The sequence below is a fragment of the Hemiscyllium ocellatum genome, chromosome 24, assembly GCF_020745735.1.
Source record: "Hemiscyllium ocellatum isolate sHemOce1 chromosome 24, sHemOce1.pat.X.cur, whole genome shotgun sequence".
Classification (NCBI taxonomy): domain Eukaryota; kingdom Metazoa; phylum Chordata; class Chondrichthyes; order Orectolobiformes; family Hemiscylliidae; genus Hemiscyllium; species Hemiscyllium ocellatum.
In genome coordinates this window covers 44,124,586-44,250,687 of record NC_083424.1, presented here as the reverse complement: position 1 = coordinate 44,250,687, position 126,102 = coordinate 44,124,586, and the positions used below count along the sequence as shown (strand labels likewise).

The window sequence follows — 126,102 nt, the reverse complement described above, 5'->3', positions numbered from 1 at the left end:
TCGCGAGGCATGTTGGGAACGGGAGTCAGTGAGAGAATGAATGAATGAATGAATGAAAGCCAGGCTCTGGGCGGGAGAGGTTGTTGCGCCTATAGAAATAGGTCTTGGCTGTGTTGTCTGAGCAGTACCCCTGGGGGAGTCACGGATTGTCTGTAAAGGAGACTATTGCAACAAATAGACCTGTGCTATTAACATATAAACTACGATTAGACTTGTTTAGCCTACTGGACCATTCGAGAAATGAAGGCCCAGATTACAAGTGAGTGGTAACAAGAAGCATGGTGGGGTGGGCACAGTGGTCAGCACTGCTGTCCCACAGTTCCGGGACCTGGGGTTCAATTCCAGCCTCAGGCGACTGTCGGTGTGGAGATTGCACGTTCTTCCTGCGTCTGTCTCGTTACCTCCCACAGTCGAAAGGAAGGATTCCATGAGATGTGATGTTCAAAAAATGTTTTTGACAAACCAAGTGGTTCAATGCACAGAACATCCACATATAAGTGTGGTAGAGGCAGGTTCAATCAGGGCATTTGATAAGCAACTAGATGATCACTTGAATAGAAACATGTTGTGATATGAGGAAAAGGTAGAAGTCACAATGCTCACTTGGAGAGCTGGTGCAGACAAGATGGGTTGAATTATATTTAATTGTGCTGGAACAAGCCTGTGATTCATTTTGGTAAGAAGAGTATGGAGAGATAGAGTACAAAAGGGGCTGCAGGACCTTAATGTATAAGTGCATAAGGGTGGCACAATGGTTAGCACTGCTATCTTACAATACCAGGGACCCAGGTTCAATTCCAACCTTAGGTGACTGTCTATGTGGAGTTTGCACATTCTCCTCATGTCTATGTGGTTTTCCGCTGGGTACTTTGGTTTCCTACCACTGTCCAGAGATGTGCAGGTTAAATGGAGACAAAAAGTAGAACTTGCTAGAAAAGCTGAGCAGATCTGGCAGCAGACTAGGTAGATTAGCCATGAGAAATGCGGGGCAGGACTGGATGGGATGCTGTTCGGAGGGTTGGTGTGGACTCAATGGGCCAAATGGCCTGCTTCTCACTAGGGATTTAATGATTCTATTCTAAGAAGTCTTTAAAGATGGCAAGCCAAGTTGAGAGCAGTTAATAGAGTAATTAAGCTTTATTAATGAAGGCATAATGCTATCAAAAAGAGCAGTAAGACTGAGGATTGGAAAGACTTTGAAATTTAGTAAAGTATATCAAGCACATCAATAATAATAGTGAGTTTTGAGAAGACTTGTAGCTCAGGTTGAAGTTTTGGATGTAGGTTTGCTCGCTGAGCTGGAAGGTTCATTTCCAGATGTTTCATTGCCCTACAGAACATTATTTCAATGAGCCAACACACACTGCAGCACAGAGGAACTACGCAGAGCAAAGGAAAATCACCTATACCGTGTATTCAAAAAGAATGAGTACCCAATGAACACAGTCCGCCGATTTCTCAGCAACAAGCCCAAACAAGCAGACAAAACACTTCCAGAAACCCTAGCCACTGTCCCCTACATGAAAGACATCTCAGAAATGACTGCCAGACTACTCAGGCCACTTGTCACCATGGTAGCCCACAAACCTACCAACACACTAAAACAACAGCTAATGAACTTGAAAGATCCTGTACAGACAACAAGCAAAACTAATGTCATTTACAAAATACCGTGCAAGGACTGTAACAAACACTACATTGGACAAACAGGCAGAAAACTAGCCACCAAGATACATGAACATCAAATAGCCACAAAAAGACATGGCCCTTTCTCGTTAGTATCCTCATATACAGATGAGGAAGGACACCACTTCGACTGGGACAACACATCCATCCTAGGACAAGCCAAACAAAGACAAGCAGAGTTCCTAGAAGCGTGGCATTCCAACCAGAACTCCATCAACAAACACATTGAATTAGACCTCATCTACCACCCCCTGAGAAAAGGAACCGGAAGTGACTTCACTGCCGGAAATGGCATCACCAACCCAAAGAAACCCAAACATAAATAGAAAGCAGGAATTTTCAGCATTGCTTTGCCTGAGGCCCACTGAAGATGTTACCTAGTAGGGTGACGAAACGTTTTGAAATGAACCTTCTAGCTCAGCAAGCAAACCTAGATCCAAATTCAATAATAATTGATAAAGAAAGAGAAAACAGGAATATGAAAGAAAACTATACAAATACATTAAAAACCAATTGTACAAGGTAGTAAAGAGGAAAAAATTATGTAAGTAAAGACATATTCTTCAGAGGATGTGACGAGAAGTAACACAGAATTTAAGAGAAAGGTTGAACTATTAAACAAATGCTTTGTATTGGTCTTTGTAGTAGTAGGTACAAAAATACAGTGAGGAACCAGGATCTAGTGAAATAAGAAAATGAAGCAAGTGAGCATGACAAAGAAATGGTACTGGAGAAATTAATTAACCTTACTTTAGACTTCCCTACTGCAGATACATTGTTCTATAGCTACGCTATTAAACACCACAATTTTAAACACAACTATTTGGTCACCCTCTTTACAGAAGAGAGACTCCAGCCTGGTCAGTCTATCCTGATAGGTATATTTTGTCATTGCCTTGCCCCTCTGGCTTGATGCTAACCTTTGGGAGATTTCACTGGCATTCATACATAATTAACAGAAATCTGACCCTCTAAATGATCATGTTCTGTTTATCCTTCGGCTATACCACTGACAAATGATACTTGCAAAAGAACAACAGCAAAGCAGTGAAATAGTAATTAATGTTGATGATTTTGTAGAAGGAGGGAAGCTGTTGTGCAAATAAAAAGTTCATGCTACCGTGAGACCCTTCGCAAGAAGCCATATATGTTTTCCCTGGCTGATTCAGATTCCTACTGTGGTTCACTAAATTTTCTGCAATTTCTTCTGGGAACTCTGCAGCATTTTAATAATGTTTTTACAAGATAGTTTAATGCCAGATCTCGTCATATTTTACCACAAGGGGTTTAAAAGCAGATGTCAGTGAAAAGTTTCAAAGAAACCATTTCATTCAGATGAGACTAAATTTGCTCCTTTGTCTCTTATGTTAGTTTAAAGTGTTGCGGACATTCCTGAGCAAACAGATTTTTTAAAAACTGTGCCTTTACTAGAGAGCCTGATGGTTACGTAAAAATTAGGTATAGGCCATTCAGCTCTTTGAGCCTACTCTGTCATTCAGTACAATCATAGTTGATTCTCAATCTCAACACCATGTTACATCATTCTCTCCATTTCATTTGAGGCTTTTAATATCTAAAAGAAAACCATGCACTTTCTTGAATATATTCAGTGACCTAGTGTCACCAGCCTTTGTGGTTACCAACTTCTGAGTGATAAAATGTTTCCTCATCTCAATCCTAAATGACTGACACTCTATCTTGAGACCATGACACTAATTCCAGGGGAAACATCCTCCCTGCATCTTGTTTGTCTAGCCCAGTTAGAATTTTGTATGTTTTAATTCATCTAAATTCTTCCGAATTTTAGCAGAGCCAATCAAACATATCTCTTCTCATACTACAATGCTGCCATCACTAGTATCAGCTTAGCGAACCTCCTTAGCACTCCGTCCAAGGCAAGGATAGTTCTCTTAGGTAGGGAGACCCAAAACTACATGCAATACTCCGGATGCATGTCACAGCAAGGCCCTGTATAATTGTAGTAAAACCATAAGAGATTTGGCCCATCAAGTCTGTTCCAAAATTTGATCATGGTCGATATGGTTCTCAATCCCATTCTCCTGCCTTCTCCCCATTACCCTTGATCCCCAACTAATCAAGAACCTACCTTATCTCTGTCTTAAATATGCTCAATGACATAGCCTCCACAGCACTTTGCAGCACTGAGTTCCAAAGATTCATTACCCTATGGATGAAGAGATGTCTCTTCATCTCAGTTCTAAACGATCATCCCTTCAATCTGAGGTTACTCTCTTGGGTCCCAGTCACTCCTAGTAGGGAAACATCTTCTACATGTCGATTCTACCCAGGGCTGTCAGTAAGTTTCAATGAGATCTCCCCTCATCTTTCTAAACTCCATCGAGTACAGACCCAGAGTCCTCAATGTCTCCTCATATAACAAGCTCTTCATCCCTGGGATTCTTGTAAACTTCCTCTGGACCCCTTCCAAAGCCAGCACATTCTTCCTTAGATACAGGGCTCAAAACTGCTGACAATATTCTAAACGTAGTCTGACCAGAGAGTTATACAGGGACAAAGTGAGGACTACAGATGCTGGAGATCAGAGTCGAAGAGTGTGGTTCTGGAAAAGCACAGTCGGTCAGGCAGCATCCAAGGAGAAGAAGGATTGATGTTTTAAGCATAAACTCTTCATCAGGACAAACTCATCCTGATGAAGTGCTTATGTTTGAAACGTTGATTCTCCTGCTCCTCAGATGCTGCCTGACTGGCTGTGCTTTCCCAGCATCACTCTCTTCGACTCATAGCCTCATACAGCCTTAACAATACATCTCTCCTCATGTATTCTAGCCCTCTTGAAATAAATTAGGAGAAAAAATGAGGACTGCAGATGCTGGAGATCAGAGCTTAAAAATGTGTTGCTGGAAACGTGCAGCAGGTCAGGCAGCATCAGAGGAGCAGGAAAATCGACGTTTCGGGCATAAGCCCTTCTTCAGGAATGAGGAGAGTGTGCCAAGCAGGCTAAGATAAAAAGTAGGGAGGAGGGACTTGGGGGAGGGGCGTTGGGAATGCGATAGGTGGAAGGAGGTCAAGGTGAGGGTGATAGGCCAGAGAGGGGGTCGGGGCGGAGAGATCGGGAAGAAGATTGCAGGTCAAGAAGGCGGTGCTGAGTCTGAGGGTTGGGTCTGAGAAAAGGTGGGGGGAGGGGAAATGAGGAAGCTGGAGAAATCTGCATTCATCCCTTGTAGTTGGAGGGTTCCTAGGCGGAAGATGAGTCGCTCTTCCTCCAGGCATCGTGTTGCCATGGTCTGGCGATGGAGGACGCCAAGGACCTGCATGTCCTTGGCGGAGTGGGAGGGGGAATTAAAGTGTTCAGCTACGGGGTGGTTGGATTGGTTGGTGTGGGTGTCCCGGAGGTGTTCTCTGAAACGTTCCGCAAGTAGGTGGCCTGTCTCCCCAATGTATAGGAGGCCACGTCAAACGCAGCGGATGCAGTAAATGATGTGTGTGGAGGTGCAGGTGAATTTCTGATGGATATTGAAGTATCCCTTGGGGCCTTGGAGGGAAGTGAGGGGGGAGATGTGGGCGCAAGTTTTGCGTTTTTTGCGGTTGCAGGAGAAGGTTCCGGGAGTGGAGGTTGGGTTGGTGGGGGGTGTGGATTTGACAAAGGAGTCACGGAGGGAGTGGTCTTTTTGGAACACTTATAGGGGTGGGGAGGGAAATATATCCTTGGTGGTGGGGTCCGTTTGGAGGTGGCGGAAATGACGAAGGATGATCCGATGTATCTGGAGGTTGGTGGGGTGGTAGGTGAGGACTAGTGGGGTTCTGTCCTGGTGGCGATTGGAGGGACGGGGTTCAAGGGCGGAGGAACGGGAAGTGGAGGAGATGCGGTGGAGAGCATCGTCAACCACGTCTGAGGGGAAATTGCGATCTTTGAAGAAGGAGGCCATCTGGGTTGTTCGGTATTGGAACTGGTCCTCCTGGGAGCAGATGCGGCAAAGGCGAAGGAATTGGGAATATGGGATGGTGCTTTTACAGGGGGCAGGGTGGGAGGAGGTGTAATCTAGGTAGCTGTGGGAGTCGGTTGGTTTATAGTATACATCCGTGTTGAGTCGGTCGTCCGAGATAGAGATGGAGAGGTCTAGGAAGGGGAGGGAGGAGTCTCAGATGGTCCAGGTAAATTTGAGGTCGGGGTGGAAGGCATTAGTAAAGTGGATGACTGTCCAACCTCCTCGTGGAGCACGAGGTGGCGCCGATACAGTCATCGATGTAGCGGAGGAAAAGGTGGGGTGTGGTGCCAGTGTATTGCGGAAGATGGACTGTTCCACACATCCTACAAAGAGGCAGGCATGGCTAGGGCCCATGCGGGTGCCCATGGCTACTCCTTTGGTTTGGAGGGAGTGGTAGGATTGGAAGGAGAAGTTGTTAAGAGCGAGGACCAGTTCAGTCAGTCGAAGGAGGGTGTCAGTGGAAGGGTACTGGTTGGTACAGCAGGAAAGGAAGAAGCGGAGGACTTTGAGGCCTTCATGATGGGGGATGGAGGTATATAGGGACTGGATGTCCATGGTGAAGATAAGGCGTTAGGGGCCGGGGAAGCAAAAATCATGGAGGAGGTGGAGGGGATGGGTGGTGTCCCAAATGTAGATGGGGAGTTCTTGAACTAAGGGGGACAGGACCGTGTCAAGGTATGCAGATTGTCAGGCATGACTTTCCCCTGACAAACTGTGCTAGCTCAGCCCTATTTTACCTTGCACTTCCACAACTTCATCCTTATTAATGGACTCTAACCTCTTACAAACTACCAATGTTAGGCTATGCGGCCTATAATTTCCTGTCTTCTGCCTCCTTCCTTTCTTAAACAGGGGTGTAACATTCATCATTTTCCAGTTCTTTGGAACCCTCCTTGACTCTAGTGATTCCTGAAAGATCACCACCAATGCGCCCACAATCTCTTCAGATAGCTTCTCCAGAAATCTGGGGTGTAGTTCATCTGGTCTGGGTGATTTATCCACCTTCAGACCTTTCAGCTTTCTCCTTAATGATGGCAACTGCACTCACCTCTGTCCCTAAATTCTCTAGAATGTATCACTAGTATCCCTACTTTTGAACTTAAATCCTCTTGCAATGTACACCAGAATAACATTTGCCTTCTTATCTGCTTGCTAGCCGACCTGTTTGCTTTCATTGACTGGCGTACAAGGACAACCAGATGCCTTTGTAAATCCAAATTTCAGAATATATCACCATTTAAATAATACTTTGCCTTTCTTTTCACACCAAAGTGTATTGCAACTCCTTTTTATGCTATTTAGTAACTGCTTTCTGGTATCAGGAGCAGCATTCTGGGAAAATAATGCAATATTTACAGAAAATTCAGGACAAATTTGAAAAAAAAGCATTGCAAGATAAAGATATTGCTTAAAAGAAATATCAACAGATAGAATACTGGGTCTGAATAAAAAATGTGAGATGGTATTTTGCAGAGTTATGCATTCATATGTTTCTAATCCTAAAGACTGAGTAAAGCCAAATTCTGCTTCTTATTATATAAGAAATGAAACTTTGGTTTGGTGCCCAAAAAGAATATTGCATAATTTCTTTCAGAGATCATCAGAGCCCTCCGGCTCATTTTCATAGAGGAACAATTCTCGTGCAAATAGTTTATTTAATAGAGAAACAATTCCCGTGCAAACTTAGAATTGACCATAAATTCAGAAATAAATGTTATTTCACTGCGCAAAATGTCAGTTTATCCAACACAAAAAGCCTCTGCCGATTCTCATCCAAACTCTCCGAACCCATGCAACTAAAAAAAGTTAATTTCTGAAGATCGAAGCAGGAAAATTATTTTCATATCTGTGGGGTACGTTTCGCTCCCCATGCTGCTGGAGGTATTGGGTGCACCCACTGGAACGTCAGGTGGAATTGGATACAAGTTGTGGGGGTTTCCTTCGTCAGCTGACAGTTCATTGCTCAGCAGCGCCATCGAGGAGGCAGTGCCTACTGCCGGTACTGCACCAACGACACAACAGGAGAGTGAGTGGTGCCGGGTTCCTTGATCAAACTCAAGTGCCTAAAAGGAGGAGCATTACCCGCCTTCCACTGTGCCCCACAACTCCTCAGGCATCACTAACACTTGGCCCTCTCCCCACCGTCTGATGAAAATGATTAATTGCCCACGGGTGCTCCTGTTTCCTCCCACAATCCAAAGATGAACAGGTTAGGTGGATTGGCCATAGGTGGGTTAGCCATGGGAAATCTTCGAGGAGAAAGTGAGGTCTGCAGATGCTGGAGATCAGAGCTGAAAATGTGTTGCTGGAAAAGTGCAGCAGGTCAGGCAGCATCCAAGGAACAGGAAATTCGACGTTTCGGGCATAAGCCCTTCTTCAGGAAGAAGGGAGTGGGACTGAGTGGGATGCTCTTTGGAGAGTCGATGTGAACTCAATGGGCCGAAGGGACTGCTTACATACTGTCATATTTCTATGATTCATGAGGGCTTCAATTAGTGATGGGACATCCATGGATCCAATAGTCTCTCAGCAATGGGTGACTATGTTCCCCCATTCCCTTTTCCTCCTGTGCAGACCTCCGAGGTCTGTAGTAGCAGCTACTTTTCAAACCAACATTCAAAGTTAGGATCGGCTGTGTTGTATCAAAGGATAGAAGGTTAACACTCCCCTTGATAGGGATAGAAGGGGTCCTAGTGGCCTTACAACACACAAGGGAATGCCATCTACTTAGTGGTATCTAGTCGTGATTTTAGGGGAGCCCTCTTGTGGCACAGTGATATTGCCCCTACTCCTTGATCAGGTGGACCAGGTTCAAATCCCACCTGCTCCACTGGTGTGTCATAACTGATTAGGAAAATAGGGTAAAAAAAATGTTAGCATGAGGATCACATGTTCAGATGCTCAGAGCAGAGCCAGCTGTGCAGTTAACACATGTACTTACAAAGACTAAAGCTCAGAGGGAACATTGCTAGGTGGTTTCGGAAGGAAGGAGCACTTGTTCAGTGATTGCATTCTGCCTCTATGTCAAATGAGCCAAAGGCAACCTAGAATAGGCCAGAGCCCTGAAAGGCCTGAACCTCCAGGGGATAACCACCAAGGTCACCACAGAAGGCAGGGCAGTCAGCAGCTCAACGCCACCTCAGCTGGATGTCAGGGATTGCAGCAAGATGCTGTGGGGGGAAAATGAAACTTAAGATGCTATGAGGTGGCAAAAATATCATGGGTGTTTAACCACTACACAATTATTTGTTGAGAATTGGTGGCAAAGATGTAACGCTAATGGGACAGTAATCTAGAGAAACATGCTAATTATCTGTGAACACAAGTTCACATCCCAGTTTGGCAGCTGGTGAAAGTTAAATTCAACAACTAAAGCTGGGATGTGAAGGTGATCTTGAGAGCAATCAGTGATTGCTGTAATAACCCATTCAGTTCATTTATGTATTTTAGGGAGGGAAATCTGCTATCCTTACCTGACCTTCATTTAAGTCCAAACCCATAGCAACATAGTTAACCCTGAACTGTCCTTTGAAATGGTCAAGCAAGCGACTTAGTTCAGGGCCAATTCGAGTGGGCAATAAATACTGGCCCTGCCAATGGCACCCACATTGCATAAAGGAATACAAATAATTCACGTATCAAGTGTTCACGACCACTAGGCATGTGTGCACACTGTCCATTTACCTAGCTATTTTAAAACCCTTCAGTTTTATTTTGTGTTACAATTTAAAAATAACTAGCAGCAAAGCTTTAGTTTTAAAACAAGACAAAATGTTCTTACACAACTTGTGCTTTTTATGTAAAAGAGAGTATACGATTGTTCGATAAAATTCAGAGAGAAAATTTTACATTAAATATAGATAAATGATAATTATACGAATGTTTGTAAATATACTGACAAAGATGAAAGTTACTTCAGTTCATTAATGTTGCAGGCTCATTCATTACTTGCTTGAAGATCTCTCTTTTTGAGGTAATGGAGTTGAAAACTTGCAGCCACAACTCTACAGCTGCAATGGCTCCTGCAGGTGAAGACAAATTGGATGTTTTTTGTGCATGTGGATGCAGCAGGGCACAACTTTGAGAGAGAATGAAGTTTCCTGGCTTCTGGACCAATATGTATGGCAATTTTAGCTGCACAATTATTCACTGCAGGTCATTCTTTCTCTCTCTCTCTCTCTCTCTCTCTCCCCCCCCCCCCCCCCCCCCCCCCACCCCTTCTTCAGCATGTTGAAGATGTAACCTCTACCTCTTTAGGCAGCATACTTTTTCTTGTATCATTCTTAGCTGGCACATTAAGATGGCTGCTTTTATATTAGGTGAAATCTTATCGCGGCCTGAACGATGTGAGCTATGTTAAGATTTGTGCCAGAATCGAGCAACAAGTCCAGCGTTGTCTATCTTGATGTCAGAAGAAATTTGCTGCATCTTTTCATGCTTTTGCCAAGTAGCAAAATGAGTAGCTCACTAGGCGGTGGCAAGTTACTATTTAAGAAGGCCACACATGGTCAGGGTATATATTCAGGTATAGTCTGGGGAGGGGACAACAGTCAGTCCTGTACAGCCTGCAACAGCAGTCAGGGGAATTGGGTATTGTTAATCGGGGAGCTGCAGTGACAGTGCTCAGGGGTCTGCTCATTCATATCTAGAGGCTACTTGTTGAAGTCAGTTGGAGGTCTGGGGTGAACAGTCCTTGGGATCCACTCGTTGGTTTTTGAGACGTGTCTGGGGAGGCCTGTAGGAGCAGTGGTGACATCAATTCTAAAAGGTGTTTACAGACATCAAGGCTTGAAAGGGGATGGAAAGCAGTGTAGAGGTGGGGGCAAGGATGATGACGGGGGATCTCAAGGTGTATTCGGGTTAGGTGAAACAATATTATGGGGGGGGGTCTAGAAATGAGGAGCAGAGCACACATCATTGATGTCAGTTTGAAATAACTCCACAGAGGCCAATATCCCATCACCAAGCCATCCTTTATTTACACATGGAAAGTCCTTGACACTGATTCAGCTCCCTCAGAGCCAGCTCTCAGAGTGAACAGTCTGACACTCCCATTCATATCTGTCAGCCAAGGCTCCCTGGCTGACCTCATTACAATCAGTAAAGATTCAGAGTTTAGGGTCCAGGGAGGACAATTGGAGGTAACTATTTTGCAGTTGGTCTCCACAAGGAGAGGAATGGGTAGAAATGGGTTGCCAGGCTAATGTGAGGGGAAAGGTCTTGATAAGGTACTTGTGGAGTCCAGTCTGACAGTGTTCATCATGAGCTATATTCAGATTTGTACAACTGCTTGTCTGTATGTGGTGACAATAACAAGCTGCAGGTCTACAGTCAGTATTGGGGATAGAGTAATGGTGACTTAGAGATTGCGTATGGACAGGATAGAGCTGAGGACAGATAAACTGTGACTTCTGGTAGTTAAACAGTGACAATGGTTACAAAATGAATTGTATGCATGAGGAAGTATCAGCCATGCTGGCTAAATGCCTGAGCAATCTGACATTGTGACTTTTTTTTTACAGAAGTGTAGCCTTTAAAATAGTTCTTATAGAAATGACTGTATTCTAACTACACAGTCATGTTAGAGATATGATATTTGATTCACTTTATTAACATTTGAATCCTTTTCGTTTATTGGGACTTGCTTACAGGGTATTGAACAGTTCTACCTTGTAGTTGGCACTGTTTGATGATTGTAAGAGAGGCGTGGACATGTTCATTCTTTTCCAGCACCACTAATCCAGAATCTGGTTTCCAGCACCTGCAGTCATTGTTTTAACCATGTTCATTCTTGTGGAGGCAACAGTGTTGAGTGTTTGTTTATGGGATGTTTGTAGGTGTAGCAAGATTTGACTCAGTGGGACATGGCTAAACATGTTGTCTCGTGTGTCTCTCCTTACGTGCAGTGGCAAGGAGACCATATGACCATCATTTGCTACTGAGACAGTTGAACTGTGATGGGTCCACTCTGTCACGATAAACAAGGATCTAAAGTTGGTCATGGCAACTTTGATAACTTATGTCCAGCAGCAGCAGGGAAACATTCTTCACTGTGTGTGACACTGTACTCTCCTTGCCCTTCGAAGTGATAGGTAATGTATTTTTAAGCTTGCTCTGAGGGAAACTGGCAGAGGGAGGTGAGAGTCATATTTGGGCAATGGTTTGAAGGCAATGGGATACTTTTCCTTTAGGTGTCTCATTTTTTGCAGAATGAGTTAAAATTGAGTTAGCTTTGGCATTCTTGGCAGATCTTTCAATTGCATTGCATACCCTCTTATTCCTGGGAAGTGCTATGACATTACTGGCCTCTTCCTCAGAATCCTCATTGTCTTCTTCATCTAAGTTGGACTGATGTTCCCCTGTGTTTTTGCTTGGCAATTTTGCCCCTCATTGCAATCCACACAGACCACAACAGTCTAGGAATCTCACTGTGGTGTACATTGTAATGCTCCACTGATCTCTCAAGGCAGCCGAAGTGCATTTTCAACCATCCAACGTTGTGTTCAATGACGGCTCTGGTCAAAGTGTGACTGCATGCACCATTCGTTCATGGAACTGTGAGGTTGCTGCATTGGAGTCATGACCTTCCTCAAAAGGAGATAGCCATTGTCACCCAGAATCCAGACAATAACTTGCAGTTTCAAAGAGCTGGGTGTAAGCCACAGGAGGAATTGAGCACAGATCTGCATAATCTGCGATAAAAACAGAAAATACTGCAGAAAATTCCAGAAGGTCTGGCAACATCAATGACGTGAGAAAAAAAGATAATGTTTGCTTAAAATATGATTCTTCTATTAAAATGGAGAAGGGTGGAAATATGATGGATCTAATGTCACGGAAAGAGAGAGGCAAATGGAACAAAAGGGAAAGTTAAGGATAGGTCAGAGCGCATCACAAAACTCTTGGAGGCCAGGAGACATTAGATGTTAAAAGTGTCCTAGAATAAAACCTAAAGAGAGTAGAGAAGATATATGTTATTGGGCCGGGCTAGATGTTAATAAGAGGTCAACTATGACTGAAAACAAAAACATGAAAAGAAGATACAGACACTAACGAAGTGAAATAGATGTCTCTCCAGATTGCATTGAGTCTCACTGGAATGCTGCATAAGGCCTAGATTAGAAATGTGAGTATGAGATTGCCATATTGAAAATGGCAGGCAACCATAAGGTTGGGTTCATGGTTGCAGAATGAGAGGTCTCCCCACAAAGGGGTCAACCAGACAATTCCTGACCTTGCAGGGAGGACGGGACTGCATTGTGAGCAGCAAATACATAAACCTCAACTGAAAGCAGTATAAGTAAATCATTGTTTTACCTGGAATGTTTGGGCTTTGGACTGTGAGGGTGAAGGAGCTACAAGAAGAAGTCATGATGGCGCCGGTGTTGGACTGGGGTGGACAAAGTTAAAAAATCAGGATTAGAGTGGTGCTGGAAAAGCACTGCAGGTCAGGCAGCATCCAAGAAGCAGGAAAATCGACGTTTCAGGCAGGAGCCCTTCATCAGGAATGAGGCTGGGAGCCTCCAGGTGGAGAGATAAATGGGAGGGGAGTGGGGCTGGGGGAGAAGGTAGCTAAGAGTGCAATAGGTGGATGGATAGGGATGAAGGTGATAGGTCAGAGAGGAAGATGCAGCGGATAGTTGGGAAGGACATTTGACAGGCAGGTCAGGTCATGAGGATGACGCTGAGCTGGAAGGTTGGAACTGGGGTAAGGTGGGGGAAGGGAAATGAGGAAACTGGTGAAGTCCACATTGATGCCCTGGGTTTGAAGTGTTCCTAGGCAGAAGATGAGGTGTTCTTCCTCCAGGTGTCGGGTGGTGAGGGAGTGGCAATGGAGGAGACCCAGGACCTGCATGTCCTCGGGGGAGTTGAAATGTTCGGTCACGGGGCGGTGGAGTTGATTGGTGTGGATGTCCTGGAGATGTTCCCTGAAGCGCTCTGTGAGGAGGCATCCAGTCTCCCCAATGTAGAGGAGACAGCATCAGGAGCATTGGATACAATAAATGATATTGGTGGAAGTGCAGGTGAAGCCTTGATGGATGTGGAAGGCTCCTTTGGGGCCTTGGATGGAGGTGAGGGGGAGCTGTGGGTGCAGGTTTTGCAATTCCTGCGGTGGTGGGGGGAGAGTGCCAGGAAGGGAGGGTGGTTTGTGGGGGTGGGGGCGTGGAACTGACCAGGTAGTCACTAAAGGAACGGGTCTTTGTGGAAAGCGGATAGTGGTGGGGAGGGAAATATATTCCTGGAGGTGGGGTCTGTTTGTAGGTGGCAGAAATGTTGGCGGATGATACGGTTTATGCAGAGGTTGATTGGGTGGAAGGTGACCGCCGGGGGGTTCTGTCCTTGTTGTGGTTGGAGGGGTGGGGTTTGAGGGTGGAGGTGCAGGACATGGATGAGATGCATTGGAGGGCATCTTCAACCACGTGGGAGGGGTAATTACGGTCTGTAAAGAAGGAGGCCATCTGGTGTGTTCCGTGGTGGAACTGGTCCTCCTGGGAGCAGATACGGTGGAGGCGGAGGAATTGGGAATACGGGATGGCATTTTTGCAGGAGGTAGGGTGGGAAGAGGTGTAATCCAGGTAGATGTGGAGTTGGTGGGTTTGTAAAAAAATGTCAGTATTGAGTTGGTCGTCGTTGATGGACATGGAGAGGTCCAGGGAGGGGAGGGAGGTGTTAGAGATGAGGTAAAAAAAATGACTGCAGATGCTGGAAACCAGATTCTGGATTAGTGGTGCTGGAAGAGCACAGCAGTTCCAGCAGTATCCAAAGTGCAGCGAAATCGACATTTCGGGCAAAAGCCCTTCATCAGGAAAAAGACAGTGAGCCTGAAGCGTGGTGAGATAAGTTAGAGGAGGTTGGGGGTGGGGAGAAAGTAGCATAGAGTACAATGGGTGAGTGGGGGAGGGGATGAAGGTAATAGGTCAGGGAGGAGAGGGTGGAGTGGATAAGTGGAAAAGGAGCTAGGCAGGTAGGACAAGTCCAGACAAGTCATGGGGACAGTGCTGAGCTGGAAGTTTGGAACTGGGGTGAGCTGGGGGAAGGGGAAATGAGGAAACTGTTGAAGTCCACATTGATGCCCTAGAGTTGAAGTGTTCCGAGGTGGAAGATGAGGCGTTCTTCCTCCAGGCGTCTGGTGGTGAGGGAGCGGCGGTGAAGAAGGCCCAGGACCTCCATGTCCTCGGCAGAGTGGGAGGGGGAGTTGAAATGTTGGGCCACGGGGCAGTGTGGTTGATTGGTGCGGGTGTCCCGGAGATGTTCCCTAAAGCGCTCTGCTAGGAGGTGCCCAGTCTCCCAATGTAGAGGAGACCGCATCAGGAGCAACGGATACAATAAATGATATTAGTGGATGTGCAGGTAAAACTTTGATGGATGTGGAAGTCTCCTTTAGGGCCTTGGATAGAGGTGAGGGAGGAGGTGTGGGCACAGGTTTTACAGTTCCTGCGGTGGCAGGGGAAAGTGCCAGGATGGGAGGGTGGGTTGTACTGGGGCGTGGACCTGACCAGAGAGTCACGGAGGGAACGGTCTTTGCGGAAGGCAGAAAGGGGTGGGGAGGGAAATATACCCCTGGTGGTGGGGTCTTTTTGGAGGTGGCGGAAATGTCGGCGGATGATTTGGTTTATGCGAAGGTTTGTAGGGTGGAAGGTGAGCACCAGGGGCGTTCTGTCCTTGTTACGGTTGGAGGGGTGGGATCTGAGGACGGAGGTGCGGGGTGTGGACGAGATGCATTGGAGGGCATCTTTAACCACGTGGGAAGGGAAATTGTGGTCTCTAAAGAAGGAGGCCATCTGCTGTGTTCTGTGGTGGAACTGGTCCTCCTGGGAGCAGATACAGCGGAGGCGGAGGAATTGGGAATACGGGATGGCATTTTTGCAAGAGGTAGGGTGGGAAGAGGTGTAATCCAGGTAGCTGTGGGAGTCGGTGGGTTTGTAAAAAATGTCAGTGTCAAGTCAGTCGTCATTAATGGAGATGGAGAGGTCCAGGAAGGGGAAGGAGGTGTCAGAGATGGTCCAGGTAAATTTAAGGTCAGGGTGGAATGTGTTGGTGAAGTTGATGAATTGCTCAACTTCCTCACGGGAGCACGAGGTGGCGCCAATGCAGTCATCAATGTAACGGAGGAAGAGGTGGGGAGTGGTGCCGGTGTAATTACGGAAGATCAACTGTTCTACGTAGCCAACAAAGAGACAGGCATAGCTGGGGCCCATACGTGTGCCCATGGCTACCCCTTTGGTCTGGAGGAAGTGGGAGGATTCAAAGGAGAAATTGTTAAGGGTGAGGACCAGTTCGGCCAAACGAATGAGAGTGTCAGTGGAAGGGTACTGTTGGGGACGTCTGGAGAGGAAAAAACGGAGGGCTTGGAGGCCCTGGTCATGGCAGATGGAGGTGTAGAGTGATTGGATATCCATGGTGAAGATGAGGCGATGGGAGCCAGGGAAACGGAAGTCTTGGAGGAGGTGGAGGGCTTGGGGGGTGTCTCGAACATATGTGGGGAGTTCCTGGACTAGGGGGGATGGGACATTGTCGAGGTAGGTAGAGATGAGTTCAGTGGGGCAGAAACATACTGAGACAATGGGTCGGCCAGGGTGGTCAGGCTTGTGGATCTTGGGAAGGAGGTAGAACCAGGCAGTGTGGGGTTCCCGGACTAAGGTTGGAAGCTGTGGGTGGGAGATCTCCTGAGGTGATGAGGTTCTGTATGGTCTGGGAGATGATGGTTTGGTGATGGGGTGTGGGGTCATGGTCAAGGGGGCAGTAGGAAGAGGTGTCCTCGAGTGGGCGTTTGGCTTCAGCGGTGTAGAGGTCAGTGCGCCAGACTACCACTGCGCCCCCTTTATCTGCTGGCTTGATGATGAGGTTGGGATTGGAGTAGAGGGATTGGAGGGCTACGCGTTGTGAGAGTGAGAGGTTGGAGTGGGGGAGGGGGGTAGACAGGTTGAGGCGGTTAATGTCCCAGCGGCAGTTGGAAATGAAGAGGTCGAGGGCAGGTAATAGGCCAGCACAGGGTGTCCAGGTGGATGCAGTGTGTTGGAGGTGGGCGATGGGGTCCTCAGAAGGTGGGCGGAAATCCTGATTGTGAAAGTAAGCTAGGACACCCGCACCAATCAACCACACCGCCCCATGGCCCAACATTTCAACTCCCCCTCCCACTCTGCGGAGGACATGGATGTCCTGGGCCTCCTTCACCACCGCTCCCTTACCACCAGACGCCTGGAGGAAGAATGCCTCATCTTCTACCTCGGAGCACTTCAACCCCAGGGCATCAATGTGGACTTCAACAGTTTCCTCATTTCCCCTTCCCCCAGCTCACCCTAGTTCCAAACTTCCAGCTCAGCACTGTCTCCATGACTTGTCTGGACTTGTCCTACCTGCCTAGCTCCTTTTCCACCTATCCACTCCACCCTCTCCTCCCTGACCTATCACCTTCATCCCCTCCCCCACTCACCCATTGTACTCTATGCTACTTTCTCCCCACCCCCGCCCTACTCTAACTTATCTCTCCACGCTTCAAACGTCGATTTCGCTGCACTTTGGATGCTGCCTGAACTGCTGTGCTCTTCCAGCACCAGGTGTTAGAGATGGTCCAGGTGAATTTAAGGTCAGGATGGAATGTCACACAATACCAGGATTATAACCAGTGTTGTAAGAGGAACTGGAGGGAGATGTGATGCTGGGGATGAATGTGGAGTATCATGGGGGGAATGGTTCCTTAACTATGTTGCACTATCCACAGATTCTGCCAGATCTACTGTGTTTCTCAGCACCTTGCAGTTTTATTATCAGATCTCCAGCATCCACAGTATTTTACTTTTTATCTAAGTAAACAGCAATCTGTGCTCACAGGGCAGTTGAACCTTAAGGAGAGTAATGTATGCTGCTGGCTGTTCCCAGGGTGCTATCATTGCCACATGTGTGCAGTCAATAGTCCCCTGCACTGTTGTAAATTGACCCTGAAGATCACTGCCCTAGTGATCTGGCTGTCTGCATCTGTGGAACACCTATCAAAATTGTCACATCGTTATGTGTGGCAACCTGGGAAATGCTACACATGTCCCCTGTGCACTCCTGAAAACAGAATTTCAGCACTGAAGCCATTATGAGAAGGATTTGCATTAGGTTCCCATATGGGGTTACAGATATTGTTGAAGGAACACGCTCAGATTAGTGATTGCCTCTCAGAGAGTTGGAGGTAATTGGTGCATGTTCTGAACATCCCAATGACAGGGATATTGGCATACATCAATGACTGAATCTGGTTGCCTTTCTCCTGACCAGTCTCCCCCTCTGGTGTTGCTCAAAGATGGCCTTTGTGGCTTCCTGTTGTTTGGTGATGGCCATCCATCACCAAACAACAACATCTCATCTCAGAAATACAGGGTGTCTCAAAGTCTTTGCTCATAAAGTGAACTGTAGGAGGAAGATGGGTAAAAACACCTCTGATATGTGGCTTTTGTCCATACAGCAGCTTCATCTGACCAATGAAAATTACTGAGCCCTAATGATGTGCTGCTATTTCATGCAAAATCCCCTAACTTCATCCAGTTATGATATTATTAAATTGTTTATTTAGCAGTAATGTATAAAGTATACCTTTACTGTCTTCTGCTTGCCAATAGCCTGATGCTGATTCTGTTTATAACAGTGGAACATACTGTACCTTACACTGATTTCTATGCATTTAAATTGGGACCTCGGGATTTCTTGAAGGAAATTAAATCCAAACTTATGCAACCATGGATTGCTACAATGAATGCATGATGAATGATGCAATAACAAATCTCTTTCACCATTCGGATAATCATACTTCTCCATTCTCCTTCATGTAACTGTGTATATTTTCTTATGAAAGGTACGAACTTAGGGAGCAATAGAACAATTGACAGAAAGACACATTTAATTTCTGTGTGAGCTAAAATTGGAGTGTAATATTTTGAAGAGTTGTGATTACTATTGTCAACTGGGAGTGAAATATACTGAAAAGAACTTGTTAAACTTATCCTCAATTTTCACCTGTTCAATTTACACCACAATTGAGAGTGCAGCATTTTGTAGCAGAGACCTATTTCCATTTGTTAGTTTACATTAGTGTTCACAGGATCAATTTGGAAGGAGAAAGCCATTGGTTCTGTTACAGGAAATTGCTAGATTGACGTGATATTCCACCACTTCATAAAATTAAGTTCAGTGGTAGTGCACTTGCCTCTGGTGAAGGTATGGGATCAAGTCCTATTCCAGAGAATGAGTACAAATCTAGACCAACGCTAAAGCACAGTTGGGATTCTGTCTTCCAGGTGCGATGTTAAACCAAGACCCCCATATGTCCACATTATTTTGAAGGAGAGCAATGGAATTCTCCTTAGTATCCAGAAGATATTCAATCCTTAAATCAATGTCATTAAGATATGACCGTTTGTGGGACATACTGTGTGCAAATTGGTTGTGACCTTTCTAATGTTATGCAATGACGTTTCAAAACTCTAAAGTGCTTTGTGATCTCCTGAGATTGTAAAAGAATTGTATAAATGCAAATATTTCTTCCTTTATGTTGGGATTGTTACCAAGTCTAATGCTGTATTTGTCAGCTTCAGGTACTTCAGTACAGAAGGAGTACTGTATTATTTGTGCTGCCAACAAGCAATTTTAAGATTGTTTTGAAACAGTTTGGGGTAAATCAATATTGCAACAGCGATGATCTGCAGCAGGCATTCGACTCCTTATGCAAAGGGACGTTTGCTTCAGGTACGGTAAAAGATATTCTTTTTTGCCCTTATCTAATATGGCAAGCAGCATTTTTCTTGTTGGAAATGTATTATGTTTCCTACCAGCCTGACATGGGTGCTATATAGCTCAGTTTAACCCTGAGTTGACTCCACACAATGGGATTCGAGGTTCATAGGTCACTTTAGTTCAGAAATTACTGCTGGTAATAGTAATGGATGAACATTCTCAAACATGTGCACAAACCTTTCTCTACTATTTTATTGGAGACAATAACTGATCTTTTTAGTATATGTTAAAATACTTGAGAAAGAATGGCCTTAGAAACATGGTAAGACCAGGCAACATTACAAGGCTACAAACCATGACATTTCAGAACCATGTTCACAACTTTGGTATGAACAGAGGAAACCTCTGTAAACTCATTATGGAAAATCTGTGATTGCTCCCATTTTTAAGCATGGGGTTAATGATTTGAGTTTACTGCACCTTTGTCCCATTGAGTCAGTTATAATGCAAACTTTACGCTTATAACACAAAGTACAAAATGGCTGCATACTCAACACTGGGCTCAGCAGTGCAGTACATAACTAGCACGTATTCTAGTTAGCCTGAAACAAAGACAGAAATTGCTGGAGAATCTCTGTGGGTCTCTCAGCATCTGTGAGAAAGCAGAGGTAACTTTTCAAGTCAAGCGACCCTTCTTTACAACTGATAGTAGCTAGTAAAAAGTGGTACTTATGCTGATGACAGGAGGGTCACGGGGAAAGCAATGGGTGGGCAGGGCGAGACAGAGCCCACAGAGAGAGAGTGAGGAAGAAATTTGGTAGGGGAAGGTTGATAGTAAGACAAGGAAGGAGAAAAGCTGTTAATGGGACCATCCATGGGTAAAATGGGTTGGCTGTGCTGAAAGCAGCCCATGTCACGACAACGCCAGGATGTTGGTGTGGGTAAAGGACACAGAAGTGGCACTCAGCCCTAAAATTATTGAATTTGGTATTGACTGCTGAAGGCTGCCGGTTCTCCAAGCAGCAGTTCAGATGATGTTCTTCCAGATTGTGCTGAGCTTTGCTGGAGCACTGCAGCAGGCCCGAGACTGAAATGTTGGCCAGGGAACACAGTGGTGGGTTGAAGTAGCAGACAACTGGAAGCTCAGGCCATTTTTATGAATAAATTATAGGTGTTATGCAAAGCAATTGCCCTGTCTGCGTTTTGTCTTTCCAATGTGGAAGAGAGCACATTGTGAGCAATGCATACAGTAGATTAGATTGAGTGAAGTGCAGGTAAGTTGCTGTTTCACCTTGAAGGTATGTCTGGAACCTTGGGCAGTGGGGAGGGCGGAGGTAAACAGGCAAGTGTTGTACCCTCTGAATTACATGGAAAAGTGCTGTGGGGGGTGGCGGGGGGAAGGGGGGCATGTGGGGAGGTGTTGGGCGTAAACGAGGAACGAACCAGGATATCTACAGGGAATGGTCCCTGCAGAACACTGACAAGGGATGGGAGGGAACACATGTCTGGTGGTGGCGTACTTCAGGAAGTACTAGAAATGGCGACTAATGATCCTTTGACTCTGGATGAGGACCAGGGGTCTCTGTTGGGAGGGTAGAGAAGATGTGAGGACAAAAGTATAAAAAATGGGATTGAACTCGGTGATCTTGTCAATTCTGGTAGTGGGGAATCTTCATTTTAAAAAAGTAGACATTTCTGAGGCACCCTGTGGCAGGTGGTATCATCAGAACTGAGGTGGAGAAACTGGGAGAATGGAATGGAGTCTTTCCAGAAAGCAGGGTGTGACAACATACAATCGAAGAAACTATGGGAGTTGATGGGTTTGTGATGGATATTGGTGGCCAGCCTATTCTCCAGATATGGGAACAGAGATGTCAAGGAAGGGAAGGGATAAGCCAGATAAGTGAAGGTGAAAGCAGAGTGGGAATGGGAAGCAAGATTGATAAAAATTTCCAATTCCCAACAAGAGAGGGAAGCAGCACCAATGATATAATTGATGTACCACAGAAAAACTTGTGTGATGAGACCCAAGTAGAGCTAGAAAAAGTAATGTTCCACATATTCCCACCAAGAGACAGCATCATGGGGTGGATCACCATCAGTCTGCCAATTTCAACCAAGGCCAGGGGAAAAGGGGGATGACTGTTGCAAAACGGGGCAACAGTATGTGTAAGGAGTGATATGGAAAGCATTAATGGGAAAGGAGGTCATCTGGGACTGTGGTTCATTCATGGTTAGGAGTATCCTGTCTTCAACAAAAGGTAATATTTATGACCTCATTTGGCATGGTCACCTCATATGCCAGGGCTGGATAAAAAGATGGGCAGGTGCAGTCTTATAAAGACAAGTTGGATGGGAACCTGGGAAGGTGCAAAGCCTGTTTGGTTTATGGGAAGGACTATCAGGATGAGATTCTGGATATTTGGAGGCTCATTGATATGTGGAGGCTGAGGCTGCAAGCTACTATCTGGGGAGTGCTCACTGTCACCTTCCATTGTGTTGGAAATGTGAAGTATGAAATGAAAAAAAAGGTTGTAAACTGTAAAGAAAGTGTCTGCAATGTTAGAGCTTTTAAAGTGAAAGAACACTGCAGACAGACCTGTACAAGATACAAAACTGCAAGGTCTCAATTCCCTGGCCATCCTAATGCATTACCCTGCCTGTTTGTGTTGTTCCTACTGTGGATGCAGGAGCAAAGTTGGAGTGCATGAGTGTAAGGTGGCAGAGAGGAGTGAAGTGCTTAGCAGAGAAGGTTATTGATCTTTTTGTGGGTTGGTTGGCCATTCCCCCAGACCATAGATATGGCACAGACCCAGGTGATGACTTCAGAGAGCCTCCTCTGGCTGTCTTCTTGGAAGAGGGCTTCTCTCTTTTGCACGACCCCCGAGACAACGACCTCCTGGTCCTTGTTGGAGCATCAGTGTGCCACCTTCCCTTCTCTGCAATTTCTACAATGTCCTTGACCAAGCAGGGCAACTTTGGAATGCCAGTGCTCATCGAGTTGCACAGCAGCCTTTTAGAGCTTGCACATAAGCAGTCTGGTCTTTGGGTGGATATCCACTGAAAGGTAACTTGTTGTGGGAGCGGCATATGGAAATATGGGGCCAGAATCGGACATGTTAGATGCCATAGGGATGGGATAGGTGGTTAACATGGTGAGTTTGTTAAGATACAGTGAGAATGGTCCCCAGCTATCACAGGAGAAATCCCTCCAAATATCTCATCACAACTCAGATTTAGTCAAAAACGGTAAGATTAAGTCCAATAGTTATTCATTGGTCTAAGGTAACGCATGTGAAGGTACTGGGAGTTCTGCGCCATAATTATTTGGTGGTTTGGCGCACTATGTGAATATCAGGTGTGACTGGGACAGGGATTAGTTATACACATCCATAATCAAACAGCTTGCTCCCACTCCAATCACTGAACTCAGCGATGAGGAGCAATTACTAACACAAATTACTGGAGGGCAGTGGGTATCTGTGAACCTACATTAACATGGGTCAGGCCCTTGAAGAGAAAAGTGAGAAAATTTAATCTATTTAAATAACAGAATGCAAATGGAGATAATCTGTGATTTCAGATGCTATTGGAACATCATTATGTTTATAGTTTTAATTAGTTTTTCACTAAATTATTATATTTTAAATCCCTAGAAAGGGATTGACACAACTATATTTGGATTGGAGAGATTAATTGACTGGTTGAGCAAGAGCTTCTTAGCCAAGTCGTTCTCCTCTTTATAAGCTTCAGCAATGTTAGGAATGATCACATTATTAGATTAGATTACTTCCAGTGTGGAAACAGGCCCTTCAGCCCAACAAGTCCATACCGACCCGCCAAAGAGCAACCCACCCAGACCCATTCCCCTACATTTACCCCTTCACCTAACACTACGGGCAATTCACCTAACCTGCACATCTTTGGACCGTGGGAGGAAACCCACGCAGAGAACGGGCAAACTCTACACAGAAGTTGCCCGAGGCAGGAATTGAACCTGGGTCTCTGTCAGTGTGAGGCAGCAATGCTAGCCACTGAGCATGATGCTAAGGGATCAAAATGTTTACAGTTGCAAGTTTTCAGTTGAATTTGCCTAGTCATTCCACTGGGGAAGTTAGGAAAGAAGAAGCTTAAAGTGCTGCTCGTTGAAACTACACAACACTGAATAAGTGTCCTTAAGGCTTGGATTTTAAGAGTTCTAATAAATTTTTCAAATCAAACACTATTAAAAATATTATAATGCAATGTTGTTGTGCACTACAGCAGTAATATGTATAAGGCAATTAGTACCTGAAAGGATTGACTGACAGCACAAGGTAAATTCTGTCCATCCGACTGTTCCTGGGACGTGCTAACTCGTTATGTACTGATCTGTGGTTGTTTCCAATCAGAGTGAGATTTTCAGGAGCAATAATGTGTACTTACACTGAAGTTGAGCCTAATTGGTCAAAACTTTGAGTACAGGAATTGGGAGATCATGCTGCAGCTGTAAAGGACATCGGTTAGGCCACTTTTGGAATATTGTGTGCAATTCTGGTCTCCCTCCTATGTTGTGAAACTTGAAAGGGTTAGATACGATTTACAAAGATGTTGCCAGGGTTGGAGAATTTTAATTATGGGGGAGGCTGAATAGGCTGGGGCTGTTTTCCCTGGAGCGTTGGAGGATGAGGGGTGACGTAACAGAAGTTTATAAAATAATGAAGAGCATGGATAGAGTAAATAGACAAAATCTCTTCTCTGGGGTGGGGGAGTCCAGAACTAGAGGGCATAGGTTTAGGGTGAGGGGGAAATGGAATAAAAGGGACATAAGGGGCAACGTTTTCATGCAGAGGGTGGTGCATGTATGGAATGAGCTGCCAGAGGAAGTGGTAGAGGCTGGTACAATTGCTACATTTAAAAAAGCATCTGGATGATTATATGAATTGGAAGGGTTCAGACCATAAGACATAGGAGTGGAAGTACGGTCATTTGGCCCATTGAATCCACTCCACTATTCAATCATGGTTGATGGGCGTTTCAACCCCACTTACCTGCACTCTCCCCGTGGCCCTTAATTCCTTGCGAGATCAAGAATTTATCAATCACTGCCTTGAAGACATTTAACATCCCGGCCTCCACTGCGCTCCGTGGCAATGACTTCCACAGGCCCACCACTCTCTGGCTGAAGAAATGTTTCTTTATTTCCATTCTAAATTGACCCCCTTCAATTAAAAGACTGTGCCCACGGGTCCTAGTCTCCCAACCTAATGGCCTACCATTCCAGGCATCATCCGTGTGAACCTCCACTTGACACACTCCAGTGGCAGTATGTCCTTCCTGAGGTGTTGGCCCAAAACTGAACACAGTATTCTAAATGGGGCCTAACTACAGCTTTATAAAGTCTCAGAAGCACATTGCTGCTTTTATATTTCAAACCTCTTGAGATAAATGTCAATATTACATTTGCTGTCTTAACCACAGACTCATCTTGCAAGTCAACCTTTAGAGAATCCAAGTCTAGCACTCCCAGATCCCTTTGTACTTTGGTTTTATGAATTTTCTCACCGTTTAGAAAATAGGGCATCCTGTATTCTTTTTTTCCAAAGTGCAAGGCCTCACATTTGCTCACATTGAATTTTATCAGCCATTTCCTAGACCACTCTCCCAAACTGTCTAAATCTTTCTGCAGCCTTCCCACCTCCCCAGTACTACCTGCCTTTCTGCCTAACTTCGTATCATCGGCAAACTTCGCTAGAATGCCCCCTGTCCCTTCATCCAGATCATTCATATATAAAGTGAACAGCTGCGGCCCCAACACTGAACCTGCGGGACACTACTTATCACCAGCTGCCATTCTCGAAACGAAACTTTTATCCCAACTCTCTGCCTTCTGTCAGACAGTCAATCCTCCATCCATACCAGTATCGCACCTCGAACACCATGGGCCCTCACCTTACTCGGCAGCCTCCCATGAAGCACCTTACCAAAGGCCTTTTGGAAGTCGAGATAGATAACATCCACTGGGTTTCCCTGGTCTAACCTACTTGTTACTTCTTCAAAGAATTCTAACAGTTTGTCAAGCACAACGTCCCCTTACTAAATCCATGCTGACTTGTTCTACTCCGACCCTGCACTTCCAAGAATTTAGAAATCTCATCCTTAACAAGGGATTCTAGAATTTTACCGACAACCAAAGTTAGGCTTATTGGCCGATAATTTTCCATCTTTTGTCATGATTCTTACTTGAACAAAAGCAATTTTCCAATCATCTGGGACTTTCCCTGACTCCAGTGATTTTTGAAAGATTACACGGCACAGTGGCTCAGTGGTTAGCACTGCTGCCTCACAGCACCAGGGTCTCAGGTTTGATTCCAGCCTCGAGCGACTGTCTGTTTGCACATTCTCCCCGTGTCTGTGTGGGTTTTCTCCGGGTGCTCTGGTTTCCTCCCACAATCCAAAGATTTACAGGTCAGTTGAATTGGCCATACTAAATTGCCCGTAATGTTAGGTACATTAGTCAGAGGGAAATGAATCTAGGTGGGTTACTCTTCGGAGGGTCGGTGTGGATTTTTTTGGATCGAAGGGTCTGTTTTCACACTGTAGGGAATCTAATCTAATCTAATTACAACCAATGCCTCCACTAATTCCTTAGCCACCTCCCTCAGAACTCTAGGATGTAGCCCATCGGGGCCAGGAGATTTATCAATTTTTAGACCTATTAGCTTGTCTAGCACTTGCTCTTTTGTAATGGCGACCATACTCAACTCTGTCCCTGACTCTCCTTAATTGTTGGAATATTACTCATGTCTTCAACTGTGAAGACTGACACAAAGTACTTATAAAGTTCTTCAGCTATTTCCTTATCTCCCATCACAAGCCTTCCAGCATCAATTTGGAGTAGCCCAATTTCTACTTTTGCCTCTCATTTGTTTCTTATGGATTGAAAGAAACTTTCACTGTCGTTTCTAATATTACTGGCTAGCTTACCTTCATATTTGATCCTCTCCTTCTTATTTCTCTCTTTATTATCCTCTGTTTGTATTTGTAGTCTTCCCAATCTTCTGATTTCCTAATGCTCTTGGCCACTTTATAGGGTCTCTCTTTTTGATACATTTCCTGATTTCCTTTGTCAGCCATGGCTGTCTAATTCCACACCAGCGCACCCCTCCACCCCCTTTTCCACCTCCGGATAATCTTTCTTTTCCTTGGGATGAACTCTGTACTGTGTCCTCAATTACAACCAGAAACTCCTGCCATTGTTGCTCTACTGTCTTTCCCACTAGGCTCTGCCTCCAGTCAATTTTCATCTGTTCCTCTCTCATGCTCCTGAAATTACCTTTATTTAACTAAAACACCATTACATCCAATTTTGCCTTCTCTCTTTCACACTGCAGACTGAACTCTACCATATTATGATCGCTGTCTCCTAAAGTGTTCCCTTACTTCAAAATCTTTTATGAAGTCTGGCTCATTACATAGAACATAGAAAAGTACAGCACAGAACAGGCCCTTTGGCCTATGATGTTGTGCCGAGATTTAATCCTAATGTAAAATAGAGTAATTTCACCTACGCACCCCTCAACTCACTGCTATCCATGTGCATGTCCAGCAGTCACTGAAGTGTCCCCAGTGACTACTTCCAACACCACAGCTGGCAACGCATTCCATGCATTCACAACTCTCTGTGTTAAAATCCTACCTCTGATGTCTCCTTTATACCTTCCTCCTAATACCTTCAAACTATGACTTCTCGTACCAGTCAATCCTGCCCTGGGGATAAGTCTCTGGCTATTGATCTATCTATACGTCTCATTATTTTGTACACCTCAATCAGGACTCCTCTCTTCCGAGAGAAAAGTCCAAGCTTATTTAACCTTTCTTCGTAAGACAAGGTTTCCAGTCCAGGAAACAGGCCTTTTGGCCCAACAAGTCCACATCAACCCGCCGAAGTGCAATCCACCCTGACCCATTCCCCTACATTTATCCCTTCACCAATTCACCTAACCTGCACATCTTTGGACTGTGGGAGGAAACTGGAGCACCCGGAGGAAACCCACGCAGACATGGGGAGAATGTGCAAACTCCACACAGTCAGTCGCCTGAGGCGGGAATTGAACACGGGTCTCTGGTGCTGGGAGGCAGCAGTGCTAACCACTGTGCCACCGTGCCGCCCACTATTTAACCAAGCATCCTGGTAAACTTCTTTGCACCCTCTACAAAGCCTCTGTATCTTTCCTATAGTAGGGCGACCAGAACTGGACACAATATTCTAAGTGTGGTCTCACCAGGGACTTGTAGAGCTGCAGCAAAACCTCGCAGCTCTTCAACCTCAATCCCCCTGTTAATGAAAGCCAAAACACCATATGCTTTCTTAACAACCCTATCCACTTGGGTGGCAACTTTGAGGGATCTATGAATTTGCACACCCAGATCCCTCTGTTCCTCCACACTGCCAAGAATCCTGTCTTTAATCCTATATTCAGCATTCGAGTTCAGCCTTCCAAAATGCATCACTTCGCATTTATCCAGGTGCCATCTGCCATTTCTCAGCCCAGCTCTGCATCTTTTCCAAGTCGCGCTGCAGCCCGCAGTAGCCCTCTATACTATCGACGACACCTCCAACCTTTGTGTCATCTGCAAATTTACTAACCCACCCTCAATCTCCTCATCCAAGTCATTTATAAAAACTACAAAGAGCAGAAGCCCAAGAACAGAGCCCTGCGGGACCCCACTCAACACTGACCTCCAGGCAGAATACTTTCCATCTACGACCACTCTCTGCCTTCTGTCAGCCAGCCAATTCTGAATCCAGATAGCCAAATCTCCCTGTATCCCATACTTCCCAACTTTATGAATGAGCCTACTATGGGGAACCTTATCAAATGCCTTGCTGAAGTCCATATACACCACACCTACTGCTTGACTATCGTCGACCTGTCTTGACACCTCCTCAAAGAAGATTTGTGAGGCATGACCTGCCCCTCACAAAGCCATGCTGACTGCCTTTAATCACACTATGCTTTGCCAAATAGTCATAAATCCTATCCCTCAGAATTATTTCCAAACCTTTGCTGACTACAGACGTAAGACTGACATAGCACTGTGTCCAGAATAGCCTGCTCCCTTGTGGGCTCCAAGACAAGCTGTTCCAAAAACCATCCTGTAAGCATTCCAAGAATTCCCTTTCTTTGGATCCACCGGCAACATTATTCACCCAGTCCATTTGCATATTGAAGTGCCTATAATCACCATGACCTTGCCTTTCTGACATGTCCTATGTATTTCCTGATACATCTTGTGTCCCTGGTCCTGACCACTGCTGGGATGTCTGTACATAACTCCCATTATGGTTTTTTGCCATTGTGGTTCCTCAACTCTACCCACATGGACTCCACATCATCTGACCCTTTGTCATTCAGTGCCATAGATTTAAATATATTCTTAACTAACAAGGCAATCCCACCCCCTCTGCCCACCTCCCTGTCTTTTTGATAAGTTGTAAATCCTTGGATGTTTAACTGCCAGTCCTGAACCCCCTGCAACCATGTCTTTGTGATGCCAACCACATCATAACCATTCACGATGATTTGTGCCGATGTTTGGAGGGATATGGGCCAGGTGCAGGCAAGTAGGACTAGATTGGATTAGGATGTCTGTTCAGCATGGACAAGTTGGACCATACTGTACATCTCTATGACTCTATAATTTCTCCCAAAGGACAATCATGTATCTCAGATGCACTGTAAAACGCTATTGAGAACAATGTAACTTGATTGGCTCTCAATATTGAGGTATCTTCTGCCAAAGGCATTATGTGGGTATCCTTCCCCACATTGTATCAGTAGCTCAAACTTATTCCAACAAGAATGATTGGTCGTAGTGAAGCTAGCTAGCCAAGATATCCAGTTGGTTAAGGTGAACATAAGTGCAACATATATAAGATGATGTCAGTCACGCATAAAACATTGAACAAGTCTATCAAACATAGTATGGAGTGTACTTCCATGCTGAATCAGACTGCTCTGGGAAGCAATCAGCTTTCTTAATGGTAGCAAACTATGAAATGGATTCCATGGAGTTATGAAACAACACTGTTGCATTGTATCTTTTATCTCTGGAGAAGGAAAGATTACCTTGCTACAATAAACATAAGCAAACAGCTTCAAGAAGGTTCTTGTTTATGTTTCATTGAACTCATAAATTATTGCCTTGAAGGTTAAATGCAGCACACAACCTGGGTCTGTGCAGATGAAACTACACTGGACCCAAAATTGATGCTGGTCTGTGAGTTAGTAATTGCAGCTAATGTGAAGGTTCACTTTAAACAATATCTGTGAGCTCTGATACAAGTTGTGCATTGTGACCAGAAAGACCATATGATAATTTCGTATAAGGAAGTTCTGTAACTCCTTTGTTCTCATACTTCCATTATCCCAGTACTGCCAAAACAAACCTGTGCTGCTTTTTCAATGCCAGAAACCTCATTCACACCACTTTAGGATCTGGCGTTTTAATTTTTTAAAATACTTGTTCGTGGAATGTGGGTGTCACTGGTTAGGCCCAGCATTTATTGCCTATTCCTAATTGTTCAGAGGGCAGTTAAGAGTCAGCCACATTGCTGTGTGATTGGAGTCACATGGAGACCAGACCAAATAAAAAGGGTAGATTTCTTTCCCTAAAGGACATTAGTAACCCAGATGGGTTTTTACAACCAATATAGTCATCATTAGGCTAGCTTTATACTTCAGAGTTTTACTGAAACCAAATTTCACCATCTGCCTGCATGGGACTCAGGTCCATGTCCCCAGAATATCCTGGGATCTGGATTACTTATCCAGAATATCCTGGGATCTGGATTACTTATCCAGCGACATTACCACTACATCACCACCTCCTTTAAGTGTCATAACTCGGATGATTCCACATGGATATATTTCTCAAGGTTATTTCTGAAACTAAACTAATGCAAATTCCTAGACCCCAGGGTATCTGGGAATCATGGAGTGATGTAACTGGTGTGTATGGGCAGCTACAAGACAGAGGCTTTGGATTTTTATTTGGCTTTGTGCCTCAGCAAGAATCACTACTTTCAGCGAATTACATAGAGATTTACAGCTTAGTAAGATCCCATTCAGACTGACAGGTCCATGTTCGTGTTCCACACAAGTCTCTTCCTTTTGTCTTTGTCTCAGCCTTTCAATGTATCTCTCTATTCCTTTCTTTCTCATGTATTATCTGGCTTCCCTTTAAACATACCTCTGCTGATTGCCTCAATCACACCACATGATAGTTCCACATTCTCACCACTGTCTGAATAAACAAGTTTCTCCCGAATCCCTTGTTAGATTCATTAGTGATTTCCCATGAAAACAAATAAAAGGATAGTGAAAATGAATCCATGCCAACATTTATGTAAGAAACCTCTTGAGAATGTCAAGAGGTTTCTTACATACATTATCTTGACAATTAAAAGCTTCTCAGAGAAGGTGGTACCCTATGATCCAAATTCTGCCGCTGCAACTACATTCTGGCAATTAAAACAAAGGATTCTGGTCTCTTCACTATCTTGATATGCCTCTCCGAAATGCAGAATATTTTGTAAGTGGTGAAAGGTGGGGAGTGTGAAAGGGTCCTAGTTACCCCTGTTTGTAAATCACTGAAAAATAGAATACACAGGCAGCAAGCAATTAGGAAGACAATTGCTATGTTGGCTTTCAAGGCAAATGCATTTGAGTAGAGGAGTGAAGTATCTTGCAGCAGTTGTATATAGAACCTTGGTGAGACATCACCCATGTAGTTTTGGTCCCCCTATTTAAGGAGGGATATTCTTACAAGGAAGGAAGTCAAACATTTAATTTGGAAATTTGCATTTAATCAGTCTTGGTAATGAAGACGATGTTGGGTTTGAAACTCAATTTATAATTAAGCAAGTTTCCAAAGTTTGCCTTGTCTTGTTTTGCTGGAGTGAGGAATATAGCAGTCGGTGGTGGGGAGGGTAGACTTTGTCGTAGGGCCAAGAATGATGTTGTGATTCACGATGTGGAGGTGCCGGTGTTGGATTGAGGTGGACAAAGTTAAAAATCACATGACACCAGGTTATAGTCCAACAGGTTTATTTGGAAGCACTAGCTTTCGGAGCACAGCTCCTTCATCAGGTGGCTCCTTCATCATAGGACGTAGAATTTATAGCAAAAGGTATATTTAAAGCATCAGTGTATGACACGATGATCTTTTGCTATAAATTCTGTGTCTTAAGATCCTACTCATTAGCTACCTGATGAAGGAGCAGTGCTCTAAAAGCTTGTAATTCAAGGACTATAACCTGGTGTTGTGTGATTTTTAATGTTGTGATTCAGCTATGTCTTTGTCAGCAAGTCAGTCTGACAACATTGATATGGCTTTGGGAGATAACGCTGATTATATCCCTGTGCAGCATCTTGGAACATTATCATGGAACATGAGCAATAGAAATGCAAGCTATTGACTTTTAAAGGCTAAAGTCGGTTGTTATTACTGCAGGTATTTCTCGGATAACACGCGTTCTGGTAGCGCAATTTGCTTCTTATATCATTGAGGAAATAAGCAGCTGTATTTTTTTGAACACTTACTTCTGCTTGCAATAGTGCAATCCCAGTGGCAATTGTTTTGCGTGATTCGTTCTGCGCATGTGCCAATGTCTGTGCTAAAGTTTCCGCACCATTCTGCACATGCAGCAATGTCAGCGCTGGTCTTTGTACCGTTTTGCACATGCACTGGTGTCAGCTGCCGGACAAAGCAGCTTTCTATGAGAGGTACTGGACAGTGAGCAGCTTCCTGTGAAAGGTGCACTACTTCTAGATTAGAGCTGAAAATGTGTTGCTGGAAAAGCACAGCAGGTCAGGCAGCATCCAAGGAACAGGAGATTCAACGTTTCGGGCATAAGCCCTTCTTCAGGAATGAGGATAGTGTGTCCAGCAGGCTAAGATAAAAGGTAGGGAGGAGGGACTTGGGGGAGGGGCGTTGGAGATGCGATAGGTGGAAGGAGGTCAAGGTGAGGGTGATAGGCTGGAGTGGGGTGGGGGTGGAGAGGTCAGGAAGAAGATTGCAGGTTAGGAAGGTGGTGCTGAGTTCGAGGGATTTGACTGAGACAAGGTGGGGGGAGGGGAAGTGAGGAAACTGGAGAAATCTGAGTTCATCCCTTGTGGTTGGGGGCTTCCCAGGCGGAAGATGAGGCGCTCTTTCTCCAACCGTCGTGTTGTTATGGTCTGGCGATGGAGGAGTCCAAGGACCTGCATGTCCTTGGTGGAGTGGGAGGGGGAGTTAAAGTGTTGAGCCACGGGGTGGTTGGGTGGTTGGTCCGGGTGTCCCAGAGGTGTTCTCTGAAACGTTCCGCAAGTAGACGGCCACACTGGAAGAGAAGCTAGACGTAATCAAATGTTTTGAGTGTAAGGAGAGAATATGTGATATAGCTCACTTAACAGGGTTGAGGGAGTCTACTTTATGCGCCATGATGACACTCCATCCCTGCATTAACAGTATTTTTTAAATGAACTGTGTTAAATTTACTTCTGTTTAGCTGATAAATATGATTTATATCCTCATCCAGGCTGTGCGATACTTTGTGTTAGGCTTTTGGGTGATTTTTGAATGATTGTGAGTGGTTATTTTTGCTGCTCTGCCTCTAACCCCACTTTTCCCAAAGGCCCCATGATTTATATTAAGCAATTTTCTGTTAAGCAAGGTTTCGCTGGAATGCAATTATGGCATTGTAGGAGAACCAGGTGTATCCCTGTGTCTGTGGACAGTGTCACTTGTTACTGTGTTGCTGAAGGAAGGAAAAGCATCAAGAATGTTTCTTTAACCAGGCTATGAGGCTGACAATGCAAGAAAGGGAGATAAAGCTGTTGTGAAGGATACATTAGATGAACCTCAGTAGGTGGAGTGGTGCCATGTAAGGGCAGTTGTTTGGACTTGGAAAAATGAAAAGGATTTGGTGAAGGGGAGCACATTCAAACATTCTAAATGTTACAGAAAGTTTAAGGAAGACAGGGAAAAATAATGTAGCAAAGTAACAAATATTTCAAATCATGAATTTGGCCAGGGCAGCCTCGATGCTTTTAAAAGCCACTTATTTTGTTGAAGTTGTGTTGAACTAAGTCAAGTATGGTCGCTCTCCGAAAACGCTGTATTTGTGTTCCAGCAAAACCTCGCTTAATAGAAAATCACTTAATCGAAGTACTGGGGCCAATGGGAAAAGTGGAGTCAGGTTCAGATCAGCAAAAAATATGACTCACAATTGCTCAAAAATCTCCCGCAAGCCTAAGACAAAGTATAGCACAACCTGAATGAAGGTTTAAATCAATTTATTAACAAAACAAAAGTAAATTTAACACAGTGCATTGAAAAATGTTATTAATGCAGGGATAGAGGGTCATCATCATCATCATCACATTCAGGTGCAGTTGTGGTTGCAGAAGTGGACTACTGTGGTTGCTTGTCTTCTGACTGTTTTTTGGGGGTTGGTTAAAAAAAGACATCCAGTTTTTGCTGCTGAACCCCCTTTCTTGTGTCTTGAAGAAGTTGTTCAGAGGGTGCCCGATGATATCTTATTGAATGAACTGCTACCCTACTGTCTTCTGAGTTGTAATCATTGTCCTCTAAGAGCTTTAACTGCCTCTCAGGATAGTAGACAAAAGAAAAATAGAAAGCTCCCGTGATGCTGCATCCTGGACTTCATCTTTTTCATCTTCAGCTACAATTTCCCCTCAGCAACAAGTTGTTGTATATCAACTGTAGAGAGAGATCTTCACAGTGTGACTTAAGCAGCTCTTCAATGTTCTCACTTACCACTTCTTCAAAGCCGACCTGCTTCGCAAGGTCAACACAATGCTCTTTGATTTTTTGGGAGCTCCTCTGGTGGTTCAGATCCTTTAAAATCTTGAAAAAAAATCCAGGAGAAGGCGCTGCCAACCTGCATGCAGGCAGTCCTTACTGACATCACCCCAGGCCTACACAATAATGTCAACAGCATTCTTGATATTAAAGTTCTTCCAAAATTGAAGAACACCATCCTTACTATCCCTGTGAATAGCTGCAATCAGCCTATTGAGTGTGCTTCTTAAGTAATAAGTTTTAAAAGCTGATATTGCAGCCGGGTTGAATGACAGAGGTTGTGTTTGGATGTAGAAGCAGCACTTCGATGTTTTCAGAAAGCTCACCAAAGATGTCAGGATGTCTTGGCGCATTATCTAGGATGAGGAAAGCTTTGAAATCCAGATTTTTTTTGCCTACAATAATGTCAGGCACATTTGCAGGATTTTGAGCATTTCTCTTTTGATTTTCATAAATGGATAAGACTTTCTCGTTATAATGAGAAAGGTTGTCCCAGATCACTTTTTTTTGTTTGATCTTCTGTCCAAACATTTAGGAGCCTCACCATTTCCTCAAGTTCCTTTGGCTGTGACCTCACAGATTTGCTGGCAGTCAGACTTGTTCCAGTAATACAGCTTGCTTTCCAAAGTTGTCTCTAATGGTGCGTAAGATAGACTCCCTCAGTCCTGTTAAGTGAGCTATATCACATACTCTCTCCTTACGTTCAAAATGCTTTATAATATCGAGCATCTTTTCCAGTGTTATAGCCTTTCTTTTTCATTTACCACCCATAATTTTATCACCAGGACACTTCTTGTTAACGTTCTTGTCACTATGCCCCTCCATTTTTCCAAAAAAAAGGGATAATCTAGAATTAGTGTGCCTTTCACAGGAGGCTGATCAATGTATCTTTCCCAGAAAGCTGCTCTCTGTCCAGTGCCTCTCAAAGAAAGCTGCTGTATTGGCAGCTGACACCAGTGCATGCACAGAATGGCACAAAGACTGGCGCTGACATTGGCGCATGCACAGAATAGTGTGGAGACTTTGATGTGGATATCGGCGCATGTTCAGAACAAAGTACGTGAAACGATCACCGCTGGAATCGTGTTACTGCAAACACAGGTAAGCATCCTTGAAAATATTACTCCATAATTCCTCAGTGTTATAAGCAAATTGCGCTGCTGGAATGCGCATTATCTGAGCACTATCTGTAGTGGATTTAAAGCTCAGAGCTAATGACGTTCTTAGACAATCTTATAATGGAAACAGAGAAATTGAATGATCGAGGTTGACTTTTTTTTCTCTGTAGGGAGTAATGTCAGTGATTTGAATGAAAGGGATATAGTGTTTGAAGAAAGAGAGTTGTTAACATGATAGTAGCTGGATCCAGTGGTAATAGTTGATGAAAGCTGGGCAGAGAGATAGATGACAAAGAAAACAGATGAGTTTTGCAAAAGAGAGAATTCAGAGAGGACATCTAGATAAAACAGAAAAATGGTGAGAATTCAGGTTGAGGACACTGGGACAGAGAGGAAAAGAAATATTAGCGGAGACTGCCACAGTGGTAGACCCAATCTTAGAAATCGATAAATCACCATAAAAACCACTTTTTCGTAGCTCCTATCAGTTCTGAAGTGTCACTGAACTTGAAACGTTAACTCTGTTTTTTTCTCCATAGGTGCTGCCAGATTTATGGAATTTTTCCAGCAATTTCTGTTTTTGATGGTTTCAATTCCATGAACGTATTGCATTCAGTATTGGAAATGAAAATGGCAAGGGAAGAGAAGATAGAGAGGTATAGGTAAACTGTTTTTCATGGAGAAGAGGAACCTAGGGGGTTCCCTGCCTTCCACGAGATTTTACAAGAGTAAGTGGCGTGAACAGAGGAAAGAAAGCCTGAGAAATGCCAAACTATTTCTCACAATAATGGACAAGGAACGAGATGTGCCATTTATACTAAATTTGTAGTTATCCCATATCCAAAATGATAAATCCAACTGAAAATGAGACAAGCTGGCACAAGGCTGATGAAAAGACCATAAAACCATAAAGCATAGGAGCAGAAATTGGGCCAGTCAGCCCATTGAGTCTGCTCCGCCTTTCAATCATATCTGATAAGTTTCTCAACCTCTCCCGCCTTCTCCCCTTAACAATCACGAACTGATCTATCTCTGTCTGAAATATATTGTATGACCTGGCCTCCACAACTTTGTGTTAATGAATTCCACAGCTTTAACACTCTCTGGCTGAAAAGGTTTCTCCTCATCTCCATTTCAAAAGGTCTTCCCTTTACTCGAAGGCTATGCCCTCGGGTCCTAGTGTCCCCTGCTAATGGAAACATATCCATTCTATCCAAGCCTTCTGATATTCTGGTATTCGGTTAGATCCCCCTCATCCTTCGAAACTCCACTGAGTATAGACCCAGAGTCTTCAAATATTCCTTATTTGTTAAGCCTTTCATTCCTGGGATCATTCTTGTGAACGTCCTCTGGACCGGCTAAGCCACTACCCAAGTGCCCCAATTGATCGTATGAATTGCATAAAGGGGACACAAGGTGTGAATAGGTTATTTACAGAAACTAAACCACTTATTTTGATGCTGTTACCATACACAGGAATCAAAGGCAATCAGTAACAGTAGTTATGATTTGGAGATGCCGGTGTTGGACTGGGATGTAGGGCTCCACTACCACCTGATAAAGGAGCGACGCTCCGAAAGCTAGTGTGCTTCCAATTAAACCTGTTGAACTATAGCCTGGTGTTGTGTGATTTTTAACTTAGGAACAGTAGTTAGATATTGTCTGCAAAATACCTGCCAGACATGAACCTTCTCTATATATTTACCTTAGTTTAGTTTCTGCATTTTTGGGCTCAATAATCTTTCCAGACAGCTTCCCTTAATTGTGACACAAACACTTTGTGCTCAAAAATGTTAAAGGAATTCCATTTTGTTAAAGTTATTATTCTTCAGCGAATACTGCACAAGATGCAAATGTGACATACAAATCAGTCAAGTTTGGGCTTGAAATAGAGCTTTCCTAGAGCAGGCAGTTAAATCAGTTTTCTTTGTGTTGATCATAAGACCAAAGTTGCTGCATGCTTTGCAGAACATGCTACATTATATTAAAAAAAAATTGCGGACACTGGAAATCAAAAACAGACCCTTTCGTCCAACATATTCATATCAACCTGATATCCTAAATAAATCTGCTCCCATTTGCCAGCCTTTAGTCCATATCTCTCTAAACCTTTCCTAATCATGTACCCATCCAGATACCTTTTAAATGCTGGTATTGTACCAGCCTCCACCACTTCCTCTGGCAGCTCATTCCATACACACACCACCCTCTGTGTGAAAACATTGCCCCTTAGGTTCCTTTTGAATCTTTCCCCTCTCAGCTTAAACTATACCCTCCGGTCTTGGACTCACCCACCCCAGTGGAACTACTTTGTCTATTTACCCTATCCATGCCCCTCATGATTTTATAAACCTCTATAAGGTCACCCCTTAGCCTCCGGCGCTCCAGAGAAAATAGCCCCAGACTGTTCACTCTCTCTGTCTAGCTCAAACCCTCCAATCTTTGCAACATCCTTGGAAACCTTTACTGAACTTTTTCAGGTTTCACAACATCTTTCCTACAGCAGGGAGACCAGAATTGCACACAATATTCCAAAAGTGGCCGAACTAATGCCCTATTCAGCCGTAACATGACCTCCCAACATCTATACTCATTAAAGGCAAGCATACCAAATGTCTTCATCATTATCCTATCTAACTGCGACTCCACTTTCAAGGAGCTATGAACCTGCATTCCAAGGTCTCTTTGTTCAACAATACTTCACAGGACCTTACCACTAAGTGTATAAGTCCTGTCCTAATTTGCCTGTCCAAACTGTAGCGCCTCACATTTATCAAAATTAAACTCCATCTGCCAGTCGGCGACTCATTGGCCCATCTGATCAAGATCCCTTTGTACTCTGATGTAATGTTATTCGCTGTCGACTAGACCCTCAATTTTGATGTCATCTGTAAACTTACTACCAATTTTCACATCCAAATCATTCATATAAATGACTGGCCATGGCCTCAAGTCTAAAATAAATCAACCCTTCATCACCACCCTCTGCCTTCTACCTTTGAGTCAGTTCTGTATCCAAATGGCTAGTTCTCCTTGTATTCCATGTAATCTAACCTTGCTAACCACGAGGAACCTTGTCGAATGCCTTCCTGACATTCATATAGATTATGTCCACCACTCTGTCCTCATGAATCCTCTCTGTTACTTCTTCAAAAAACTCAGTTAAATTAGTGAGACACAAAACCATGTTGACTATCCCTAATCGGTTCTTGCCTTTCCAAATACATATAAATCCTACCTCTCAGGATTCCCTCCAACAACATGCCGATCATTGATGTCAGGCTCACCAGTCTATATCTTCCTGGCTTTTCCTTACCACTTTCTTTCAATAGTGGTCATCCCTTTAGCCAACCTCAAGTCTTCAGCATCTCACCAGTGGTTATTGATGAGAAAAATATCTCAGAATCACTATCTCAGAAGCAATCACTTCCCTAGTTTCCTACAGAGTTCTAGGGTACACCTGATCAGGGCCTGGGGATTTATCCACCTTTATGCGTTTTAAGCCATCCAGCACCACCTCCTTCTCTGTAATATGAATATTTTTAAGACATCACTATTTATTTCCCCATATTCTATATCTTCCATATCCTTCTCCACAGTAAACACTGATGCAAAATACTCATTAATATCTCTCTCATCTCCTGCAGTTCTACACACAGGCAGCCTTGCTGATCTTTGAGGGGCCCTATTCTCTCCCTAGTTATCCTTTTGTGCTTAATGTATTTGTAAAATTATTTTGGATTCTCCTTAATCCTATTTGCCAAAGCTATCTCATGTCCCCTTTTTTGCCCTCCTGATTTCCTCTTAAATATACTCCTACTGCCTTTTAACTCTTCTAGGGATTCACTTGATTAGATTAGATTACTTACAGTGTGGAAACAGGCCCTTTGGCCCAACAAGTCCACACCGACCCTCCGAAGAGCAACCCACCCAGACCCATTCACCCCTTCACCTAACACTACGGGCAATTTAGCAGAGCCAATTCACCTAGCCTGTACATTTTTGGACTGCGGGAGGAAATCAGAGCACCTGGAGGAAACCATGCAGACACGGGGAGAATGTGCAAACTCCACACAGACAGTTGCCTGAGGTGGGAATTGAACCCGGGTCTCGAGCGTTGTGAGGCAGCAGTGCTAACCGCTGTGCCACCCATGATCTCTGCTGTCTGTACCTGACATATGCTTCCTTTCTTTTCTTGACCAAAACCTCAATTTCTCTCATTAACAAGCATTCCCTACACCTACTGGCCTTGCCCTTCACCCTAACAGGAGCATACGCTGGACTCTCATTATCTCATTTTTGAAGACTTTCCATTTTCCATTACCATGAGACCATTAAATAAATTTATTATGTTTGCAATATCAACTTATAGAGAACAGTAAACAGATGCATGCCAAGTTCTGCATTCCCTTGAAAGTAATTCGAAATATGGCATTAGAGGATCTATCGATGATGCCCTAGTGTTCCACTCAACGAACTTCAACCCTCACATAAGATAAAGGCCAACATTGATTATTTAAAATGCAAATTAGGTAGCTTTCAGAGTAAACATTAAAAGCACTGTTTGGAGGTGCTGGTGTTGGACTGGAGTGTACAAAATTAAAAATCACACAACACCAGGTTATAGTCCAACAGGTTTAATTGGAAACACTAGCTTTCGGAGCGCCGCTCCTTCATCAGGTGGTTCACGTGATGAAAGAGCAGCGCTTGGAAAGCTAGTGCTTCCACATAAATCTGTTGGACTATAGCCTGGTGTTGTGTGATTTTTAACATTAAAAGTACCATCTGTTTTCTCAGGTGGATGTAAAATATCCCATGGCACTGTTTCAAAGAAGAGCAGCTGTATTCTCTTAGTGTTCTGGCCAATCCATCAGCTAGTATTACCGAAATGAAAAGATTTAGTCATTATCTTTTTGCTCTTTTGTGCGAGTTGACTGAATATAAATTGGCTGTTTATCCATTTCCTACCAAATTGACTAAATTTTAAAATTACTTTATTAGCTGTAAAACACTTGAATATTGTGAAGCACATTGTATAAGTAGAAGTAATTCTTTTTCTCGATTTATTTCAGAAAATAACATTTTGGAATACAGATATTGATAACATGATGTAGGAGTAGCATGCACAAGAGGAAAAAGGTGATTTTAGACCTGTGGTTCCCAAAATTCAGCATGATTGGGGTTTTCCTTGTGTATTTTCTGGGGTGTTGTAGATTAATTGAAGGGATTGATTGTCATGTTTGGTTAACAATTACCTTAATGTTCTATTATATGACTGTTAGAAAGATAGAAGGTGAATTGGATGGACCTTCAGCTTTTTTCATCCAGCAATTCCTAAATTTCTATGATTATTGCTGCTCATTTTGAATATGTGCTCACTGATTTTTCATGCTTGGTTGACTCTGGTCTTAAGTCCACTGTGTGATTTCTAAGTTGGAAGTCAGAGGAGAATGTTGGAAACAATGAAGGGACTCAGTGAAAAAGACTTCTGATTATAAAACACCTTTCAGATTAGAGGTTCTCAGAGCATTTTACAGGCAATTAAATATTTTTGATGCATAATCATTGTGGTAATGTAGGAAATATGGCAAACAATTTATACATAGCAAGCTACCATAACGAGCAAAGTGACAAAGACCAGAATTTTGTTTGGTGTGGTATTGATTGAGAAAAATATTGGCCAAGACACCAGGGATAATTCTCATGCTCTTCTTTGAAAATATGGTTTGGGGCGGCATAGTGGCTCAGTGGTCAGTACTGCTGCCTCACAGCACCAGGGTCTCAGGTTCGATTCCAGCTTCGGGTGACTGTCTATGTGGAGTTTGCACGTTCTCCCTGTGTCTGCGTGGGTTTCCTCCGGGTGCTCTGGTTTCCTCCCACAGTCCAAAGATGTGCAGGTTAGTTTAATTGGCCATGCTAAATTGTCCCATAGTGTTGGGTCAATTAGTCAGTGGGAAATGGGTCTGGGAGGGTTACTCTTCGGAGGGTCGGTGTGGACTGGTAGGGCCAAAGGGCCTGTTTCTACACTGTAGGGAATCTAATCTTTCATGTCCACATGAAAGGGCAGATGATGTCATGTTAATGATAATGGTGTAATAATCCAATCACTCAGAAGAGATTGATTTATATATTGTGTTAGTTTATTTGAGATATTACGATACATTCTAAGTTATGAAGCAGAAATTACAGCAAGGCAATGTATGTGTGCAGCTCGCAAACCCACAGCAGACTGGCAGGCAGAGTTGCAATATTATAAACAACAGCACACGGAGTCCTTAAAGGTAAATTCTCTTAAAGGCAAGGTACACATACAACACTCCTAACTTTCTATAAGGAAATTTAAGAATTTCACAACTAATCTTGAAGGAACCTGTTTGGGCGAAGTTCACAACACAGAATCAGACAAGTTAATCGTTGTTTGAAGTGTGTCCACTTGAAAGGCTGCAGCAGTGAGTAGAGTGGGTTCTTTCTTGATTATATGGTTTTGGAGAAACGTCTCTTGATCAAACTTAAAATATAAGTCATAACTATTAATTTAACTTGGGGCAGTGTTTTGCAGAGGAATAAGACAATGTTATTTTCTGGGTCTGTCGATTGTGAAAGAGCAAAAATGGCCTTTAGTACGATGATATGTACTTCTCGTCAGATGTGGGAGTTTAAAGAGAGTTTAAGGGTTACTGTGGATTACATCTGCCATAAATGCTATTGGATGCAAAGCTTATCAGATGGAATGGATCGATTGGAGAGACAGTTAGAAGCGATGAGGAATTTACAACATCAACAGTATGTGATGGATGGCAGTTATAGGAAGGGGGGAAAGTCTCAGCTACAGTCACATATATGGGTTAACTCCAGGAAAGGTAAGAGAGGTAGGCAGCTAGAGCAGGAGTCTTTTGTGGATATACCCATTTCAAACAGATATGCTGTTTTGGAAAATATAGGAGGTGATTGATTCTCAGGGGAATGTAGCATGAACAGCTAAGTTTCTGGTATTGAGACTGGCTCTAATGCAACGAGGTGTACGTCGGCTTCCAATTGTGTTGGGGATTCTGTAGTCTGAAGTACAGACAGATGTTTCTGTGGCCAACAGAGAAAAAGCAGAATGGTGTGTTGCTTCCCTGGTGCCAGGATCAAAGATGTCTCAGAGAGGGTGCAGAATGTTCTCACGGGGGAGAGGGGCCAGCAAGAGGTCATTGTCCACATTGGAACCAATTATATAGGAAGGGAAAAGGTTGAGATTCTGAAGGGAGATTACAGAGAGTAAGGCAAGTCCTCAAGGGTAGTAATATCTGGATTACTCCCAGTGCTACAAGCTAGTGAGGGCAGGAAAAGGAGGATAGAGCAGATGAATGCATGGCTGAGGAGCTGGTGTATGGGAGAAGGATTCACATTTTTGGAGCTCTTTTGGGGTAGAAGTGACCTGTAAAAGAAGGACGGAATGTGCCTAAATTGGAAGGGGACCAATATACTGGCAGGGAAATTTGCGAGAGCTGCTCGGGAGGATTTAAACTAGTAAGGTGAGGGGGGAGGGTGCGAGTGCGGGTGCGGTGGGACCCAGGGAGATAGTGAGGGAAGAGATCAATCTGAGACTGGTACAGTTAAGAACAGAAGTGAGTCAAACAGTCAGGGCAGGCAGGGACAAGGTAGGACTAATAAATTAAACTGCATTTATTTCAATGCAAGGGGCCTAACAAGGAAGGCAGATGAACTCAGGGCATGGTTAGGAACATGGGACTGGGATATCATAGCAATTACAGAAACATGGCTCATGGATGGGCAGGACTGGCAGCTTAATGTTCCAGGATACAAATGCTACAGGAAGGACAGAAAGGGAGGCAAGAGAGGAGGGGGAGTGGCATTTTTGATAAGGGATAGCATTACAGATGTGCTGAGGGAGGATATTCCTGGAAATACATCCAGGGAAGTTACTTGGGTGGAACTGAGAAATAAGAAAGGGATGATAATCTAATTGGGATTGTATTATAGACCCCCCCAATAGTCAGAGGGAAATTGAGAAACAAACTTGTATGGAGGTCTCAGCTACCTGTAAGAATAATAGAGTGGTTATGGTAGGGGATTTTAACTTTCCAAACATAGACTATGACTGCCATAGTGTTAAAGGTTCAGATGAGGAGGAATTTGTTAAGTGCACACAAGACAATTTTCTGATTCAGTATGTGGATGTACCTACTAGAGAAGGTGCAAAACTTGACCTACTCTTGGGAAATAAGGCAGGACAAGTGACTGAGGTGTCAGTGGGGGAGCACTTTGGGGTCAGTGACCATAATTCTACTGGTTTTAAAATAGTGATGGAAAAGGATAGACCAGATCTAAAAGTTGAAGTTCTAAATTGGAGCAAGGCCAATTTTGATGGTATTAGGCAAGAATTTTGAAAGCTGATTGGAGGCAGATGTTCGCAGGTAAAGGGAGGTTGGAAAATGGGAAGCTTCAGAAATGAGATAACGAGAATCCAGAGAAAGTATATTCCTGTTAGGGTGAAAGGAAAGGCTGATAGGTATAGGTAAAGCTGGATGACTAAAGAAATTGAGGGTTTGGTTAAGAAAAAGAAGGAAGCATATGTAAGTTATAGACAGGATAGATCGAGTGAATCCTTAGAAGAATATGAGGGAAGTAGGAGTATACTTAAGAGGGAAATCAGGAGGTCAAAAAGGGGACATGAGATAGCTTTGGCAAATAGAATCAAGCAGAATCCAAAGGGGTTTTACAAATACATTAAGGACAAAAGGGTAACTAGGGAGAGAATAGAGCCCCTCAAAGATCAGCAAGGCGGCCTTTGTGTGGAGCAGCAGAAAATGGGGGGGATACTAAGTGAATATTTACTGTGAAAAAGGATATGGAAGATATAGGCTGCAGGAAAATAGATGGTGACATCTTGCAAAATGTCCAGATTACAGAGGAGGAAGTGCTGGATGTCCTGAAATGGGTAAGGTGGATAAGTCCCCAGGACCTGATCAGGTGTACCCGAGAACTCTGTGGGAAGCTAGAGAAATGATTGCTGGGCCTCTTGCTGAGATATTTGTATCATTGATAGTCACAGGTGAGGTGCCAGAAGACTGGAGGTTGGCAAACGTGGTGCCACTGTTTAAGAAGGGTGGTAAGGACAAGCCAGGGAACTATAGAACAGTGAGCCTGACCTCGGTGGTGGGCAAGTTGTTGGAGGGATTCCTGAGGGACAGGATGTACATGTATTTGGAAAGGCAAGGACTGATTAGAGATAGTCAACATGGCTTTGTGCGTGGGAAATCATGTCTCACAACTTGGTTGATTTTTTTGAAGAAGTAACAAAGAGGATTGATGAGGTCAGAGCAGTAGATGTGACCTATATGGATTTCAGTAAGATGTTTGACAAGGTTCCCCATGGGAGACTGATTAGCAAGGTTAGATCTCATGGAATACAGGGAGAACTCGCCATTTGGATACAGAACTGGCTCAAAGGTAAAAGACAGAGGGTGGTGATGGAGGGTTGTTTTTCAAACTGGAGGCCTGTGACCAGTGGAGTGCCACAAGGATCGGTGCTGGGTCCACTACATTTTTGTCATTTACATAAATGATTTGGAAGCAAGCATAAGAGGTACAGTTAGTAAGTTTGCAGATGACACCAAAATTGGAGGTGTAGTGGACAGTGAAGAGGGTTGCGTCAGATCACAACAGGATCTTGACCAGATGGGCCAATGGGCTGAGAAGTGGCAGATGGAGTTTAATTTAGATAAATGAGAGGTGCTGCATTTTAGGAAAGCAAATCTTAGCAGGACTTATACACTTAATGATAAGGTCCTAGGGAGTGCAGGTTCATAGCCCCCTGATAGTGGAATCGCAGGTAGATAGGATAATGAAGAAGGCGTTTGGTATGCTTTCCTTTATTGCTCAGAGTATTGAGTGCAGGAATTGGGAGGTCATGTTGCGGCTGTACATTGGTTAGGCCACTGTTGGAATATTGCGTGCAATTCTGGTCTCCTTCCTATTGGAAAGATGTTGTGAAACTTGAAAGGGTTCAGAAAAGAGATACAAGAATGTTGCCAGGGTTGGAGGATTTGAGCTATAGGGACAGGCTGAGCAGGCTGGGGTTGTTTTCCCTGGAGCCTGAAGGGTGAACTTACAGACGTTTACAAAATCATGAAGGGCATGGTTAGGATAAATAGGCAAAGTCTTTTCCCTGGTGTCGGGGAGTCCAGAACTGGAGGGCATTGGTTTAGGGTGAGAGGGGAAAGATATAAAAGAGACCAAAGGGGCAACTTTTTCACGCAGAGGGTTGTACGTGTATGGAATGAGCTGCCAAAGGAAGTGGTGGAGGCTGGTACAATTGCAACATTTAAGAGGCATTTGAATGGGTATATGAATAGGAAGGGTTTGGAGGGATATGGGCCAGGTGCTGGTAGGTGGGACTAGATTAGGTTGGGATATCTGGTCGACATGGACGGGTTGGACCGAAGGGTCTGTTTCCTTTATGACTCTATGACTCTATTTACAATACTAAATGAGTCTATGGCTGTTTATCATGCAGAGACCATTTGCTTTTATGTCCAGTTCCTGTGATGGTGACTTTGTTGGGAGGATCTCCGCAATCATCAAAAACATTACCTGCCATTTCTGCTTGTATTCAAGTTTTATATGTGACACTACAGGATTGTTTGGTGTTTGGGAAACTGGAACAGATCTGATTGGCCCTCAGTTTTATCTCAACATCATGTATATGAACCTTATAGGTTTTTAGTTTTGAGCACATTCTTGTCACTTTGGTTGGTTGCCATGTATATTCTGTCAGATCCTGAATGCAAATTTGTTGTGCTATATCTTTTTTTCATTCTGCATGTTGATCACCTTCTTCTCAGCTACTCTTGAGTTTCAAAAAGCTTACTTTAGATATAAGTGAGTGAATTGGTCTGCCCGACTGGAACTGTGCCTGTGATGGAATGATTGCATTCAGAGATGTTGCTCTCAAATGTAACATTGCAAAGTGTAGATCTTGTTTTGCTAGTCTATACTTGCGGATTAGAGTTCTGATTGCGCAAATCATGCATTCAGCTACACTGTTAGACCTGGGAATAACATGGAGAAGAATTGGCGTAATCAATACTCCATTTCTCACAAATGTCTGGGGACAGTCTCCCAAAAAAACCTGTTGACTATTGTCTGAAATGATCTCTCTAGGGATGCCAACGAAAATAAAAGTAAAATATGTGATAGTTGTGCTTGACATGCAATTTGTGAACAGTGAGGTACTTGGTAATCAACAGTTATGGTGTAGTCATTTCCATGGATACTATAAAGGTCAGATGTGATTTTGGACAAAGAATGGCCAGGTACTTTCTGTACTTTCAGTGATTTTTGTGCTGACTTAGCATATGTTCTTAACATGTATCAAAATTTTTCACAAAGGATTTGATGTCATTACTGGTACTTGGCTAATGTATCAGTAGACTTTCTTGAGTCTTATCGCTTCATCATTGCCCATGTATGAATAACAAAATTGTTGAATAGTATCAAGTCATGTTGACTATGGTATAATGACCTGCCTGCCTTTAAAAAAAAAATCACTCCTCAAAAAAAACCTTACTCATTCTGAAAAGGCCAAACTAGTCTCATATGTTTCACATTTTAAAGTTCGATGTCAATGAGACCAAGTTGCATCATCTGTTTGCACTAAATTTGCTCTTTTGTAACTGCAAGCTTACCCTGCTTGTACCTCAGGCAGTTTCTTTCAAATCTCATTAGCACTTACTATTTTGTTTCTTAAAAACTTCCAATTCATTTGAAGCTTCTGGTTTGACACCCTGGATTTTTCTAATTATATCAAAGCCTTCTGTTGGTCCAGTATATTTTTCCTTCATAATTTGCCCTAATAACTGTCCAGCCTTCATCTTTTTCTCCCCTCTATTTTTCTTTGAAACCTGGATCTTGCTTATTATTGCTTAAATGGTTTTTGTTTTCTTTTATGGCCTGCTTGAGTTTGTTCTGGGAACATCATTACAGTATCTGTTGCTTTGCCGTACTGTCTCTTTGCCAGCAAGCTATACTTTCAGCACTCTTCCACATTGTAACAACAAAAAGTGGGCGGCACGGTGGCACAGTGGTTAGCACTGCTGCCTCACAGCGCCTGAGACCCGGGTTCAATTCCCGAGTGCTTCGGTTTCCTCCCACAGTTCAAAGATGAGCGGGTCAGGTGAATTGGCTATGCTAAATTGCCCATAGTGTTAGGTAAGGGGTAAATGTAGGGGTATGGGTGGGTTGCGCTTCGGTGGGTCGGTGTGGACTTGTTGGCCCGAAGGACCTGTTTCCACACTGTAAATCTAATCTAATCTAATCTAATCTAAAAGTATTGAGGGTTGTCTCATGCAACTTAGCACGATTTAAGTCTGCTGACCATGTTTCACCTATAGATTAACTTGTCTGATCAAACATGATAGACTCAAACATGATGTTTTCCATTTTTCTTCACCATGCCATGATAATTCGTGAGAAATTTTATTCGGAACAGTAATACACATTACAAATTAGCGAGCAGACATAATAGCAAAGCAATTGATTTCTGTCAGTGGCAAGATTAAAGTGGTGCTGGAAAAGCACAGCAAGTCAGGCAGCAACCAAGGAGCAGGAAAATCGACGTTTCGGGAAGCCCTTCATCAGGAATCTCCTGTTTTCCCGCTCCTCGGATGCTGCCTGACCTGCTGTGCTTTTCCAGCACTACTCTAATCTCCAGCATCTGCATTACCCACCTCCGCCTTCTGTCAATGGCAGGCAGAATGTGAAGTCTTTAAAGTCGAATTTTCTTAAAGGTCACGTTCACATACATACATGGGGTGTCAGTTTAACACATCATCCAAAAGACAGCGTCTCTGACAGTTTAACGCTTCCTCAGCACGACACTGGGACGTCAAACTTAAACCATAATCATCTGATTCAGATGAATGTGGGATCAACGAAGACACAGAATGATGCAATAGTCGTTACATATAATCTGCGAATTAGCAGAATAACTTGCCTTGGAGGAACATCAGGAAGAATGCAATATAAACAGGAACAAAAACAAAGTGCTGGAGAAACTCAGCAATACTAGCAGCATCTGTAAAGAGAAACACAAGAGTTAACGTTTCGAATTCAGTGATCCTTCGTTCGAACTTTCCGTTTATGTTTATGATTGCCAACATCCGCAGTTCTTTGTTTTGTTTTTTAATAAAAACAGGCAATTCTGGTAACACTCGGCTTATGTGGAGAGACAGTTACCAGTTTCAAATCCATGAACCTTCGTCAGAGAAGAGAAACTTAGACTTGGCCACAGTCACCAAATACTTTTTTTTATCCCTAGGCGTGAATAGAAATTTCCACGTTGCAAGGAGGTGCTGTATGCATGTAGAAGGCTCTAATTACAGCAAAAGGTCTAACTGCAGATGCTGGGAAAGATCAGAAACAAAAACAGAAGATGCTGGAGAAACTCAGCATCTCTGGAGAGAGGCACACAGTTAACTTTCAGGTCCAGAGACCCTTCTTCAGAACTAGTGGGACTAAAGAGGATTCTCTGAAATCAGTGGATCACTCTTTAAAAGACTTGGATTTCTCAAGGCCGGGCAGAAATCGTTTCAGTCGATTGGGAAGAGTCCTTTGCCCTCTATCAGGGTCGGGTTGTTGTTGGGCAACCTACAAGGAGCTCCTTGTGTCGCCTGGAGCTGACCCTCGGGGCGGCTCCTGATTGGCTGACGTTGACCCCGCGCCGACCCTCTCCATAGATACCGAGTCCTACCGACCGGCCGCCATTTTGAAGCCAGTGGCTGTGGCCGGAGGCGGCGGCTTCTGCTGCTGCTGGGCAGCGGGAGGAGGAACTCACCGAGCGGACAAAGCGGAGCCGGCTGACAGAGCACCGAGTCTTGGTCTGGTTCAAGCGGTTTTAAACTTTGTTCGCGTTCTCTCTGTCCGTCCGGCCGGCCGCCCGCCCGCCGTGCTTTAGTGATCCCCGCCGGGATGAGTGACTCGGAGAATAGGACGGACGGCGTCGAGCTGAAGAAGGAGGGCGGCAGCGTGCTCAACAGGATGAAGAGCAGGAAAAACCCGGAGCCCGAGGGCCTGACCCCCATCACCGAAGCCGAGCTGCTGCAGCAAGACTCCATCAACCCTTTCAATGTGTTGTGTCTGCAGAGCGCCACCGAGAGTAAGCAACTGCTTCTCCCTCACGGATACCGGGCTGGGGTGGCATATGGGTCTCCGGTCCCCCGACCTGACTGATTAGGCCTTAAATTTGATGTTCCCTTCAGAATCTGCAGGGGAGGGGAAGTAGGTTAACATGGTCACGAACACCCTTGATGTGTACTTGATTACTGGCTCTAATTAGCTTATTCCTATCCATTGGTATCCTACTTAATCTATTCAGTTCTGATTCCTTCCACAGCGGGATACTTGTGGTGGGGGAAGTTTCCTTCCGCAGCTAAGAATGCCTTTGTTGTAGTGTACTTTTTTTTAGTTTAATCTCGAAATCGGGCAACTTGTTTAACTGGAAGCCCATTCATGCAAGTTTAAGTCAATACTTGGTTTGGTGCGGAAGCTAGGTGAACTCTATAAAAGTTTAATAACTGAGCACAAGATCATTGCAGATTTACTTTGCATTTGAGAGTATGGAAATTAATATTTGCGCAGGTAACTGATATTAGTCCATGTCAACTTTTCAAAGTTAACTTTAGTATGTTGTTTTGACCTAGTTTTGAAGTTTGCAATATAGCACGTGATAAATTTCACTACTTTTGGCAAGTGAATTGTGTTTAATGCAGTAGCTGGGTAGTTTTTACAAATTTAAAAAACTGAAAGAAAGGGGAATGTTGATAGGATTGCACTTTCATGGTCTGCCTTGTTATCACACTCCCTATGAGGCAAGACATTTTCTTCTATTAATTCATGGAGATGAATGTTGCATCCTAGACCAGTACTTATCGCCCATCCCTAGTTGCCCGTGAGAAGGTGAGGGTGGACTGCTGTTGTCTGTTTGCTTTAGGTATACCCATAATACTGTTATGGAGGGAATTCCAGGATTTTGATTATCACCACTGATGAAATGGCCATGTCTTTCCAAGTCAGGATGGTGAGTGACTTGGAGGGGAACCTGCAGCTGGCGGTGTTCCCAGGTATCTGTTGACCACATCCATCTAGATGGCAGTGGTCATGGGTTTGCAAGATGCTGTCTGAGGGGACTTTGCAGATTTCTACAGTGCATCTTGTAGATGGTCCATGCTGCTGCTATTAAGCATCAGTAGTAAGAGAAGTGAATATATACATATGTGGTGCTAATCAAGTGGGCTCCTTTGTCTTGAACGTCAAGTGTCTTGAGTATTGTTGGAGTTGCACATCCAGGCAAATTGAAAGTTTTCCATCACCCTCTTGACTTGTGCCTTGCCAATGGTGTACAGGCTTTAAGGAAGTCAGTGGATGAGTTAACTGCTGCAGGGTTCCTAGCTTCTGACCTGTTCTTACAGCTACAGTATTTATCTGCAACAAAATGAGAAATTTCTGCAAAACTCACCAGCATCTGTGGAGAGAAGGCAGAGTTAACATCTTAGGTCAGTGACTCTCCTTCAGAATTGATTGTAGCTAGGAAAAAGCTGATCTCTATGCTGGAGAAGTGAAGGGGAGTGTGGAGAGGAGAAACAATGAGGTAACCTTCTCCCATGTTCTTACCCCAATCATCATGCAGGCCTGTCAACACATGGGCTGCTACCACAAACAACCCAGTGTCAGCTACTGACAGGCCCCATTAGTAGCTATTCATTTTCCCAGGCTGACCTTTACCTCAGACGTGTCTACCCAACTCTCTGGGTTCCATTTCTACCTATCATTTACTGCATTCCCCTCCCCCCGCCTCTTCTCAAGCATATACATTAAACTTTTCCTTAAATGTTGACTTTGCTTTCTGTCCACAGATACTGCCAGACCTGCTGACATTTTCCAGTCATTTCTGATTCTTTTGATTTCCAGCAACCACATTTCTTTGTTTTGTGACAGTGTTTATAAGGTTATTCCAGTTCAGTTTCTGGTCAATGATAATCTGCAGGATATTTGAAGTGGAGCATTCGATGATGACAATGTGTGATGGTTAGATTCTCTGTTCTCGTTGCCTGAAACTTGTCTGGTGAAAATGTTACTTTCGAGCCCAAGCACATAGACTGCTTGAGCACCTGAGGAATTGTGAATGGTACATTGTGTGATCATCAGCAAAGATTCCCATTTCTGACCTTATGATGAAGCAGCTGGAGATAGTTGGGCCTAAGGCACTTCATTGAACTCATGAAGGCTCTTGTGGTGCAGTGATAATGGCCCCTACCTTTAAGCCAGGAGACCCAAATTCAAGTCCCATCTGCTCCAGAGGTGTGTCATAACATAATCTGAATAGGTTGACGAAGAAACATACCCTGAGGAACTTCTGCAGAAATGTTCTGGAGCTGACATGACTGACCTGAGCAACCATAATCATCATCCTTTGTTCCAGGTATCCCTCCAACAGGTGGAGAGTTTTCATCTTTATTCAAATAGATTCCAGTTTCGGTGGAATGTCTTGATGCCATACTATGTGAAACATGGCCTTGAAGTCAAGTGCAGTCCTCTGTCTTAGACAGGTGTTCATGGTCTCATGGTTTTGTTACAATATTGGAGCAGCACTTTGCCTGTTGTGTCCATGCTCATCCTTTCCAAGAGAAATGTAGCTAGTCTCATTGTGTTCTTTCCCTGTTTGTTTGTCATTTCTTTTTTTTTTTGGGTATTTAATCAGTTTACCTTTGGAAGCCAAGATTGTCTTTGCCTCCAACTGTCAGGCAGTGCATTCCAGATCCTAACATTCTCGTGCTACTGTTGGCTATTTTGCTCTTCACCTTAATCAGTGTCCTCTGATTCTGAACCCTTTCTCCAAATTGTTGCAGTTTCTTTTTATCATTGGTGTCTAGAGACTCATTAATTTGAACACCACCAATAATTCTTCTCTCAATGTCTCTACTCTAAGGAGAGTAGCCCCAAGCTTTGCCAGTTTATCCATGTAATGGAAATCCCTTGTCCCTGGACACTATGTGGTAATGTACGGTAGTCCTCAATGGATCATAAACATTTTTCTTGTTTGAGAGTCAAATGATTCAGCATGGGGCAGGGCAAGGAGTCAGGCTTCTGTGAAGATTGCAATTGAATATGTGCCACACTCTAGCCAACTGACCCCTGCAAACCTTCTCCTTCTGAAACCTTCACATGCTTCATAATGTGTGGTACTCAGAATTGGACACAGTACCCCAGTTGGCAGAACCAGTGTTTGTAACTTCCTTTTGTACTCAGTTTATTTAATTAGATTTTTAATTAGATTACTTACAGTGTGGAAACAGGCCCTTCGGCCCAACAAGTCCACACCGACCCGCCGAAGCGAAACCCACCCATACCCCTACCCTTACACTACGGGCAATTTAGCATGGCCAATTCACCTGACCCGCACATCTTTGGACTGTGGGAGGAAACCGGAGCACCCGGAGGAAACCCACGCAGACACGGGGAGAATGTGCAAACTCCACACAGTCAGTCGCCTGAGGCGGGAATTGAACCCAGGTCCCTGGCGCTGTGAGGCAGCAGTGCTAAGCACTGTGCCACCGTGCCGCCCTATTTATAAAACTCAGGATCCTGTATGCCTTTGTAACCACTTCCTTAATCACTCCGCCCCCCCCCCCCCCCCCCCCCAACTACTTTCCACAATTTACTCCCAGGACACTCAATTCTTGCACCCCTATAATTGTATCCTTTATTGCAATCCCTGTTCTTCTGCCAAAATGCATCAATTTTCTGTATAAAGTTCAATTTGTTATCTGTCTGCCTATTCATCTAGCCTATCTAGGTCCTGTTGAAGCCTTGTCATATCTAACGCAATTTTTCACAGTTTGTGGTATTTTAAAGTTTTGCGACATCTGCAAATTTTAAAATTGTGCTCCACCTACCCAAGTCGAGGTCATTAATTTGTACCAAGGAAAGTTGCGGTCCCAGAGCCAATCCCTGGGAAACCTCAGAATATGACTTCAAGTCTAATTTCCTATTTCCTATCATTGCTGTTGGTAGTATCACAGCCACCACAGAAGCAACCATTACAACAACATTGCATTTTTGTCAAATTGTAGATTGTTCAACCTCCTTATCTCGTATATCACCAGCTCCCTCTAAACAGTGTAACATCACCAACGATGACAATCTCTCGGTTATGTTTATTGATCATTCTGTTTCCTGTAATTTTAAATAAGGGTGTGACATTTGCAATTCTCCAGTCCTCTGACACCATTCTTGTATCGGCACCATATACTTAATGTGGCAAATGTGACAAAAAACCTCCATTCTTTATATGTAATCCTGATGTAAGCAATTTGTACAAAAGCTGACACAGCATATGCAAAATGATGATGGATCGTCATGTTGCATAAACAGTTGAATTTAGTGCTGTTCCCCTTTGGCGTATGCATCTTGAAAGTCATTAAAATTCATGATGACTTAACTGGTGTAAGTTTTCTTACCCTTTTATAAAATCTGCACACCTTTATAATAAAATTTGCTCAATAGTTCAATGTCTAAAGTTAGATTAGATTAGATTACTTACAGTGTGAAACAGGCCCTTCGGCCCAACAAGTCCACACCGACCCGCCGAAGCGCAACCCACCCATACCCCTACCCCTACATTTACCCCTTACCTAACACTACGGGCAATTTAGCATGGCCAATTCACCTGACCCGCACATCTTTGGACTGTGGGAGGAAACCGGAGCACCCGGAGGAAACCCACGCAGACACGGGGAGAACGTGCAAACTCCACACAGTCAGTCACCTGAGTCGGGAATTGAACCCGGGTCTCAGGCGCTGTGAGGCAGCAGTGCTAACCACTGTGCCACCGTGCCGCCAACAAATAGATATTGTTATTGAAATCAGCTTCAATCAGTTAACTAACTACAAGCCAGCAGTTGAATCTTGGGGGCCTCCCCAACCTGAATGTCATTCTGTATCACACCAGAATATATATTTAACCACTGATTCAGTGTATAAGGTTGCACTATGCGTTAAATACCTCAGGATTGACTCAGTAGGTAAACAGTGGCAGGAGTATAGAAATGCACTTAAAGGTAGAGGTTATAGAGGAAATGTCCCATTTGTGTGCTCAAACTTTTTTTTAGAAAAGGCAAAAATTATTGCTTGCCTTCAACTGTCATGGTCAATTTGTTTTAAAAATAAGTGGAAAGGGCACAATGATCATTGCTTCTTTACAACTATGAAAAATCAATGAAATTCAAGTCAGTGGTTAACCTTTAAAATTCAGTTTTGTGTTAGTCATTGTGAATGTTTCCTCATGTAAAAATTTAGTGAGTGCAGAGCTTAGCAATTTTTAAGAATGTATTTATCTCTTGTATTGCTATTTATGTTTGTGTATTTGAAAGGAGCTAATGATCCTTTTGCCATTTTCTAGTTGTTTTTGAGACAAACACAGACAAAGCAGATGAAAATATTTGGAATTAATGGCACAAAAACAGAAATTGCTGGAAATACTAAACAGGTCTGGCAGAAGAAACCAGAATTAACATTTCATATTTGGTGACTTTTCATCAGAATGGAATTAATGGTTATCTTATGAGGCTACATTGGGCATGCTGGACTTTCTTCCTCTAATGTTTACAGGAATGGAGGTAACTTAATTGAGTTGTGTAAGAACCTGATTTATCTTTACAAGGTGGACTTGGATAGGATGTTTTTTTCCTGAGGCTGAGTCCAGAAATAAGTGACACTTTTAAAACTTAGGGTTGCCCTTGTAGGACAGAGATAAGGTGAAGTTTTTTTTCTGAGGATTGTGCAACTTTGGAACAAGCTACTTCAGATAGTGTTGGAAGTGGAACCACGATTTATAAAGCAGAAGTAAATAGATTCCTATTAGGGAAGGGAAATTGAATATTATCAGTGATAGATGCAAATCTGGAATTTAAAACACAAACAGATCAACCAAGATCTTATTGGATTGTGGGACAGGCTTGAGGACTGAATGGCATGCTTCTCCTGTATTGTATGTTCACAAGATGATTAATGTTGCTTTGTAAAAATATATTTGTGCACACAAATGCGACATCTTCTCAACCAATTTTAAGATTGAGAATGAAAGTTATCACGTGGAGTTCTCTGTTCAAAACACTGTCTAGCCATTGAGTCAGCACCAAGTTACTTAATACATAGTGCAGTTATATGGGCGGCATGGTGGCACAGTAGTTAGCACTGCTGCCTCACAGCGCCAGAGATCCGCGTTCGATTCCCACCTCAGGCAACTGACTGTATGGAGTTTGCACATTCTCCCCGTGTCTGCGTGGGTTTCCTCCGGGTGCTCTGGTTTCCTCCCACAGTCCAAAAATGTGCAGGTTAGGTGAATTAGTCTTGCTAAATTGCCCGTAGTGTTAGGCGAAGGGGTAAATGTAGGGGAATGGGTCTGGGTGGGTTGCACTTCGGCAGGTCGGCATGGACTTGTTGGGCCGACGGGCCTGTTTCCACACTGTAGGTAATCTAATCTAATCACTAGCTCAGTGGTTAAATGCATTTCCTGGTGTGATAGTGTGACATTTAAGTTAGGAAGGTTCCATGTTTCAATGGTTGGGCTACATTCAATTCGTTGATTGTAGTTGGAATAATAGTCTCTCTGGGTTGGTGAGGAAGGGGAAGGAACAACTATTGCTAATGACATTTCTTTATGCCAGTAAGTACATACTTAAAGCCAATCTTATCCATGATGCTTCCTATGAGGTAGTAAGCTGCTGTCTGTGTCTTTCTCGATCATGTGAAGAAAGTATCTCAGATGATGTAATGGAGCATTGTAATAATCTTCAAAAGGGTCACTGGAGTTGAAACGTTAACTCTGTTTTCTGTCCACAGATGTTACCAGACTTGCTGAGTTTCTCCACAATTTTTATTTTGTTTCAGATCTCCAGTAAATGCAATTCTTTTGCTTTACTTTGTGGAAATGCTGAGAGTCAGAGAAGTGGAAATTTTTGCCTCATAATTTAATCCTGACATGAGACATGAATGTGGTTAACTTTGCAAATCTACATTTTATGGAGAGTATTACATTTAATATATTAAAATAAAACTTTTCAGTCATTTGTGTCTGTTACAGGGGAAAAAAAATTGTGAGTACATAAGGCATCTGCTGGATTTCTTCTTATTTCAAGATTTTACAAAACTTTTATTTCTGACCGGACCTGATTTCTTTTGGCAGTTTCCAGCAAGTGTAACTTGACATTTGATGGCTAATTGAAAGAGCACCTACTGTGTGTCACTGAGAATTTATGGATTGTAATTTGCAATCCAGTGTAGATAGTGCTTTGGTATTGATTTATGAACATTTTTTAAATGCCACAGGGAACTGGAACTCTGCATGAAGTGGAAGCTGTTAAATGTTTTGTAGCTTGTGTAAGTTACAATTGCAGATACTGTAATCAGGCTGAATTCACCATGAGTCTATTGGCTTTAAGACGAGTAAATTTCACAATGTGTGGGAATGTGATTGGTTTCAGGATTAGTGAATTCATTTTTATGCAGATCATGTACTGCCAATGTAGAAATTTCTGTTTGCAGATAGTTATCTGCTGGAACTATTTGCAGGGTGATTAGGAATAATTTATAAATAACTGTAGTTAGTATAATTTAGTACAAAAAAATTGAGAAATGGTGAACCTTTGTTCTATCCATATCTGCACACACCATGTTAAAATTGAACTAAATATTGGATGTGTTAGACTTGAGCAAAGCCACTGGAAAAGACATGTGACATCTTCTGACTAAACATTGAATGGCAGAAAAAGTTTCTTTTACTGAATTGATTGAACATTACTTTGATTGTATCTATTTAGGGTATGCAATAGTATAGAACCTCCGTGCAATGAAACATTCAATGGGCAAGGATTAAAAGCAGGCTTTTAAGAAAATCTATGATAGGGCTGTTAATGTATTTCTGTAAATTCATGATTATAAGTGTGTTGAAAGAGAATTTGCTCACAAGCAGAAACTTTTGTAAGCTTAAGAAATAGAGATTATAGATTGGCATGATTGTCTGTTATCTCACTAATGCCATTAGAACTTAACATTGAAACTGGTTCTTCAACTGTAAGCATGCTGTTTGCAGTTAGCAAATAACATTTCAGTTTTATCATGGATATTTCTACTCTTTTTATGGTTCATGAATCTTTGGAATGGGGGAATTTTCAATGTCAAAGCAAATTTCAGTGATATCATTCCAAGTCAACTTTTGGAAACTTTACTTTGGAAGCAATTCATATGTGGCTTACTTTTGATTTAGCTCATACCCTGAAAAACAGTTCGATTATTCCATAGTTAGTTGGCCTGTGTGGATTTGTTGGGCCAAATGGCCTTTTTCCATTCAGTAGGGATTCTATGGTTCTAATCTAGTAACCACTAGGTTTATATTTGTGAGTTGTATGTTCCAGGTGCAATTTACTTGCTTACTTCTGGTTAATGTCACCAAGTGCCATTTAGGATTATAAATAATTTTGGAAACCTATAAGGAATGGCCACATTGGTTTTAAACAATGCAATTGATGAAGAATACACACTTTTGAATTGTAATTTTACGTTGAATTCTATTTGACTATGCAACTTTGGATAACTTGAAGTAATAGCTTTCTGTTGTATTAAGATTTAAATTATTATGCTGTATTTGCTACATAGATTTGTAGCAAATGCGTTAAATTTCTCACTGCTGTTCAAGACTATATCTTGTATGGTGTTATTAAAATCAGGAAAAGTAAGCTGGAAAATATCCTTCAGTTATGCAATAAAAACCTTGAACCTGTTTTTGTAATTGTTAACAAGCAAATTAAATTTGCCATTCTGAATTCACCAATGTGATTGGATGACATCTATAATAGCCAGTATTCTGACCAGAAAGCACAGCCTGGGACGTAAACTTCAGTGTTCAACTCAAGTTTAAGGCTGTAATGCTACATGGGAATTTAGCATTCATAACTTAAAATCAAGGTTTGATTTGAGTTCAGCAAATTGTACAGTCACATCATAAAAAAGTATAATAAATTAATCTCTACATATCATCTAATAAGGTCTGATGAAATGCCTAAGATCTATTGGAACAAGGGAATAGATGATAGATATTTTAATTAAAGATTAATTGGGTGAATATCAGCTCTCTAAACATGGAGAGCTAGCAATCAGTGGGATATGAGTTTTATGGAGTGTGGTTAACTGAAATAAAGCCCTCATTGAAAAGTATAGATTTGCACTGTATTCAAAAAGCATTTATCATTTAGGGTATAACACCAGGTAGCTCTGAGTGATGTCTGCTTTTATAGAGGAATTCATTAGACTGGTCTGACTTCTGATGAATTATGTAATAATGTGCTAATTTTGTAAGGTTCCATTAGCCTTGTAATCTTTTACTTTCTGCCATCTTTTTGTTTTCCATCTGCATTCTCCTTGTAAGCTTTTTGAGTAAGCTGTCACTAAGTCAAACTGACACCCCATTCAGTCATCACAGAGGAATGCCTTTATAGTCAAAATCTAATCTACAGTTTTAATTGGCCTTAAAGTGTTTTGTGTGTAATGAAGAATTAATATAATGTTTGTCTCTTATCTATGCAGATTCCTGGAAAAATATTAATTGCTTCACATAATTGTCAAATAGTTTTATACTGCCCTTCATTTCCAATAGGCCAATATCTTAAAATTGTTCACTTTGCCCTCTGTTTTTGATAGCTTACTACAAACTATGTATTATAATATCCAATTGTTCACTTCACAATATGCAACATTGCAGGACACGTGCTAGTGTCCCATTGAGTTTACATTGCCACAAACGAAGGGCGAAAATTGTAACAGAATTTATTGATGGCCTTTTTGTTTGAAGTAGCTTGTATTTTTAAAGCCTTTTTTCTCCTTCACTGTGAATGATCCTAGATATGAATGTAAAGCTTTTTACACTTCCATTACCCAATGACAGCCAGCGTGAAGTTGAATTGAATTATCGCCTTTTTGCAGAGTTTAATACCACTTGAATAAAAGTGTTTGCCAGTTAGTGTCAGATTGGTGAAGAGTTTATATAGTGAGCTGTGACTTTCTTGAAGAGAAAGTGAGGACTGCAGTTCAGAGTCGAGAATGTGGTGCTGGAAAAGCACATCAGGTCAGGCAGCATCTGAGGAGCAGAAGATTCGACATTTTGGACATAAGCCCTTCATCAGGAATTTCTTGAACCTATTTCACTGTAGATTGTGATGAACAGTTCATTTGGGTGGGTTTGAACCTGAATCTTGGAAGAAACTGTTTTTAGTACACTATCTTTCTTCCTTCATATCTTTATTTAATAGAAATAGTGGATGAATGCTAAGATTGATATGATATTCCTCTATTCTCTATTTTAATAGAGGAGCTTATTTTTTATGTGTCAGTTGAAAGTACTTTTCAATTATTGTGTGCAGCGTTTTACAGTTTCCTCTTTTAAATAATATTCTTTTGTTCTCCTTTCTAAAATGAATAACTTCACATATCAATTATTAGGATTGGAATAAATTAAGGAAGTAATATCAAAACATTTGGAAACTCATCCAATTAAGCAGTTGAGGTTGTATTGCACATTATTTGCATTACAGCATAGCTTCATCTCTGACTAATGTGTGATTGTGTAAACATAGTTAAAAGCAGGGCCTTGGACAATGTGGTGGAACAGAGAGAGACCTAGAAGGTTTAGCATGCTTGCCCTCATTGCTCAGACCTTTGAGTACAAGAGTTGGAACATTAATTTGAGGTTGTACAGGATGTTGGTGAGGCCTTTTCTGGAATATTGTGTCCTGTTCTGGTCTCCCTGTTAAGGGAAGGATATTCTTAAGTTGGAGAGGGTTTAGAAAAGATTTACCAGGATGTTGCTGGGAATAGAGGATTTGAGATGTAAGGGGAGACTGGAGTGTAGGAAGTTGAAGCACGGACGACATATTTTTAAGGTAAGAGGAGAAAGATTTTAAAAAAGACATGAGGGGCAATTCTTTTACATAGCAATTGGTTCATGTGTGGAATGAACTTCGAGAAGAAATGGTGAATGTGGATACAATTACAACATTTAAACGGCATTTAGGTAAGTACATGAACAGCGAAGATTTGGAGAGTTATGGACCAACCGCAGGCAGGTGGGATATGTTTAGTTTGGGATTATGGTCAGCACAGACTAGTTGAACCAAAGCATCTATTTCCATGTTGTATTTCTCTATGATTCAAAGCAAATAGAGGAGAACTCGGAGATGTGTTGCATATTGACTGTCAGAAGGCATTGAACAAGGTACCTCACAAATGGTTAAGTCATGTGATGAGAGGACATGATGTTGGTGGAGATATACTGGCTTGGATAGAGAATTGGCTAATGGCAGGAAACAACCAATGGGGTTGGGATAAAGAATTCTTTGTCAAGTTGGCATCATGTGACCCATTGCATTCCACAGGAATCAGTGTTGGAACCGCAGCTGTTTACAGTGTATATTAATGACTTGGAGGAAGAAAATAACCTGTAAAAAATTTGCAGATGATAGGTGAAAAGGCAGGTTGTGAGAGGATATGAACAAATATTTAAATAAGTGGGCATAAAGTTGGCAGATGGAGTATAATGTGGAAAAATGTGAGTTTATTCATTTTAGAAGGCAGGACAAAAGAGGCCACTGTTGGAATATTGTGTGCAATTCTAGTCTCCCTCCTATCTCGAAAGGGTTCAGAAAAGATTTTCAATGACATTGCCAGGGCTGGAGGATTTGAGTTATAGGGAAAGACTGACTGGTTGGGGCTGCTTTCCCTAGAGTGTTGGAGGCTGAGGGCTGGCCTTATAGAGGTTTATAAAATCATGAGGGGCATGGATAGGATAAATAGACAAAATCTCTTCCCTGTGGTGGGAGAGTCCAGAACTAGAGGGCATAGGTTTAGGGTGAGAGGGGAAAGATATGAAAGGGACCTAAGGGGCAACATTTTCACGGAGGGTGGTGCATGTATGGAATGAGCTGCAAGAGGAAATGGTGGAGACCGGCACAATTGCAACATTTTAAAAGGCATCTGGATGGGTAGATGAATAGGAAGGGTTTTGAAGGGAGATGGAGCAAGTACTGGCAAATGGTAGTATATCAGATTAGGATATCTGGTTGGCGTAGATGAGTTGGACTCCAAAGGGTCTGTTTGTGTGCTGTACATCTCTGTGACTCTATGACTGTGTAACAGTGTTATTTAAAAGAGGAAACTGTAAAACCTGCACAGAAAAGAGCTTTGGGCTACTTGCGCACAAAACGCAGAAAGCTGTCACACATAATCAGGAAGGCTACAGAAATATTGAGGGCTCTTGTGAAACAGTGATGATGTCCACACTGCTGAGCTAGGCTTCAAGTCCCACCTACTCCATAGGTGAGTCATAACATCTGAAGAGGTTGGTTAACAAAATATCAACATAGCATTGGCCCTTATTTCAGAAGGGTTGGAGGATAAGAATAGGAAAGACCTACTATAACTGTACCAGGTTCTGGTGAGACTACATCTGGAGGACTATGAGCAATTTTGGTCCCCTCATTTGAGGAAACATCATTTCTTTTGGAGGCAGTTCAGAGAAGGTTTACTGCTATGATCACTTGATTAGAGTGACTGTGTTATGAACAAAAGTTAGACAGGTTTGGACTTCACTCATTGGAGTTTAGAAGAATGAGAGGTGGTTGAAACATATAACATTCTTAAGTTGTTTGATCAGGTAGGTGCTGAGAGATGTTTCCCTGGGAGAGTCTAAGACCGGAGGACATAGTCTCAGAATAAAGGGGTGCCAATTTAAGAGATGGGGAGGAATTTTGTCTCTTGAGGGTTGAGTGTCTTTGGAGCTTCTTGCTGCAGAGAGCTGTTGGGGCAGAGTCCTTGTGTGTATTTAAGGCTGACATGCATCCTTGAGCAGGAAAGTGCAAGTGAGGCATGTTGAATCAGCACAATCAAATGATGGACCGGACTTAATGGACCGAATAGCCTATTTCTGCTCTCATATCTTATGGTCTTCTGTTGGAACTAGCTGATATGCTAGTGCAGAAGGAATTTATTGAATTTTGTGTACAATATTGTGATTTTTTTTCATTACTTCATGGAATGCTGACTCAGCCAGCATTTATTGCCCATCCTGAATTGTGCATAGGGCAGTTATGACTCACTTGCATTGTTATGGGTCTGGAGTTGCATGTAGGCAAGAAAGGATAGTAGTTTCCTTCCCTAAAGGACATTAGTAAACCAAATGGGATTTTCTTGATCATTGATAATGGCTTCAAATTTTTATTTAATTCAGTATCCACTATCTGCCATGGTGGGATTTGAATGTAGGTCTCCAGAACACTACCCGAGTCTTTGGATTAATAGCCTCGTGATAAAATCACTCAGCCATAACCCCCTCACTTTTGAAATTAATCTTTGTTTTCCTAAAAAATTTCACTAGAGTTCAGTTAAATAAGATACAATCACAATGGCTTACCTGTGTTTGTTTAAATCGAGTTCTTTAAATAATAAGCTCCAGATATTGTGAGCGAGTTTTAAGATGATTTGTAGTTCAGGTTGGGGTTCTGGATGTAGGTTTGCTCACTGAGCTGGAAGGTTCATTTCCAGATGTTTCATCACCATACTAGGTAACATCTTCAGTGGGCCTCTGGGCAAAGCACTGCTGATAATTCCTGCTTTCTATTATATGTTTGGGGTTCTTTGGGTTGGTGATGTCATTTCTGGTTCTCTTTATCGGGCGTGGTAGATGGGGCCTAACACAATATGTTTGTTGATAGCGTTCCGGTTGGAATGCCATGCTTGTATGCATTCTCGTGCGTGTCTCTGTTTGGCTCATCCTAGGGTGGATGTGTTGTGACAGTCAGTGTCCTTCCTTATCTGTATGAAAGGATACTAGTGAGAATGGGTCATGTCTTTTTGTGGCTAGTTGGTGTTCATCTATCCTGGTGGCTAGTTTTCTGCCTGTTTGTCCAATGCAGTGTTTGTTACAGTTCTTGCACGGTATTTTGTAAATGACATTAGTTTTGCTTGTTGTCTGTACAGGGTCTTTCAAGTTCATTAGCTGCAGTTTTAGTGTGTTGGTGGGTTTGTGGGGTACCATGATGCCAAGGGGTCTGAGTATACTGGCAGTCATTTCCGAGGTGTCTTTGATGTAGGGGAGAGTGGCTCGGGTTTCTGGATGTGTTTTGTCTGCTTGTTTGTGTTTGTTGCTGAGAAATTGGGTACCCATTCTTTTTGAATACACTGTCTAGGTGATTTTCCTCTATTCTGCGTAGTTACTCTGTGCTGTAGTATGTGTTGGCTCGTTGAAATAATGTTCTGATGCAGCTTCATTTGTGGATGTTGGGATGATTGCTTCTGTAGTTCAATATTTGGTCCTTATGTGTTGTTTTCCTGTAGACGCTGGTTTGAAGTTGCCAATTGCCTGTTTGCTCCACTGTGACGTCTAGGAATGGCAGGAATGACATCCAGTACAGATATTGTACCTGATCTGCATCTTAGAGGTGTGACACATACAATTGAAATGACTGAAGTGGTGAAGATCTTTCTGGTTAAGCAAAATACTGCAGCTGCTGGAAATCTGAAGCAAACAGAGGAAATGCTATAGAAACTCTGATTTGGCAGCATTTCTGGAGAGAGAAACAGTCTGATATGAAGTCTTTCCTATCCCTGGTTTATGAGACCTGGGATCAAGTCCCACCTGCTCCAGACGTGTGCAATAACATCTCATGACATTAGTAAATATGCACCTTTGGTTCACTTCATCAAAATAATTTGCATTAAATTGTAAAATGTTGAGGCCTTATTGGAAATCAGTCACTACATCCTGTCACCCAAAAAAGATATGTTTGTGCTTACATAATTGGCATTACTACTAGCTAGCCACTTCAATGTGTTTGTGTTGGTGCCATGAACTTTTTACTTTCCTCAACCTTTGATATGACATATTTCAAATGACTTTGGAAATCCAAGCATAGTGCATCAATAGTTCTCCTTTATCTGGAACGTAGTTTGCTTATTCAAAGACTTACAGCAATTGCATGAAACATGATTTCCGTTTCACAAAACCATGTTGGCTATGACTGATTACCTTGAATTTTTCTAATTGCCCTGCTATAACATTTTTAAATGATAGCTTCTACCATTTCCCCTGTGACAATTGTTAAGCTATCTGGCCTATTGTTTGTGGCTTTCTGCCCCCTATTTGAATGAATGAGTTGCCTTTGCTAAGTTCTAATTTAATGAAACTTTCTTGTATCTAGGGAATTTTGGAAAATTAAAACTATCTCACCAGCCACTTGTTTCAGACCAAGAATGAAGCCTGTTCCTGGCCTGAGGAGTTGTCAGCTTGCAGCTCCAACAATTTTCTCAGTGCCATTTCATTGGGAGGATCCATCAGAAGACTCATGCAGCTAGGCAATATGGGTAGAACTCAGGCATAGGAAAGGTGAAATCACAGTGTTGGGAGTAATATCACAATGCTACATGCCTCCCAGCAGCCAGTGGGAGATAGTCTCTTCACTGTGTGACAAATTTTGGAAAGATGTAAAAACAGTAGGATTGTTGTGGGTGATTTTAACTTCTCTTATATTGATTGGCATTCACTTCATGCATGGGCTTGGATGGAGCAGAATTTGTAAGGATCATTCAGTAGGGATACTTGACACAGTATGTAAACAGTCCAACCAGGGCAGAGGTTATACTGCACTTGGTTTTGGGAAATGAGCCTGGCCAGGTGAGTGAAATTTCACTGGGGCAGCATTTTGGCAGTCGTGACCATAATACCGTGAATTTTAAAATACTCATGGATAGGGATAACAGGAGTCCTCGGGTGAAGATATTAAATTGGGGGAAGGCAAACTACAACAATACTAGGCAGGAACTGGAAAATGTTGAATGGAGGTGACTGTTTGAGAGTAAATCCACACTCTAACAATGGATTGGACAATTGTGAATATTTCAAATGGCAGTTGATAAGAGTTCAGGAGTGGCGCATTCCTGCAAGAATGAAGGATAGGTATGGCAAGTGACAGGAACCTTGTATGACCAGCTTTAGTCAGAAAGAAAAAAGGAAGCATATTTAAGGTCGAGGAGGAAGGAAACTCTCAAAGCCCTTGAAGTATATAAGAAAAGTAGGAAAGAACTAAAATAAGGAATTAGAAGGGCTAAAAGGGGTCACAAAAAGTCATTAGCATACAGGATTAAAGAAAATCCAAAGGCATTTTATACATATAAATAAAGTAAGCAGCTGGCAAGGGAAAAGGTTGGTCTACTCAAGGACAAAGGACAGAATCTATGTGTGGAGCCAGAAGAGATAGGTAAGGCCCTAAACAAACACTGTGTCGATATTCACAAAAGTGAAGGAATTGATGCAGGATGATCTCAGGGTAAAGAGTGTTGAATTTCTAAGCCAAGTTGTTATTTACAAGGAAGAGGTGTTTTCAGTCTTAAGAAGTATCAAGGTAGAATTAGCCTCTGGGTCCTAATGGAATCTATCCTAGAATATTGAGGGAGGCAAGAGAACAAGTTGCTGGAGCATTGATAGACATCTTTGTATCCTCTTTGGCCACAGATGAGGTCCCAAAGTAATGGAGAATAGCCAATGTTGTCCCATTATTTGACAAGTGTAGTGGGGATAATCTTGGAAACTAGAGGCCTGAGAGTCTCATGTCGGTGGTAGAGAAATTATTGGAAACAATTCTCAAGGACAAGATCTTATTAGCATTTAGACACAAATGAACTTATTAATGATAGACTGTGTGGTTTTGTGTAGGGGAAGTCATGCCTCATTAACTTGATCTAATTTTTTGAGGGGTGATGAAGATGATTGAAGAGGGACAAGCAGTTGATGTTATCTACATGTGTTTCAGTAAAACCTTTGACAAGCTCCCTCATGGCCGACTGGTACATAAGGTGAAGTCACATGGTGAGCTGGCAAGATGGAAACAGAATTGGCTTACTTGTAGGAGACAGAGTACCGGTGGAAGGATGCTTTTCAGAATAGATGGTGTTTCACGGGGATCAGTGCTGGGACGTCTCTGCTTTTTGTGTTCTAGATAAATGATTTGAAGGAAAATGTAGCTAGTCTAATTAGTAAGATTGTGGACAATACAAAGATTGATGGAGTTACCTGGATAGTGAGGAGGATCGTCAGAGGGTACAGCAGGATATATATCAATTGGAGGCATGGGCAGAAAAATGGCAGATGGAACTTAATCTGGACAAATGTGAGATGATGCTTTCTGGAAGGTCAAGTACAGGTAGAAATTATACAATGAATTGCAGAACCGTGAGGAGTATTGATATGCAGAGAGATCTGGGTGTGCCGGTCCACAGATATCTCAAGGTGGAAGCGCAAGTAGATAAGGTAGTAAACAAAGGCATATGGTATGCTTGCCTTCGTTGGAACGGCCATTGAGTACAAGGATAGACAAGTTTATGCTGCAGCTTTGTAGAACTTCATAGTAAGGATATACTTGGAATATTGCATACATTTCTGGTCACTACATTACCAGAAGAATGAGAATGATTTAGAGAGGGTGCAGAAAAGGTCTACCAGAATGTTGCTGGTATGGGGGATTACACTCCTTATGAGGTGAATGCTATAAGACCCTTTGAAAAAGTTTGGAGTGCTATTATTTTGATGCCTGGTTTGAATGTAATGAATTACCACAATAAGCTTATGTTTTTACTCTGTCGAAGCATTGACTTTGAGGAGATTTGATTTTGATCTCTGAAGTAATGAAGACTTTAGTATTTCTCCATGTGGCAACTTGTAAGGTTGGATAATCTGAGTTTGTTTTCATTGGAATGCAGGAAGTTAAGGTGTGATTTGATAGAAGTTTATATGATTGTAAATGGTATGGACAGTGTGGAAAGTAGGAGAGGCCATTTACTGGGTGACACAGATTCAAAGTGTGGTGGGGGCGTATAAAAGAGATGTGCAAGGCAAGTTTTTCACAGAAAGCGTGGTGAGTGCTTGGACTATGTTGCCAGAGGAGGTGGTGGAAGCAGACACAATAGCAGCATTCAAGAAATACTTGGATGAATACATGAATAGGAAGGGAATAGAGGGGTATAGATCATGTAAGTGAAGACTGTTTTAGTATGGAAGGGCAGAATGTGTTGGTGCTGGGATGAGGGCAGTAGGGTCCTCTGTTCCTGTGCTGTAACCCAAGGCTTTCATGCTGCTGCTCAAACAGTGGAGTCAAGCTCCCACAGAACCAGGATTTAAGTTTAGATTTCGGTTGTTTTTGGGGTTTTGAAGCTGCTATACATCTCCCGGCTACAGCAAAACACTTGAGTTCTCTCTCTCTCTCTCTCTCTCTGTCTCTGTCTCTCGGACTGGAGGATTGCATGTGATACAATCTAGTTTTACTGAATCTGTCTTTGCCAAGGTTACGTTTATGGGGTGTTGCTGTATTGAAACATTTGCTGCTTAGTAGTAAATAATCTATTATTCTGTTAAGTTTTCTAGTAGAGTTAATTTATTCCAATTCTTCTTTCTTATGTTTATATTTTAACTATAGTGTTATGGTAAAATGTATTTTGCTTCAAGCTTGGTAGTCTGACCAATTAAATTGCACCTGAAACACCAGGCCTTACACCTGCCTTGAAATATAAGAAAAAGTTGGGATCTAGACCATCATCTTAAAATATTGAGAGGGAATTTGGTCTGGTTCATAACCCTCCTTCAATTTCCCAGTTGTGCAAGGGCTCACAGTATAAAATTGCCCCAAATTTGGCAGCAAATAAAACATACTCAGCAAGAATTTTTTTTATTCTTTGGGTTTTGAGTGTATGGGTACAGCCAGCATCTATTGCCAATAAACAAATGACCTTTGAAATGGATGTGCTTGGGTCAGTTCGTGGGGAAATTAATAGTCAACCACATTGCCGTCGACACGCGTAGGTCAGACTGGGTGAGGACATTAATGATCTAAATGGATCTTTAAGACAGTAATAGTTTCATGGTCACCATGACTGAGATTAGCTTTATATCCTGGATTTTATTGAATTTAAGTTTGGATGCTGAAAATTGTTGTTCAGAAAGTGAACGTGTCCCATTTCTCAGCACTCATGCCTCAGTCAACACAAAATTACCAAAAAATTACAAGTACAAGCATTTATAATTTCTTTTGATGAATGAATGGTTCTGCTGTTCAGCAGTGACTAATCCTACTATCTGATTGTATAGGCTGTTTGCAATTTTAAACATTGCCTTAGAGATGGTACTACGTTAGTCCCTAGCACGATGAATTCAAACATCAAAACTTGAGTTTAAACATTGAATTCACCCTTCAAATTGATAGTTCTTGATTGAAGGGTGCATTTTATATATTTTAGCTATGGTTCGTCATGATCACCAAAATTCCAAACAATAAATGCTTGGTTTGGAAAGAAATATTACTTTTGAAATAATAAAATTTGCCATGCATTTTGCTATTCTTTCTTCCTAAGGAAAGAACAGCTCTAAAGTATATATAGGTAAAGTAGACACCACACAGTAATTGAATTTGAGAAAATTTAATGCCCCTACAAAGGAGGGATTGATGATTATGGTGAGTTGGTTGTAGGTGATGATTATCTGCGAAGGAAAGAAAGGATGGCTTGTTTTGAATCTAATGTTTTTTCCTGATCGGAACAGATATTTTTATTACTGTTAACAATTATTTCAGAGAGCTGCTGACACTTTCCCAGTGAGGTTGGGTAATTTTAAGTTTGATGTTCAGACTTCAATTTCTGGTCTTGTTTAGAAGTACTTTATTGAAAAATGTCTTGATGAAATCTGTCTGAAAGCAATAAAATCAAGCTACTGGTTTATTATATTTGTGCACTTTCATTCAGTTTGGTAATTTTCTATTTAAATTAGATGGGTTGGGTGCGTCGGAGCTTGCTAAGTTTACAGAGAAAATGTGTAACTATATGTGCCTTAGGGACAGGAGAAGAATGATGCTAATCTATGAGCATGGTTGATTCTTGATATGAATTATCGTACCCCTTTTATAAACTTTGGTCCTTCCTCTTCGTCAAGCTGATGACATGCTTCAAATATCTGCAGTATAACCTTGTATCTGGTTCTTGAAAACACTATAAATATTTGTGCTGCTCTGCACCCAGTAATTCCTCAATTTATAGTATTCTGAATAAATTGTAAAAAAAAAAGAATTAGGAGAACTACTGCAAGGTTCTGCTTTATAGAAATTTTGTCTCTCGAATGTGTGCAAACTTGGTTCCGCATTCCATGATTTAATTTGCACATGTACAGCATAACTATTGATCCTATAATTGAAATCCTCTGTGTTTGCTAAGTTTTGGTTCACAAATCATTGCTGAATATAATTTTGCTGGAAGATATTTTTAATCAACTGTTCAGAGATGTTCTTCCTAGATGGGAACATTCTGGAGTGACTTAAATCTGGGTCTCCTGGCTCAGCTGTAAGAACACTACTGCTATACCACAAGTGACCCATATACGTGGCTGGCATGTATTTTCTAATCAACTGGTTCAGAGATATTTTAATGCCCTTTGGGAGGAGGTGGAACCCAGGTCTCCTGGCTCAGAGACAGAGACTTAAAACTGCACCACAAGAGGCTCTTATACTTTGCTGGAAGATTTTTATTTAACCTATTTTTCTGAACAACCTGTTCAGAGATGTTGTTACACACCTTTGGAGCAAGTGGGACTTGAACCCAAGTCCCTGGTCCACACCTGGATGGAGGAATGCCTCGACTGCTGCCTTCAGTCTTGCCATATGGGAGTGAAAGCATGAGCTCACTGTCCTTCACTGTTACCACCTTGAAGTTACTTGTGGTATAGTTTGACTGGTGCCGAGACAAGTTATTGGCTAAATAAATCAATATTTTATGAGTGGCATTAATTAGAATCTTAATAAAGCCTGATGGAAATGTGAATTTTTCAAGTATGTTCATTTGAATGACAAAATATCCTGCAATATCATTTTGGATGTTGCTATTGCAAACCTTGTAAGTTTATGAAAATTCCATGCTTTGTGTTCAGCACCCGAATGAAGTGCTGGTGATGTGAGTAATTTTGTCAATTAAGGGAATTCAACAATATTAAAGCATGTTAGCTTAAATGTAGTTCTTCTTGGAGTGTTATTTCCAATCTAGTATGTCAGTAGTGGCAACATCAAAAATAGACAACACCTTTCCAGAACTGATAATTACTTTGTTTTCATTGTGACAATGCTGCTCCTTTGACAAGGTTATTCTGTCTTTGGTTTTTATTCAGTGGGGTGGTAAACCTATAGATTCCGAAATGTCTGGTTTGGATGGGTCTAAGGGCCAATTTGATTGTAGCTAACAGAAGTTGCTTCAGGCAAAAAGCTTTCCAGTTTTTAAAGAAACGCTTGTACAATGAAAGGGGAGTGGCCAGTTCTCACAGCTCACCTTTTCTCTGGTTTGGTTTGAATTTTAGCAGTCTGGCTACTCAGCGCTGCTGGTCCATTATCTGAGGCTGCTGGTCAAAGAAACAACTATATGGAAGACGGTGTTCCATGCTGAATCCCTTCTCTCACACTCTCTCTCTCACTCTCTCACTCTCACTCTCACTCTCACTCTCACTCACTCTCTCTCTCTCTCACACTCTCTCTCTCTCACTCTCTCTCTCACTTCTCTCCCTCTCTCTCTTCTCTTTCGGGATAGGTTAAGTTATTCACATTATTTTGTAAAAATGTAACTAGAGTCGCATCATAACTAAATCATGAGCATAGCAGGTGTCGAAATAGCCCTTATGACTTACCAATTTTTAAATTGTGATGGTCGGTCTGTGAGGATTATTTAGTTGGATTTTCTTTTACTCTCTGGTATTTTAAATACATTCATTTTAAGATTAAAATAAAATAATAAAGGACGAAAAAAACATATTAATAAAAAATAATAAGATTTTGGATTCATTCAAAAGGCCACAAACAATGGCCTAGAAGGCCGCAGGTTCCCCACCTCTGCCCTCAGCTCTGCAAATCCTTCCCCAAACTACTCTCCCTAAATCCTGGTACTCCTAACTTTTTTGACCAAGCCTTTGATCAACTACTGCACTACCTTATGGGTGTTTTGTTTTATAATGTTGGTATGAAAGTTTTTGGGGTTTTTATTTTACAAAAGATGCTTACATGGCTAGCCCATATAATTTTCTTTAAAGCAGTACAACACTATCTTTCACATCTTGCTGAATGCTTGAATGTGTCTGTTTACTCAAGTGATTGAAGGTCTGATTAGTCATATCAAATCCATTTGCTAACTTTGTTTCCTGGGTAAGTTTAATCTCTGGATCATTTTGGAAAGTTTTAAGCTACAAAGTGTTCAATAGTTTGTAACAGGAGTTTGCTTCCATTTCCAAGATCACTTGTAGAGTGGTTGAGGAATAGAAGTAGTGATCAGATGTATGCAAATGGTGTTGCAGTGAATGCTTGTAATTCAGAGAACCAGGTAATGTTCTGAGAACCCTGATTCAAATATCTCAGCGGTTAACAGAAATTAAAAATGAGTATAAAATTAAAAATCTAATGAATCCATGATTGATTGTCATAAAAATCTATCTGCTTAACATTTAAGGAAGAAATCTGCTGTCCTTACCTAGTCTGGCTTAAATGTGGGTCCTGTCCCACTGCAAGGTGGTTGACTCTTGATTGCTCTCTGAAATGGCCAAGCAAGCTACTTAGCTGAATCAAATCACTAAAACGCCTCAAAAAAGGAACAAGTTAGATCACATAGACACCAGGAACACCAGTAGAAAACTTAGCCTGTTGACACTGTGAAGTCCTCCGTGGCAACATTTGGGGGCTAGTGACAGAGTGGAAGAACTATCTCTCAGACACATCAGGCTGTTGCTTGAAGTAATTACGGAATTGCACTTTGCAGTTTGTGTTTGAGACAATACCATTACCATCTCTAGGTTTGTCCTGCCTGTCCTGTTCAGTAGAAGTGGTGGCATATTGGTATACTGTCAGAAGGAAGTTGCCCTGAAAGACCTTAACAGTGACTCTGTACCACATGAAGTCTCATGGCATTAGACACACATGAGTAAGGAAACATCTTGCTGATCTCCCCTTGGCTGATGAATCGGTATTCATCGAATCATACAATCAGATAACATGGAGACAGACCCTTCGGTCCAACCATTCCATGCCGACTATAATCCCAAACTAAATTAGTCTCACCTGCCTGCACTCGGCCCATATCTCCAAACATTTCTTATTCATATACCTGCCTAAATGTCTTTCAAACATTTTAACTGTAATTGCATCCAACACTTCCTCTAGAAGTTCATTCCACACATGAACAACTCTGTTAAAAATAAATTGCTCCTTATCTTTTTAAAATCTTTCTCCTCTCACCTTAAAAATATATCCCCTAGTCTTGGGAAAAGATACATGCCATTTGCCTTATCTATATTCTTCATGATTTTATAAACCTCTAAGGTTAGCTCTTAACCTTCTACACTCCAGTGAAAAAAATCCCAGTCTCTCCTTATGACTCAAACTCTCCATTCCTGGCAACACCCTGTTAAATCTCTTCTGAACCCTCTCCAGCTTAATAATATCCTTCCTATAACAGAGAGACCAGAACATTTGGAGGAAGCATTGAGGGTGGCAAGGGAACAGTTTTTACTCTGGGTAGAAGACTTCAAGAAAGGCTCAGCAGCACCACTACTGACTGAGCTGGTCAAGTCGTAAATGACTTAACTGCTGGGTATGCGTCAAGTAGTGAAGGAGCCAGCAACTGGAAAAAGCATTCTTAATATCATCCTTATCATTCTGGCTGCCATAACTGCATCTGTCTGTGAAGTATCGGTTGGACGGACCACTGTAGAGACAAAATCCTGTCGTCTTATTAAGTATACCTTCCATCCTATGTGGCACTGCCATCATGCTGAATGAGATCGATTTCAAACAGATTGAATGACGCGACACCGGGACTCCTCCAGGAAACATTATGAGCCAACAGCAGCAGCAGAATTGTAGTCAACCTCAATCTGGAATCATCCCCTCTCTGTTATTACCATCAAGCCAAGAAATCCTGCCTGGTTCAATGAAGAATGCAGGAGGGCATGTGAAGAGCAGCACCAGACATACTTAAAAACGAGGTGTCAATCTGGAGAATACAGGACTACTTGCGTGTCAAATAGTACAAACAGCATGTGATTGTTGGTCTAAGTCATTCCACAAACGATAGATCAGGTCTAAGCTCAGCAGTCCTGTTGTATCATAGAGTCATAGAGATGTACAGCACGGAAACAGACCCTTCGGTCCAACCTGTCCATGCCGACCAGATATCCCAACCCAATCTAGCCCCACCTGCCAGCACCCGGCCCATATCCCTCCAAACCATTCCTATTCATCTATTCGTCCAAATGCCTCTTAAATATTGCAATTATACCAGTGTCCAACACTTCCTCTGGCAGCTCATTCCATACACGCACCACCGTCTGCGTGAAAATGTTGCCCCTTGGGTCTCTTTTATATCTTTCCCCTCTCGCCATAAACCTATGCCCTCTAGTTCTGGACTCCCCCACCCCAGGGAAAAGACTTTGCCTATTTACCCTATCCATGCTCCTCATAATTTTGTAAATTTCTATAAGGTCACCCCTCATCCTCCGACACTCCAGGAAAAATGCCCCAGCCTGTTCAGCCTCTCCCTATAGCTCAAATCCTCCAACCCTGGCAACATCCTTGTAAATCTTTTCTGAACCCTTTCAAGTTTCACAATATCTTTCTGATAGGAAGGAGACCAGAATTGCACGCAATATTCCAACAGTGGCCTAACTAATGTCCTGTACAGCCGCAACATGACCTCCAGACTCCTGTACTCAATACTCTCACCAATAAAGGAAAGCATGCCAAACGCTGCCTTCACTATCCTATCTACCTGCGACTCCACTTTCAAGGAGCTATGAACCTGCACTCCGAGGTCTTTGTTCAGCAACACTCCCTAGGACCTTACTATTAAGTGTATAAGGCCTGCTAAGATTTGTTCTCCCAAAATGCAGCACCTCGCATTTATCTGAATTAAACTCCATCTGCCACTTCTCTCAGCCCAGTATCAAGTGAATGTTGCATACAATTGAACAACTCACAGAAGGAGGAGGCTCCACAAGTATCTCAATTATCAATGATGAAAGAGCCCAACACATCTGTGCAGAAGATATAGCTGGAATGGTCAAACGGATGATCCATCTTGGTCTCCCTTGAAGGTCCACAAATTATGGATGCCAGTTTTTGGCCAACTTAATTCATTCCAAATAATACCAAGAAATAACTGAAGGGAATAGATATTGCTATGGACTCTGCCTTAAAATAATAGTACCAGAGATTTGTGCTCCAGAACTTGCGTCCTAGCTGACCAGTTCTGGGGCAGTTACAACATTGACATCTGCCTAACATTCATGCTGTACAAATACCAGGCAATGGCTATGCCCAACAAGAGAGCTTTTTAAAATATAGAATCTCTACAGTGTGGAAACAGGCCCTTCTGTGCCCTATAAACCCACACTGACCCTCAGAAGAGTATCCCACCCAAACCTATTCCCCATTATCTTAAATTTACCCCTAACCTACACATCGCTGAACACTATGGGCAATCTAGCATGGCCAGTTCACCTAACCTGCGCATCTTTGGATTGTGAGAGGAAACCGGAGTACACAGAGGAAACCCACGTAGACAAGGGGAGAATGTGCAAACTTCACACAGACAGTCGCTCAGTGCTGGAATTGAACCTGGTTCTTGGCACTGTGAGGCAACAGTGGCTAACCACTGTGCCACCATGCTGCCCAATCTAATCATTGTCCCATGGTATTCAGTGGCATTACCATTGCTGAATCCCCCCAATTCTGGGTCATTACCATTGAGCAGAAACTGAACTGGAACATCTATACAGGAAAAGGTTGGAGGCTACGAATCATAAAATGATTTTTGTTGGTTTACTTGTGAAATCTGGGGACTCCAAGAAAACAGAGTAGAAATGGGCAGAGAGTCTATTGGAGGAGATTCTCTTGCGATGATTAGGTATTTAAAAGTAAAATCAAGCAGGGGAATTCATTCAAGTGGACAGTGGAGGAGGGAAGTTTGAGAAAAGTGTTCTCACCTGTGTCCAAGGCTGCAGATTGGTGAAGAAGGGCACAGTTTATTGTGTTGATAATCATGCAGAATGTCATTTGTCACTTTGACGTAGTAGTTTCAGTACAAAGTAGGCTGGAAACATAATCAGATATAGAATTGTGGAGAAAAATGGGGTGTAATTTGGAGACGAATAGCACATTCAGGAGCTTTGAAAGATTGAAATGGGACAGTAATTTGCAAGTGCAGAAAAGTCATGAGTAGACATTTTGAGAAGGGAGCGATGATAGGTAACTTGAAGTAGATTGTGAACAAGTATTACCTGAGAAGAGAGAACTGCCATACCACCAGGTGAGAATTTGTTTTAAACTGTTTGGCTGAAGTAGGATTGAAGGAGTAGGAATAGATCTGCCAAGTAATGGGGTCAGAGAGAACATTGCAGGAGCTCAGTGTCTAGAGAAGGATGTGAGGTAAGGGTTAGAGTACTAGTTCTTGGAGTAAATAAAATTAATTAGCTGAGTTGGTTTCAGTCATGGGATCACCTGATTATTACTTTAAATTGATCATATAAATGAGCCAAACTTGGAATCCTAGCCAAGCAATGAAAAATGGACAGTAACTATTCAGAGCTTATCTGGTTTGTCTGTATCTCTGTTCATTTTAGGGTTCAAAGATAACCTGAGAAACCAAAGATTTTGAGTTTTGCTAAATCCATGGGCAATAGAAGGTTTGAATTTTGTAGCTTGGACATGCTCAGATTAAACAATCGAGTGAGAGATCCCACCCAGGGTCATTTCATTTAGAACTTTGCAGAGATGTGAGGTTATTGTGTTCTCTTTTTCTTGAGGTCCTTACACACTTGGTGCAACTGCAACATGCCAACTTCTGTGAACAACCAAAATTTTATTCAGCACAGTACAGTATAAACTTTCTGGAGGAGCTTTTAACACACCTTGTCGGGCTTGCAGAGTCGTGTCCAAGCTCTTCCTGAACAAAGGAAACAGTTCTTTCTTTATACAAAATCTTTACATCACAGTAATGCTCATGAGACAAGCCCCAGTACCCCCCCCACAACCACTACCACCACCAACCCCATCACTTTCAATGCTACCCAAGACACGGTGGGTGACCTGACCATCTCCAGAAACAATACAACGTAAATCATCCCTTAACGGTCAAAACTGTTGTAAATCTTTTTTTAAAACAACAAGCAAGTAGTCAAATTACAACTGTAATGTTCTTATTGATTTCTGAATAGGAGATGAAAATGTAAATAGTAGGAGATGACGATGTAAGTTGCTCTGAATGCCAGAAGTGGCCATGTAAATGGCTCTGAATAATAGGAGATGATAATGTAAATTTCTTACAATCTATCAGTCAAAGACATCCCACCCTATCCTCGGGACATCTAATTTCCTGCAGGTCTACAGAGCAAGTTAACTCTTTAATATCACAAGGTGATTTAAAGTCTCAAATGTCACCTGCATCGTTGTGACCAACTTACCTGCTTACTTTTTGTTTGTCCTTTCAAAACTCAGTGATGTTGTGACCTGGGGTGTGATGGTAGGGATGAGCAAAAGACATAGGATGAAGGTGTTCAAGTTCTTAGATTACTTAGTGTGGAAACAGGCCCTTCGGCCCAACAAGTCCACACCGACCCTCCGAAGAGCAACTCACCCAGACCCATTCCTCTACATTTACCCCTTCACCTAACACTATGGGCAATTTAGCATGGCCAATTCACCTAGCCTGCATGCTTTTGAACTTTGGGAGGAAACCGGAGCACCCGGAGGAAACCCACGCAAACACGGGGAGAATGTGCAAACTACACACAGACAGTTGCCTGAGGCAGGAATTGAACCTTGGTCTCTGGCACTGAGAGGCAGCAGTGCTAACCACTGAGCCACGGTCCAGCCACTAATTCTGCATTGTCCCCAAGTGGAAAATGCTATGCTTGTCCTCTATTAGCTTATGCTGAGTCTTACTGGAGCACTGCAGCAGGCCCAAGAAAGAAAGGTCAAGGAACATGGTGGTGTGTTGAAGTGGCTGGCAACTGGAAGATTGGAGTCATTTTTGTAGACAGAATATGGTCACCCAGTCTGTGTTCATCTCCCTGCTGTACGGGAGACCATATTATGAGCAGCTTTGAGTAGATATTTTGAGTGAAGTGCAGAAAAATCACTGCTTCACTCCGAAGGTGTGTCTGGGCCCTTGGATAGTGAGGAGGGAGGAAATGAATGGGGAGGTGTTAGACTTTGAGATAGCCTGGAAAGGTATCACGGGGGTGTTAGGAGTGGAGGAGGAGTGGACCATGGTGTCCTTGCGGGGCTGACAAATCAGGGGAGATGGGGATGTCTCTGGTAATGGCGTACCGCTAGGAAGGCCCTCTGAACCAAGGTGGCAGAGAATTCTCAGTTTAGGAAGAAGATGGACATTTTTGAGGCTGCCCTGCGGAAGCTGGCATCATCAGAACAGATACAATGGGGCTGGAGAAACTAGAGGCTGGAGAGTTGAATGGGTGACGCATGTTTTTAATGCATGTAGTGTCTAATCAATTCTGGTATCATCTTTGAAAATCATGAATCGTGTAATCGAAAATTTATCAGAAAATTTTAGCAGACTATGTTCCATCAGTGTTCAATGTATATTTTATTCTGCCTCCTTTGACTATTCCTGAGATCTTGTGATTGAATGTGTTTTCCATCGACTTTTTTCACCACACCAACAAGAAATAAGATGAAAAATATGTTTTCTTTTGAACCTTAATTTAATTTCTAAACGTCTATTTTTGCAGTGTTGCAGTGGTGCTAAGAAGTAGAGGTCCGGAAAGTCCCCAGATTTTTGAAAAATTAAAATATGCAATTTAAGTGACATGCTTCCTGGTTAAAACAAATTATAAAATTAGTCAAAAGGTCAGCAGCAGCCGAGGTTTTAACAGAAAACCACAAAGTTTGAAAAAGAGATGATGAATTCCTGTCAGCAGACCTTTTTGGATGGAGGTCCATATTTCAAGGGTTCTCTCCTGGAGAGTATTGGTGAGCAAATTTTAGAAAGGAAAGTTTTGGGACAAACTTAGATAAAAGTCTCAGGAAAAAAATGTTCCAATCAATTAATCGATAATTACATGGTTGATTAATAAAATGAGCCATTGCAAAGGACCAAACAGAAGAACTAAATAACTGTTTTGCCACCTATGTTAAAAGCAGAACTAAAGAGGAAAGAACAACAAATCTCCAAGTACTGGTCACTAGGAAAGAGAGGATCTGGGATTGAGCTAGGTAATTCGTTCTTAGAAACACTGACATTGCTTTCACCTCTGGTGACACAAGCCCTGAGCTGGCCGTCACTGACTTCACATAAAAGTAGGGTTTGGAAACAGATCACCCTTTTGTCATCCTGTCCTGTAACTCAGAACTTAACTCTTTCCCTGCCTGCTTATACCTTGTACACATTCTCACTTTGAACTGAGTTTTTGTCCTCTCCCAGCCCTTTTCTGGATAGGATTTTGGGAAGTGAGGAGGAGAGGAGTTGTGGTTGGAGTCTCATATCTCAGTTTCACAGTTCGCTATACTCTCTCTCTCTCTCTTGCTCTCTTCCACCCTCCCTTCCTCTCTGTATTCTTCTCTCCATGTCTCCTGCACACACTCCCTCTCTTCCATCCCTCTCAGACTGTCTCTTTCTTTCTCTCCTCCTTGTGATTGCTTTTTTTCTCCTGCTCCCTGCTTTCCACTCTCCCTTCCTGAGGCCTGTGCACGCCTCCTCTTCCTTGCTTTCTCCCATCTTTCTCTATCTCTTGCCCTCACTTCTCTCTCTCACTCTTACTTTCTCTCCCCTTATCCTTCTCTCTCCATCCCTCTTTGTTCCCCAGCCTTCTCCACCATCTTGTTTATGATGAATGGACTCTTCTGCTTGACAAAATTGCCAAATTGGAGGCTGGTTGTTTGCACTTACCTGTCATTTGGATCCTCTTTCCATATACTAGCCTGGTGGATGCATTATCTTTCGCATTCTGTCCTCCCCAAACAACATACTGTGCCAACACTGATGCTACTTGTTGTGCAAAGACCTCAGTCTGGATAAAATTACTCCTGTTTGCATGCAGCTCTATTTTTCCAGCCAGTATTTTTTTTTAAATTTGCTGCTGCTAAACTCATTCGTAAACATATCAGCTGAAAATATGGAGAGAATTGGCCTCTGATTAGTGGGACATCTCCTTGCAGAATCATCCAATTGTTCTTCTTGTATTTGGAACTCTGGTGGCAGGCCAGATAGGGTCCTTTGACAGGTCAATGTTGGGCAGTTGTGATCTAGAATCATAATAAGGAACCTGAACAGTTTATTTGAAAGTTCAGACGAGATAGATCAATTGACATTCACCTATTTAAAAGCTACATGGCAATGCTGCTGGGAGTGAGCCATTTAACATCTGTTCACTGAGAACATATTTATCCAGTCCCTTTTAAAATAATGGTAATTACTACATGCTTGAAATTCTGAGCTGCTTTCTGTTACCACTCCACCTTTAGATCGTTTTTGGACATTTTGCTTATCTGATAGATGTAATGTAAGTGAGTGTTCTTCCCAGACTTCAGGATTTGTGGTTTTCTGTACTAGTGGGCCTAACTATTCCTGGTTAGAGTGTCAAAATCAAGAATAAATTTGAGCACTACCCAGTCAGCTGTAGGTAGTGTGCCTACCTATTTATTGTGGGAGTCCAAAAGGCTTGATAACTTTGCTTCCTTGTTCTATTTCACTCTTCAGTATGTTTGTGTGTATATTTCCACATAAGGAATTGCCATTTAAGTGAATACACATGTGGGACTGTACAGCCTTTAGATAGAAAGAAATTTACAACAGTAATCTTGTTCAGTTGCTTTCACTGAGTATTGTGTTAACTGCTTCTTATGGTCAGAAAGTTAAGTGGGCAAGGGTTGCTCTGTATTCCTTTATTGATTTAGTTTTGTTTATGTAAAAGCAAGTACATGTCAACAATTCAAATATAAGACTCAATTGATAACGATAACTGATACTTGGATTTGCTGTTCATATGTAGGAAATTATATTGAATGTAATACTTTTATTGAGTGGTATTTCCTTTTACTGAATGAGATTCCTCTCTCTCTTGCTTAATCACCACTGCAAATGTGGCCATCTCTGTACACACACTTTGTTGTCACACCACACCGTGTCTGTCAAAATGAATGAAGTAATCCTTGTCCTCCATGCCCAGATGAGCAGCCTCCACATTCTGTGGATTTTTTCCTCCTCCTCTACTGGGTTATATTCTAAAAGATGAAAGACTTAACAGCAATCTAGGTTTGTTAAATATATCATTTTACTTGTTTGACCCAGTAATCTTTTGCTATAAATTCTGTGTCTTATGGTCCTGCTTCACAACCACCTGATGAAGAAGCACTTCAAAAGCTGATGCTTCCAAATATACTTGTTGGACTATAATCTGGTGTTGTGTGATTTTTAACAATTCATATCATTTTACCTTCTCCCTTTCCCCCAGTCAAGAATGGAAAACATTCCTTTCTCTTAAAAGCATGATTCGCTTATATCTCTGCTCATATAGAACATAGAAAAATACAGCCTTCGATGTTGCACCGATCCAAGCCCAGCTAACCTACACTAGCCCACTTTCCTCCATATGCCTATCCAATGCCCGTTTAAATGCCCATAAAGAGGGAGAGTCCACCACTGTTACTGGCAGGGCATTCCATGAACTCACGACTCGCTGAGTAAAGAATCTACCCCTAACATCTGTCCTATACCTACCACCCCTTAATTTAAAGTTATGCCCCCTCGTAATATCTGACTCCATACGTGGAAAAAGGTTCTCATGGTCAACCCTATCTAAACACTTAATCATCTTCTACACCTCCATCAAGTCACCCCTAAACCTTCTTTTCTCCAATGAAAACAGCCCCAAGTGCCTCAGCCTTTCCTCATATGATCTTCCTACCATACCAGGCAACATCCTGGTAAACCTCCTCTGCACCCATTCCAGTGCCTCCACATCCTTCCTATAGTATGGCGGCCAAAACTGCACAAAATACTCCAGATGCGGCCGCACCAGAGTCTTATACAACTGCAACATGACCTCAGGACTCCGGAACTCAATTCCTCTACCAATAAAAGCCAGTACACCATATGCCTTCTTCACAGCACTATCTATCTGGGTGGCAACTTTCAGAGATCTGTGTACATGGACACCAAGATCCCTCTGCTCATCCACACTACCAAGTATCTGACCGTTAGCCCAGTACTCCATCTTCTTCTTACTCTTACCAAAGTGAATCACTTCACATTTAGCGACATTGAACTCCATTTGCCACCTTTCTGCCCAGCTCTGCAGTTTATCTATATCCCGTTGTAACCTGCCACATCCTTCCTCACTGTCAACAACTCCACCGACTTTCGTATCATCTCATGATGCTCTACATTGAAGATGTCAGATGTAAATTGGAGGTTCCAAAATGCATTCATTTTTAAGTGTGATCCACCACTTCCTGTCACTTATTTTAGTTATCAATCTCACTCCTACACTGATCTCTGTGCCTGCCCTACTCAACTGTTCAGTAGAAACTTGAGGGACATTACCTTGTCTTTTGATGAGGTTATTTCACAGCCTTCTGAGCTCAACATTGAATTTGACAATTCAGCAACTTTAGTTGCTGGCACACCACTAACTTTTAAAACAGCAGTTGCTGGTGGTGAATTTATTTTTGTAATTTTCACTACTCTAGATTTTTTTCTTTTAGTTTTTTTGTGTTCCTTAACAGCCTTTCATTTTGCACCATTATCCCCTTTTGTCACTCGTCTTCTACCCTATTACCAGCCTTCCCTTATGTTTTCTTTCTTCCCCTCCTTTACCTCTGTATGGCTTAAAAATTGTTCTGTCATATTTTCCAGTTCTGATAAAAGGCAATTATCTAGAAATATTGTTTTTATTTCCAAGGTTACTGCTCATTTTGCTGAGCATTTGCGCCATTCTTAATTTTGTCGATGTGAGAAATCTGAATTTTGTTTATATTTTAAAACTTTTTTTCTGCCGTCACATCGGAGAATGCATAAACTGCTGACCTGTTAATGTAGCTGACATGGCCAAGTGGAAAGGTCAAGAATGTTTCTGTTGTCACTGCTGTTCATATGTAATAAATTATACTGAATGCATCAGTTATCATTAACAATGTAGTCTTATATTTCAATTGTTGACATTTTAAAATAGACATTTTACTCTTTTGTGCTGACACAAATCTACTGTTACAGAAACTTCCTAAGATTTGTTCAATTTCAAAGTACTTAAGCATCATGTAGCACATGTCAAAACTTGAATTAGTTTTGCAGGTTTGAACTTATGTCCAGGAAATACTTTCCCTGTGAGTTTGTAAATAAATTTTAGTGATTAAGTTGTCTTTCAGTGATTTATGAAAGTTAATACTTCAGGAAGGTTGTATTTATCAGTGATATTTCCAAGAGGTTTAGGACACCACCGATTCTAGAGATTCTATTTGCAGAAAGACCTGGGCAAGATCTAACGTTCATGCCATGTAAGTGCCAAGCAATGACTATTTCTGATTAAGGAATCTATTACTGTTTAATGTTCAATAGAATGACTATTGCTGTGCCTTTCTCTACCGACATCCTGTATGTTACCAATGATCAGAAGGTGAACTGGACACACTCCTGCCTTGTAGATAATGCACAAGCACTGGGGAAATCAAGTGATTGATCCCTGCACAGAATTTGTAGCCTTCACAACATGGAAGGATGAGGCCTAGCCAGCATCAAACACATCCTTGATCAGATAAAAAGAAAATTGTAAAATTTACAACTGAATTTGTTTTTACGAAATATATTGGGAAGAGAGTGGGTGGGCAGGAGATGTGGGTGGGGAGAGAGGAGATGGTAGTTTGTGAGAAAAATATCCAGTTTGAAATTCCTCAGAAATGAAATGTCTGTAGTAGTAACCAAGACTGGTAGAATTGTAGCTTCTTACAATAGCATGTTCCTGAACTGTACAAAAGAGGGGAAAATGTTGACAGGAATGATATGTTTGGTTTGGGGTGGATAGCAGGTGCATGGCAGGCAAGGAGTGGCAGAGTGGTGTAAAGGAAAGAGAAATAGATGGAAAGTATCTTTAGTTTTGAAGGTCCTAATCTTACTAATCAAACCATGGGCTGGAATCCATATTTCTCTGACTTTTTTTTAACCTTATTTGTGTGAGCATCCCGGTAATTTGCTTTCTGAAAGTCAAAGGAAACAAAATAAAGTTTGTTTTGCACTCTATCCATCACGTCAGATAGTTGTTTCTTTGCTAGTATTTACTTAATATTTTCAGTTCACTGCCTAAGGGATGATTAAGAGCCTGGTTCACTTTTTAGTTCTCTTTTTTGTATTAAAATGCTCTGTTGTGTACCAGAAATCTTTCTAGTAAAACATTAGGTTAAAATGATGAAGACTTTTGTCAAACTCATTTTTGAGATTGCCACTAGCATTATAATTGAACTGAAAAGTAAAAGAACCAGTCTATTCGGGGTGACCAACTGCTACAGCAAAGTTAAACAGCTCCTATAGGGAGTCATACAGCATGGTCCAATTTGTCTATGCTGACCAAGTTTCATAAACTAAATTAATCCCAATTGCCTGCATTTGGTCCATATTTCTCAAATCCTATCCTATTCATGTACCTATCCAAATGCCTTTTAATTGTTATAACTGTACCTGCACCTACCACTTCCTCTGGCAGTTCATGCCACGCATGAACAATCTTCTGTGTGAAAAAGTTGACCCTCAGGTGTCTAATAAATCTTTCTTCTCTTACTGTTCTGTGTTTTACATGTAGATATTTTTAATTAATCTGCTCTGAGATGTTGTTACACTTTTCAAATTGGATGAGATGTTTGCCATGATACTTTGAGATAATTGACATTGCTTATCATAGTTAAATGACAAATTCTACTTTTGCATATGCAATGAAAACTGATTATATTGTATCTACAATATCAGATTATTATACAAGACATTTTAACATAAAAAAACATTCTTAGGCACTTCTTAGGTGTGTTATAAAGCAAGTTTTGACACTGAGCTACATGTGATGTTAGAGCAAATGATTTTAAGATCTGTTTTCATGAAGAAAAGAGAATTAGAGTCATTCAAGAGGAGAGTTCCAGACAGTACAGCACTGGGAATTGAATATGCAGCCCATCATGGTGGAACAATTAAAGTCATGGATGCTCAGGATGCGAGAATTAGATGTGCAGATGCATAAGAGGATTGTGTCAATGGAGGAGATTGCAGAAATGGTTAAAGAGGTGGCATAGTGGAGAGATTTTAAGATAGTTATTGCTTAACTAGGAATCATGTCAATCAGCGAGAATATGCATGATGGGTGAACAGAACGTCGTAGGATTTTGGTAGCAGAGTTCAGGGATAGTAGACCATGGCAAACTACCCAAGTCTAGTGATATTGAAGATTGAATGAGATTTCAACTGATGAACTGAGGCAGATAACGTTTGACTTGATGGGCTGGGGAAGAAAGGCATGTGGCAGAAGCAACTGTTAGGATCATAAAAAAAGTTGAACTGCAAGAACAGCTACATTAGCCATTTCTCTTAGAAAAAAATCAGTTTTGATAACTTAAAAGATCTATGGGTTCATCATGTTTGTTTGAGGAAAAGGCGAAGAAGATGGGGAGAGGTAAGTATGCATACAGTTTGCAATGGATAAAAGAACCCGGGGAGTTTCTTTGAATTTCAAGAATAATGAGAGCAGTTTTAACAGATGAAAGATGGACCTGATAATTCGTTGCTTTCCAGCCACATCTGAAGACAAATGATAATGCTAGCTGTCTGCCATCCATTCTAGTCTGTTCTGTGGATTAAAGGGAGTAGAGATGAGGGCCTTACCCTAGAAAATGACAAGGGTTAGAAATAAATAGTTTTGTTTGGGACTGTGATGAGAGAGTTGGAGGCAGGGATTCAGTTGAGCAAATCAGTTGCTGCGAAAATGCTACCAAATGGTCAAAGGCCTGGAAGTTCACATTTTGAGAATATAATTGAGAGTGAATTGGTGAGGAATATTTCTTTGCAGGGCACAAAATGCAATAGAGTTGTGACATGGAAGGGGAGGTTGGGTGAAGAATGATTGAAGGGGTAATCAGAAGTGATTTATCATGATTCTTATGCTGGCAGCAGTGGAGGCTTGCCTGTGTAATGGCAAGTTCATGGTGAGTGAATAGAATTTCAGGAATTTGTAGAGAGGGAGAGACTATGAGAACATAAACATATGATATACTTCCAACTTTACCCATCTTGTATGGTACATATTAAATTCTCTTAATTTGCCATTGTTGCAAATATTTAGGCTATAGTTCATGTTGGTATGTTGCAAGTGATTTTTCTTTAATTCTGGGAAGATGAAATTGTAAAAAAAAAGTATTTAAAATGCTATGTTTTAGACATTACCAGAATATCTGAAGAAGTCACAGTTCAAAAGGTGACTAAGGTTTGTTTAAGAGATGGGGCTCTTAAGCAATAGGAGAGTCTTACTCACCTGGGAAACTATAGGGCTGAGATGAATAATCTAGGAGATTTTGGCATACTTATGGGTGGTCCCTTTAATGTAGATTTAGATTGGTGTGCCTTATATAAAATGCTTGAGTACATAACATACGTAGGTATAATCTGTATTGTTAAACTAATAGTGTTTGTTTTATTTAGTTATTTTATATCCAGTAAAGATTGTCTTTTATTTAACAAAAGAGTTAAATCTTGTCACATAGTTGAATTGGTGAAAGTAAGATTACAATTCATTTTTAAATATTAAGGATCCCATACTGGATTGTAATACTGTTTATGATGAAATGCTTCAGCTGAGTGTGTCACATATTTTTGATGCATTGTTTATATTAGTAAAGGTTGAAGAATGACATTAAGAATTATTTCTTTCAGCTTACTTGTGCAAACCTGAAGACAACATTTACAACATCGACTTTACACGATTTAAGATTCGCGACATGGAATCTGGCACGGTTTTGTTTGAGATTGCCAAACCACCAGCGTCAGGTATGTTGCCGTTTGGAAAAAGGCTCCCGCAGTCTGTAAGACTGCAAGACTTTAGGTGGCTTTCATGATCATAACCAGTTGAGTATAGCTTAAATCGGGATTTACTAGGGATAGGCAATAAATGCTGACCCAGTCAGTGATGCCTACATCCTGTGAGTGAATATTAAAAACACAGCTGGCTTTAGTCAGTAGTTCAAAGGCTTTCATCACTAGATTAGATTACTTACAGTGTGGAAACAGGCCCTTCGGCCAAACAAGTCCACACCAACCAGCCGAAGCGCAACCCATCCATACCCCTACATTTACCCCCTACCTTACACTACGGACAATTTAGCATGGCCAATTCACCTGACCCGCACATCTTTGGAATGTGGGAGGAAACCGGAAACACGGAGACACGGGGAAAACGTGCAAACTCCACACAGTCAGTCGCCTGAGGCGGGAATTGAACCCGGGTCTCTGGCGCTGTGAGGCAGCAGTGCTAACCACTGTGCCACCATACCGCCCTACTTGGTATGTCTCTCCATCTTTTAAATTTTAATGAGCACTGGGGTCCGGTGAGCTATGGAGTTTTTAGGAGACATTTGAAGTTTTAATTTAGTAAATTAGTTATGAAATATACATGAATACCGTAACAGGAGCTGCTTGGTCATTAGGAATGTTATATTTTTATTGCTGTCAAAGTTTTTCATCTTGCACTTCTCAGGACATTTCAATAAAATATTATTACAATTGAAGAATCAACATTTATACTATGTGAAAGGAGAGTGCTGAATGGTTAAAAGTGAACTCTGATTGTTAGAGATACTGTCATGGCGCGTGCACCTATCAGTGCTGGTTGACCACTAACTGCTGGGTTTTGTTTAAATTTTAAGCGGGTGTTTGGTCAGGGCATTGTCCTGTGACATGAACTAGTGAAAGCAAAGGGATCACACTGCTGCAACAATTTCCAAGGCTCTCCAACTTCAATCTTCTTCTGAGGTCCTTAGTGGCATTAATTCAGTCTCCAGCATCAGGAAAGCGCTGAAGTCATTAGATTCTGCAGAACCTATGGGCCCTGCAAAACTCCAGCAATTGTGTGGAAGACTTGCTGCAGAACTAGCCATGCTCTTGCCAAACTGTTCCAGTACTGGTATCTACCTGACAATGTGGACCCTGTGCACAAAAGCAGAATAAATCTAACATGGCCAGCTACTGCCATATCAATCTCTTGACCATTAGCAAAGTGATGCAGTCTGGGACTGTTTTGTTTTGTTATCATAGACAGAAGTTGGATATGAAAACTGAAGATGGCAACATGAAAAGAATGCCTTTATTGTAGCCTGAAAATGAAATATATGCTTAATACCCTGTGACATTGCATTCATTTTTAACTTGCCAGTCTCAAAAATACCCATTTATAGTTGCTGTCTGCTTCTTGTTAGTGGTGATGCTGCAGGCTGGCTCTGGGTAAAGGGGGCTTTCTGCTTTCACTTCAGAAGTGCGGCTAGTTTAGTTTGGGAAACTTGATCAGCATGGACAAGTTGGACCAAAGGGTCTGTTTCTGTGTTGTATGACTCTGTGACTCTGAACTCCTTTTGTGTTCTGGGATTTTATTTAGAATTAGAATTAGAATCCCTACAATGTGGAAACAGGTCCTTTGGCCCAGCATGTCCACACCGACCCTCCAACGAGTAACCCACCCAGCCCTATTCCCCTACCCTATAATTTTTTTTTAACCCCTGACCAGTTCACCTAACCTACACATCCCTGAACACTATGGGCAATTTAGTATGACCAATTCACCTAACCTGCACATCTTTGGATTGTGGGAGGAAACTGTAGCACCCGGAGGAAACCCACGTAGAAACGGGAGAATGTGCAAATGCCACACAGACAGCCGCCCGAGCCTATAATTGAACCTGGGTCCCTGGTGCTGTGAGGCTGCAGTGCAACTTTGTCGCCCATAAATTGATTTATTTCAAATCAAATTGTAATGGTTTTCCTGTCCTGTTTATTATGTATTAATGGTAACAAGTTTTTGTACGTTGTGGAGGATATGACCTAGAAGTTTACAGGTGACATGAAAGTTGATAAGGGGTAAACAGTTAGGAAGATGGCTGTAAACTGCAGGAGGATATCAATAGACTGCTCAAGTGGGCACAGCAGGAGAAATGGAATTCGTCCTGGAAAAGTGACATTCATTTGGACTAATGAGGCATGGGATTACAAAATAAACAGGAGGAACCCAGAAAGTACTGATGGTCAGAGGCAAATCAGTAAGGGAATTAAGGGTTATGGGAATAGGGCAGGAAAGCAAAGTTATGGATTATTAGATCACCATAATATCATTGAATGGCTGAGCAGTTTCAGTGGCCTAAATGGCCTACTTCTGCACCTACATTGTCTTACCTAAATAAAAAATCATTAGCTGTGCTATCAAATGACACTTCCAAAGGAATAACCTGGTCACTAGCATTCAGATTGGGTTCTGCCAGTGCCACTTACCTCCTGAGTTCAGTACACCCTTGGTCCAAACGTGGGCAATAGAGCTGATCTTGAAGTGAACTGAGAATAACTACCCTTTACATCAAGGCAACATTCAACTGAGTATGGTATCAAAGTGTGCTGGCAAAACTAGAGTCTGTGGGTTATCAGGGGAAAACACTAGTCATTCCTAGCACAAAGAAAAGTTTATTGTCATTTTTCAATGAGAAACCCACCTCCTGTCTCCACAGTGCCTGTCTACTATAGACCAGGAGCAAGTCAGGATGCAAAGAATTGTCTGGATGTTCTAACAATGTTCAAAAAGCTTCAACATGCAATCTCTTCACCATCAATGCATAGTGGTAGCAGTGTGCACCATCTATAAAATGCAAACTAGTAACTCACTAAGATGTCTTTGGTACCACCTTCCAAACCTGTGACCTTTACCACCGGAAATATAAAGGCATCAAAAGCATGGAAGCACCATCACCTGCACGTTCAGATCCAAGTCTTAAACTCCATCACAAAGTGAATGAGCAGTCAGTGAATCAAAATCCAAGAATATTGCTCCTAATGGCACTATGTCTCCCTGCACCCAAAAGACTTCCGTGGTTCAAGAAAGCAACTTACTGCCACCACCTCCAGGGTAGATGGGATGGACAATAAATACTGCCCACATCCTGTGGATGGACATTTTAAAAAAAAACCTTAAGTACTAGATTGTATAAATGCATAAATTAGACAAGTGTGGAGCAAAGGCAGAGTAGTATTAATGGGAGATTTAACTTTAACATAGATTGGGAGAGACAGACAAGCACCTGTCTAAATGGTAGTGCGTCAGGGATAGTTTTCTTCAGGTAAATAATACCCAACAAATCTCATGAAATTTTATGAAGAGGTGACAAAGGTAGTGGGCAGGGAAATATCTATGGATATTGTTTACATAGACTTGCAGGAGGCATTTGATGAATTTCCACATAAGCAGCTGTTAACAGGTTGGAAGCAAATGGAATTAAGGACAAATTGCTGACATGACTGGGAAATTGGTTGCTTGGCACGCAACAGAAAGTAGGGTGAATGGTGCGTACTCAAATTGGCAGAGTGTGACTAGTGGTGTCTCACAAGGATCTGTATTATGCCTCAATCATTCACATTATTTGCTTATGACTTGAATAATATCATAGAAAGTCCAAATTTGCTGATGACACAAAGTTAAGTGGCATTGAGGACAATATGGGTAGCATTAAAATTATAGAAAAATGATGATTGGCTAGCTAATTGAAAAAAAATGTATCAGATGGATTTCAGTGCTGACAAGTGTCAGATTATCCATTTTGGACTGAAAAGAATCAACCAGGGTTGTTTCTAGATCATATTAAGTCAAATACATTGGATGTCCAAAGAGACTTGCAGGTTCAGGTACATAGATCTTTAAAATGTCACAAACAGATGCAGAAAGTAATCGAGAGGCTAATGGAATGCTGGTCTTTGTATCTGAGGATTAGGATATAGGAATGAAGAAGTTATGCTGCAGTAATACAAAACCCTCTTTAGACCCCACTTGGAGTATTATGTGCAGAACTGGGCACCACACCTTAGGAAGGATAAATTGATGCTGGAGGGAGGAGTTACATAAGAACATAACAACTAGGAGTAAGAGCATCTGGTCCTCAATAAGAGCATGGCTGATCTTTTTGTGAGCTCAGCTCCAGTTACCCAGCCTCTCACCATAACCCTTCTTTCCTTTACTGTTCAAAACATTATCTAAAGTTTTAAAAACACTCAATGAGGAAGGCTCAATACTTCATTGGACATTGAATTCCACAGATTGACAACCCTCTGAGTAAAGAAGTTTCTTGTCAAATCTGCCCCTCTTAATTTTGAGGCTTTGCCCTCTTGTCCTAGTTTCACCTGTCAATAGATACATCCTCTCTACTTCTATCCTATCTATTCCCTTCATAATTTTATTTTGAAGCTCATTTTTCTAAATTCCAATGAATATAATCCCAGTCTCTCCTTTTAAGCCAACCCCCTGAACTCTGGAATCAACATAGTGAACCTCCTCTGCACCCCCTCACATGCCAGTATATCCTTTCTCAAGTAAAGAGACCAAAACTGCACCCAATGCTCCAAGTGAGGCTTCACCAGCACTTTATGTAGCTGTGATATAACCTCCCTACTTTTAAATTCAATTTCTTTAGCAATGAAGGACAAAATTCAATTTGCCTTCTTGAGTACTTGTTGTACCTGCACACCAACCTTACATATCTGAACTTCAGAGCTTAAGTTATAAGGAGAGATTATACAAAAAAATTAGGCCTGTTTTCTCTAGAATTTAGAAGGTTAAGGATTAATCTGATCGAAGTCTTCAAGATAGTAACAGGAAAATAAAGATAAGCTATTGCAATTATAGAACAAGAAAACATAGTCTAAAAGTTACGGCCAGACCATTCAGGAGAGATGCTAAGACATACTTCTATTTAAGTATGATAGTTGTTTGGAACTTTCTTCCAGAAACGGCTCTCGGTGCTAGATCAGTGCTAGATTGTGGGCGGCACGGTGGCACAGTGGTTAGCACTGCTGCCTCACAGCGCCTGAGACCCGGGTTCAATTCCCGACTCAGGCGACAGACTGTGTGGAGTTTGCACGTTCTCCCCGTGTCTGCGTGGGTTTCCTCCGGGTGCTCCGGTTTCCTCCCACAGTCCAAAGATGTGCGGGTCAGGTGAATTGGCCATGCTAAATTGCCCGTAGTGTTAGGTAAGGGGTAAATGTAGGGGTATGGGTGGGTTGCGCTTCAGCGGGTCGGTGTGGACTTGTTGGGCCGAAGGGCCTGTTTCCACACTGTAAGTCTAATCTAATCTAAGTTGTTAATTTTGTGGAAATGTAAAATTGTAATTTGTTTAAAAAAAAGGACCAATTGAAGCACACAATTTCAGATTTGGCAATTACCTGGCTAATGTTTTGTAATTTAAGCCTCAGATGTGTACCTGTATAGCTATTGATCTTTTCAATATTTATAGCAAAGTCTATATTTCTAGATATAAACTGGCTCAGTTAGTACAAAAAAATTTAATTTAATTTTTTAAGGTCTTTTACAGTTACTAAGCAATAAGAGTCAATTCCTGAGCAAGCTGATACAGTTTTCAAATTTTCTTTTGGTATTTTCTGTGGTGCTTTATTTCACTCTCTCCCTCAAAACCTCAGTGACTGAGATAACATATCAGAAGTATACCATGTTTAGCATGCAATTTGCACTGAATGAACTGATCTCAGGTAAGTCTGAGGAGGTATTACAATTTGCATCAGTAATTTGTGGGTGGCACGGTGGCACAGTGGTTAGCACTGCTGCCTCACAGCGCCAGAAACCTGGGTTCAATTCCCGCCTCAGGCGACTGACTGTGTGGAGTTTGCACGTTCTCCCCGTGTCTGCGTGGGTTTCCTCCGGGTGCTCCGGTTTCCTCCCACAGTCTAAAGATGTGCGAGTCAGGTGAATTGGCCATGCTAAGTTGCCCGTAGTGTTAGGTTAGGGGTTTGGGTGGGTAGCGCTTCGGCGGATTGGTGTGGACTTATTGGGCTGAAGGGCCTGTTTCCACACTGTAAGTAATCTAATCTAATCTTGTCTGTTGCATGTGGATTTGTCGAGATACTTCTGATTATGAACCAGCGATCCCTGATGTGGGCATATTTGAACTTCTAATTTGATGTCTTTTCTCCCCCACTCACCTCCCCTATTTAACCCCTTCCCCCAACTCTGCTGCCAAATATTTTGCCCCCAACTCAACTATCAAATGCCTTGCATGAATAATAGGTACTTGGGTTGGTATAGGAGATGTCGTAAACTCTCATAATGTTCTGAATTTCTATTTTTACTTTCAGAGCAAGAGGATGATATTGATGATGAGAATGGTGAAATGGATTCCAGCTCAGGACGTTTTGTTCGTTATCAGTTTACTCCTGCCTTTTTGAGACTGAGAACAGTTGGTGCAACGTAAGTTGTGAATATACTATTAGTTTTAATTTTAAAAATCAAATTATGATTATTTTTGGAAGTTTGTTGATATTTTGTTGAAATAGCTTGCAGCTCGATATGATCAACAACGGGGGGAAAATACCCAGCAATATCTAATATTGTTTTCCACACTGATTTTCTTCTCCTGGCAGCCATTTTAAACATGATGGCATTTAGAATCATATAGCACAGAAACAGATTGTCATGTGCTGATCAACAAGCACTGGTTTATCCTAAACCCATTTATTTGCGCTTGGTTTATAATCTGTTATTCCCTTGCATTTTCAATGCTTGTCCAGATGTTACTTCAATGTTGAAAGAATACCTGCATCCACCACACCCTCTGTTCGTGTTCCAAATTTCTACCACCCTCTGGGTGAAAAAACGTTTTCCTCAGATCCTCTCTAAACCACTTACCGCTCACCTTAAACTCTAGTCTTAGACACATCTGCCATTGGGAAAAGATTCTCACCATGTAGCCTTTTTATGCCCCTCAATTTTGCCGATGTTAATCAGATCCCTTCCCCTTAGTCTCCTCTGCTTCAGGGAAAACAAACCCTGCCTCTCCTCGGCTGAGACTTTCCATCCAGGCAACATCTGGTGAATCTCCTCCAGTGCAATCAGATCCTTACGAGAGTGTGGCAACCAAACTGCACACAGTATTACATCTGTGGCTGAATCAGTGCTCCATGAATTTGCAACAAAACTTCTCTGCTCCTATATTCTCTGCCCCAGCTAATAAAGGCAAGCATCCTGTATGCCGTATTCACCATGTCTACCTGTGCTGACCTCTTCAAGGATTGATGGACTTGTACACCAAAGTCGCTTTGTTCCACAGTACTCCTTAGGAGCTTGCCACTGATAGTGTAAATCCTTCCCTTATTAAACTTCCCACAACGAATCACCTCACACTTATCGGGATTAAATTCCATCTGCCATTGCTTTACCTAGTTCGTCAGCTGATCTGTTGCCTGAGGCCATCCTCCTCACTAGCAATGCCACCACCAATTTTTGTCATTATTATTAATTATAGCTTCTACGTTCATATCCAAGCCACTAATATATGTAACAAACAGCAAGACTCTCAGTCGCGATCCCTGTGGTACACTGCTGGTCACAGACTTCAAATCTCAAAAATATCCTCCACCCATCACCCTTTGCTTCCTACCTACAAGCTAATTTTGGATTCAATTTGCCAACTTGCCTTGGATCACATGAGTTCTTACCTTTTTGGACCAGCCTTCCATGTGAGACCTTGTTAAAGACCTTACTGATGTCAATGTAAACAACATCAACTGCAATACCCATATCAATATATTTAGTAGGAGAAAGTGAGGACTGCAGATGCTGGAGATCGGAGCTTAAAAATGTGTTGCTGGAAAAGCGCAGCAGGTCAGGCAGCATCAAAGGAACAGGAGAATCGACGTTTCGGGCATAAGCCCTTCTTCAGGAATGAGGAGGGTGTGCCAAGCAGGCTAAGATAAAAGATAGGGAGGAGGGATTTGGGGGAGGGGTGTTAGGAATACGATAGGTGGATAGTATAGGTGGAGGTTAAGGTGAAGGTGATAGGCTGGAGAGGGGGTGGGGCGAAGAGGTCGGGAAGAAGATTGCAGGTCAAGAAGGCAGTGCTGAGTCTAAGGGTTGGGACTGAGAAAAGGTGGGGGGAGGGGAAATGAGGAAGCTGGAGAAATCTGAGTTCATCCCTTGTGGTTGGAGGGTTCCTAGGCGGAAGATGAGGCGCTCTTCCTCCAGGTGTCGTGTTGCCATGGTCTGGCGATGGAGGAGGCCAAGGACCTGCATGTCCTTGGCGGAGTGGGAGGGGGAGTTAAAGTGTTCAGCTACAGGGCGGTTGGGTTGGTTGGTGCGGGTGTCCCAGAGGTGTTCTCTGAAACAAGTTGACATGCAGGTTCTTGGCCGCCTCCATCGCCGGCCCATGGCAAAACATCCCTCACCTTAACCACCTTCCACCTATCGTATTCCCAGCGCCCCTTCCCCAAGTTCCTCCTCCCTACTTTTTATCTTCGCCTGCTTGGCACACCTTCCTCATTTATGAAGAAGGGCTTATGCCCGAAACGTCGATTCCCCTGTTCCTTTAATGCTGCCTGACCTGCTGCGCTTTTCCAGCAACACATTTTTAAGCTAAATATATTTAGTCACTGGTTAAAGAAAAACTCAATTAACTTAGTCCGAATCTCTCTCCAACAAATCTGTGCTGATTATCCCTGATCAATTCTTGCCTTTACAGTGTTGATCAATTTTGTCCCTCAGAATTTTTTCCAATAATTTCTCTCCCATTGGCATCAGACTAACTGGTCTGTAATTTACCTGGCCTATCCCTGCTGCCCTTCTTGAACAAGGGAACCCACATTAGCTATCCTCTGGTCATCTGGCATTTCACAAGCAACCAGCAAAGTATTAAATATCTCTGGCAGGACCCCAAAAATCTCTCCCCTTTCCTTCCATAGCAGCCTGGGATACATCTCATCAGGCCCTGGGGTTTTATACAACTCTTATGCCTACTAAAACATGTAATATCTCCGCCTATTTAATCTTAACATGCTTTAAAATGCCAGCTACAACGTCTTTCTCCTTTGTGAATACAAATAAGGAATATTAATTTAAGATCTCACCAAGGCCCAGTGGCTCGATGCACAGATTGTTGGTCTTCAATAGACTCTACACTTCCCCTGTTATCCTTTTGCTCTTAATATACTTATAAAATGCAGTGTAATTTCCTTTAATGCAATCTACCAAAGATGTTTTGTGGCCCCTTTTTGTCATCCTCATTTCTTTTTTAAGCACCTCTCTACACTATATTCCAGGAAGGCTGTTTGTAATGAATGTACCTAACATATGCTTCCTTTTTTCGAAGACAGGCGGTGGAATAATAGGTGCTGTTCCACAGCTCTGTTGCATACATTTCCTGGAAATCTGTAGACCTATGACCCCACCCATTTTTTTTTGGTGTAACATGTTCCGTTTCAATGCTCTTTTCTCACCACCTATTTTCCCTACAATTTGTTTTAAATCTCCCTGTGTGGCAATAAGAAGTGAGGAAATCTTTGCAGCATTTAAATCTCCCAATTGTTTCACAGTGCTGTGGATAAAATCTGGCATGGTAACATGCTGCCAAGTAGGAACTATGCAGAACTCAATTACTTCCATTTTGCTGACTCTTTTGATTCCATGTTTTAGTGTCGTGTTTCTTCATTGTTTAAAAAAGAACATTTTAGAGGCACCTATAAGTTCAGTTATTGAAGAGCAACATATACCATGCATTTACCAGACATAAAATGCACGTGCATAAATTGGATCATATATCAAAAATAAATCAGGTAGAACTGGATGTGGAAAGGTGGGTTCAAATGTGAGATTATCCATATTACACAGGTTGTCCTCTGCTTTTTGTAGCTGTTATGATCCTGTTCAAGTCCATTCACATTGTAAAAGAAAACTGAGACCTGTGGGATTAACTGAGATAATTTGGGCAACATGATTTCACTTTTTAAAACAATAACACATATATGTAAAATTAAAAATAAGCACAACTGATTTGACACAGTTTATATTTGACTATGCTGTAAATCCAGTTTCACTTTTACTAGCCCAGAAGTTCCCATATCCTGTGAAATTCTGAAGGTTCATTCACTTTTTCTGGGGCCAGCTCAAAGGTATGCTGTAGCTCTCCAGAAAATACTTTGAATGTTCAGTGTTAAAGTTATTTTCCAATGTATGATATTTTATGGGGATCTTTCCATTAGTTTTGGCTAAGCAGTCCTCCAATTTTTCATCAAAGGCTTCAACTGAATTCTTCTGCTCAAGTATGGGATTTAAGGAACTGATTTCTCAATATCCCCCTCTGCTCCCACAGCTATTTTTATACACTGAGAACATAGAACAATTCAGTACAGAACAGGCCCTTCGGCCCTCGATGTTGCACTGACCTGTGAACTATTCTCAGCTCGTCCCCCTATACCATCCCAAAATCATCCATTTCTAAGGATTGTTTAAATCTTCCTAATGTGGCTGAGTTGACTACATTAGCAGGTAGGGCATTCCACGTTCTTACCACTCTGTGTAAAGAACCTGCCTCTGACATCTGTCTTAAATCTATCACCCATCAATTTGTAGTTATGCCCCCTCGTACAAGCTGACATCATCATCCTAGGAAAAAGATTTACTGTCTACCCTATCTAATCCTTTGATCATCTTGTATGTCTCTATCAAATCCCCTCTTAGCCGCCTTCTTTCCAATGAGAACAGATTCAAGTCTCTCAGCCTTTCCTCATAAGACCTTCCCTCCAGACCAGGCCACATCTTGGTAAATCTCCTCTGCACCTTTTCCAAGGCTTCCACATCCTTCCCAAAATATGGGGACCAGAACTGTACGCAATATTCCACATGTGGCCGCACCAGCGTTTTTTATAGTTGCAGCATGATATTGCGGCTCTGGAACTCAATCCCTCTACGAATGAAACCAAACAGACCTTAACAGCACTATCCACCTGGGTGGCAACTTTCGGGGATCTATGTACATGTACTCCAAGATCCCTCTGGACATCCACACTACCAAGAATCTTTCCATTGACCCAGTACTCTGTCTTCCTGTTATTCTTCCCAAAGTGCATCACCTCACATTTTAGCTGCATTGAACTCCATTTGCCACTTCTCAAAACAATTCTGCAGTTTATCCAAGTCCCCTGCAACCTGTAACATTCTTCTAAACTCCACCGACTTTAGTGTCATCTGCAAATTTACTAATCCATCCACCTATGCCTGCGTCTAAGTCATTTATAAAACTGACACAGCAGTGGTCCCAAAACAGATCCTTGTGGCACACCACTAGTAACCGGACTCCAGGCTGAATATTTTCCATCAACCGCCACTCACTACCTTCTTTCAGAAAGCCAGTTTCTAATCCAAACTGCTAAATCACCCTCAATTCCATGCCTCTGCATTTTCTCCAGCAGCCTACCATGTGAAACCTTAGCAAAGGCTTTACTGAAGACCATGTACACCACGTCAACTGCCCTACCTTCATCTATATGCTTGGTCACCTTCTCAAAAAAACTCAATGAGGCTTGTGAGACACGACCTGCCCTTGACGAAACCATGTTGACTATCTGAAATGAAATTGTTGCTTGCTAGCTGATTATAAATCTTATCTTTTATAATCCTTTCCTTCAACAGAAGTATGGCTCACTGGTCTATAATTACTTGGGTCATCTCTACTGCCCTTTTGAACAAGGGCACAACATTTGCAATCCTCCAGTCCTCTGGTACTAAACCTGTAGACAATGATGACTCAAATATCAAAGCCAAAGGTTCTGCTGTCTCCTCCCTATCTTCCCAGAGAATCCTCGGATAAATCCCATCCGGCCAAAGGAGCTTGTCTACATTCACTCCTTCTAGAATTGATAACAGCTGTTCATAACTAACCTCGATCCCTTCTAGTCTACTATCCCATACCTCGTTCTTCTTCTCTACGGTATTCTCTTTTTCCTGAGTGAAAACCGATGAGAAATGTTCATTTAGCACCTCTCCGATCTCCACAGGATTCACGCTCAACTTCCCACTTCTGTCTTTGATTGGCCCTATTCCTATCCTAATCATCCTTTTATTCCTCACATTCCTATAGAAAGCTTTAGCTCGTGTCCTGTCTTTGCAGTTCTTAACTCTCCCTTTAAATCCTTCCTAGCTGATCTGTAACTCTCCATTGCCTCATCTGAACCATCTTGCCTCATCCACACACAAGCCTCCTTCTTCTGCTTAACAAGAGATGCAATTTCTGTCGAAAACGACAATTCCCTTACCATATCACTTCCTCCCTGCCAGACAGGGACATACCTGTCAAGGAAACGCAATATGTATTCCTTAAACCAGTCCACATTTCCATTGTCTGCATCCACTGCATTTTGCTACCCCATTAGATTAGATTACTTTAGATTACTTACAGTGTGGAAACAGGCCCTTCGGCCCAACAAGTCCACACCGACCTGCCGAAGCGAAACCCACCCATACCCCTACATTTACCCCTTACCTAACGCTACGGGCAATTGAGCAGGGCCAATTCACCTGACCCGCACGTCTTTGGACTGTGGGAGGAAACCGGAGCACCCGGAGGAAACCCACGCAGACACGGGGAGAATGTGCAAACTCCACACAGTCAGTCGCCTGAGTCGGGAATTGAACCCTGGTCTCAGGCGCTGTGAGACAGCAGTGCTAACCACTGTGCCACCGTGCCGCCCACTAAGCATTCTAAGCATTCTAATTCTTGCCTAATCATATTATAATTGCCCTTGCCCCATCGCTAACTCGATCTGTGGCATGTACCTATCCCTTTCCATCGCGAAACTAAACTTAACTGAATTATGGTCACTCTCTCTCCAAAGTGCTCATTTACAATTAAATCAAACACCTGGCCTGGTTCATCACCAAGCACCAGATCCAGTGTGGCCTCCCCTCTTGTTGGCCCTTTGACATACTGTGTCAGGAAACCCTCCTGTACACATTGGACAAAAACTGATGCATCCGATGTACTAGAGTTATAGCATTTCCAGTCAATGTTGGGGAAGTTAAAGTCCACCATAATGACCACCCTGTTCCTTTCACTCCTACCCAGAATAATTTTGCTAATCCTCTCTTCCACCTCCCTGGAACTCTGTGGAGGCCTATAAAAAAAAAACTCCAAGCAGTGTGACTTCTCCTGTTTCTAACCTCAGCCCACACTACCTCAGTAGACGAGTCCTCATCAAAAGTTCTCTCAGCCACCTTGACTAACAAGGCCACGCCTCCCCCTCTTTTATCACCTTGCCTGTTCTTCATGAAAGATCTAAACCCTGGAACCTGCAACATCCATTTCTCACCCTGCTCTACCCATGTCTCTGAAATGGTCACAACATCGAAGTCCCAGGTACCCATCCATGCTGCAAGCTCACCGACCTTATTTCGGATACTTTTAGCATTGGTTCGCTAGTTGATTCCCTGCTCCAGATGGTTTAGATTGGACTACCTACAGTAGGGAAACAGGCCCTTCGGCTCAACAAGTCCACACTGACCCTCCGTTTAGTAACCCACCCAGACCCATTCCCCTATCCTATATTTAGCCTGGACTAATGCACCTAAAACTGTGGGCAATTTAGCGTGGGCAATTCACCTGACCTGCACATCTTTGGGAGGAAAACCGGAGCACCCAGAGGAAACCCATGCAGACACAGGGAGAATGTGCGAACTCCACGCAGACTGTTGCCCGAGGCAGGAATTAAACCAGGGTGCCTGGCACTGTGAGGCAGCAGTGCTAACCACTGAGCCACCGTGCCGCCCACATGGTTTCTCTCTGCATGTTCTACACTGTTGATCTACCTTGTAAATTTAATTAACTCTATCTTACTTGATTTGCATTCACTTTTGTTTGCTAAGTTCTTAATCATGCTCTTTGATTTATCATACATTTAACCTAAAAGTTTCATTCCTGAAACTAAAGGTTACACCTCTAAAGCACATGAATTATCACAGAATTATCAGTGTGGAAGCAGTGTATTCGGCTCATTGAGTCCACACCGCCCCTCTGAAGACCATCCCACCCAGACCCATGCCCTTACTGTCTCCCTGTAACCCTGCATTTCCTACGGCTAATCCACCATTTTGGACTGTGAGAGGAAACCGGAAAGAACCATACAGACACTGGGAGGGTGTACAAACTCCACACAGACAGCTGACTGAGATTGGAATCTAATACAGGTTCTTGGCACTGAGAGGCAACAGTGCTAACCGCTGAGCCATGCAATTAATTTGGATTTCCTGACTTACACAACTAAGTAATTGAACAATTTCATCCAGGAGGGAATTTGAAAGCATGGCACTTGGAGTGCTGCAGATATAAATACCACTATGGGGTAATGACTTGGAGGTACCAGTGCTGGACTGGGGTGGACAAAGTTAAAAATCACGTAACACCAGGTTATAGTCCAACAGGTTTATTTGGAAGCACTAGTTTTTGAAGTGTTGCTCCTTCATGAGGTAGTTGTGGAGGTTAAGATCATGCTCACAGAATTTATAGCCAAAGGAGTTCAGTGTCATGGAGATGTGATGCATCAAACAACATTAGATTAAAACTTGCATCTTTTATAATGGGATATGCTGTTTTCTGTTCTTTGATATGTAAATCCCAGAACTACTTTTAAATTACACTCTCAAGCTAGTTAAAAATTACACAACATCAGGTTATAGTCCTGGTGTTGTGTAATTTTTAACTTTGTACACCCCAGTCCAACACCGGCATCTCAAGATAGGTCAGCTTTTTAAACAATAGGTGTGAAATCTGTGTCCCAATGCTATGTCAAACTGTTTTACATGGATTCCTGCAGTTTTTGAGCGAAATAAAATATAATTCTGTAAAACAAAATTCACCCCATAAACCTGTGTGCCCGTGTGTAGGAGTGACAGATTGAGTGTGCCCATGAGTGTGTGCATATCGGAGTGAGTGCGTGTGATAGTGTGCATGTAAATCTATGTGCGTGTAAGCTTGGTTAAGCATGTATGTGAGTGTGATAGGGTATGTGTGAGAGGGTGCATGAGATATATTGACAATATTTTCTTCCTCTGGACTCGTGGGAGTCACTGAAATAACTACACAGTCATATTAACAAGTTTCATCCCACCATCAGACTTACCATGGACAACTCTCTAGTACCTGTCTCAAACTTGGATACATGTGTTTCCATCAAGGATGGGCACCTCAGCATCTCAGTACGCCGCAAACCCACGGATAACCTCACAATGCTACACTTCTCTAGCTTTCATCTGAAACATATTAAAACAGCCCTCCCATGTGGACAAGCCCTCTGCATATACAGGATCTGTTTGGATGAGAAGGAATATGACAGACACTTGAAAATGCTCAAGAATGCCTTCATAAGAATGGGGTACGATGCTCAACTCATCGACCGCCAGTTCCAGTGTGCCACAATGAGAAACCATAATGACCTCCTTAGGAGACAGACACAGCCTGCCACAGATAAGGCACCCATCGTTGTCCAGTTCTTCCTGGGAGCCAAAGCCTACGCCATGTTGTTCGCAGCTTGCAAACCATTAGCGATGACGATGAGCATCTCACCAAGAACTTCCCCGCACTTCCTCTTCTTGCCTTTAAACAACCACCAAACTTAAGCCTTATAATTCATAGCAAATTGCCCAGCCTTCAGGACAATAACACTCTACGACCCTGCCACAGCAGCTACTATCAGAGTATTGACATGGGTAACATTGGGGGTTACCTCCCATCATGTACACGGTGAGTACTCATGTGATGCGGCCACCATGATCTATCTCATGCACTGAAGACAAGGATGTCCTGAGGCATGGTACATTGGTGGGACAGAGCAGATGCTATGACAGCGGATGAATGGACACCATACAACAATCACCAGGCAGGAGTGTTCCCTCCCAGTCGGGACATTTGCCCTCGAACCTTCAGGTGACCATCTTCCAAAGTAGACTTTGGGACAGCAATTACGTAGAGTGGCTGAGCAGAGGTGATAGCTTTGTTCAAGTACCCATGGGAATGGCCTCAACTGGGACCTTGGATTCATGTCACACTACAGGTGACCCCACTGCACAATTCTCTCTCTCTCTCTCTCTCTCTCTCTTTCTCTCTCTCTCTCTCACGCGCGCACACTCCTACTCTCTCTCACACACTCCCCTGCATACACACACGCCCACACAGACCCTCTCTCATATGCACATGCATACACCCACCCTCATTTGCACCAACACAAGCACCCTCTCACACATACCCCATGACAGTCTCGCACATACTTTTTATTAGATTAGATTACTTAGTGTGGAAACAGGCCCTTCGGCCCAACAAGTCCACACTGACCCTTCGAAAAGCAACCCACCCAGACCCATTCCCCTACATTTACCCCTTCACCTAACACTATGGGCAATTTGGCATGGCCAGTTCACCTAACCTGCACGCTTTTGGACGGTCGGAGGAAACCGGAGCACCCGGAGGAAACCCACGCAGACACGGGGAGAATGTGCAAACTCCACACAGGCAGTCGCCTGAACCCAGGTCTCTGGCGCTGTGAGGCAGCAGTGCTAACCACTATGTTGCCTACTATTTAAGCAAGCTTACACACTCAATCTGTTGTTCATACAAGCACGCGCACATAAACTTATGGGGTGAATTTGTTTTTGCAGAATTATATTTTATTTTGCTCAGAAACTGCAGGAATCCATGTAAAAGTCTGTAAAACTCTACAGAGGGTTTGTCAGTTTGACATAGCATTGGGACACAAACAGGGGTTTCATACGTATTGTTTAAAAAGTTGACTTGTTTTGAGAATGTAATCCAAAAGTAGTTCTGGGATTTACATATCAAAGAACAGTAACCAGCGTATCCCATTATAAAAGATGCAAGTTTTAATCTGAGGTTGTTTATGGTATCACATCTCCATGATACTGGGCTCCTTTGGCTATAAATTCTGTGAGCATGATCTTAACCTCCACAACCACCTGATGGAGGAGTGGCGCTCTGAAAGCTAGTGCTTCCAAACAAACCTGGTGTTGTGTGATTTTTAACTAGGGTTAAAGAGTGGAACCATGCAAGAGTTCATGACTTCAAGTTCAATTATGGGATTGAAGGAGGTTAAAGAAATGGGGGTTGGGGAGGGATGGCTGGGGTGGCCTGGGGGGCAAAACCAGAAAAAGTTTTAAAAAGTAGGGTGGAAATTTTAAAATTTGGTTCCTGGTTTGCCTTTCTTTCTTTCCTGAAGAAGGGCTCATGCCTGAAACGTCAATTCTCCTGCTCCTTGGATGCTGCCTGACCTGCTGCGCTTTTCCAGCAACACATTTTCAGCTCTGATCTCCAGCATCTGCAGTCCTCATTTTCTCCTGTAGGCCCTCAGTATGCAAGCACCAAGTGTCACTACTAACTGAGATTCTACCTGTCTCCAATGTTGAGAAGGATAGATCTGGCCTCATTGTAGTTAACAGAACCAAATAGTTGGTTTGTTCCACATTTCCTATACCTCATTGAAACATTTGTGAAGGAAAACTCCTTTGATTGCAAGTCCATCAGGAAGTGGTTGACACCCTATGGGAAGAGGAGAGGGTTGATACTGTTAGATGGTTCCTTGAGCATTTGCCAGAATGCCTCTTCCCCAAAAATTTCCAGCAAGCATCAAAACATAGCTTAGCTGGTGGGGAGAAAGGCACTGTTTGTAAGATCATTCATGCACACCTGGTCTCTGTGTGCCACCACACGCTGCCCTCAGATACCTCCCGCTGGGATATGCCTTTACAAAGAAGCTCTCAAGGGAAATGCAGTGGTATTCGTTGAGGTACATCCTAAACAACTCCCTAATACAAGACTCTGCGTTTGACAAGGCTGTGCCCTGGTTGCACACCAAGACAAATGTAAACTGTGTCTGGAGGACCATCATCTCGGTGAAAGATGCTCTTTTTGTCTGCCCAAAACTTGTTGGTCTTTTAGTATAAAGAGTTGACCTTGACCGAGTGTTGCAGACAGGCACATTCCAAGGTCCAGGACTATGTGCTGCGAGATGCATTAAAGCTTGGGCCAGCTGCCGCTATGGCCAGAATGAAAATATGCTGTCTAAAATGTTTCTGCCAAAGTATAGCAAGTATCCTTTCCACTAACAGACCACTTCATTGCCTTAAAATGCATGTAGATAATTTTATTGTCTTGGAACTGCAGGCAATTTAGAATATCAAATTCCAATATGTTATTTGTTTTTTCTCTGTTAAGATTATGTAGAACTATCCTTGTTCAGAATTCTTTTAAGGTTAACATGCAGATTCAATTAGGCAAATGCAATGGTAGCATTTGTTTTAAGAGGGCAGGCATGCAAGAGGAAGAAGTCTTGCTGAGTGAGGCTGTATAAGGCTCTAGTCAACCTGCATTTGAAATATTGTGAGCAGTTTTGGGCCTCAAATCTAAGGAAGGATGTGCGGCTGTTGGAGAGAATCTAGGGCAGGTTAATGAGAGCAGTATAATGATAAAGGATAGCATAGTTGGCTGAACAGCTGGTTTGCAATAAAAGTGACATCAGCAGCATTGGTTCAGTTCTCATACCGGCTGAAGTTATCATGAAAGATTCTTCTTCTCAACCCCTCCCTTCACCTGAGGTGTAGTGATCCTCAGGGTAAGCTATCACCAATCATCTATCTTTAATGACAGAGCAACCCTGCGGTCCTCTAGGACTATGGCAACTTTATATTTAATTGTAAAATTTGTTTAAAAATGCAATCGCTGTTTTATTTTTAGCTTTTGACTGCATTCTATTTTCTTTATTTTGTACTTTATCCCCTCCACTTTCTCACAGGGTGGAATTTACAGTTGGAGACAAGCCCATAAACAACTTCAGGATGATTGAAAGACATTACTTCAGGGAGCGGTTGCTGAAAAGCTTCGATTTTGATTTTGGATTCTGTATTCCAAACAGCAGAAATACATGCGAGCATATATATGAATTCCCACAACTTTCTGAAGACATCAGTATGTATTTTCAATTTCTTTAAACTCTGCTATTGGGATTTTGCAGTTCACTTCATGAATTTGTTGATTTCAAGTCGCTATTCAAGTAGGCCACTGTTTGTGATGAGTATTTATTTCTTTTAGAAATAGTCATATAGTAATATAGCGCAGGAAAGGCTCCGTGGCCTATTGAGTCTGCCATTACAATAGCTACCACTAAAGGCACTAATGCCAATTTCCTGCACTTGTCCCATATCCTTCAATGTTATGATATTTCAAGTGTTTCTTTTAAGGTTGGGAGTTTTATGGCCTCCAAGTAGGGACATCTAAGTTGTGACCATTAGCAAATTATAATTTTACTAGATCTTAATAGAACATAAAAGTGTCCAAATTTTATTTTGCACTGCCCCTCTTGAAAATTCTTAAAATTACACCCTTTTTCCTTTCAAAGTAAAAAGTTGTTGTCAGTTCTCAACACAACACTACACTGCAAAATGTTTCAGCAACTCGTAAAACTCTTCATACTTAGGGTGTCCTTTGAAAATTGGTATTCAGTTATTCAGTGCATTCAAGTCGTTGAATATAAATTTGCAGAATAGTTTTCTCCTAGATTTTCTCTCCTCTCTTAATGGTCTTGGCTCCTAATTGGTGCTCTTCCATATATGCTGTGCTTACCAGCTAGCATTTTGCCTAGATGATTGTTCTTCAGCTGTAGGGCTTTGTGAAGAGTAGTGGGGATACTTGAATCTGTGGAGAATCTCGAATAGCCTAAGACTGTCCTCACCTGATGTACATTCATGCACTTTTAAGTTCATTATGTGCGTAACAATAAGAAGCGATAAACACTTCCATTCTAAATTTATAGAGTCAGGTAGGTTGAGTTTGATTCACAGTTTGGCCAGGGTCATAGTTGAGATCTTCCTGGAAAATGGGACAACATAATCCATCAGGGTAGCTAATGATTTATTTGATTTTTACTGAAGTTGGCAATGGGCTTTAATCTGATTTGATGTTGAATTAATAAACAATCATAGATACCTACGTTTTAAAAACACAACTCTGAAATTCAAGAGTGGGTTCTCTTGTCTTCTCACCTTCTCTTTCCCATTCCACCACCTGCCATCCTCTTTCCTTTTGCCTGATGAAGGAACTTTGTGGCGAGGTTGATTATATATTTTATTGATGTGCATTAGCAGGGAAGGGATATTCAAACAAGGCACAATTGAGATACTGCTTTTAAGCTTTTTTAATGTTAAGAAAAATGGCACAATTATTTTAATTAACCTCCAATGTGGCTTTTTTGTTTTCCAGAATGGCATTTCTATTATGTGCATCACTGACTACTAATAATTAAGATTACTCGAGTGCTATCTTTTACAATTAACAGAAAAGTCTTAACCAATATAAAACAGCAAATTCATGTTAAAGTGGACATGAAAATTCTAATAGGCATTTTTTTTAAAGAAGTCGAGTGGTGGATTGAAAAGTCTCACCAGTTATAAATGTCAGTGTGTGTCAAGTCTCAATACTCACTTGAGGTAATATTGGATTTGGTGATGGATAACTTGTGTAATCCTCTAAGTTGACTCTCAATGGCACACTATCCAGGCTTCATAGTCAAGCTATGTGAGACTGCTACTATGAAATACAGGAGGAAGGTGTTTTAAGAGGGCAAAATAGTCTCTGTACATTGTGGAAGCTCAGCTTTGAGCTTCTGGGCTTTTTGTGAACGCCTGTCCAAGAACAGAGAACTTGATTAACACATTTCAACAGTACTGTTTTTATTCAAGACTGTCAGTATACGAATATACAAACAATCCTGGGAGAGAAAAGCCACTTTAGACCACGCCGGGTACTAAAGGATGGATTCTCTCACCGTTGATAGGGAAAGTTGTTACATTTATACATAACTTCGTACGCAATACAGAGTCCCGTATCATTAAGCTATCGCACAGTGTAAAATTTAAACAAAGCATACTTTATTGGAAGCTTACACAAAAAAAGTGCTCTAAATCTAACACACACACACACATACCAACAGCCATCTGGTTAAGCTCTTAACATAGCCCTCATTATTCTTACTCTGCTTTTCAAGGTAACATTCAGATATCAAAAATTGCTCTAAACTAAACATGTATTCATTAGTACAGCTCTAAAACAATGAGGCTCCAGTATTCCTCTGATGGTTGCCCTTTGATCTAGTGCTATGTACTATCTCATCCTCGAACTTGTGGGGAGGATTGTTTACTGCTAGGCTGGCTTCTTACAAATTGCTATGTTAGCAATTAGTTTCGCTTAGGATGCCGGGAAATACAGCCAATATGCCGGGCCATTTTAGTTAACATTTCTGAGCTCCATTTTTTATATGGTCACTATATCTATTTCCAACTTATCATCATTGTGTGTGTACCATCTTTTCGTTCAATCAAAATCCCCACAGAGCCTCCTAAGACAGTGTGTGGTATTTTGGTTCCCCCATTTCAGAAATTTTGGATCTGTGTTAGATTGTCTGTTGGGCTCAGCATCACTGACCAATCTCAAAATCAGTTCCCCTGATCCTAAGGGTCAAAGGTTTACTTTTCTGGCAAGTGTCTAGTCATATAATAATTGTATCTTCAAATTATGGACATTTGTTATGTAAACTGAATGCTGTACTCTTGCATATGTTCTGCTGTTTGTTTTGTCTGCCTTCATAAAGGTAGTCTGTAATAAACTTTAAGAAAAATTGGGGCTAAAGGGAAAATGCGGGGAAGTGGGATAAGGTGAGTTATTCTTGTAGAGAGCCATAGACTAGACTGAATGACCACCTGTGCTATTATGATTAACTAATAGGTTGGTTTATCCAACAAATATGCTAAAAGAGTAATTTTAATGTGTTTTGTATTTTCAATATAACAAAGAATAATAAAATATATTTCAATTAAGTAAATTTTTCTAAGTAATTTCTGAGTGTTGTCAGCACTCATCATAATGGGGTTATAGTTCCATTGTCTGCTCTCAAGAAAGCTTGGCTAGCTTTCCATATTTAGAAATTGATAAGTCAAAGTACAAATCATATCCTGCCATTTTTCTTCCACAGAGATGTGGATCTCTTAAAAAGCACCATTTAATAGATTTGTACAAATGAGACCATCCCAAAATATTAGAACCAGTGTCCTTCCTGCGATGTGCTAATAAATTGCATGGTCTCAAATTGATGCGATACTTGGGAGAATGCCATTCTGACTAGATACTTTTGCTGGGAATAATTATTAATTTTTAAATATGATTTCTGAAAATAGATTGTTGAAGTGGTGTTTGCATTCTTAGAAAACTGTATATTATGTCTTTAACCTCTGCAAAGCTCCTAGGTTAAGTAATTGGAAATCCCAAAATGTTGATTTCTCGGTTTCTGGACGGAGAGTAGTCAGTAATCTTTATTTCTTCAGTCAGCAAGGTGACTCCCTGGAGTAATGTGAATTTTTTCATAAAATGTTATTGACTTTAATGTGTTTGTGTAATTGTCATTTGTTGATTGTGCTTATGAAATAAGTCAAATAGTTAGGTTGGATAACAGTGACAATATTTTGAATTGATAAAATGGCAAGCCTATTCCAGTCTGTAGGGTGCACATTCTTGTGTAAATTGATGTCCAGGATATTTGCTGTGCCCTGGATAGCAACCTGTGCAGGGAAATGTTGTCAGTTGCAGCATCTTGAGCTGTTTGAGAGGTTTTTGAGAAGCAGCTCGTATCACTACAGTGTGTCTGTGATGATACGAGTTGAGTTGTACATTTATAGCTGTACACCACAGAGTACACCGGAAATAGCTGGCAATGCGAAAGTCAAAAAGTAAATGGCATGTGGTGCAGGCGAGTCTTGAAAGTATCCCACTCTTCAACCAGTATTAGTACATTCTGAATGATGAGACTAATGGTTCATCAGGGAGATGCAGCCAGAGCCAAATCTATGGCTTCGCAAGTTGCTTAGCTCTTCAGTGGAGTACAAGGAAGTCTGACAGACCAAAGGTGACAGAGAGTTCTGTGGTTAGGGCACAAACAATTGTTTTTCCAGCTGCAAGCATAAATCAAGGATGGTGTGAAGCTTCCTTGGTACTGGTTCTCACTGAACAGCCTCAGAACATTCTGGAGGGTAGGGTGAACATCCAGAGGTTGTAGGCCACATTAAAATCTAGACATGGACAGAAAGGAGGATGAAATTCTGCAAATGTTGTTTAAGCATTAGGAAAGATAAAGATTGTAATCTCCAAATTATTTCCAATGCCATACACTAGTGAACATAGAAATAGGAGATTAGATCAAATACGTTGTGGCTGGAAAGATGGTGAGCTTTAAATTCTTGGGATGCCAAGATTGGTTTTGCAGGAGGTAGGACCTGCTCAAGCTGGATGGTTTGAATCTCACTTGGGACAAATGTCCTTGGAGGGAAGTGTGCTAATGTTGTCCATCTGAGTTTAAACTTCATTGACAGCAGGATGTGATCCTGAGGGCACGCTCGCATGGGATAAAATTAGAAATGGACGTGGAAGACAAAATTAGTGAATGCACCTGGAAGGCAGAGGAACCAACCAAGTTTAGAAAATAAACAGTGTGGTCTATGGGAGCTACTTCTGTTTTAGGAGGATGGTAAATAAAGCAGATTAGCAGAGGGCATAGATAGAAATGAGGCAATATAATTTCATAACAATTAACAAACCATAGCTTAAAGAGGGACAGGAATGACAACACAATGTTCTTGTTTGTAAGGTTTTCAGAGATAAAGAAGGATTTTAAAAAATGGAGAGGTTGATGTTAATTATCTTGATTGGAGACACAATAACAACTTTGAAGAGATAGAAGGAACACAAAAGGAGATTATGCCACTGATCGTATACTATAGATCCTCCAAACAGTCAGAGGCAAATAGGGAGTAAATAAGTAAGTAAATCTTTGCAAATGTTTTAGAGAAACAGGGCAATAACTTTTTGTCCTAGTGTTAATAGGGATAGTGTCAGCATGAAACAAATGGAAGGAGCAAAGCTATTGAAGTGTATTGAGAACATTTTGGCCACTATGTAGCAAGTCCATTAAGAGAGGCCACAGAGCTGGACTTAGGTTTAGGCAATTAAGCTAGGCAGGTGGAAGGAAGTGGGTGTGCATTTTGTTGGTAGTGGTCATAATTCAGATGATTTTAATATAACTTTACTAAGCTGAGGAGTGATTTAGCAAAAGTGGCCTGGAAACAACTGCTTGAAGGTACGTCTATGTTAGAGCAGCACGAGTTGTTTAAAGGAGAGATTCACAGGAGCCAGAATAAACGTGTTCCCACAAAGTAAAAGAGTGAGGTGGTCAAATCTAGACCATCTTGGATGTCTAAGGTTACAGGTTAAGATGAAGCAGAAATGGAAAGTTTATGTCAGACATTGTTAATTCCATACTGTAGAAAGCCGAGAGGAGTGAGGCGAGTACAGTTGTCATATCATAAGCAAAGTAGGAATATAAAGGAAGAGCATGAAAGAATATTGGCAAATAAAATCAACAAGAACCCAAAGGTAAATTGAGCCCATAAAAGATCAGAACCATAATCTATTTGTAGAGTTAAGAAAAGTGAATCTATTTCTTAATGAATTTGTAATGTCTGTCTTTTCAGAAAATGGGGATAAGTTCAGGCATTGTACCTGAGCAGTATGATATATTGGGTGTGATAAACTTAGTGGGAAAGGAGGTGTTTAGGAAATTAACATCCTTGAAAGTGGATAAATTGACAGGGCTGGCTGAAAAATACCTTTGGTTGTTAAAATAAGCCAGGGAGGAAATAACAGATTCTCTGATCGTTATTTTCCGATCCCCTTTGGACATAGATGTCGGTTGGCTAGCGTTGTATCCTTGTTTAAAAAATGAAGCAAGGGGCAGACCAAACAATCACTGGCCTGTCAGTCTAACCTTGGACAACCTATTGAAACCAATATTGAGTGACAAGATAAACCATTACTTTAAAAGGCATGGACCAAGAGCACTCTGTGTGGACTTATTAAGGGAAGATCATGAATAAGTAAATTGAATTTTTTGAGGAGCTAACACCGTGGATTGATCAGGATAGTGCATTTGCTGTGGTCTGCATGAGTTTTAGCAGGACTTTTGATAGAGTCCTAAATGGCAGGCAGGTTTAAAGAAAAGCCCCATGGAATCCAGGAGAACGTAGCAAACTGGAAATAAATTAACCCTGTTGCAGAAAATGTTTTTGCACTCAAACTGTTTCTGCGGGTACTCCGTATGAGATATCATACTTTTTGTGATATATGTTAATGATTTGGCCTTCAGTATAGGATATGATCAAAAATTTTGCAGACAACAAAAATTAGTGTGTGGTTCATAGTTTGGAGGGAAGTTGTAGCTGCAGGAAGATATCAATGGGCTGGTTAGATAGGCAAAAAGTGGAAAATAGAAGAAGAAACAGAAGTGTGAGGTCAAACAAGGCAAAGGGATACACTGTTAATGGGAGGATACTAAGAGGTTTAAAGGAATGAAGGACCCTGATCTGCATGTCCACAGATTTATGAAGTGAGCAAGAAAGCTTGATAAAATAGTGAGGAAGGCACATACAATACTTCCTTGTATTCTCTGCCTCAGCTAATAAAGAGCAGGGAAGGTATGTTGTAGCTGTATAAAAGAACAGTTAGGCTACAACTTGAGTACAGTGTGCAGTTCTGGCCACATCATTACAGAAAGAATGTAATTGCATTAGAGAGGATACAGCAGAGATTTGTGAGGATGTTGCTTGGACTGGAAAATCACAGCTGTATGGAAAGATTGGATATGCTTGGAATTGTTTATTTTGGAACAAAGGAGGCTGAGGGGAGATTTAACTGCAGAAAAAGTTTGTGAGCTGTCTGGCTAGAATGGACGAGAAGGACGACTTAGACTTAGGAGATCAGTGACTAAGGGGCACAAATTCAAAGTTGTTGGTTGAAGGATTAAAGGGGAAGTATAGAAAAATGTTTTCTTCCAAGATTGGTGTAGGTCTGTGACTCACTCTCTGAAAAGGTAGAGGCAGAAACCATTAACTCATTTAAAAGGTGTCCTGATATGCACCTCAAGATCTGGAAACTCCAAAGATAGAGAAGTACTGAAAAATGGAATCCTCTTGTACTGTATTTTTACTATACTTCCTAAGTATCTGAAAAGGAGGAAGGTGCAGGAATATGATGTGAGGAGGGTGAGAGGGAGTTATAATATGTGAATCATTTCTTAGGAAGGGCTGGCACTGTGGGTTGAATGGCTGAATGCCTTCTGTACTGCAGTGATTGAATCCTCATAATGAGTTTAGATTACTTGCCAAGGTTACTTTATGTAAACTTGTGATGCTATTAGGATCATTCAGGAAATTTCCTGAAAACCCTTTAACACAGATTGAAAATTAGCCATGATAAAAATGGTTTAAAAAAGTTCTAGTAGCTCTACTGGTCAGCAGGTGCTTTGCTAGACAAGTGGCCATGCTGAGGACAATGGACCCTTCATTAGTTCAGTAGATCTAGAGTGACGGAAACCTAACAGGAGAACTGAATGCATAGAGTGCTTCTCTATGACAGTGAGGAGAGAGTAAAATTTCAAGCTCTGAAAAATCGATATGCCTATCTTAAATATTTACTTCAAGTTATTATAGTATTTAGTTTGAAACTTTCATATTTCTGTGAACTTTTGGGATATTAATTTGTACATTCTCTTTCTCTTTCTGCAGTTCAAGAGATGGTGGACAATCCTTATGATACACGGTCTGACAGTTTTTACTTTGTGGACAGCAAGCTGATTATGCACAACAAGGCAGATTACGCATATAATGGAGGACAGTAGTGGAACTGTTTAAAATGAATATATGTCAGCAATGATTCAGCTCATTCAGTCTAAGCCTGCATTGATGATGAAGAGGGTGGCTTTTGGCTGTGAATTATCTTTTATCATTTCTATGCATTCTGCACTTGAGGAGAAAAATTCAGTTATGCTTACTAATGGCAGAAGTGATTGAGATGGGGTTTGAAATTCCACCCACATTCCTATATGTAAGATGAATGCCTAGCTGTGATGAAAGATTCCTCATAATGAAAGGACCGATTTATATTTATAGTCAAATATTCATTGTGTGTTCACATGGCCTTGCACTATGTTTAGGAATGGGTGGAAGACACTAGAGGTAATTTATTTAGAGGACCAAATCATTCCCATTTATGCAAAAATAATTATTGCGCCTAGCTAACTTACTTTCTGTTACAATGCACATAAAATAATCCATTCACTTGGTGACCAAAGTGCAGGACTTCACATCTTAAATGGAGCAATATCCAAGACTTGACTTGAAAATATACAAAGAATGTTAGATATTTATCAAGAGCTATAGCTTAATAGGTCTCAAAAGATTTGATACGAAGATTCTTCCAAATATTTTAAAACGGAATGGAAGCTGTTCACAAAACATGGTAGTGCTTGCGTCCGCATCATCCATGGCATATCAGACAAAAGTTTTTGGTCACGCGTGTTTTTCTGTCATATGAATTAGTAGTTGTGACTGACAAAATGAGCTCATCTTATGGTGCTTAGTTTGACAACAGTTTAGTTTTCTTTTGGTTTTGAGTACTCTTATGTAGAAATTATTGTAAACCCTCAAAGGTTCCTTAGTTCATTTAGTTTCTCTGTATTCTCCATCTGTTACTAATCTTTGTCCAGCAAAATGTGTAGTACTTCCAAAGTTGTACTATTTAAAAATCGACCTCTCAATCCAAAGACCGCCTTCCACGTTCTGTATCAGAAACTGAATGGTAAGATATTTATTAAAAGCATTTATTCCTTTTTAACTTGCAAAATTCTCCTGTCTAGTTTTATGAGATAATGCATCATTGCTTATAAACCAGAAGCATTGAATATAAGGGAAATGGTCTGCCAAAAAAAAGTCAGAATCTGTCAAAATTTACAATGTATTTTGAGCTATTGTGTGAATGTGAGTGATACCGTACAATTGCATTGATATGACTTGAATGTAAGTGATTACAGAAGAATATAATTGCTGCCTTTATGTTGCAAGGCACTGTTAGATGAAAGTGAAATATTTCCAGATTTCTCAGGCTCTGGCTGTTTTCCATTGTAAGAAATGTAAAGGTAACCTTAAGCACACCTGGTAGAGCTTTATTCACTATTTTTGATATTCCCAGTTCTAAATTTTCTTCATGTTCTGGTTCTGATTTCACAACTATTAAGAAACATTGTGCTTACAGATGCTTAAATCCAAATAACAACATTCTGAACTCAGTCTGAAATCTCCATTCTATAATTGTAGAACTGAAAAAGATTACTTTGGAGAAATTTTAATGCTCATTAAGTCAAAGAAATGCCAGCATTCGCCCTGATGTTGAGTTATTTGTATTTAGCCTGGGCATGCCTCTTTTGTAAATTTGGATATTATGGTCGAGGGTTGGCAATAAAGAATTTGGTGAACTTTGTAAGGAGGCTATTTGGCACTTAGCATACTGTTCTGAAAGAAAAGTCTTTAAGCATGTTAACAGAATGACACTGTTCCCATTGTCTTCAGTCCATTCAGTCTTTGAAATATATTTTTATTGTGTGTTGTTTTTAATCTTGTCATTGATTTGTCAAGTTATAAATGGAATGTAACAACGGTAATCATTTTCTAGTGTTAAAAGAAATAGTGAATACTGATGATACCGGGGATACTGATTTTAAAACTTCCATGAAATTAAATGTTGGCATTTATGGTCAGAAAAATGTATTAATTTAGAGACATTGTATGGCATTTTCAGTTAGTTTAAAACTGTTTGACATTTCTAGTCACACAGTCATACCATCAGTATATTGTCTTAAGAGGAAAACAGATCAGGAGTTATGATAGATATTGTCTTTTTTAAGAAAATGTCAGTGAATCTTGGTTAGGACTTTGCAACTTTACTTTGATCTATTAGGATTGGGACTTCACTGACGTTGACAAAGAATTAAATAAATTTAAAATCATAGTAGCGTTTGAAATTGCTCTTCCCAACATTCACATTCTTCTTTTTTCCTTGACCATCCACTGGGAAATCGGACAACTGAGCAAAAACTACAGAAAAGGAAATCATAAAGCAAATCCTTGAATGTGAATTATTAATTGAATTTTCTATAGAAATTAGGGAAAAGGTTTCAGATGGGTTAGTCATAGAATGGCATTAAAGCTGAAGTTTGCCATTTGGTATAAACAAAGATGCCTAGTATAATTTTGTTTTGATGGATGGAGGTGGTTATTGAATAAAAATTATTCTTTTGTTAAAGAGACAAATTTAACATCCATTGTAATTTTCACCAGACTGGTTTAATTGGGTTTTAGGTATTCTTGAAACTCTTTGATTACATACAAAATATGTTGGTTCAAGTACAGATTTGCTCAGCTCTGGCCTCTGAGCACTAAGTAACAGTTACAGGAAGAAGCAAGTATTTTTACATTTGATGGTAGAAAGCAGGAGCTAATTTTGTTCTGACCACACTTTTTCTTTGACTAGACAAGACCGAAATCACTGAAAATATATCTCATGTAAATTAACTACAACTTTGACTGTAAACTGGTATTGCTTTGCAGTTTGGCACCTTTTTTATATTTTAATTCTTTCTTCTGATTTCTCTTTCACCTTTGACAATGAAATCTAAGGTATTGAAGCAATGTTAGAGCCATTACCTGACAAGTCTAGGAGTCAGAATGGTGTATCCAAATGCATTATTTATGCTTGTTTGTTAAGCTGCTTTATTTAATAAGACCCACTATGTGTAATGCTCTTTCTACACCCCCTTTACCTACTTTTATCCAGTTGTTCATGGAATTGTTTGTGCATAATTGAAATAAGTACAATCCTATATGCCTAATTTCTAATCTTTGAACTTGCATAGAAATGCAGTTGACAATGTCTGCCTTTACTTGGTGTTTGTAGGTTTGCATTTATTTATTTAAAACCATATCTGATAAGACTTTCAAGGGGAGTGATTCTCAGTCTTCATTTCTGAGTCTGTTTCACAAATAATTTACCCTACAGGTTTTGAAGTTAGTCAGAAGTGGTGCAGAATGAAGACTGTTAAACTAGCAGAGTAAGAGAGTCCCATGTAAGTTGTGTCATCCTGCTACAAGTTTTGACCAGTAATTTATTTTATCCTTGTCTTGTGTGGAGTGTAAGACATGCTGTTAAGTCTGAAAATTGGTAATACCTGCCAATAAAAAGGTGTGGGTTGGTGCCATTTAATACTTTTTCTTTATTCTCATCTTTATTTATGCAAGGTTTGTCTCTGGATCTCCTTTTTACTACTTATTTTAATATCGACATTTATAATATATCTTGAGACCTGTAGTTGTGCATTCAGAGTTATTTTTCAGTCCAGTGGCATATGCTAAAAATGGGATAAAAATCTGAACTGTCAAAATTTTCTCAGCCATTGCTACAGCGAAGGTGCACCTTTCTGTGCATACTTATTGCCAAAAGCTTAATGACATTTATGTAGCCAGCTTTTCCAGAAAGGATAAAATAAAAAGTCTAAAGTTATATCCACCTGTCCCAATATAAAAATCCATTTAAAGCCATGACATATGACAGCCACTCATGATGAATAATCTTAAATGAAAACATAAGAATCATGAATTAAGATCTAAGGATGTAATTGTGTTAATTCCCTCACAAGATTGCTACATCCAATACCCTTCAAATTTGTTTAGCTGTGTTCTCTACTTTACCAGGATTGTTTATATTTGTACAACCTAAGGTGCCATTGCAGTACCTTTTTGTCTTCAGCTGAACATTGCATGTAAAAATTGAGCACTCTACATGCCTTGTATGGCACCACAGATACAAGGTTTTCTCAAGTACTTAAAAGAAAAAAAAAGCTCACAGCTTTCTTTGTCACCCAAAAACATTTATTTTTAGTAAAAGTGAAAAACGATTCACAGATGCTTGCAATTTATTTGGCCGTCTATATTCGTGAAGATTGAGATGTTTTTGAATTTCTTTGTGGACTAATTCTTATTAGTCAATTCTGAAACCTTTGAAATGTTTCCAGCTTACAGACTGATATTTCTGAATCTTTCTTTACTAGTATAAGAAATTGAGAAACTAACTTATTTTGAGAAGAAGGTCTTAAGCAGATAGATTATTTGAAAAAAGGATGCAAAAACATGAACCCAGTTTTGTCAATTTTCCCAGTGCTAAGAATTTTATCATATTTCTTAGAATTCAAATTTTCAGTCTGTATGTAACTTTCTTTGGATATATTAGCCATTCCTTTGAGAAATATCCAATGTGAAACTGTGGCCAGTCAGAAAGCAGCTTTCCACTGACACTGTTGCATAGATTTCTTATTTAGCTGTTTTCCAGATGGACTAACCATGCATTAATACAAAATGGGGGAACAGTAATCAAGTAAAAATGGAAGCCTTGCTTGATCGAGGGATCAAAATTATTTCCTTGCAAGTATGAAAAAAGGAAACTGGTTTATTTGCCCTATAGTCATACAGTCAACATACTTAGTGCACTGACTTTGGACCGTTGACTCTCAAGAGAATGTGGTAGTCTCCGTATGTTGCATTTTCCACTACCTTCACTTCCAGAGTACGTCAGTGATTGTGGCAAAATAAAAAGGTGACATTCTGTCAAGTATTGTAATTTATGGCCTGTGATTAATGACAAGCAGTCAGCTGGATTGCCAGAGTACAGCAAAGTGTATGTATGTATAGTTCTCATGATCGTTGTAAGCTATGGCTCTGATTGAATAGGGGTGAAATGTAATGTATGTGACACGTTGCTGTTTCTATAGATTGGAGTGTCTGAAAGTAATAATAGCTTTCCTGTTCTGTGACATAGACTAATTAAGTTTGGGCATGATCTAATACTCCAAATGGGAACAACTAACTACTTAATTTACTGTTACTTCATTCTGAGAATGGAATACTGAATGCAATTTACCTCTCACTCATGTGAATTCTTTGCTCTAAAATTTGAAACTTCCAAAAGATATGTATAGTTCATTAGGGAAAAAAAACTATTGAGAAAGTTTCTAAGAATACCATAGAAAATGAATTCTGAATAAGCTTCAGCTCCTAGAAATGCTTGGGAATGCATGCAGAATAATACATTAGGAAATTTTCATGGTGGTGGTGCAACAGTTCTCATCTTTGCACTTTGGTTATCCATCATGCAGTCTCATCCATACTATTTTCAGAGTTTCTTATATCTTGCACATTTTTAAAAAATGAAATGTTTCATTGCTTCCTCAACCCTCGATCTGTTCCATATTAGTACCACATGAATAGATGAGAAATGCTTTTTGGGATATTTTATGAAGGGTAATAAATGTGGCTGAGTAAATCTTATATTTTTGAACTTGATAATTTGTTTACTATTTTCACAGGAAATGTAAGATGCATAAATTCATATTTGTGACTTGATGCTTTGTAATTTCATTAGGATGTTGAGCTGTATTTTGTAACACCCTGTCTTAAATTTTTCATGTTTTAAAATGATAGATGGCTTGTTTGTATAAAATGTTATTTTGTCACAAAAGAATAGAAATAAAGATTTTTGATTTTCAACTTTGTATTTATTGAAATATTCCCAAATATTTGAACATCATTTTGTTCTTCTTGACAAAAGGGGTATTTATTCATATAGCTCGTGAGTGGGACTGGAACAAGTCTATACTATATTAGATTTTAGGTGTTTGGCTTCATAAGCACAATGTTGTTGATTAGGTTCTTCTACAATTCACATTCTCATCTAACAGTGCCAATGGAAAGGTTCCTTCCTATCTGGGGTGTTCTTCATAAGTTGAATAGGTGGAGCTCAGAAATCCTCCTGGCACGTGAATCACCAGGGTAAAACAATTAGCAAGTTTTGAGAAGATTTGTAGCTCAGGTTGAGTTACTGGGTGTAAGTTTGCTCATGAGCTGGAGGGTTCATTTTCAGCATTTCGTCACCATACTAGGTAACATCATCAGTGAGCATCCGGGAAGCACTGGTGTATGACCCGCTTTCTATTTATGTGTTGAGGTTTCCTTGGGTTGATGTCATTTTCTGCTCTTTTTCTCAGAGGGTGGTAAATGGGATCCAAGTCTAGGACAAACCAAACAGACACGCATGAGAATTTCTAGAAGCATGTCATTCCAATTGGAACTCTATCAACAAACATATTGACTTGGACCCCATCTACCACCCTCTGAGAAAAAGAGCAGGAAATGACATCACCAAACCAAGGAAACCTAAACAGACAAATAGAAAGCGGGTCATAACACCAGTGCTTCACCGGAGGCTCACTGATGATGTTACCTAGTATGGTGATAAAATATCTGAAAATGAACCTTCCAGCTCAACGAGCAAACTTACATCGTAAAACAGTTAGTCGCAAAACTTGTTTCAGTCTCTGAAGCATAAGAAGTTTGTGTGCCTCTGAAGAGAACATAAGATGGTTATCCTGTATGTCAACAGATACATTAAAGCCCATTCTCAATCTCTGTTACAAAAAAACTACTAGGTTGTACTTTAGTGCTTAAACCATGACACTACACAACATTTAATGTGAGTGAGCATCTTCATTGCAGAACTTTTGTCTAACTTGCAGGATATCCGTATGATGGAAGATCTTCATTAAAGCATCCAAGATATTTCCAACACTAATTTATACGTAATTTGATCTATTCATCTTTCCTGTTTCTGCCCAAGCACCATTATAGAACTTTTGATGCATGTCAGTCCTTATTTTCTGCACATGTACATTGCTTCCTCCAGTTGCTGGTAGTTTTCAAATATATTCTATATTAGGTGATCCTAACTGATATCTCAGCTCCTAAGCTGTTCAAAAGTAAGAATTTTTATATGATATGGGATCAGAGGAGGCATGAATCAAAAACCTGATGGTCTACTTCCCAGGGTACTGAAGGAGGTGACTCGGGAAATCGTGGATGCGTTGGTGGTTATTTTCCAGAGTTCGATAGATTCGGAGTCGGTTCCTGGGGATTGGAAGGTGGCTTAATGTACCACTTTTTAAGAAAGGTGGGAGAGAGAAAGCAGGAAATTATAGACCAGTTAGTCTGACCTCAGTGAACATAGAACATAGAAAGATACAGCGCAGTACAGGCCCTTCGGCCTTCGATGTTGCGCCAACCGAATCCTACCTAACCTACACTAGCCCAATAACTTCCAAATGCCTATCCAATGCCCGCTTAAATGACCATAAAGAAGGAGAGTTCACCACTGCTACTGGCAGGGCATTCCATGAACTCACAACCCGCTGTGTAAAGAATCTACCCCTAACATCTGTCCTATACCTACCACCCCTTAATTTAAAGCTGTGTCCCCTAGTAACACCCGACTCCATTAGCGGTAAAAGGTTCTCAGTGTCGACCCTATCTAAACCCCTAATCATTTTATACACCGCTATCAAATCTCCCCTAAACCTTCTCTTCTCCAATGAGAACAGCCCCAAGTGCCTCAGCCTTTCCTCATAAGATTTTCCTACCATTCCAGGCAACATCCTGGTAAACCTCCTCTGCACTCGTTCCAATGCCTCCACATCCTTCCTATAGTATGGCGACCAAAACTGCACACAATACTCCAGATGAGGCCGCACCAGAGTCTTATACAGTTGCAACATGACCTCAGGACTCCGGAACTCAATTCCTCTACCAATAAAGCCCAGTGGTGGGAAAGATGCTGGAGTCTATTATAAAGGATGAAATTACGGCACATCTGGATAGTAGTAACAGGATAGGAAAGAGTCAGCATGGATTTATGACTAATCATCTTGAATTTTTTGAGGATGTAACTCTGAAGATGGATGAGGGAGATCCAGTAGATGTAGTGTACCTGGACTTTCAGAAAGCTTTTGATAAAAGTCCCACACAGGAGGTTAGTGAGTAAAATTAGGGTGCATGGTATTGGGGGCAAAGTACTAGATTGGATTGAAAATTGGTTGGCTGATAGGAAACAAAGAGTAGTGATAAACGGCTCCATTTCAAAATGTCAGGCAGTGACCAGTGGGGTACTGCAGGGATCCGTGCTGGGACCGCAGTTTTTTACAATATATGTTAATGATATAGAAGATGGTATCAGCAATAACATTAGCAAATTTGCTGATGATACAAAGCTGGGTGGCAGGGTGAAATGTGATGAGGATGTTAGGATATTACAGGGTGACCTGGACAAGTTAGGTGAGTGGGCAGATGCAGTTTAATGTGGATAAATGTATGGTTATCCACTTTGGTGGCAAGAACTGGAAGGTAGATTACTACCTCAATGGAATCAATTTAGGTAAAGGGGCAGTACAGAGAGATCTGGGTGTTCTTGTACACCAGTCAATGAAGGCAAGCATGCAGGTACAGCAGATAGTGAAGAAGGCTAATAGCATGCTGGCCTTCATAACAAGAGGAATTGAATATAGAAGCAAAGAGGTGCTTCTGCAGCTGTACAGGGCCCTGGTGAGACCACACCTGGAGTACTGTGTGCAGTTCTGGTCTCCAAATTTGAGGAAAGACATTCTGGCTATTGAGGGAGTGCAACGTAGGTTTACGAGGTCAATTCCTGGAATGGCGGGATTACCTTACACTGAAAGACTGAAGCGACTGGGCTTGTATACCCTTGAGTTTAGAAGACTGAGAGGGGATCTGATTGAGACATATAAGATTATGAAAGGATTGGACACTCTGGCAGCAGGAAACATATTTCCGCTGCTGGGTGAGTGCCGAACCAGAGGACACAGCTTAAAAATACGGGGTAGACCATTTAGGACAGAGATGAGGAGAAACTTCTTCATCCAGAGAGTGGTGGCTGTGTGGAATGCTCTGCCCCAGAGGGCAGTGGAGGCCCAGTCTCTGGATTCATTTAAGAAAGAGTTGGATAGAGCTCTCAAGGATAGTGGAATCAAGGATTATGAAGATAAGGCAGGAAGAGGATACTGATTAAGAATGATCAGCCATGATTATATTGAATGGCGGTGCAGGCTTGAAGGGCTGAATGGCCTACTCCTGCACCTATTGTCCATTTTTATCCAATATTAGTAATAGACTCTGTGGAGGAGAAAATATTGCTCACTTTTTGTTTTCTTAAACCATGATCTTGATTCAATTCCAGAAACATGTGGAACAAGTAATTTGCCATGAAGAAGGTATCCTTTCTTAATCTGTCCCCACTTTGCCAACCCACAGCAGCCAAAACAATAACTGATTGTCTTGAATCCAGCATCTCCTAGGTGCCTTGAAGTGCTGACTTGAAACTGTATTCCTAGGTCAATAAAACTATATAATTTGTTATTGAAAGGACATGACCAAGAACAGCTCCCTTAAAAAGAAAATTGTATTTTTTAAGAACCTCTATCACAGTGCAGTTTCTACAGTAGAACGTATAGGTTTTGTTTTCTATTGCTGCAGTGTTGACTTGTTCTGTATGTAAGCTTAAAATTTTGTCCTAAGTAGTTTTTACTTTTTATTCCTCCAGTCAATGTTTGTACCACCCATATTTGGCTCCAATTTTATTTCTTCTATGCCTTACATGTCTCCAAATGTTGCAGACCATGACCCCAAATGATTTTTTTCTAACAGAGTTACAAAAAACATGGAAAACATCTACTGTATTTATATCTCAAAGCTTTAAAGATTAAATCAACATTCTTATCAATCCACTGAAGGAGGCAAAATACTCAAATATTCTTGTTTGTGCCCTTGGTCTCAAATCCTACTATGGTATTTTTCTATTCCATTGTTGATAATTTCCTCCAGCCTGATAATATCCTAAGCAGTGTGTTCTATAGTTTTGACCTTTTGAGCATTCCCAATTGTAATTGCTCCACTGCAGTAACTTCAGCTGCCTGAACCCTCTGCAGCGCTGGAATTCCTTCCAATGCCCCATTGACTTGTTTTCCTAATTCGATACTTCATAGCATCTATCCCTTTGACCAGACTTTTATCGAAGAAAATTCAGGTGGCATGGTGTATTTTAGTTTAGATCATGCTCTTGCAAAGTATCTTGAGGTATCTTATAAAATTAGAGGTATATAAATATTAGATTACTTAGTGTGGAAACAGGCCCTTCAGCCCAACAAGTCTACACCGACCCGCCGAAGCGCAACCCACCCATACCCCTACATTTACCCCTTACCTAACACTACGGGCAATTTAGCATGGCCAATTCACCTGACCCGCACATCTTTGGACGGTGGGAGGAAACCAGAGCACCCGGAGGAAACCCATGCAGACACGGCGAGAACATGCACAGTCAGTCCGCACAGTCAGTCGCCTGAGTCGGGAATTGAACCCGGGTCTCAGGCGCTGTGAGACAGCAGTGCTAACCACTGTGCCACCGTGCCGCCCACCAAAATATGTTGGTGTAGATAATGAAACAAGCTGCCAGAGGCTATAGTGAATGTGGGTACAATTACAACATTTCAAAGGCATAGAACAATACACCATAGAACAATACACCACAGAACAGGCTCTTCGGCCCTTGATGTTGCGTCAACCTGTAAACTATTCTCAGCTCGTCCCCCTACACTATCCCAAAATCATCCATGTGCTTATCCAAGGATTGTTTAAATCTCCCTAATGTGGCTGAGTCGACTACATTAGCAGGTAGGGCATTCCACGCCCTTACCGCTCTGTGCAAAGAACCTGTCTCTGACGTCTGTCTTAAATCTATCACCCCTCAATTTGTAATTATGCCCCCTCGTACAAGCTGACGTCAGCATCCTAGGGAAAAGACTTTCACTGTCTACCCTATCTAATCCTCCGATCATCTTGTCTGTCTCTATCAAATCCCCTCTTAGCCTTCTTACCAATAAGAGCAAGTTCATGTCTCTCAGCCTTTCCTCATAAGACCTTCCCTCCAGACCAAGCAACATCCTGGTAAATCTCTGCACAGTTTCCAATTCTTCCACATCCTTCTCGAAATATGGGGACCAGAATGTACACAATATTCCAAGTGTGGCTGCACCAGCGTTTTGTATAGTTGCAGCATGATATTGTGGCTCCAGAACTCAATCCCTCTACGAATGAAATCGGACACACTGTATGCCTTCTTAACAGCACTATCCACCTGGGTGACAAATTTCAGGGAACTATGTACATGTACTCCAAGATCCCTCTGCACATCCACACTACCAAGAATCTTTTCATTGACCCAGTACTCTGTCTTCCTGTTATTCTTCCCAAAGTGCATCACCTCACATTTAGCTGTATTGAACTCCATTTGCCACCTCTTAGACCAATTCTGCAGTTTATCCAAGTCCCCCTGCAACCTGTAACATTCTTCCAAACTCCACCGACTTTAGTGTCATCTGCAAATTTATTAAATCATCCACATATGCCTACGTCTAAGTCATTTATAAAAATGACAAACAGCAGTGGTCCCAAAACAGATCCTTGTGGCACACCACTAGTAACCGGACTCCAGGCTGAATATTTTCCATCAACCGCCACTCACTACCTCCTTTCAGAAATCCAAACTGCTAAATCACCCTCAATTCCATGCCTCTGCATTTTCTCCAACAGCATACCATGTGAAACCTTTTCAAAGGCTTTACTGAAGTCCATGTGTACCGCGTCAACTGCCCTACCTTCATCTATATGCTTGGTCACCTTCTCAAAAAAATTCAATGAGTTTTGTGAGACATGACCTGCCCTTGACGAAACCATGTTGACTATCTGAAATGAAATTGTTGCTTGCTAGATGATTATAAGTCTTATCTTTTATAATCCTTTCCAAGACCTTTCCTTCAACAGAAGTATGGCTCACTGGTCTATAATTACCTGGGTCATCTCTACTGCCCTTTTTGAACAAGGGCACAACATTTGCAATCCTCCAGTCTTCTGGTACTAAACCTGTAGACAATGATGACTCAAATATCAAAGCCAAAGGTTCTACTATCTCTTCCCTAGCTTCACAGAGAATCCTCTGATAAATCCCATCCAGCCCAGGGGACTTGTCTATGTTCACTCCTTCTAGAATTGATAACAGCTGTTCATAACTAACCTCGATCCTTTCTAGTCTAATATCTTGTACCTCGTTCTTCTCCTCTACAATATTCTCCTTTTCCTGAGTGAAAACTGATGAGAAATGTTCATTTAGCATCTCTCCAATCTCCACAGGGTTCCTACTTCTGTCTTTGACTGGCCCTATTCCTACCCTAATCATCCTTTTATTCCTCACATACCTGTAGAAAGCTTTAGGGTTCTCCTTTATTCTATTTGCTTAAAAACTGCTCGTGTCCTTTCTTTGCAGTTCTTACCTCCCTCTTTAAATCCCTAGCTGATCTGTAACTCTCCATCACCTCATCTGAACCATCTTGCCTCATCAACACATAAGTCACCTCCTTCTGCTTAACAAGAGATGCAATTTCTGTAGTAAACCACGGTTTCTTTATTTTATCACTTCCTCCCTGCCTGCCTGACAGGGACATACCTATCAAGGACACGCAATATGTATTCCTTAAACCAGCTCCACATTTCCATTGTCTATATCCCCTGCATTTTGCTACCGATTCTATGCATTCTAATTCTTGCCTAATTGCATTATAATTACCCTTGCCCTATTGATAACTCTTGACCTGTGGCATGT

At 41.6% G+C, this 126,102-nt stretch overlaps 1 protein-coding gene and 1 pseudogene across 1 annotated transcript; both read left to right on the top strand.

The window, feature by feature from the left end:
* The first annotated feature begins 8,288 nt into the window (after positions 1 to 8,288).
* Positions 8,289 to 8,407, top strand: LOC132827500 (U6atac minor spliceosomal RNA; annotated as a pseudogene).
* A 40,695-nt stretch (positions 8,408 to 49,102) lies between these two features.
* unc119.1 (unc-119 homolog 1) lies at positions 49,103 to 119,027 on the top strand. The gene is made up of 5 exons (XM_060843730.1): positions 49,103 to 49,499; positions 86,423 to 86,536; positions 92,879 to 92,990; positions 105,362 to 105,534; positions 113,229 to 119,027. Exons 1-5 carry the CDS (start codon positions 49,313 to 49,315, stop codon positions 113,339 to 113,341), a joined length of 699 nt encoding a protein of 232 aa, XP_060699713.1. The 5' UTR covers positions 49,103 to 49,312; the 3' UTR covers positions 113,342 to 119,027.
* The last annotated feature ends 7,075 nt before the right edge of the window (positions 119,028 to 126,102 follow it).

Coding starts and splice junctions, on each gene's coding strand:
- unc119.1 (XM_060843730.1), top strand. CDS start 49,313: ATGAGTGACTCGGAGAATAGGACGGACGGCGTCGAGCTGAAGAAGGAG. Junction 49,500..86,422: donor TCTGCAGAGCGCCACCGAGA/GTAAGCAACTGC, acceptor TATTTCTTTCAG/CTTACTTGTGCAAACCTGAA. Junction 92,991..105,361: donor CTGAGAACAGTTGGTGCAAC/GTAAGTTGTGAA, acceptor ACTTTCTCACAG/GGTGGAATTTACAGTTGGAG.